This window comes from Carlito syrichta, unplaced genomic scaffold (assembly GCF_000164805.1).
Source record: "Carlito syrichta isolate Samal-C Ts95f unplaced genomic scaffold, Tarsius_syrichta-2.0.1 Scaffold303298, whole genome shotgun sequence".
NCBI classification, from domain to species: domain Eukaryota; kingdom Metazoa; phylum Chordata; class Mammalia; order Primates; family Tarsiidae; genus Carlito; species Carlito syrichta.
Window position 1 is genome coordinate 200,931 of NW_007247394.1, and position 136,295 is coordinate 337,225.

The 136,295-nt window shown below is 39.4% G+C and overlaps 1 pseudogene; it reads left to right on the forward strand.

The window, feature by feature from the left end:
- Positions 1-52,433: 52,433 nt before the first annotated feature.
- LOC103260692 lies at positions 52,434-114,060 on the forward strand (annotated as a pseudogene).
- Positions 114,061-136,295: the final 22,235 nt, after the last annotated feature.

The following is a 136,295-nucleotide window of genomic DNA, read 5'->3' on the forward strand; positions in this document are numbered from 1 at the left end:
AAAGATAAATTAAAGGCAATATTAAGCAACATGTTAAGAAGACACACATATAGACACTAAAAAAAAAAAAAAGATAAATATTGCCATTAAAATTAGCAAGAGAAAAAGCTCACAGGTAGACAAAAAAAATAGTGGTATTATGTATAATATATGTTGGGTATTTTGCTCATGGGTCTTCATTTTGTTGTATGCCTTGTGATTTGCATACAAAATAATATATGAGATATGTACTAAATGTTGCATAATAGATTAATAAATGTCCCCTGGACTGGGATTCAGGAGGATTGATTATTTCTTTAAATTGCCATGGATTATAAAACATATCATCTATTTAATAAATATTTTTGGGAAGGGAGAAGGGAAAGAAATGTTGTTTAGAATCAAGAAATTGTGGGGCTTTAATGATCTCTTTTTAAAAACTAAGCTTTCAATCTTTGCTAACATGACATGAACCTAAGAGTAATGCCATGGGGAGCTACAGGGCATGCATTAGGGACATTAGAGACAGTTCTGTAAGTGTGTTTTATATTTCCACTTGTCCCATATCCTGGAATGTGGATACAAATTAAGAGAAAAAATTACAAAAAAAAATTATTTTATTTTAAGTTTTAAGAGTGAAGATGGGAGGCCAGGCCTGGTGGCTCATGTCTGTAATCTCAGTATTTTGGGAGACTGAAGTAGGAGGATTGCTTGAGCCCAGGAGTTTGAGACTAGCCTAGGCAACATGGTAAGACCTCGACTCTACAAAAAAACAAAAACAAAAACAAAAAAAACCAGGCATGGTGGTGTGTGCCTGTAGTACCAGCTACTTGGGAGGCTGAGGTGATAGGATCACTTGAGCCCAGGAGTTGGCTGCTGCAGTGAGCTGTGATCATACCACTGCACTACAGCCTGCGCGACAGAGTGAGACACTGACCCAAAAATTACAACAGCAACAAACAGTGAAGAGGGGTAGGATTGAAGACAAGAAGGTTGGCCACTCTTGTGAAAGTTTCTTTTCCTTTCTCCTCCTGCTCCTCCTCCTCTTCCTCTTCTTCCTCCTCCTCCTTCAGAATCCCATATCTCTAAACCTCATTGCTCACATGGCTCCTTTTCCTTCTGGATCTGATCCTAGAGTTTACATAAATTATATATAACACTTGCCTAAGAGATGAATGTTGAAAAACAGAGGTCTAGAATGTAAAGACTTTAATTTGGGCTTTGAAGCAGTTGTTCAAAATAATATTGTGTCTTACTAGAATGGATTGTGGGAAGTTCATTTCTTCTTTTTAAAAATTTCTGTCACCACCTTAAGGCAAACAATAGCAAAAGTCCATGTGCTGTAAAGGGTTCTACATACCCCTTGAGCCCTTATCCCTGAAGAAAAGGGTTAACCAGAAACCATTTCTTCATGTTCTGTGATCACCTTGGGGCTTTGGTCACACTGTGTAAAGAAGAAATTGAAGTCGGAGTGACTTAAAGGCAAGAAACCATCAAGAAGTGGCAGGAGACAGTCCACTGAGTAGCTGGCCGTGGTGTCTTTCACAGCTCTTATTTTCTAAATTAAAGGAGATATTGAAGACATGGTCATAAATATAAGACAAAACTCAATGACAATACAATGAAAATCTTACCACTATGCTCATGGAAAGAGATCCTGATGCCTGCATTAAGTAAAACATGGCAGTATTGGACATCCTGAGCCAGACACTATCGTGCGAAAGTTCTCTTCTCTAAACACAGACTGTGCAGCAAAAGCTGGAAGCCCATACTGCATGTTGGGAAACAGCATTAAAAAGGGTGGGGTAAACCTTACTGAATTCTATGGCCTGGAGCCTAAAAGAAAGGCAAGGTCATACTGAGTCAAGGAATTTTGAAGCCAGGGTTATTGAGCTGACGAAAGGGGGTACTCTTTGATCACAAGCAACTAGAAAATAAAAGGTCTAGAGTTTTTGAGTCAGCCCAAGGAGAAAGATGCCAATAATGTGGCTAGAAATAAATAGTTAAGTAGTCTTAGAAGGAAGCCACCAGCATGGTGGCTAAAATCCAGGGCTTTGAAGTCAGATGTAAGTTCAGATCTATGTAGACCACATAAGCCACAATTTTCTCTTTTACATAGGAATAGCAGTCTTTATCCAATGGAGTTGCAGATTTAATAAGATATTAAAGAGAACACTTAGCATGGTGCTCACTTAGTCCATGGGGTTGTCACTGTATAAGTGGTGGACATGGTGAGAAATAATACTGATATTGGTGACACACCGTCTGGGGTAATTGAGACTCTCAATCCCTTTCTACTTGAAAAGGAGGCTTTCTTTCCTAATTTATTCTGACCTAAGGAATTATACCCTTTTATGTTGACAAAGTGTTATTTAGAGATTTCCAATATGCCACCTTGATTTTACTGTTTACATAGATGAAAAGTGGCTTTTGTAGATTTTCTTTTTGATATACTATGATCTGTCAACATTTGATAAAAAGACTTATTTTGACCAAGACAGCCCGTCTATTCAGTCAAACAACTAATTTGGCAGATTCTCCCCTCCCTTGACCAGGGTGACAGGCTGTTTGCCAACTGGATCTAATTGACTAAATATTTTGGTACTTCACTGACACATGCTCAAGCGATAATTTTTTCTTTATTATCTGCATGGAAAAAGGTGCTGTATCTGGAGAAATTGGGTGATTCAGTAAATTTGAACCATTGCTTTGTGTTTGCTTTATAATTTGATCCATTGAGGGTTTACGATCCAAAGGCAAGAAAGAGAGCTTAGAAGAAGAGACCAAAAAAATGACTCCTGAAGGATACTTGGTTATTAATGATTGTGCTCAGGGATTGGGAGTTTTAGAATGGGAAGTGTGGGTAGCTTAACATTAACTTGGGGCTTAGCTCTGGAGACACATCCCCAGGAGATGGGACAACATACAATCGTTATAAGGAAGCCCTGTTTGTTCCCAATTTCTGTACCCATTGCCCTTGTTTCACATGTGGTGAACATTTAATTTCTTTGGTCTCACATATTTTATTCTAAATTTTTAAAGAAATAATGCTCTGATTTCCTTTTGGAGAATTATCTTTCTCCAGCTCAGTACAGTCTTGGTTGGACTTAAATCAGGTTACCAGTTCCCTCTTCTTCCTAATCAAATGGTGGGTCCCTGCTCTCCTGGTGCTTGGAATCTCAAGTACTTTAAGGGCAGAACCTGTGTTAGAAGCTTGCTCATCATGATGGTGAAGCCATGATAAGAGGATCTTCTCATTCTTGCTACTCAGACCCCTCATCCTGTCCTACTTTCTGTACTTGTCTGAGCTTGATTGTTTAGCTTTCCTATCATTCCATACCCCTTCCTTGTATTATTTTAATATGTTAATTTTCTGACTGAGTTATCCAGATTCTACTTCTGTGACTTGCCAGCGAAGATGGAACAGTCACCATCAGTTAACCAGTCAACAGTCATTCTCCTCTCCATATTCTATGCTTATAGATATGCTTCACATTATAGAGTATATTGACTATTGAGTTCACTTTCATAGCATCTTTTGAAGTTACTTGGGGGTGACTGTATTAGTTTGTTAGTGTTGTAACAAAATACCAAAAGGAAGTTATTGTGTCTCTCTCTGGAGGCAAAAGTCCAAGAGCAAGATGTCAGCATGGTTGGTTTCTTCTGAGGGCTTTGAAGAAGGAATGTCTTCCAGGCCTCTCTCCCTGGCTTGTAGTTGACTATCATTTTCCTGTCTTCATGTCATCTTCTCTCTCTATGTGTCTGTGTTCAATTTTTCTCTTCATAAAAGGACATAATTTATTTTGGATTAGAGTTCACCTTATATCACATTTAAACTTTATGGCCTCTGCAAAGACACTTTCTCCACAAAATATCACACTCTGAGGTACTGGGGATTAGAACTTCAACATATAAATTTTGGGGAGACACAATTCAGCCCACAAGAGTGGCATATGACACAGTTCTGACCAATGAAGCCTAAAGAGGATGCTGCTTCTGGAGTGATTTTTTTCTTCTCTGGTTATAGAAAGAGATGCATAAATAAAGGGCCTGTTCTATCTCTGCTTTGAATGCTGTAATACCTGGGGTTGTGGCAGTCATCTTGTGACCATGAGATAATAAACCGGAGAGTGAAAATCTACACATGAAAGATGGTGGAGTAAAAGAATGGAAAAAAAAAGAAAAAAAAAAGTGAATTTCCTAATCCAATGCTGAATCACCTCAGAAATACCTTTCTCCAAACTTAAATATGTAAGATAATTGAGTGCTTTCTTGAAATCATTGTTATTTGTTACCCTTTCTCCATGAGACAGAACCCTCTCCAGATCCAATAAAATTTTCAGTGGTTTATACCCTCATGCTCACAGATTATTAATTTATCCAAGGTGTAAATGTCTGATATCAAAGCTGATGTTAAAATTTCAGCATTATCCCACTGGGTCATTTTTTCTACCTCATCTGCTACGCAAATTTCTCTGACAACTGAATCAGTAGCAGAACAAACCCACGACTAACTCTCTCTCACATTAGATCACCCAACCCCAGGCAAGTACAATCCATGTCTGCCACTTTTTTCAGTTTGCCAGAAGGATGGTAGATATCAGTACAAAGTCATGAAGGGAGGGTGAGGGTGAGGCAGGATCATAAGGGAGCTAGCTTTCATATTAGGATTTCATCTTCTTTTTATGTTTTACTTAATTTCATTTATTTATTTATTTATTCAAATTACTTTCCCACAGGGAAGGCGTGATCAAATTCCATTGCTGGATCAAGGAAGAAAAAGATCAATTAAATTGTTAAAATAATTCTGAGGATAGTAAAGTACCTAACCCACAGGGTGTAATGAAGATTAAATGAGTTAATACATGGAAAGTACTTAGTACTATACAGGGCATATATATTCTATGAAAGCATTACTAAGTATGAACAAAGAATGTGAAGTTTATCAATTTATCACATTGCTGATTATTTATGTATTTAAGGGATGCCTAAGACATTTCCACCCTGGTAATCTACAATAACCCAGAGTGGTGGTTCCCAAATTTGGCCATGGATTGAAATCTATACAAGCCAAGATGCTGCCCAGCTTTACTGAATCATAGTTCTGAGGTTTAAAGTGCCAAAATCTGAATTTTTTTAGATTGCTCCCTATATGATTTGGATGAAGCCAGTCTTATACTACATTTGGAAATTATTATAGTCCAAAGGTAATGGCTAATTTTGCTTATTGGGTCTTACCTGTAGTGGCAGTGGACCACACATTATGGAAATGACAGTAAGGATCATTTAATCTAGTCCCTTATTTTTTAGATGAGGAGGCTGAAGTCTGGAGAGAGTGAACAGCTCACTGCAGTTGCACAATTAGTGACAGAGACTCAGCTGAACTTCTTACCTCCAACTTTCTTTTGAACTTTTCCCTCCTCTTATCTCCTACTAAACTACATACTCAAAAATGGCAGGATGATGCTCTCTTCTTTGTATTCTTTCTGCTATCATGATATCCAGAACAGAGCAGAACTCGCAGATATATGTTTTATGGTAAACAAATTTTACTGAAGCCATCTTCTAGCTCTTTGACTCATCTTTCCAGAAGAGCTCAGCTAATGGCAAGTGGAGAATTATGTCCTATGCACCAATGAGAGCTCTGTTGGGGGATCAGGCAGGCAGGGAAAAGGGAAGGTTGGCTTTTCTGTTATGTGCAGACTGATTCCTCAGGGCTTTGGGGATTCTCACCAATGGAAATGTTTCCTTTAGACCTTCTGGCATCACTGATCCTACCTAGAGCTTCATCTTGGTCAAGATACTTTCGGTTTAAGGTTACTGAAACCGACTTGAGCTTACTTTAGTAGCTTACTTTATAAAAGGAGAGAGGCATATCTCATGGAACCCAACGGCCTCATAGTAGACCAAGTCCAGGAATTGGAAAGCCATCAGGGGCTCAGGCAGTCCTTTATCCTCCTGTCATGTCTTCATTTTTCTTTCCTTGGTTCTCCAGCTACAGAGCCCAAGAGGACCAGACCACCTGTCCATAATTCTTATAACCTCCCATTCTTTCAAAATTTCTGATTTCTAGGCATAGACAGACCTTATCTCTTAGCTGCCTCTAGGTCATAATCTCAGTTTCTTTTTTTGGAAAGAGAATTTGTTTGACTCAAGTAGGGCCAAGGGTTCATCTACAGTTGAATTAACTATGATTAGGGACCCAGGGCTCACAGAATACCATTGTGAATATCAGTGTAACTGTGATCAAAGTATGGTTCTTATTGTATGTGTGTGTGTGTGTGTGTGTGTGTGTGTGTGTGTGTGGTGTGAACTGGCAGACTCTCTAAACAGTATCTGTGAGGAGTATGTTTGTCAACTTTATTATGAAAACAAATAGCCTCTAAATCTCAAGGACTTACAGTACACATTTATATCTTAATTTAAATGGGCAGACCATGTGTCTTCTGTGCCAGCACTCAGGTGAAAGAAAGCCCTACTTTAGGAAATGTCTTTCTCATCACAAAGAGAAAAAAACAAGAGGCATAGACAAATTTCTTCTTGCATGTGACTTGGCTCATATCGGCTCACAGTTCACTGGCAAAGAAGTTTTATGGCCAAGCCAGACAATCAGGGCAGGGAATATACACCACTTCCTGAAAGACTCTATAAGTCACTTACCAAAAGGAAGGAAGTAGGTTCTTTAACAGGTGAGGGCACAAACAAATGTGAGCAATAACACAGTAAACCACAATAGGGTTTAATAACGATAACAATAACTGACCTTTAACAAAGACTTAAAATGTGCTAGGCACTGAGCTAAGAGCTTCAGGCAAATTATCTCATTTAATTATCCCAATAATCTTAAGAGATAACCACAATTGTCCTCATTTTACAGATGAGAAAATTGAAGCTTAGAGAGGTCAAACAGCTTACCCTCTGTTATACAGCCATAAGTGGGATTGCCAGGATTCAAACCAAGGCGCCTCAGGGAATGCCACCTATATCAGTTTCTTATAGCTGTTATAACAAATTCCCACAAGCTTAGTGGCTTAAAAAATCATAAATCTATTATTTACAGTTTTATAGGTCAGAAGTTTGAGTCAAGTTTCACTGAACTAAAATCAAGTTTTCAGCAAGGAATTCTTTCCTTTCTGGAGGTTTTAGGGACAATCTGTTCTTTGCCTTTTCCAGCTTCTAGAAGCTACCTTCTTGATACATGGCCCTTTCCTCTGTCTTTAAAGTCATTAGTGGTGTGAGTTGAGTCCTTCTCACATAGTATCACTCCAACCCTGTTTAGGTTGTTGAATCTTCTCCGACTCTCTCTCTTGTCTCCTTTTTCTTCTTTTAAGAACCCCTATGAGACCACTGGGTCCATCTAGATAATACAGAATAATTTCTCCATCTCTAGGTCCTTAATCACATCTCCAAAATTCCTTTTTTCATGTAAGGTAATACATTAATAGGTTCCCAGGGTTAGAATGTGGACATCAGTGGGGAGCTATTATTCTGTCTTTTATGGTGATATGTGTAGCCTCCAAGAAACTCCTGAAAAACAAGCAAAGATGACTGTCCCTCCCACTCTTGTTTATCCTGTTTTTTCCATAATTAAGACCAATGATGGTTATGGAAAATTAGGAAGGAGAGAAAATAATTCATGGAATAAATTTATAGCTCCAAGTTGATGATCTATTTGTTAGCTGTGAAGGAGAGAGCTTATTACTGGCTCCTAAAGTAGAAAAACTAGAGAATTTCAGTAGTGTTCCTGGCATAATGCCATAATTAATATATGGTAACAATATTACTAAGAGCAAAAACATACAATTATGCTCTTAAAAATGTCAACATGAAAAGTAAACGTAATAAAAGATAGGCACAGGAACATATATAACAAAGATTATCTTTAATAATGAAATTATTTATGATCAAACATTTTTACTTAATTTCAGTTCAATTCCAAAATAGTCACAGTAATGTCATAATTAAATATTAATGCTAACAGAAACAACCTAATTGGGAGGTTATCAAGGCTTCAAATTAAGTTTCTTTTTCTTTTCCTAACCAAAAAGTTCTGCCTAGAAGGGTGTCAGGGGAATTCCAGCATGTGTGTTTTATTAACATTGATTTGCTGGGCAGAGAGAGGGGCTATGTCAGAAAAGGTTACCTCGGAATTTCTAGGCAATATTAATAAGACATTTTCTGCCTCTCCTTTGAGTAACCAGAGGAGTGGGTCTTAGTCTTGCCTTTCTTGGTACAGAGCTGCTGATTGCTTGAGATACAACAAGTTATCTCTTGCTGCTTAGTAAACCACTCAAAATTCAATATAACCATTTTATTGTATACAGTTCTGTGGGTCAGTGATTTGGGCTAGGCTTCCTTTAATTTCATCTGGGGTCACTTCTGATTCCTTTACAGGAGCTTACTGAGTAAGATGGTAAGATGGCCCAACTCACATGGTTGGTGCTGGCTGTCAACTGAGCCACATGTCTCCAGAAGACTAGCTTGGGCTTTTTTACATAGTGACTAGTAAGAGAGAGGTAAGCTCCAAATTGCAAGTGCCATTCAAACCTCTTCCTATGGTATGGTTGCTGAAGTCCCACTGGCTAAAGGAAGTCACAAGACAAGATGCCAGTCATTGTGGGAGGGAACTACCACATGGGGGATTATTTAGCAGACAGTTTAGCATTCTCCAGAGATAAAGGACACAGGAAGGAGAGTATGAATTTTTTACTCTCTCTGTGTCCCAGTGGGGTTATTGTTCTCAAGAAGGAGTCACACATATTTCAGTCATTCAATGGCAAGTTTCCTTTAAAAGTTCCTGTTACCTTCTCAGATGCTTTGGGCAGAGGTGAAGAACAGCTGGTTGATGACTCATGAGTTTTTTTTACTTCTCATCACAATCTGAGACACATGTAATGTCTGTTTCACTTCACCTTATGCTGAACAGCACCTCTAGACTCTATGTCATTACCTTACAGTGGCAGAACCCAGTTTCAAATTATGCTTCTCCAGAGCGATGTCCGTGCATTTCTATGCATCCAGGTGTACTCTAACAGATTTTCTCGCCACTTTTAATTGATTACCAAGAGACAGTTGTTGAAATCTCCAACTATAATCGTGGATTTGTCTATTTCTTTTTTTAGTTCTGTCACTTTTTGCTTCATATTTTGAAGTTCTTTTATTGGGCATATACATTAGAATTGTTAGATCTTGATGATCTACCTTTTTAATCATTAGGTATTAGATATTGCAATATCTGTAATAATATTAGAAATAGCATTAGAGATTCCTGGTAATATTCCTGTTCTGAAGTTTACTTAGTCTGATATTAATAAAATCACTACAACTTTCATTTGATTAATGTTTGCTTGCTACTTTTTCTTTTAAACTATCATGTTCATTTTCTCTGGCTGCTTTTGAGACTTTTTCCTAATCATTGGCTTTCAGCAATTTGATTATGTCATGCTTGTTTTCTTGATGTTCATTCTGTATCTGGTTCATTGAGCTTCCTGAATCTGTGGGCTTATAGACTTCTGGATGAATTTTCTGTCTCTGTCAACCATTTTAGTTTTAAATTGATGATTGACAGACAAGTCATAAACAAGTTTTGAATTTGTCAATACACAAAAGAGTAGAATATTGATTGAACAATTCTAGTTTGATTTAATCCAGGAAGGATTTAATTGATCTAGGGATAAAAATGTTATGTCAGTATATGTGGCTCTTGTTCTACATCTGCCATTAATGTGCTATGTAAACTTGGGAAAGCCATTTTGCCTTTAATGTCTCAATTTTCCCATCTTGAAAATGAGGGGTTTGGATCCTTTGAAGCTCCTTCCAGCCCCACATTTCAGTATGCTGTAACTTAATGCAGTTTTCTTAAAGCATGCTCTAGAAAACACAAATCTCATGTAATGATTTGGAAAAAAGGGGCCTCTTTGTTCAAAAACATCTGGGAAAATTTGCATACTATTATATTTCTTGAAATGTAAAATGACATTAAATAAATACATATCATTACTTTATGTTCCACTAAGAAAGACAAACTAACTACCAACTAAACTGAGAAACAACTCCTTCTTAACACTTAGAATGTTTATTTTATACTTATCCAAAATGTTATAATTTTTACGTAGATATAGATTTTTATCATAATCACTCTGTGCATACCTAAAGAAGAAAATTTAAGCAAGTTAAATTGCTTAGGTTTCCTTAAACTTCTTTATGTGAGTTTAGCTTTTTTGGATTATTGTTTGAGTCACTGATGTTTGTATTTTTTCACATGGCATCTTCCTCAATGTCATCAGGAGTTTGAGTTAAAAAAAAAATTCCTTAAAATCATGCTCCACTATTGTCTCTGGGATTTCCTTTCAGGCCACTGATGTCCAGAGTGCAAGTTTCAATGCACGTTCAAGCACAGCTGTTTTCTGACCAGCTACAATTGTAATATGCATTATGATTTCAGAAATGTTGAAATGCTAAAAAAATGGGCATTTTGGAATGAAAGAAATATGGCATATCCTTTCTTAGATATGCATAATGCATGATGCATTATTTGTGATACTTTGTTTAATTGTATTTATCCAAATGTTTCACAAACTTAATTGACCCTGGAATCTAGGCCCCTTTCTAGTTTTTCAGGACCCTGACAAGAGTGTAAATAGACTGTACACCTAAATGGAGGCCCATAGACTGTCCACTTAAATATTTAAAGTTTATGCATTAATAACAAACTGTTATGTAAAATATGCTATGTCTTCCTGTATTGACAAAGAGATCTTCTTAAGTACCTGAAAATCCAGGAATTTAGACTTTTTGGACTCCTCAGACTTCTGCATTGGAAAAGCTATTTCATGGCCCCTAGTATGGTCTATCCTTCCTCCCATACCACCCTGGTTGTATCCCATAACACAAGAAGCTTCTGATATAAGTCTGTGGATGCTCCAGTCACACATCCATATCCAAGCTTCTTCCATGGGAGCTTGGAGGCTGTTTAGGAACATAAAGTGTAGGTTAGAAGCGATGTGGTTCTGAATAGACACATCCCCTTTCTTTCTTTCTCACTCTCACCTATCTTCAACTTTTTTTTTTAAAAAGCCTGTCCTTGTTGATTAATAATATTGAATTTACCTTTTCTTTATCCAAGGTAATTCATATTTTTTCCTTTCTATAATATCCCTAGGAGGAACTGAAGGCAGTAATTAGTCCCTTTTTAAGAGCTGAGAAAACAGTGGCACAGAGTAATAAAATGATTGGCCCAGGTCACCGAGAAAAGTAATTATGTTTGATAGACATCTTGACAGAGTCTTATCACTAGTTAATCGATGAGTCTTATCATTGGATCCCCAAGGGTCAGGGAATCCTCTGGTCCATCCAGGCACTGAGGATTGCCAATTTTGTTGACCCTCGAGTTCACCAGCTAAGAGAAGAAGTCAGTTAGGCTTTGCCTGTTAAGATCATAATTCATCAACAAGGGTATCTGCATAATGGATACTTGTATACCTAACCCTGAATTGTACTCCACATCTTTAAAATAAAAAATAAAAAAAGAACATAATTACAAGTAGTAATGAATTTCTATGACAAGTCCCTGATTGTAATGTCTGTGCAGGAAAATGTCTGTGTAGGGTGATGTGGTGGTTAGAGGCCAAAGAAGATCAGGGATCTAAACATAACACAAGCAGATAAACAAAATCCCCTACTAAATTGTCAAATCTATTGTACACAAATCTTGATATAAAATCAAGTTAAATGGAGGGAGTTTGTTTTACCATCTGTAACAGTCTCTAGATCCTCTGAGATGTGTGAAAAGAGGTACTCTACCAATCGAATGGAGAGGAAATCCTGTACAGTTGGGCTGATGCCACTCTGCAGAGCATGGCCCAGGAGGACAGCAGCTGAGTAAAGGTGTGTGTGTGTGTGTGTGTGTGTGTGTGTGTATGTGTGTGTGTTTTCTCAACAGGTGTGAATCATAAGTACATATTTACAAATATGAATCCCTTCTGTTTTTTTTTTTCAAGGGAAGCTCTTAATTTTATCAAATTCCTCCTCTTTTCTAGAACTCTGTGCTCAGATTTATCTTCTATATGAAAAGTAAAATTTGATCTTTGGAAGCCACTTTGTAACTCTCTTTCTCTGTTTGGAGTTTGACCATGAGTGTGAACATTCCCAGGCTAAATAAACTCCCTGCTATGTTTATCCAGATTGACAACACTTGGAAGGCCCTTCCACTTATCAAAAGATTTGGAAAGCAAGATTCCCCTTTCAGGGGCTTTATGTGCCTTCAACTATAGCTCTGTAGTTCAGGCCAGCTCTCACCCTCATTGCAACAGGAGACTGAAGAATGCTAGTTTCTTTTCTGTGCAGTACTTAAAATTCTAACTCTGAGCCAGCCCACATCACAACCAGACCAGTTATTAGACTGGTGTTAGTAACACTTCAGGTTTCATCATACCTCTATGAGCTGGGGTGTATTAATTAGGGTCTCTAACATTGTTGTTAGTGAGAATTCTAAAGCACAATTAGTATTAATAGCTGCTGTAACTGACAGGAGCACTTTTGTTACTTCTCTAAAATGCCTTGTCCCTTCTGTTGAAAGCTACAACAAATGTATGTGTAATCAGGGGACCGATGACTAGTGTAATTAGAGCAGCAGGTTACAGGTCTAGCTTTCAAATTATGACCTAGAGTTAACACTGATTTTATTCTGCAGTCCCTAATCTAGTATTATTTGCACGACTGTAACCCTCTCCAAGATTATGCAGATGTTCTATATGACTGATATTTACTTTAAATATCTGTCAAATATTAAAGAAGCAGAAGAGAGGTTAGAATGCAATTTGTACTTGTAAAGAGGTGGTGGCTGAGGCCAGAGATATTATTTATCAGTTGATTTTTTGCACTAGTTTTATGAATATAAATGAGAATACCACTCCCAGGGAAAACATTTCATAGGTGAAAAGTGAATACCAAGCATGTGCTTAATACAGATTTTTCCTTTCACTTTCAGAAATGAGTCAGTGGACATTTTTTTAACAACCCAGCTGTATTCAAATGCTCAATGAAATGGTTTTATATCCGGTTGTTGTCATTGAGCTTATGTCTTTTTGTGTGTGAGTGGAAAGAAAGTGAAGAGGGAGAAATGAGAGGGTAAATAATCAGTTTTGTGAAACTGACTTTTGGAAATCTTGAATCTATATTTTCTATAGAAGCATTTCCAATTTTTTTCTTAAACAACACTGAGGCCGGGTTCAGTAGCTCAGTCTGTAATCCCAGCACTGTGGGAGGCTGAGAAGAGTGGATTACCTGAGCCAGCAGGTTCAAGACCAGTCTGGGCAACTTGGCAAGACCTCATCTCTACAACAAATAAAAAAAAATTAACCGAGCATGATAGTGTGTGCTTTTAGCTCTGGCTACTTGGAAGGCGGAGGCAGAAGGATCGCTGGAGCCCTGTAGGTCAACGCTGGGGTGGCTGCGAGTGTTCCACTGCACTCCAGCCTGGGCAACAGAGTGAGACTCCACCTCAAAAACAAAAAACAACAACAAAAAATCCAAAACAACAGCAACAACAACACAAAAAAAACAATACTAATTCTCGATTTCTATCTTCCCTTCTTTCCCTGTGTTTTATAGTACTAGCCCCTGTTTAGAATTCTTTCTTATACTTGCTAGGCAGAATAAATTCCTTTTCTGGTCTCTGTAGGAATTCATGTGTTTAGGGAGAAAGTGAGCTGGGCTAAAAGTCAGGAAACTTGACTCTGATCTTGAAAAATAACTTTTCTGCTCTGGGCCTCAGTTTTCTCATCTGTAAAATGAAGAAATTATCTAAATGACTTTTAAACCTGCCCTCTCTACTGCTTTTCACTATGATTTATGTAATACTGCTCCTGAGATAAATGTTATGTCCCCTCTGAATAAAACATCAATTCTTAGCAAGGAAGGAAGATGGAGGAGTTTTGGAGAAATGTATGAGGATTAAAGTCAAGAATAGAGACTGGTATAAAATAAGATTTCTGGAAAACTCTTTGCCCACAAACTGGGATAGAGGATAAAAAGATACAAAGAGTAACTTTTCATTTTGGGCAGTAATGCTTTTTTACTACTCTGGACAACCTATCCAGCTCAAGGGTATTTTTTACTGCTCTAACAGTGAGTTCACAGGATCTGGTCAAACAGACTGCTTTGTGAGTTTTAAGACAACTGGGGAAGATAGCAAAGGAAGAGTGAGTCACATCTTAAATGAATAATAGCAGTCCTTGGCAATCCTTACCAAATATTTTCAGCTTTCCACCTTTCAGGCATGTGGTAGGACTGCACTTCCTGTGCCGCTGATGGTTGGATGGGGTCATGCAATAGTTTAGCTTGATGAATTATAAGTGAAAGCAATATTTGTCTTTTCCAGGCTGGAGTATTTTATTCCTCGTGCAAGACTCTCCATTCAGAGCTTCTTTCTCCCCTTACACAATGATCTGCAAGATCTGGGATGGTGGCTGTTCCTTCCGCCTGCATCTCTGAGCAACTGCAATGAACCGAGCTCCTCTACTGACCCAGGATAGATGTGTGCTGTGAATTAAGACATCTGCTGCTTTCGGTTTCTGAGTTTTTGGCATTGCTGTTACCAGAGCATATTCTGGCCTATTCTGATGGATATAGTTTGTTTGAGACCAGTTTGATGCACAAACCACAGAGACTGTTCTGGCTACAGATGCATCTGAAGCTTCATGGGAAACAAGTTCATTCTCTGGTGAACAAATCTAGGAGCTAATAGAGGGCAATGGAATCTGGTGTAAAAATCAGATCATTTAGCCAAGGTGATCCCAAAAACCATTCCATTGAGCGTCTCATTATGTAACTGGCCCTTTTAGGTGTCAGTGAGTGGTTTCTGTTTGTATTTCTTCTGGGTATGTGGTAGTGCATACGACCCTGATCTGGGATTTGTTCTTTCTCATGGTCTTTTTGCTGATGGTAAAACCTTTATCTCCCTGTTAGAAAGTCCTGTTATTTGGTCCTAAAAGCTGACCTTTGACAAAATGTCACCAAAGAGGATTCTTTCCTGGGAAGATAAAACAAAGCCATTGTAAATTGGACAGTACCTCAGAGTCCCTGACACCCACCAACAATGATTATTTTAAGTTCTTTCACATGTATTTTTACCAGGTTCCAAGGGGAGGGGGCTGGCTTTCTTTGGACTTAAAAAGAATACCAAAAGAAATTAACTCTTAAGGCTGGGGTAAGCCCTAAAGATGTAAGGTTGGCTAGGTGTGGTGGCTTGCACCTGTAATCCTAGCACTTTGGGAGGCTGAGGCAGAAGGATTGCTTGAGCCCAGGAGTCCAAGACCCACCTGAGCAACATAGAGAGAACCTATTTCTACAAAAAATTAGCTAGGTGTGGTGGCATGTGTTGGGATGCTAAGGAGGGAGTTTTGCCTGAACCCAGGAGTTCAAGGCTGTGGTGAGCCCTTTTTGTGCCATTTCACTCCAGCCTAGGCAACAGAGTGAGACCCCCAACTCAAAATAAGTAAGTAAATAAATGTGTAAGGCAAAAACTTACTATAATCAAAATTTCCTTTTTTGGTATTTTATATTCACTAGGAAATACAACAAACATTGTTTGGGGTATGGAGTATCAGGCCATGTTGGATCCAGTACTGCCATATTACCCTGCAGTGTTGGAACCATAGCCTCTTGAGTTGAGTAGTTCTTGAGTTTATTGACAAAGTGTAGTTGGCTTATATGTGGAAACCATATTATATTAAAAGTTATTTTTTCTCCCTTGAGCACATTCAATTGGCTTTGTGGAAGCTACATGTTTGTTTTCGAGGATTCCACCACCCTGCTTACTGTGGGTGGCCAACACAAGCATATGAGAGGCTCAATTTAGTACCCAATGTGGACTAGCACAAAGAATTTGGGAATTCTTGGCATTCTTTAGTATACTTCTGTTCATCTTAGATATCACTTAAGGTCACCAGAGCAACAGCCCTAAGGAACTGTTCTGGTGGCAGATTTTCAAAAATTAGCCTAGAGCTCAACTCCTTGTTAAGCGAAAGTGATTAAAAAGGATTTCAAGTATGCAGTCCATGACTGCTGAAAGTAGCAGATGGTGTGAGCTAGTACATTATGTCAAGGAATTCATGGACATTTTTTGCAACCATTTACAGCTCTTGGTACATATTAATACTCCCAAATTCTGTCATCACAGGAGCCTGGCCAGCTGACCCTTGTCAAATGTGCCATTTCTTTTTTGTTTCCAAAAGGCTTCATTTCAGTTGCATTTTTCTCTCCTCTCCTAGGAGAATCTTTTTCAGGGGTTTTGTTAAGAATTTAAGGCATTCAGAACTGTTTTTTAAGAGTTTCTTGTTTTATCCATGTTCTCATTTGTCTGGGATAGATGTTACGGTTGGAAGACATTTACTCCCTGGTCATTCTGTCCATTGTGGGGCGACATCCCCCTCCATGCCATAACACCCCAGGGCAAACAGAAGCAACATGGGTTCACAAATGTCAGTTTATTAAATCTATGGCAACTGTGGTAATGGGAAGCTTAAACCTTGGTGGTTCATATCAAACTCCCTAACCCAGGCGGGTCCTTATGCCTCAATTGCAAAATGCCTGGGAATAATGCAAAAATGACCTAGCCTGAATCTGACATCTAGCTCATCTCTTCCTTACTGCAGAGCTGTTTTTCAACCTGCACTTACCTGATGAACATGCCATTTTCACTCTTCACCCTGACTTTCATGTTTACCATACTAATTTGTTCTTGGGGTCCTATTTGGTGTAAAAGAGAAAAAGTTTTGAGAACTGATGGATGTCATAAGGAAAGCCATCAGCTCCCTAGATTCAAAACTCGATCCCAGATCCTTCAAGCTCATTGATAGAAAGAAAGGATCTTTCATATCCTCAATAAACTCTTGTCCCTAAAATTCACTCTGCTTTTGGAGTTAGTAACTAATTATGGTTGCCCAGACTTAAATGAGCAAAATCCTCCTCTCTTAATACCCTGCTACTCATAATCTTTATACTTATATTTTAATACATGAATTCCCCACAGTATAGGGAGACCAGGTGGGAATATTTAAATAAGACCTTAGTAAAGGTTCAGAGACAACAACAGGGAAATAGACACAGAGACAGATAGCAGGCTACTTGAGGAAAGACCTCATAGGGGTTTTCACAGTCATTTTTATTCAACTCTTATTTTTTGAGAGTCTAGTATGTTCCAGACACTGTGTTATATGCTATGGATGGAACAGAGGACAATGACTATATGGTCCCTACCCTCATGGGGCTTTTCATGTGGAGTGGAGATGTTTAATTTATGAAAGCAGAGATGAAGAGTGCCTAATTCAACCCTGGGATGTAGGGGAAGGAAATCATTCTGAAAGAAGTAGGAATTGTCTAAGTTTGGGTGTAGTAGGGGTGTGTGTGTGTGTGTGTGTGTGTGTGTGTGTGTGTGTAGGGGCATTGGGATAGGAAGGGGTGGAGGAGAGAGTGATCTTGACAGAGGAAATAACATGTGCAAAGGTCCAGATGTGAGTGTATGGCTCATTTGGACACATGTACATGTAAGATAGCTTGAGTATAGCATGAGAGGTAGATTAAAGGGAGTGAGAGAAGGTGCTTGGTCCCATGAGTTGCCTCCCTGCCTGGTTTCTGACCCTTCTCCATACGATTTTTCTTCCCATCCTTAGCAGGTTTATCCTCTAGAATGTAGGTGCAAGGTGGGGGATGGAGGTGGGGCAGTCCTTAGAGAAAAGTTCTGCCTTCCCAATCTGATTTTCTTTTTGAGGAGTCACCTTTTCTGACTGAAGCTAAGTTTGGCCAGCCTCCTCAGAGGAGAACCATCCTAACTCCAGGAAAATGGAAAAGAGAACTTCAACCCAAAGGTGAACACCCATGCAAGGAAGACTCAGTAACAATTGTTTAATGACAGTCATTGAGCAGGAAGGCCCTGTGATTTTGAATCCTTAGTTTTGTGGTTTCTAATATGACTGGTAACCAGACAAATGATGTGCCGCGTGCCAAGGAGAAGTAAGACCTAGGGCCACACTGGCCTGACCTTACACATGGCAAATAACACAAACATTGGGGAAATACACTAATGTGTAACTACTCTGTCTAAAATCTGGGGTCATGGGAAAGGTGTTTCTTCTACCCAAAGGAAAGGCATGTTCTCAAAGATTATCATCATGAGTAGTAGCTAATCCTGATGTGGTAAGTTGAATAATGGTCACCCAAAGATATCAAGTCCGAATCACTGGAATTTGTAAGTGTGTCCTCATGTGAAAAAAGAGTCTTTGCAGTTGTAAGTAAGTTAAGAGTTTTGAAATGAGGTGATAACTCTGCATTATCCAGGTGGGCCCTAATTGCTATCACAAATATCCTTAGAGAGACAAGTTTGAGAGACAGACAGAGAGAAGGCAATGTGACTGAGGAGGCAGAGATTGGAGTGACGTGAACACAAGCCAAGACACTCCTGGAGCCATGAGAAGCTGGAGAGGCAAGGAGCAGAAATTCCTCTGGAACTTCTGGAGGGAGCTTGGCTCTGCTAACACCTTGATTTCAGACTTCTATCATTCAGGGTGTGAGAAGATATATTTTATTTTCAAATTTTTATTTTATTATAGAGATGTGAGGTGCAAGTCAGGATTAACTATACAAGTAGGCTGCATGCAGGTGAACTTTGGGCTTCCAACTGGCCCTCACTTCCCCTGGTTTGGAAACAGGTACCTTTGTGTTGTCACGTGTCTCCCTTCCCTCCCTCCCTCCCTTTGCCATGTCCAGTGACTGGTGATCCCTCCCTTGTGCTAACATGGTTAATATTCAAGACTCACTTATGAGTGAGTACATGTGGTATTCAGTGCTTTGTTTCTATGATAGATCACTAAGTGTAAAGGTCTCCAACTCTATCCAATTTGCTGCAAAGTACATGATTTTGTTCTTCTTTATGGCTATATAATACTCCATCATGTATACATAGCACATATTCTTTATTTTTTATTTTAAAGATGTGGGGTACGGTTCAGGGTTAGGTACATAAGTGACCATAATACAGGTGGAGTTTGGACCTTCCATTTATCCTCACTTTGCCTGATTTGGGATCAGGTACTTTTATTAGTGCTATGTGCGCCCCCTCCCTTCCTACCCTGGCAGTGATCCATTACAATCGCATATTTTCTTTATCCAATCCACTTTTGATGGACAGTAGTATTGGTTCCATGTTTTCGCTATTGTGAATAGTGTAGTTATAAACATGTGTGTGCAGGTATCTTTTTTGCAGAATAATCTATGTTGACAGGATATATTTCTGTTGTTTTAAGCCACTAAGTCTGTGGTAATTTGTTTTGATAGTCAGAGCATAACAAATGCCGTTCTTAAATATTATGAAGGATCCCCCAGAGCTGTTTACTCAACCTGTGATCAGCCTCCTAGATGTTACCTGCCACCATCTTCCACCTGCCAGGTTCAAGTGTAGCCCTAAATGTGGAGAGCTTCATCTTCTGTTCTTGGTTGCCCAGGGGCCCTTGCCACTCCCATGACCAAAGTGGTCCCACATTTAGAACATGGACAGCTCAAAAAGTCCAAAGAAATGCCCAGAGAAAATGGCAGAATATGAGGAAGAACACAGAATGCAGAAAGATATATATGCATGCATGTATGTATATATGCCTGCATATGCTTGCATGTGTGCATGCATGTGCATACAAGTATGCCTGCATGCATGTGTATTTATGTATGTGCATATATGCATGTGTGTATGTTTATGTATGCATGTGTATGCATGCTTATATGTAGGTGCCTATGTCTGTGCATGTATATATGTATCTGTAGGTGTGTGTATATGTAAACACGTATGCATGTGTGTATATGTGTATGTATGCATGTGCATGTTTATGTTTCTGCATGCATGTGTGCATGTGTCTGTATGTATGTTTATACACGCAAAAATGTGTGCATGTGCTTATGTTTGCATGTGTATGTATGTGTATGTCTGTGTGCATTATGTGTATATGTGTCTGTAGGTATGTATGCACGTGTCTGTATGCATGTATGCATGTTACATACATGAATGTGTATATGTTTATGTTGCATGTGCATGCACGTATATGTCTATGTTTATGTGCATTATGTGTGCATGTGTAGATGTGTATGCATGGGTATACATGAATGTATGTCTGTATGTGTTTATGCATGGATGTGAATGTATTTGTGTATATGTGTATGTATGTGTATGTCTCTGCATGTGTGTGTCTGTTGGTGTTTGTGTGTATGTGTGTGTATACATGCATGTATGTATATGTTTATGTTGTGTGTGCATGTAGGCTTGTGTGTGTATGTCTCTGTGCATGTATGCATGCATGTGTGTATATGTATACATGCATGCATATGTGTGTATATGTTTATGCGTGTGTGTGTGTGTGTGTGTGTGTGTGTGTGTGTGTGTGTGTGTGTTTTAGTTAATGAAAGCAGGAGTGGGGCAACAACTGGCCAACTCTTTGCATATAAAGAGAGTCTGTTCCCCGTACAAAGTTAGTGGGAAGAACTAGCTCTTGTTTTGGCACAATGTGAATGGTAGATGCTGGTCTTTTTTCTTACCCAGATATCTGACAGCCCTGTGTGCTTTGCTTGTGTGTGAATTACACAGACCTAAGAGCTGTAAGGCTTAGACCCTGGCAGTTTCGCTGCAGGGCTTTCTTGAATGTGACTATCTTTTTTCATACTTGAGGAGCCACTGGGACCTGAGCCAAGCAGCAGCCATGGCTGCTGTAGCCGTGGTTGGGGCACAAGTCAGGCAATTGAGATGGTAGGACATCTCTGGGCTTTTCTTTGGACTTTTTGAACTGTCCAGGTTCTCAATGTGGGGCCCTACTTTTGACCATGGGAGTGGGAAGGGCTCCTGGCCAACCAAGAGCAGAATATGAATCTCTCACACCATTAGGGCTACACTTGAACCTGTAAGGTGAAAGGTGGTGGTAGGTAACATCTAGAAGGCTGATTACACATTGAGTAAACAATCTTGGGGGATCCCTCATAATATTTGCGAAGAAACCTCCAGGAAAAGACTGTACTTTTGATAACTGAGGCATATGGGAACTTGAATTTACTATAGTTTGAATAATAAGATAAGTGTAATTTGGCAGATTCTAGGTCCTTCTTCTACCTTTCTCTCTAGTCTTCTAGCACATTCAGAATTCATTCCCATGTCTTCTCTCCTCAGGGTAATCTCATTTCAACAGTAGGAATTTACAGTTTCTGGAAGGGTCTATATATCTACATAGCACATTAGCTGTGAAGCAGACTGGCCAGCCCAGACAATGTGAAATTTACCAATGGCTGACTCTTTTGTCACTGTCTTTTGGAACTGTGGTGACAAAGTGATACCTGGTGGGTGGAAGTGGTGTTTTTCTCTGAAGGAGATGAATGTTCCTACTGTCAATCACCCAGGAAAGTGATTAATCATGGGCAAAAAAGTGAGGAAGCTTTGTATGCCAAGCTGGCAATGAAGATGTGAAGTTATAGTGCTCATCATGGGATGTAATGTTCTAAATGTGTCACCTGGAGCAGGATCTTATGGGAAATGGATCCAGACAGTCAGATTTAGATGGGAAGAGAAGAGGAAAAAGTTACTGGTGCATCATGAGAGGGTGGGTCCCTGAGAAGTTGAGATGAATCTTGATTCCTAAGGGGAACACAAGATAGGACAAGAAAGGCACGGCTGACAAATAGTACCATCTTCTCCATTTTGCCGCAGGCCAGCCCTGACAATCAGCAGATAAGCGCGTAAGTATCTGTTCAGTAGATACCTGTTAGATTATTTGTTCCATAACTCACACCTTCACCAGTCATTTGTAATGACAGGGGAACCTGGCAGCAGTTCCTTATCTGGTTTTACTTGGGAAAGGAACGAAGCGCAAAGCAAAAGGGGCTCATTGGAAAAGCAGGTCACCTTTCTTTCTCTCTTCTCTAGGGAGTCCGGACCCCACTCCTGAGTGTTCAAGGCCTGCATTACTCAGAGATGAGTACGGTGGCTGTCCATGCATTAAACTTTCAGCCTTACCCGACAGCCCTGCTCTAAGCAAAAATATCTTCTCTTCGTTACCAGCTGCCTAGAACTCCCATATTATTTCTGTGGGGTAGGTATTATGTTTTCAAGAATCCCTCACAAAAATGCAAATACACACAAATAGGTAGTACACGTAGGTATGGTCAGCTATTAATGCAGTGCTGGGAATTATTTAACCCTGAGTTACCCCAAATACTCTGTGCGTACCCCTTCTGGTATAGGAAATGGGTTTGGTGGTATCTGTACTCTTGAATGCAATATTCTTTTTAATTTTATATTTTTATCTGTTCAATAGCTTTCTTTCTTTTTGAGGAAAGTGGGTCTGTTTATGAATATTAGAGATATGAAATTTCTTTTAAGTCAACTCATTTAATTTTTAAAAAGACAGGCAAAAGAAAGATATTAAGTACATTATAAGATAGGTGTACATGGTTGACTGAATGACTAATAACACCTGAATGATTAATTTAGGAAATATTGTTTTAACAACATGTCTGGATAGACGGAAAGGCCTCATAATGGGGGAGACTGAGGCAGAGGGAAAGTTCTGAATTCTTGGTATTCACTGGAAGAACTGGGAGGAGGCGCATAGGAAGAGGGCTAATTCATCTTGGGGACCAGGTGGACTAAGGGTGAGGTCTCAGTCCTTGCTCTGGCTCTGCCATGACTAGCCACCAATGTCCCAGTGCCCTTTGTTTCAAGCCCCTCTCATAAGTGAGAACCCAGGGCACTGGTCTGGGCAGGACAGTGTTTGCACATAAGCTTCCTCTCTAAGAATCTAAAATTGGGTATCCACAGACCATCCCCTGGGATGTCTTCTCAGAAGGGGAACCTGGCAATGTTAGATGGCACTGGAGATCAGTGCTATAGTCTGACATGGGGGAGTGAACAGGCCTCCAGGGTTGAAAAAGTCCCCCAAAACATTGGGATGTGACCAAAGGTGCTTGTGAGGTACCTTGGGTTGAGCCAGGGCTTGGGAGGGCAAATGAGCTGGCTCTGCTGATCTTAGAGGTTAGGGGCCTTGAGTTTTTCAGGTTATGATTTTCCCTCGGGAATAGCTCATGGCTTTAAAGAACAGGTGCTAAACAGTTTCTCCCTGCCGGGTGACTGGCTACACAGGGGTAAACATCAACTTGTCTTGCTCACCACAGTCTCCCAAACCTATGTGCACATCATGGGAGCCCAATAAGCATTTTCTGAATGAATGAATGAAGACATGTGCATATGTTGAACTAAACCTGAGCTAGACGATCTTGAGAAGTTATTTCACCTCTCTGAGCATCAATGTTTTTATTCGTAGAGTAAAACTATACTGTCAGCTAAATCATCCTATCAGTTAATTTAACTCATAAGGTTTAAATCAGATTAAATACCACTAGCTAAAATAAGTGGTATTGATAATGATAACTCATTTTTTGAGAGTTTGTTATGTGCCAGGTATTGTGCCAAGAACTTTCTATGCATTAATCTGTCCTAATATTGGTACCTTCTTTAGCACCGTGATAATATTAACAGGGCCCGGTGCAAAGTGAAAATGTAAGGGTCTTTGTTCAAAAATTATTAAGAATTTCAAGGTGGTGACAGCCAAGTATGAAGCCCTCTAAGCTTGGGGTCCTCTGCAAGTGCAGAGGTCACACAAGCAAGATCCATATCCTGATAGTTTGAATCGAGAGCCCATGTTCCTTGCTATTAGCCCGTAACACCTTTCTAGGGAGACAATGCATGCAGAAAAAAGTGTTGCATAAATGTAGAGTGTTATTTTTTTTTTCCAACAAGAAGACAGGGGATATTTTGTAAGTGAAGACCCAAAATGAGGCTATAGCAATAAACAAATTTCTGAAAACTACTTCCTCCCAGAAGCATTTGCTGCCACTAGCAGGCAGGGCCCGAAGGGACTCCTCATTCTTACGCAAAGTGCTGTCTTCCACACTCACTAAGGGACTATAAACATTCTGACAGGTACTGATTGGTTTGAGGCCATCAACATGAGTTTACAAAAGGGGAGGTCAGGTCTAATCAGCATGATTAATATTGCCTGTGAAGTATCTCCAAGCTGCGTGCAGCATGGAAGTAGCTAGAATCCGCCTCAACTCTGAGGAGGCTCTTAGTATGAGGCAATCAAAGCCATGGAGATGAAATTGGGAACTGACAGTGAAATAGCGACCTGGAGGGCAAAACCAGTTTGCCAAAGACTCCTGTGAGTCCACGAACAGAAGCCCTGATTTGCCCCTTCAGAGAGAATTTTTAGAGTATCTCACCCGGCCAGCTCCCAGGGGAACGGAGCCCGGCCCTAGGACTCTTCCAAAAGGCCTTGCTTTTGTGTTGACATCCCTAACCCCTCGCTTTTACCTTCCCTATATGAAAGAAGGGCATTGTCTTTAGGGAAATCAAGTTCCAAGTACAGTTACAGTCGATTTTAGACTAATTCCTACACAAGATGTACACCAAGACCTCTTTTTTAATTCTCCTGGCAACAAACAACTCTATTAACCCAAATCAAAGCCATAGAGGTTTAATATTACAACCAAATTTAGCTGACCCTATAGGCAAGCAATGTGCGTTAGAATTCTCCACCCTCCCCATTCACTGCTAGGGATTTGATAGCTGTCTTGAAGGGAGAGGTGGAATAGACAGACATCAGCATCTAGACCAGGAGGCAGCAAACTTTCTCAGCAAGGGCCAGATAATTTTAGGCTTTGTGGGCCATATGGCCACTGTTGCAACCACTCAACTCTGCTGCTGTAGTGTGAAAGCAACCATAGACGATACATAAATGAATGAGGGTGTTTGCATTCCAACAAAACTATTTACAAAAGCAGGTGGTGGACTGGATTTGGTTTGTTGACACTTGATCTAGACTTTTCTTTTGTAGGTCTCAAACTTGAATGTGTCTGTGGATGGGTTTATAGAAACAACACTAGTTAAAAGGGATTTCTAAAGATGATTTTTATTATTTGTAATTTTGCAAAGACTTTGTCCCCAACCCTGACCCATCTTGTTCTGTGATTTTTGTTTTTTAAATTTCTGAGAGTATCAAATTTGCAAAAAAGGAGAGTTGGGTACCAGAGGGCTTAGGTAATTTGGGAGTGAAGAAGTTGGGATTTAAATTCTTATCAGTCTGTTTTTAAAATGCCTTGTCACAAAAATCTAGAATTGACTGAGCTAGAAATAACTTACCTTTCAGGACAGGACTTCATACAGCATACTATTCAGTTAGGTACCTGAGAGAGGCTTTTTGGTAATTACAAAAAGATTAGAAGGAAGAACTAAGAAGGGTATCTGCTAGGGGAGGATGCACAAGGCACCCATTCTCCAACTAGTTCCTATCTTTCCTCCATCTCCCCTTTCCCCCACCTCCCTGAAATTTAAATCTTTTGAAATATAATAGTGCTTCCAGTGGACATGGGCATTTTTATTAAATGTCAGGAAAATATTTGGCCATAGTCACAGAACTCATATTTCTTGACAAAGTATGATGTCATTTGGAAGTTCATGTTCTTGACATTGTTTCAAAAGTCCTGTTTAAAAAGCCAAATATGTTTTTATGGGCTCTCTTGGCGGGGAAGCAGCCATGGTAATGCATGGCCATATCAATTAGAAGTGGATTAATTAAGCAATAAGACAGGAGCAGCAGTGCATTTCAGAGAGGTTATTGCATGGCTCACGGAGTGCTGCTGAGGCATCCAGCCAAGAGTCGAGTGACTTCCAATGGCCAAGGCATTTCAGCCATCCAAGACGTGTAATGCTCTCCCAGAAACAGGATCCTCTGCCATCCATTTCCACTGTAGGAAATAAAAAGACCCTCTTATTAACTAGGTATTATTAGGCATGGGCATATTGACAGCCATTTCATTATTTCATAATTATGATTAATGGCCTTCCCAATGAAGTCATCGTTTGTTATCCCAAAGTCAATTGGTCCCTTTTGGGACCATGTCACCAAGTCATGGTTAATGTTCCTAGAAGCATGGAACACAGTGTTTCACAAACCCTGGGGAGTGAGGGTGAATCCTAATTGTCTTTGGAGACTGTTTGCACAGGAAGCAGGCCTCTTACTGGGGAAAGTAATCTCTACAGAGGATGGAGGGGGGCGGCGGGGAGGGATGATGAACATGGTGATGGGAGGAGCAGTGGCAAGGAGAGGCAGGGTGATAACTGCCAATAGCACTTCTATTTTATTTTAGAGCTGTGGAGTACATGTGAGAATTTACTATGTAAGTAAATTGCGTGCAGGTGAGATTTGGACTTCTAGCAGGTCCTCTCTCCCTTGATAGTGGACCTTGTACCCTGTGTGTTGCCATGTACCCCCCGACTCCTCTTGCCTGCCTTCTTCCCCTAGCAGTGTCCAGCTCTGCCATTGTGCTCATGTGACCAGTGATCAGGGCCTGCCTATGAGTGAGAACATGCGGTATTCAGTGCTTTTGTTCTGTGATAGTTCACTTAGAATGATGGTCTCTAGTTGCATCCATGTTGCTGCGAAACACATGATTTTGTTCTTCTTTATGGCTGCATATTAGTCCATCATGTATATGTACCACATTTTCTTTATCCAGTCCACTTCTGGTGGGTCTCTGAATTGGTTTCATGTTTTTGCTATAGTGAGTAGTGTTGCAATGAACTTTTGTGTGCAGGTGTCTTTTTGGTAGCGTGTACCAATAGTGTTGGAAATACACTTTGCTCCCTACTAAGCATATTCACGTGGGTTTTTCATTTGAACTTCTTAATAATCCTTTGAAGTAAATGCTGTTTTATGATTGCAGATGATAAAACACATTCAGAAAGGTTAGATAACTTGCTTGAGGTTACAGAACTATTAAACAGCAAAGTTGAAATTCTAACCCAGGGCTTTAGACTAGTGTCCATATTGTTCTGTGGATACTGGACCAAAGTTAACAGCTACGAAATGCTGGTCAAATCTGGCCTTTTATTAACAGGAAATCACTGGACTTTTAAAATATGAAGCATTCCAGAAACACAAAGGTGAATAATTATATTACAGATGGTGTTATGGGCTGAACTGTTCCCTCAAAATTCACAAATCCCACTCCAGAGTCTTTAAACAGATGATTAGGATAAAATGAGGTGATATTGGTGGGCTCTAATCCAAGATGTTTGGTATCCTTACAAGAATAGGAGATCAGGACACAGAAACCACAGAGAGAAGATGTCCATCTACAATCCACGGAGAGAAACCTCAGAAGGAAGTAACCCCACTGACACCATAACCTTGGATTTGTAGTCTCTAGAACCATGATGAAATAAGTTACTGTTGTTTTGAGCCACGTAGTCTGTGGTACTTTGTCACTGTAGCTCTAGCAAACCAATACAGGTAGAGAAGATGTTGGGAATATAATCCCATGTCAAATGTGATCAAAGCTAGAAGAAGTAGCAGATAAACTAGATAAGATAAAATAAAAATCATCTTTTGGGGTGGTGGGCATTTTGGCAATATGTACCCAAATTTTAAATGTCTATACCCCTTGACTCAGATATTTCACACTTAGAAATTTATTCTAAATAATAAGATAAATTTGTATAGATGTATTTAAAATAACGATGAGTTCAGGATCATAGAACATTGGAAAAGTATCTAAATTTTTACGTGTAGAGCGCTTGGTCAATATAGTATGGTACACTGATATCATGAAATATAATGAGTCATTGAAAAAGGACAAGTTAGACTCAATAATATTGGTATGAAAGAAGTCTACAATATATTAAGTTAAAAAGGTAGATTGTTTAGGAGGATTTCACTTAAATATATATATATGTATATATATATCTACTTACATTTATAAAACATCTAGAAGGATAGATGTACATCTAACTGTTAACAGTGATTTCCTCTGGATGACTATCCTCATAAGGGAATTTTGAAGGGGCTTTGACTTTCTACTTGATGTGACTTTGAAAGACAGAAAGATGTGCTCCGATGGGAGGGACAGTTTTATACAACTTTCTAAATCAGTAAGTCATGTTCTGAGAATGGAATGAATACACAGGTGTTGGGGAAACTAAAACAAAGTAAAAATAGCTAACTCTTAACTGAGTGCTGTTCTATATGTTTTACATGAACAAATTCACTTAATCCTTCCCAAGGCCCTATGAGTTAGGTACTGATATGAACCTCAATCTACAGATTGGGAAAATGAGGTAGGCCCGGAGAGCATATGTGTATAGGTTGCCCAGGGTCACATAACTAGCAAGTGGCTGAAATGAGATTTGAATCCAGGTAATCTGGTTTTGGAACTTGTTACCATAGTTAAAACGATGTATTCTGTTTAAGGGAATTTTGTTACTCGGTATACATTTATCCTGTGTGCAAGACGGTGATGGAGATGATGATAGCAGTTTCCATTTATGCTATATTTACATATGCCAGGCAATATGTCATTTGCACATATTCTCTCATTTAATCTTAGTCATAATTCGAAGAGGTATTATTAATAGTCCCATTTTTTCAAATGAGAAAACTGAGGCCCAGAGACATGAAGTAACTTACCAAAGGTGACACCTTTGGTAAGAAGTAAAGCTGACCTGACACTTAACCACTATGCTTTACAGACTCCTAGGAAGCTAGCCAGCATCAGCAACACTCACATGACCCTCCTTAATATTCATATTAAGTTGATATCAGTTTGACTGAACATTAGTGGCAGCTCTTGGATTTTCTTGAAGTCACCTACTTCTCCCTGCTCTCTGGGTCATGCGTTTCTTAGACCCTGCCCCCAAACAGGCACCTTGCAAGCCAGAAGGGGCAAGGGTGTCTCAGCAGGAACCAGAATAGACTAAGGACCCATGACCAGAAGAATTGTTGAACCTCTAGGGCTTTGGAACAGTCTGGAGTGGCTGAAGAGAGAGCTCCGGTATTGACTGAGACTGACTTCCCTGCTGGCCTGGTGGACTGAGGGGATTGAAGTTACATTTAAGTTGATTTAAAGAAAATAAAGGGCAAAACCACTTCTCTAGCATGCCGGCGTTTGGTGGACTGAGGTTCAGATCCATCACGTGTAGCCTGTTTGCCATTTCCTGAATGCTGTTTTCATTTCCCGTCTCTGGGACATTGCTTGTGCAGTTCCCTTTACAAAGTCACCCTGAGTGCCTTTTCTTCTTTCAAGATCCAAGCCATTCTTTCTAGAGCCTGCTCAAATCTCAAGAGTCCTTCTTTGCTACTCCAAAAGAGAACTTCTCCTTCCTTATTTTCTCTTCCTTAAACCTCTTGGTACCTTTGTCACAGCATTGTGACCTTGAACCTGCTGCGTCCTGATGGGGTCAAGTGATTTCCACCCCTCCCCTTCCCACACACATACAAAAAATATGACTCTCAGGAGGACAAGATGCATTCATTACTTATATTTGTATCCACTTCATCCACTTTATTGTGTTTTTCATCTATCAGGTGTCTCAAAATATATACACTGATTTTAAAATGAAGGGGAAATCCTTCATTCTCGGAGTGTACTGGCAGGTCTATTTTTCTTCCTATCCCAATCTCTAAACTTATTTTCTCCTTAATAATAGTAGTTGTATTTATTGGGTACTTACTATGTGACACCATAGTAAGTTCTTTAATATGTGCTCTCACTTTTCAAAACAACCTCTATTTTAGATGGCATCATCAGGCCCATTTTATGAATGCGAACACTGAGGCTGCCATCTAGGAGGCAATCAATAAAATGTGTGTGGAATAAATGATGAGCTTATGTGAGTTCACATTTCTAGTATGTAGCAGAACTGGAATAGGAAGCCAGCTTAGCTTTCATCTCTGTACTTTCTTTCCTCTTTGTGAGGGTCAGTGATTTAATTTTGTAAGGCCCAGTGCAAAATAAAAACATGTGGTCTCTTTTTAAAAGTTAAGAATTTCAAGATGGCTACAGAAGAACATTAAAGCAAGTGCAGGGCCTTTTAAAGTGTAAGGCTTCGTGTGACTGAGAGGTCACATGCCCAAGAAGCTGGCCCTGCCTCCTTTGTCACCACTGCCTCTTCTGTCTTCATGAAATTGAGCCCAAATCCTCCAGCCCATTTCAAGCTGGCCTCTTTCAGGAACCCTGGGATGTATCACCTGTTTGACTTTCAGTCCCCTGAATCTGCTGTTGCTGTGTTCTAGAAATAGGTACTCGAAGGAGGTCAAGAGTTAGAAAGGAAACTTGTAGTGCAGGTTCGAGGTGGGTGAGAGATGGTAGAGTAGGGTGGCCAGAGCTTGTGTGAAAAAAGGGCCTTCTTCACAGATGCCAATGATAAAGTTAAGTGAATGGAAGACATGCTTGGTTGAGGAATGATCGAGCATATGGGAAGGATGAAGTTGCCGTGCGACTTTAATTTGGGTGAGAGGGGAGAGATGGGCCATTATTACAATGCTAAATTGTAGGTGTTAACTATGAGAAGTTGCTGAATGCTGAGCACTGTGCCAAGATCTTTATATACTTTTTTTCCCCATTTAATTCTCAGGAAAATCCTATGGGGCAAACAATATGAGTACACCCTATTCACAGGTGAGTAAATTGAGTCTAAACTCCCTGAGGAACTTGCCTAATTTTGCATGTGTCCAAACTGGAATTTGGCACTTACCATGTTCCAGGTCTTTGATAAGTTCCAATGACTCTGTTCTTATATATTGTTCTTTTATCACCTTTTGCTTCCATGTAGTTTGAGTAACATACTTGTAAAAGGCAGAATTTTGGTGGGGAAAGCATTGAGATATTGGCTACTGATGAGAGTTGTCTATTTTCTCTGCCTTTTTCTCCCCATGGGCCTGGGGGACTCTAAATAGCTCCTCTCCCGCCTCCCCTAATGAGCTAGTTTAAAATAGCTTCTCCTATGTGGCAAAATGGCCCCCAGTCACAGGTCTGTTGGTGGGGGAAGTTATTTAATCCAGTTAGAAAGCTGTTCCTCCCTTGCTGTTTTATCAGGAAGGTGATACCTGAGTCCAAAGCTGAGTAATTAAAAACCCTCTTAACACCACTTGAAATCAAGTACTTCATATGCAACATGCTGGGTCTTCAGTCCTCTGGGCTTGGGGTAATGATTGTCTTTTAATACCAGTCTCAATTGTGGTTTGAACTCATGAGAAGCAAATAGAATTAAACAAGAAAATCTTTTTAAAAAATAGAAGCAACACAAACCTGCAAAAAATTATGCCCTGTAATTATGTTTCCCATAATTTTGTACCCCACCTATTAACACCTGAACTTAAAAAACAAATCCCAAACCTAAAATAACATATATCCTTTTGGATAGTAATTTGGCTTCAAGTCATTATGCTTTTTTTAATGTATAACAAAATCTCACATTTACCAAAATAGCTTACAGTTAATTACATTTCATTGGGAATTGTATACTAGCAAGTTATTACAAATTTCATACAACTGAGTAGGAATTTGCCTTTTCAGAGCATCGTAGAGTGTTCTTGAGCTACCCGATGGAGTCTCTTTTTTCTGGAGGTGGGGAGATGTGGGGAGTAATTGGGGAAGTGAGGTTTTTCCTGGGGAAGTGAGATTTTTCCTCTCTTCTTCAGGAATCATTCATTTTATTCAGTTATTTTGAGCAGGTGCCTACCACTCCCTGGTGAGTGTGTCTATGAATGGCAAATTCTTCCTAAATGGTTTCTTTTTCTCCCTTTCCATGTGCCCTTTTCTTTTTCCCTACCCAAGTCAAAACTATCGTTATCATCATCATCATCAATAGCAAGCCAGTTTTTGAGTATTTGTTAATTGTCAAGCTAAATGCTTTATATATTTTTTACTTATAACATTTCTTTTAGGCTTTGCAACACCCTGTGAAGTAGGTATTATTTTTATTTTGTAGGTGAGAAGAGTAAATCTAGGAAAAGTCAAGAAACCTCCTCAGGGTCACACAATTAGTAAGTGGCAGAATTGTGATGCACACCTGAGTATTCAAGCTCTAAGGTATGGTCTCTTAACCATGGTGGTATACTCCTTCCAAAGAGGCAGCCCAGAGGGAATGAGCTATATGTTTATGAAATGATGCCATGGGTGGTTCCAGCTCGTTGTTCTGTATCCAAATCTTTTGTTCCAAAGTCTCTAGAATGTACGATAGGTTTTAAGTGTCATAGAGTTATAGAACCAGAACTGCAACATTCTCCCTAATGTGATCAACACTGAGGAGAAAATGAGGGGCTCAGTAGTGCAGGGGTTAAGGAGTGACTTGACCTCATCTAAACCTGGGTTTGAATCTTAAGCTGGCAAACCCCCAACTTTCCACACCCTCTCAGTGCAATACTGGAGTATAAGTGGTGGCTCTGTGGTGGGTCCAAAGGATGGACTTTACCTAGCCTTTCCCCCTCCTGGATGGCACAGAGCAGCAGAAAGAAGCCTGGGTTTCAGAATGCCACCAAGAGTCCACTGGGTCAGGAGAATCCTGCAATTAGAGACAGGAGAGGACACAGCCATAATCAACATGGGCTGATGATCAGCACCAGATGGAGTCCTCCCATTGGATATCAGCAAGCCTAAGTGTCCCTCCTCCCTATGAGTTGGTTCTGGATAAGTCATCCAAAACTAGAGCATTCCATGGAAAAAAGGGGAACCCCAAACTCCTGAAGCAAGGTCTTGAACGAGAAAGTAAATTCAGTTGAAAAATAACATTAGGTTTCTTGTGACTCTGATTTAGTGTCCTATTATTCATAGCCACTTCAGTGATTATAATTTTAAGTTGGTTTGGTTGGAATTCTTGGGCTGGTTCACCCTAACAAGAGCCCAAAGCCTCTTGCTGTGTTTGCAACAGACTGGATGGTGACTAGTGCATCTTCTGTCTTATAGAAGACTTTGCATCAACATGATGAGAAGTGGTGGCTGATGACTCCAAGGATGCTGGATGGTTTTATTAATCATAACCACAAACTAAAGGCTGTGTGCTTTCTCTAGAAGTGAAGTGAGAGATTGCCTTGTCTCCTACCGCTCCCACGGTATAATCAAGGCATCAAGCTAAATTAAGGGAAATGCCATCTTCCCGTGATAGCAGGTGCAAAATTACCTCTAATTATGAATTTGCTAGGTACAACAGTGACTCTGTGTGAATTATAACATTGCATTCATTAAAACAACCATTTAGGGTCTCACTTACCTTGACATGTATACAGAAACTCAGAATCCAATAGTGAGTTCATTTCAAATCGTTTGCTGTGCTCTTGGAGAACTGCACCGGTCTGACAACTTGCGACCCAAAACCTTTGTTCAAAGTATAATATTCAGAGTAGAATGCTGAGTCTGAGTTCCTGATTTTATATGTACTGATGTGTGACTTAAAAAAGTCTGCTAGCCTTTTTAGAGCTCAACTTTTCATCCTTCCTTCCTTCCTTCTTTCTCTGTCTCTCTGTCTTTCTTTTCCTTCCTTCCTTCCCTCCCTCCCTCCCTTCCTTTCTGTTTTCTCTTCCCAATTTTATAAATAAGGAGACTGGGGCTCAAGGAGGTCAGAGGTTCAGGGAAGAGGAGAATTCTTAGCATCACATGGCTAGCCTGTGATAGCAATTTTATTCCAATCCAAGTCTCCCTGAAGTGAGTGCCAGCATCTTATCTACTGTACCATGCCACCACTTGAGCCAACTGCCCAAAACAAGTTTCTTGATTTTTCCCTTGCTCTTCATCCCTGGGCCAGAGCTCCGGCATTTTGAGGGATTTTATAACCTCTTGGATAGTAAGGGCTTTCCCTGTGGCTTGAATGTAGTCCAGGAGATGCTCTCATGAAGGGCTGCAGGACTTGGCCATGCTCCTGCCCCAACTCTGCCAGGATGAAGGTGAGGAGGGCATCTAACAGTCCTCTGGCCTCTGTCATCAGAGCTTGGTTTCTTCATCTGTAAAGCAAGGGGGCAGAACTGTGCTTTCTTTGAGGCAGTACTTCTCAAACTTTGATATACTACTCAAAGTGTTTGCTACAGACCAGAAGCATCTAGGAACTTGTTGGAAGTGCAGAATCTCAATTTCTATACCATACCTCCTGGTTATAAACTGTAGTGTACATGCACCTCATCTAGAGTTCATGTTAAAATGCAGATTCTGATTTAGTAGATCTGGAGTACAACCCAAGATTCTGCATTTCAACAAACTCCCAGGTGATGCTGCAGACACCTCTGTATAAACTACACTTTGAATAATGAGATGCTAAGGTCCTTTCTAGTTGTATATTATCATAGTAGATGATATTTACAGGGTATATTTCCTCAGTACCAGGCATTGTGCTAAATACTCTATGTATATTGCCTCATTTAATTTTCACAAGAATCCTAAAGAGGAGATACTATTACTATCATCCATATTTTATAGACAATGAAACCAAGGATCATGGATATAGCCAACTAGACCAAGGTCACATTGAGGGGAGTGCTGGTATTTGAACCCATATTATAATTGAGTTGTATTACTCACGTGCTTAACAATGACACTTGCCTTCCAAGTCATTTAGCTCTTGGAGAACTCTGTTTCTGGGTAAAGTTGTGATGTCTAATTCTCTTGAGCATCAAGTTACTAACACAATCAGTTGATGTGACACTAGTTCTACCTTATTATTTTCCAGGGTAAGATGTTGTTTAGATGTTCCAAAGTTAGGTGTTCTGTATGAGATGTTGCATTGGAATGGATGTTTGTATTACCTCAGGATTTGTATGATGAAATTCTAATTCCTAATGTGATGGTATTATTTGGGAGATGATTAGGTCATGAGGATGGTACCCTCATGAATGGGATTTGTGCCCTTATAAAAGAAACCCCAGAGAACTGCCTTGCCTCTCTCACCTTGTGAGGGCACAGTTAGAAATTGGCAGTCAGCAACATGGAAGAGGGACATCACTGGGACTCAGCCATGCTGATGCTCTGAGGATCTTGGGCTTTCAGCTCCTGGAGGTGTGAGAAATACATTTCTGTAGTTTCTAAACCACCTAATTTATGGTATTTTGCTTTAGTCGTCCAAATTGACTAAGACACATGGATTAACTGGTATTTGCCTATGAAATAGCATTGAGCATTTCGTGTCCCCCTGTTATAAACAGTATTGTAATAAACACACTTGTACGTGTACTTTGAACATAGTGTGACTATGGGACAAATTCCTAGAAGTTCCATGCCTGCAGCAAAGGTTATGCATTGTTATCTTTGGATAAATACTGACATCTTGCCTGATACTGGGGCTCACAGCTTGAACATTAAAATTAGAACTCCTCATTGAGTGACAGAATTTGAATCCCAAATTCCTCTCAGCAAAATTATTACCTGTGAAAAGGGACTCCCCTTTTAGTTATTCCTTATACCAAAATGTTGATCCCATTGTGAAACAGTGTTATCTCTTTTAAAACTTGAGGGAAAATTAAGAAAAGGAAGTTCATGAAGCCAGAATATGTTGATCCTATATTTGTTGAGCTCAATTTCTACAAAGACAAACCCCCATATTTGGGAAAACGGAATTGCTTAGTTTCCCTGTTTTCTTCTCATAATTAGCCTAAACCTCAGAAGACTCTGTCTAGGGCAGCTAAAACTTTAGGAAAAAAAGCGTGAAGGCTCATTTTGACGAGAAGACAAAACTCCAAATGGTTGTTTGGGGAACTGACTGAGACTTCTGGCTGAGACTCAAGATGTTATACATTTGCCTACATATTTAATACTGTACTCAAGTTCCCAAGCCTTCTTTGATGAAGTTAAAAAAAAATTTGAATCTGAGTATTTCTTCCTCCCATAAATGGTTATTTCTCTACACAGATACACGTGGGAGAATATTTAATTAGAATTGAAAATGTTTTGAGCATGTTAAGTACAATCTAAGTGATAAGTATCATGATCTTTAAATGCTACAATAAGCATTATAATACATGCCTAATTCACTGATGAGCACTTGGCATGTCTTTGACAAATTCTTAATAAATTACTCAAAAGAGCCCTTTAGAAAGTGTCATTTCACACTATATAACTCTACCTCTGATATTTCTCAACCTTGTCTATCTGCAGAAATGGGAAATTCTCTTGAACATTTTTCTTAACTGATTCTGATTTATGGGCTTTGGTGGAAACTCCCAGGGACTTGTTGCAATATACTGTAAATGAAATCTGCTAGCTACACAATTTGAAAAGTGAAGACTGTAGTCTCCAAGTTTTCAAAAGCAACCCATTTCACCTAGACAATGAATTATGGGATCCATAAGTACACAAAAAGCCTGAATCCTGTACTTGATATGTATCTTCAAGGGAGAAGCTGTATGAGTCTTACAAAGACTATCCCCAGCCCACATGTCATCTGGAGGGTATTAAGAGAAGATTTGTAGCAATTTAGTTGATTGTTGGTGTTAGGGCAGCAATTCCTTAGTATCAAAGTACTCAATAAATTCTCCCCATTCCCAGATCGCAAGCTTTGCAATTAAATTTGGGTGTAAGTAAAAGATGTTTTGAAAATTAATTTAAAAAATTTTTTAAAGGCATTAATATAAAAAAGTCCATGGCTGCATAGCAACTTTTAAATTACTTGAAAGTGGAAAAAAAGTGACGCTGGCTTTGGCAGGATCATTTATTTATTTCCTAGTATGTGCCTCAAGCTGGTTGTTCTAACTGTAAGAAATTGATAGTAAGAAATTTCAATCTTATCTGCATTAAAATATCTGAAAAGATTAAAGATGCTTATGCTGATGAGGTAAGTGAAGCTCAAAGAGGTTAAATGTGTTGTACAGGTTCACATTGATAGTGAAGGGGAGGGCTGGCTCACTGACTTAAGAAAATAACTTGTTATTTTGGAATAATTTTAGGGTTACAGAAAAGTCACAAAGATAATATAAAGACTTCCTGTATACCTACTTCTATACCTGCATATTAGGGCTTAAGGAAAGACTTCAGAGATAATCTAATGTCATTATTATTGTTTTTTAAAAAATAATAACAGTTCCTCTAATATGAACGTATTATATAACTATGGTATAATCATCAAAACCAAAAAATTAACTTTAGTACATTACTATTGACTAAACTCCAGAATTTATTCAGATTTTATCTGTTTTTTAAAAAAATTTTTCTTTCACTAATGCCATTTTCTAATATCAGGATCAAGGGCATTCAAGACACAACATTGTGTTTAGTCATTAATCATTCTAGTCTATGACAGTTTCTAAGTCTTTTATGGTTCCTCACGATGTTGACAGTTTTGAGAGTACTTGTCAAGTTTTTTGTACAATGCTCCTCAATTTGGGTTTGTCTTGATATTTTTCTCATGATCAGTTAGACTGGGGTTTTGGGTTTTGGGAAAGACTACCATGAAGCTAAAATCCCTTCTCATCATATCATATTATGCTATTCTGCTTTCAACATAATTTATCACTGGAAACATTAACTTAGATTTCTTGGTTAAGGTAGTGTCTGCCAGGTTTCTGGGCCACAGTTTGGATCTGTGGTAAAGAGTGTGGCAATTGATTAGTGATGTCTGCTATGAGTAGCATAAGATATTTGCTATCCCTGACTTATATAAGACTATTACATTTGCAGTTGAAGAATCTGAAATTTACTTTGCAGAATTTTATGTCATTGTGCTTGTAGTGAAGCCATCTATATTTTAAGCATTCAAAAAACAAATATTTGCTGAGCACCTATAATATGCAAGGGTCATATTTATGTTTCTCACTTTTAATAGACAGAGAATATTAGGGCTTAATGGGACAATTTAATTTCCTCACTGTTATTTTTTTAATTGAAAAAATTAAAAGTTCAAACAAACAAACAAGCACACTAGAGGCCCAGAAAGTCACAATCATTGCCTGAAGTATAGAAGGATGAGATTGGAAGCATACTGAATACTTGCTTATATTTGTTACTAAACTTATACAAGTTACTTTAGCTAAAGTGTCTATGAAGTGCTGCTTCTCCAAGAGACTATTGAAATGAGCACTTTTCAAGTGTAGGGGACACAGGCATCAAAACATTTTCTCTCCAGTCCACCAACATATTTTTGGTTGTCATGTATAAATAGATGATTTTTACAAACAACAGAGTGCTTTCAAAAGTTTGTTCATGTGAGAACAATTTAGTGAATATTAACCATTTATCAGGTACTGAGCTAGATAGATGCTGGTTATACACTGGAGAATAAAATAGACATGGACCCTGTGCAAGGGCAACTTATAGCCTAGTGGAGCATAAAGATATAAAATAAATTAAAATAATAGTCAGGTATTCAGTGGTGCTTACCTGTAGTCCCAGCTACTTGGGAAGGTAAGGTGGGAGGATCACCTAAGCCCAGGAGTTTGAGTCCAGCCTGAGCAACATAACGAGACCTTATCTCTATTAAAACAAACAATACTACCAACAAAATAGCGAAGAATGCTATAAAGGAAACCAACATGTAGTGCTAACAAAATAAAAGAAGGGTGGGGAAGATAATTAGGGTGGTCAGAGAAGACTTGCTTCAGAAAGTGATGCTTAAACAGAGAAAGAGGAACCTTGCAAAGTGTCTGAGTCAGAGGGCGTATGCAGAGACCCTAAGAGAGGATAGAAGGAAGAGCCTGAGGAACTAGAAGGCCTGCAAGACTGGGCTCTTCAACAATGGGGCAGCAAGTGTGCTGATATTCTGCTCATATCCCTGTGGCACTGCATTCCACAGTGTGCTGATATTCTGCTTATATTCTGGGGCTTTCTCTGGCTTGATAGGTCAACATATTAGGCAGGTTACAGGTGCCAGGAAGTTGATGCCCCAGGAGCTGTTCTCAACCTATAATGAATGAGAGTTGGTGGGTCAACATCATTCCAGCCTCCTTGTCCCTCAGAGGGATAACTTGGGGGTATGTTCTGTGCTCCTAGGAATCCTCAGGGGGGTTAGACCTTGGTTGCCCATTGTGAAAACTCATAGATAACATTGCTTTCATTTGGCTTCCTTCCTTACACTGCATCCCTCGCTTGTTCCCTTACCCTTACACTGCCTTCCTTCCTCGTTCCCTTGTCATTCTCCTTCCAAATAAATTTCTTCAACTCATATCCTTGGTTCAGAACCTCATTTGGAGTAACCCAACCTAAGACAAATGGAAAGGATGATACAAGCTGAGGCTGAAAATGTAGGCAGAGATTAGAGTATACAGGGCTTAGTGGGCTTTGTAAAAAAGTTTGATTTCATTTTAAGAGCAATGGAAGGCTCTTAAGGAGTGATTTGATTAGATTTTAAAAAGTACTCTAAAAATATAGATTGGCCTTATACTCATGTATTTAGAAGGTATCTTAGAAGCAATCTACTTGAATTCTTACTTTGAAGAAATTGAAAATGAGACCTGTAGAAGTAGTGATTTGCTGAAAGCCATACAGTGGTAGAGGTAAGATTACTATGAGTTAGACCTTGTGACCAAGGACTCCTGACTGTCCAGGACTCAATGGTGGCTCCTTGATAACTTCGAGATGGGCTCTAATAACCTCTTAGATCAGTTTCACCCAAAAGAGCATTTGCTAAGGAAATTAAAATGAATTTTGAGTTCAACATGCTGCAGAGGACTGCGTTAGATAATTACCATAACATGTTAGACAGTTGAAATTACAGGGGAGAAAAACAGTTAAGACACTGGCCTAGTTATTAAGTATTAAAGACACTGAAGGTTTTTCCTGTGTGATAAGTACTAGGATAGGGCATGATAACCATTTGCAAATATTTGTAAAGGTGCAGACAGTGAGGAGAGAGAGAAATTACTTAGCTTAGAACAATGGAGGAAAGCTTGAAGTAATGAGGTGGAACAAAAGGGAAATATTATTAGCTGAAGAGTGGGAAAAGGGTTTTTGCAATGAGAACCAGTCAGTTGTATTTACACACAAACTCAATTGTCTGAGTGAACCTTATGTAGTGTTTGAAATAGAGAGGAAAAAATAAAACAGAATTAGAAAGCTTTATACAGGCACATATCTCTTGTGTTTCTTGAAATTATTTTTTTCTTATTCTCCGACTTTTCCAGCATATTTCCTGTACATTTGAAACACAATTATTTTACAACAGTAGATGTGTGCAATTTGATCACTTTTATGATTGACTCAGTCAAATTTCTCTTCTATGAAACAGAGACAGATAAATAATTGGACTACAAACCAACTGTTCTCTAATTATGTTTCACTCGCTGATTGCCTGTGGCATTAAGAGAGAATACATTACCATTGTTAATCATTTTTACAGTGTTTTAACATTTGTACAAGTTTAGATTACAAAAAAGTCAAGGTTATTGAAGTACTAAATAGTCACTGGAAAATACAAATTTTCAGTGTGAATTTGAATGGTTAGCCTTAAAAAAAAAATCAAACAGCAATGACAATAATAAACCCAAAACAAAACCAAAAAATGATTCACTGTTTTACTTCAGTTGTTTTCAGTGGGTTCTTAAGTGGTAATTTATTACTGAATATGATTTACTGGTAATCAACATTATTTTTCCTTGTTTTATTTGGATTTGTTGAGTTTTCCAGCATCAATCATTTCACAACTTATTCAAGTAATCACACTCCATCTCCCCAAGAAAAACACCCAACAATCCACATGTCCCTTCAGTTTATGGGGGGTACTCTAAGGATAAGATGTCACAGTGGGAATATGTAATTCCTCTATGCTAACGGGCCTTCCTCTCCCTGTTGTTTGAAGTGTCATCATTGAATATAATTCCTTAGCACACTGTTTGCTTTGTCTTCAGTTGAGAGCCAGCAAAATAGCGGCTATAATTATATCTCCTTAAGACGATGCCCATTTGATTGAAGGCTAGGCTGAAAATATACTCTACATTATCATATGAAAAAGCCACATAAAGAGCCCTGCCTCCAAACTGCAGAGTAACCCTGCTCCAAGTGATTCTAAATGAAGTGACAAAGTGCAAAAAAAGGCGAAAGCACTCATTTGACCACGAACCCACTGAAATATCACTTTGATGAATGCAAACACAGTTATCATCTGCACTAGGAAATGTTTTATGTCACTATCCCAGTAAAGGCGGTTGTAGTTCTAAGGAACAGAAACCCATGCCAAACTAGCTTAAGCAAGAAAGGGAATTTATTGTAAGTATACAGGGGTGTGTGCCAGCATCTACAAGGGACTAGGAGAAGAATCAAGAAAACTATCCAGACCCAAGGCCCTGATTCTTTTGGTCTCCCTCTGGGGTCACCTGGTCTCTCATCTCTGCCTGTCTCTGTGTAACCCCTTACTCTTGCAGAAGATTGACTCTCTTTGCTTCTCTCTTTAGGTGTCCGCTCTATTGCTCCTTCCTCGAACCACCTCAGTTGCAGCCACATCTGAGCCTCAGATGAGCATCTCCCAGTTGTAAATTCTGGGAGAGGCCATCTCATAGTCCAGTTCGGGTTGTGATCTCTCTAGGGAGGCCATGGAAGACTGTATATTACAACCATGGCTGCCAGGGCCCAAACCTGTGGGCCGGGGAAGTTCTTTGAGACAGAGGGTTGTTGTAAATATCAAAAGGTGTTTACTACATATGATAGTACTACAGATAATATAGGTATTTACTACATATGATAGTACTACATGCTATCATATTATAACTCATGAATTATTCACTCATTTGTCAAATAATATTGAGAGTTGACTGTGTTCCAGGTACTAGGGCTACAGAAGAGAACAAAGATCCACTGAGAGAAAAGGGCAGGCACAATCCCTGACCTCATAGAACATTCTAGAGTGGGGAGATGGAAGAAAATAAGTAAATATAAATAAATCAGGAAATTAGGAGGTGATAAAGACTATGAAAAAATCAGAGAAAGGAAAAAAGGAGTGCCAGGGAGTGGAGAGGTGTGTTTTTTAAAGATTTGGTCAGGAACAGTTGGTTGAGAGGGTGCTATTTGAGCCAAGTCCTGAAGGAAGCAGTGGAAGGAATCATGTGGATACTGATGCTTAATTTTGAGTGATTCTTATTGAACCTCAACCAACCATAAGATGACAATTTATAATGCTTTGTTTCTTTGAAGCTTATCACAAAAATTTCTTTTTTAAGAAGTAGGGATTTTCACATTAATTCAGTATTTATGTTTGCCAGACATCCCAAGTGCCTGCAATTAGGGATCCTAGTTACTAATCATGTTTCTGTATTTCAAAATCAAATAACAGACAATGCCATTATTGGTTAGATATCAGTAGGCACAGAACACTATACTATCACAGAAGCTCTGCCAGCTATGTGAAGGAGGGCAAAGGGAAGGTTGATTGGACAGGCTATTCTCCATTGGCTTTCAAGTTGAACGAGTCTGTGAAAAAGTCTGGTGTGCCTTTTAATAAGTTCTATTCACTTATTATTTAACAGGTAATGAGAGCTTGAGTGAGGTAAATGTTCTTAAATCTTGATGGCTGTGTGTCTATGTGGTTATTTTCTTCACTTCAAAAGTGGATGAAGGCACACCCATGTTCACAGCATTATTTAACAATAATCTTATACTCAAGAGGTAAAAGCAACCCAAATGTCCTCAACAGATGAGTGGATATACACAATGTCTGGAGGTACAAGAGAATATTATTCAGTCTTAAAAAGGAAGGAAATTTTGTCATTTGTTACAAAGTGAATGAACCTTGAAGACATAATGCCAAGTGAAATAAGCCAGTTATAAAAAGACAAACACAGTGTTATTTCACTCATGTGACTTACCTAAGTTGAATTCATCAAAATGGAAAGTAGAATTGTAGTTATCAGGGACACAGGGGAGAGGGAAAGGGGAGTTTTTGTTTAATGGGAATAGCATTTCAGTTTTGCAAGATGAAAAATTCTGAAGATCTGTTGCACAACAATGTGAATACCGTTAATGTTATTGAACTGTACATTTAGAAATGGCTAAGATGGTAGATTTTATAGTATGTGTTGTATGGGTGTGTGTGTTTTAAACCACATTTAAAGAAAAAAAGAATGATGGTACAGAGAGACACAAATAAACTGATAGGACTGCGGAACAGCTGTTGCAGCCCTGGACTGCTCACCTGCAGACTTCTGTGACGCGAAGAAACAAAGCTCTACTCAGAAGTTAACAAAACAAAAAGTATATAATGACTTCCTAAAATCTATTGAATCCCAGTACATCAGTCAAGCCCCTCCATCAACTTGTCTTAAAATTTGGTTTTTCATATTTCCTTTTGTCCCCTGAATCTGATGGGTCTCACTCTGTCACGTAGGCTGGAGTACAGTGGCGTGATCACGGCTCACTGCACAAACTCCTGGGCTCAAGTGATCCTTCTGCCTCAGTCTCCCGAGTAGCTGGGACTACAGGCACCTGCCACCATATCCTGCTTATTTTTAATTTTTTGTAGAGATGAGGTCTGTATGTTGCCCAGTCTGGTTTTAAACTTCTGAGCTCAAGTCATCCTTCCACCTTGGCCTTATAAAGTGCTAGGATTGCAGGTGTGAGCAATCATGCCCAGTCACAAATCTGACCACTTTGTGTCCAGATACCTGGTACACACTCCCAAATTCACCTTCTATGTTATCTCCTACAGCAGTCTTTTTTTTTTTTTTTTTTTTTTGTATTTCAGTCTTTTGTGACATCAGTATTTGGGACAATTTTCTCATTCTTAGTGTCCATATTTCTTATGGCACTTGGCTCTTCCTGTCTTGTGTTAGAACTTGAGCATGCATCTTTACTCCACAATTACATTATAATTCCTTGAAGTTAGAAAACTTGATTTTAACGTTATTATGTCTTCCACAGCACCACCAAAGTGCCTGTCACATAGCAAATGCTCTGGAATGTAAACAAACCAACCAAAAACATGGTCAGATGTTTCAATCAAGTCAGAAATGAAAATGTATAAGCTTCTTAATAACATGGAATTTATTAATTCCATTATTTTACTTCCAAGTTTGGTTATATGACATGCTGATATGAATCAAAGAGAGGTCTCTGGGGTCATATTAAAGACGAAATGCTGTGAAATCAAGTGGATCAGCTGCTTGGTTATTCTGAATCATTATCTAGTTAAGATTAATAACTCAAAAGCTATCATTTTTCCATATGGCATTTTCATCACAGAGACCAGAAGTTTCTAATTTTTTCCAGTATGAAAACACCTATGTTTAACACCAATTTTGTGACAGTAGTACTTTTGTGTATGGAAACTGAAATAATAATCAATGATAAAGCTACGACAAACTCAATGATCCTAGAAAAGTCTTTTTTATCATGTTAGTTCACAGCACCATCTATATATATTTGAAAAACAGCAGAATTTGTGTAATACATTTATTTATTCCAACAATAGACCATGAGTGTAGTATTTATAGATTTTTCAGAGTCCTTGCCAATGGAACAATTGATTTAAAAATCAATTAAGCATATTTATGGGATGTGTAGCTTTTGTGTGGCAAAACAAATAAGGACTAGATTCCACTTTGCCACCTTTCATCTACATGTGCAATTTTGAAAATCTACTTTCTCTGTGAAGGAGACGAAGTTTTGTTGTTATAATACTTGTGGGAATATTTCACTCATGGCTGGAATCACCGTATATAATTAAATATAGATCATTCATCAAGAGTCAACTTGTAGAAACACATGTCCAGCCACCTACAAATAACTTTATAACAACTACAGTGGAATCTGGAATTAATGGCTAAGAGTTTCTTAATTGGACCTTAGTGGAATTTTTGCTCTGACATACCAACCTTTTGTTGTTATTATTTTATATATCAGTGCCACACTGATCCTCTTCTATGTATTGTATTGAACTAGCCTACATCCTTAGTTCCCAGTTTAATGGCCACTTCCTTGTAGAGGCTTTGTCTGATTTCTCCCAGTAAAGTAGACTTTACCTTTTTTAACATTGTGATTGTGTCATAATTTCATCATCAGGATGGTATACCACACGGAGCAGAAACTTTGTCTCGTTTGTCGCATGGTATATACTTGTCACATGGAGGCTGTCAATATATATTTGTTAAACAAATTAATAAATATCCCCTGCTGTTTCATTTTGAGCTCTAGGTTGGTATATATTGGATTGCTTCATTAATTGCAAAAGAGTCTCAACCTGAGTCTAAAAATTGCTCAAAAGTCTGACCTAAAATGTAGTTTTTGTGTATTGTATTTGCCTACAGCACATATGTCTATTCTTATTTGTGACTGCCCATATTTGTGCAAATGTTGGAATCTATTCACATCTTCTCTAGTATGTGATCTGAAATGTGTCTTGTCTCTCTTCACTGCTATGTGGTTATTTTTCAATGGACCTTGATGCCAGCCCCCTAGAATGTGAGTCCTCTGAGGGCAAGGACCTGTTTTATCTGGTTTTTATAATATCTTAGCATTTAGAATAGTAGTACATGGCAGGTCCCTGAAAAAATTGATTAAGTGAATGACTGTTGACTGACTTACTAATTTAATTGTTTGAAGGAGTCTTATGATGTGGATGTGATTAAAGTGCTTCATACAGAGGAGTGGGAAGTAACCTAGCTATTATTACTCTATGTCTTTAATATGTACCACGATGGGATACTTAGATACACATTCAACTCATGTGCTAACCTTGCTTTCCAAACTGCCTCCCCTTTCTTAATTAATTCTAACTCCTTATATTCTAAGCTCCCTAACATCTGATGTGCAATTTTTTGGACAGTAGATTTCCTGTTTTGCTTCAACTTCAAGTTCAGTAGGAGAAACAAATTGAGGTTTGCAGGGATCTGGACACCAAAAATGTGTATTTACTGCTCCTCATATTACCCTCATCAGCACTGTGGATTGTTGAGGAGGATAAATGAAGACATTATAGTTCAGGTTTGATCTCAAACCCCATTTGCATTCCAAAACAAAGAACAAGTCTGTGTTTCATTGTGACTGTATAATAGGAAGTAAAGGACTGTGGCTTATGTTACTTGGAGTTGATTTAAATTTTTATGAACCTGATACCTCTGAAAGGCAATAATCAAAATGGAACCATGGTAATTATTTTCATTTGAAAACATCAGAATGGGAGCTCATTAGATTCTGGTGAGTGACTCAAGAGGAAGTATGGGAAGGCAAAGCATCAGTTCCATTTTGAAAATAAATTTCTTAAAATATTCAGCAAAGTCATGGGAGGAAGTACAAAGCCAGAGGTGACAATTTTCAATCAATATTCCAAATTCTTTTAATTAAGGATGTCTTGGGATTGCAGACTGTGCTGGGACATACATATGTATCTATAATAAACAAGATATATTTTACAGAAATGGATTTGGGTTTTGGCATCAACTTGATAGGAAGATCAAAGCACTAGTTGGCATTAGAAGGATTTAGATACATTTGTCATAGGCAGCTGTTATGCTAATCTCATTTATGCAGTTGTCAGCTGATAGGCTCTGATGAGCCAGCTGAGTGGGAAAATCATTATTCCATCCCTATTGTGATAAGTGTTATTTATTACTGTCAAATGGTATTAATGTTTGATTCAAAGATGGGGAGTGGGCACCATCTACATGAAGTTCATCCATTCATGGTCAACTGCAACAAAAGGAATCGCTGAATTCCAGCCAAACGAACTTCATTTCTGGGTGAAAAAAGAATAATGGATTTAATTTGCATATGTTTTAAAAGGGTAATGAAGTAATATGATGTTTATCTTGGTTGAAGAGTGGTAATTTTCGTTGGCGCGCCTCCAGCCTTGTTGGAGCCATCGTGAGGCATTTACTGTTGGGTTGGTGTGGAAAGGACTTTTCAAAGCAGCAGGTGCATTGGGGGTGGAGGGTGGGGGGCAAGATGATTTATTCATTAGGCCAAAAATGAGCAATCTGGACATGTATTTTTCTTCATCTTCCTCAGAAATGTATTTGTAACTAAATCCCCTCTCTCTTCCCCCATGATGGTGATATCCCCTGATTTTCACATTCCTTTTGTGGCCTTTGACAATTTAATTATGTGAAATTCCTAACCCATCACTCACTTCATTCCTGTTCCCCTTTTGTTATGATCAGATTTGCTGTTTCCACTCCATCTAAACTGATATCTGTACAGGTCTGGTGTTTTGGAATGGAGTGTTGCTTTCTAGTTATGGTACAGCTAGGAGACAGTTAAAGATGGATACCAATGACTGAGGGTTTGTTCTTAAGCATTTTGTTAAATTAACTGCTCAGCTGAGCTCTGAGTTGTTAAAAATGATTCCCTTCTGTTTGGAGACTTGCAGAGAGTTGTCTCCCTTCCAATACAGCTGCATTGGTTAATGCCGCCTAGGATTATTTTTCTTGTGTTAAAAATACAGATAACCTAATTATAGCACCTCCCCAGTTCCCAAACGCCTCACTTAATGACTCATTAGTGCAGTGAGAACACTTTCCATCGCTTGCTAAATAATATTCCGTTTCTGAGGACTTTATCTTCTTTTTTCGTATTTGCTCTGAAACAAAAAAGTTTGACTCAACATATTTCAGAACCTTTGGATTTTGCTGATTGGCTGCGTTTGTATAACAAGCTGGTCACTTTTCAGAACACAGCTTCTCTCTTTTTTGGGGGTTGATGAAAATGGGGCCAGATGCCTCTGTTCAGTGGGAGGAAGACATGGGTCACAGAGTTTTGTAAATCCTTGAACTCAAAGAAAACTGCCTTCCTTCTCACTCAGTATTGAATGTACTTTTATTGGAATTCAGAATCTTCCATTGTATGACTTAATCCACCATGTATCCCCAGGAGCCAACATAATGCCTGGCAAGAAAACCCTCTAGGAATATTTGTTGAATAAATGAATGGACCTTAGGAAGCTTATAGTCTACTTCAAGGGTTGGCAAATTTTTCTGTAAGGGGCCAGATAGTAAATATCTCAGGCTTTGCGGTCCATATGGCCTCTGCTGCAACTATTCAATTGCTGTTGTAGTGTAAGAGGGACTGTAGACCATAATTGAATGGGCATGGCTCTATTCCAATAAATCTTTACTTACGGAAACTGAAGTTTAAACTTTATATAACTTTTACATGCTATAAAACATCATTTTTCTTTTAACTAATTTCCATCCAATTAAAAATATAAGAATCATTCTTAGCTCACAGATCATATAAAAACAAACAGCAGGTTGGATTTGGCCCATGGGTCATAGTGCCCAGTCCACAGGGCACTGAAGTGTTTACCTCTGGCCTCATTTCCTTGTTGTTCTCTCCTTCAATCACTACTCTCCAGTCCCTTTGGCCTCTTTTCTGTTCTGTAAACATGCCAAGCTTGTTCCTGCTTCAGAGCCTGTTCCTTTGCTGCTCCTTCTGCCTGGAGCACTTTGCCCTCAGAGGATTCCGTTTCATAATTTACTTGGGTCTCATCTCAGATGCCTCCTCTTCATGGAGACCTTTCCTAATGCCCCATCTCCAAGTAGGCATCACCACTCTGGTCATTGTCTTTCATTTCACTGTGTTTTGTGTCCATCACATATTTATTTGTTTACAAATAAACATATATGTCTTCTAGAATGTAAATTCCTTGAGGCCAGGATGGCTTTCTGTCTCTTTGAGGTGGTTCTTTGGTGCCTAGAACAGTGCTGGCGGGTCATCAATCGTGGCTTATTGACTGAATGACTGGGGCTGTGATAAGAGTGTGCAGGATGCAGATGAATATCAAAGAGAAGATACACTCTCTCATTCTAGAAGTATTTTTGGTATTCCTCCTCCTAAGTCCCAAAATCAAACAAGGAAACAAATGTATGCACAAATAACTGTTACACAAGATACCAAGCTCTGAGGGCCACAAAAGATTCACAGGAGAAAGCGCTTACCTCCAGGTAGATAAACAACAGTTTCAAGTAGATGGCAGTCTTTACATTGAGCATTGGATCTGCAGAGAGGAGTGAGAAGATTTGCCATGCTAGGGGTTTTCAGATACAGAAGAAAAGTCCAGGAGACACTGATTCCTGAGGATTATTTCACATTTAAATGTGGAACTCGTCCTGCGCCAGAAAAGAGATGGAGATGTGAGTCTTTGAATGGTAATGTTCATAGGAAGCCTTTTGCAGAGAGGTGGTATACCTAGACTCATTAAAGATCTACAACCTCAGCAACAACTAGACATTAAGAGCTTCTTCTAGCAAGTGGGATCAATGAAACACATGAACTGAAGAACGGGTGTGACAACTTTTATTCTTCCTGCAGTGCTGTCTTGAATAGGATCTGGTTCTCCCTGGCCACTCTGACTTCCTCTCTATCCCTTCTATGTGTTCTCTTCAACGTGTTCTAGTCTCCCCAAGATATTGTGATGCTTCATACTATTGTACATGCTATTCCTCCTTTTTTTTTTTTTTAAAGCAAGAGACATTTCCTTCACTTATGCATTGGGTACCTATGGGGCTAAGAAAGGTAAGCTAAACAAGTAAAGTGAGCCAGGCTCGTTGACTCAACCTGTAATCCCAGTGCTTTGGGAGGCTGAGGTGAGTGGATTACCTGAGCCCGTGGGTTCGAGACCATCTGGGCAACTTGGCGAGACCTCATCTCTACATAAAATCAAAAATTAGCCAGGCGTAGTAGCGCGTGCCTGTAGTTCCAGCTACTTGGAAGGCTGAGGCGGAAGGATTGCTGGATCCCCAGCAGGTCGAGGCTGCGGTGGCCGGGAGTGGCCACTGCACTCCAGTCTGGGTGACAGAGTGAGACTCCAACTCAAACAAACAAACAAACAGAAACAAATAAAGTGGACCAGGAGGGGTCTGGGACAATTGGAGCATGCTCACTGTCTCTAAAGAAAAGGCTGCTGCTCAGCCTCAGCCGATATTTGCCACGGAAGAATGTGGGCTCTCTGTTAGAAAATATCTCAATATTTTTTAAGAAATGGGAAATCTGGATTTTTAAATGTTAGCAGCTAGTTTAAATTTTGAAAAGAACCACAAGATACAGTTGAGAACTGAACTTGACTTGTGCTCCAATATTTTGATTCTTTTAGTCTAAGCTAACCTTTCTTTTCCTTTAGAATTTTACTTAAGGCTCCCCTCTTTTTTGTGTGTTTTCATGATACCTTGTACATATGACTACCATAACTCATATCATATGGGCTATAAATTCTAATTGGATTTCTCAGAGACCTCAAGTAGACAATTAGCTCCTGGGAGGCAATGAGGATTCGAAAGTAACATGCTTGGTGTATTTGCTTTGTCCTCCTGTATTGCCCCTCTGTCATCAGCAAAGTTTCATGGAACTCACTACTCCAAAAGATATAGGGATGCTGTTGTCAAGGAAACATTTCAGTATTTCTTTATATGTTCCATGAAAGTATCACTCAAGTTCTATTTCCAGAAAAGCTTGGCTTCCTCTAAGCAACTGGTGTGTGTGTGTGTGTGTGTGTGTGTGTGTGTGTGTGTGTGTGTGTGTGTGTATGCACCTGCATGCGAATTTGTTCTTTGCTGTGGCTCTTAGGGAGCTGTTTGCTTCATTTTCAGCCCACCTCTTTCAACTGAATGTTCACTTATCTGTTTGCTTGCTTTCATTTTCTCTTCATCCTAGTTTACTCTGCTTTATCCTGTTGTATTTCATGCATTGTTTTTCACACAACACTCAGTTATTTATTACACAAAGAGTTTTACAACATACATGTTTGTATTTTCTCTTTAACGTCAATGAGAACATCTAAGGTTTTCTTTTTTTATTGTATTTATTTCATGTATTTTTAAAAAGGAACCTCAAAACCCCTTTGTGACATGAAACAGAACATGAATAAAAAATACAAACCATATTTAATTTTATACAATTCTAGGTTATCCTCTAAGTGAGTTAGTTATGAGGGTGGGGGAAATGAGCAAGCAATGCCTGTTATCTTTCTTTCTTTTTCTTTTTCTTTTTTTTGAATCAGAGTCTTACTCTGTTGCCCAGGCTGGAGTGCAGTGACACACTCATGGCCACCCCAGTGTTGACTAGCTGGACTCAGGTGATCCTTCCTCCTCAGCCTTACAAGTAGCTGGAACTATAGGTGTACTCTACCACACCCAGCTAACTTTTTGTTATATTGTAGAGACAAGATCTCACCAAGTTGTCTAGGCTGGTCTTGAACCTCTGGGCTTAGGCAATCCTCTCACCTTGTCCTGTTATCTTTCTTGCTAGTTCATGCTGGACCCACCAATAATGCTCTACATATAGATACTCAATGAATATACACTCAGTGATGAACAGATAGTGAGATATTTGACCATGCCATTTCCTTTAGATAATCCATTTAAACTAAAATAAATTGATGTGACAAACTACAGTTTTCATTATCAAGAATGAAGATGGGTATTTGATATTTTAACTTTGCTGTATTTATAATTTTATTGCTAGAGCTCCATACCAGAGCAGTTAACTAGAATAAGTTTAAGGAGACTGAAATTACATCACATTATAACTGACACTTCTAAGATTAATTTTACAACTTGTGGTTTTAATTTTGGTGAAAATGTATTTAAAATTATCTCTTGTCACCATCTCCTATTAAACATAATGAAACTTGATGATATTCTAATAACATTAAACTGTTTTGGTAGTCACTGAGGTTGGTATAAAAAGACTATTCAAGCTAAGAAAATAGTGGATCATTTTTGAAAGAAGTATTTGGGGAGCTTTGAGGAGCTGAGTGTTTCATTCATCACATACACTGCATTATCCCTCACACCACAGGGTAATTTAGAAGATATTCTCTATGTTGGAAGAACTGGTGTGCAATTAATGGGGGGAAATCAAGGGCATTTTAGCAAAGAAGGGAAAAGGAGAGAGGAGACCACTTCACTGCTATTTCTTGTCTGTGTTCTAGGATCATTCTTACTATTAGCAGACCACGAGAAGTGTTGGGTTCCCAAAACTTGGTAAATAAAATTACTTGGTAAATAAAATCTCTGATGTAATTAGGTTATTGCATTTATCTTTTTAGGACTTCTTTATTTTTCTCTTTTCCTTCCTCCTTCTCCCCCACCCCCTCAGGTTTCAAACCCATGGTATGATCTTCTGTTCTGCTATACCAACTTTTTTTCTTTACCAGATGAGGAAACAATTATTTTGGCATAGAATGATATTACAAAGTGGGAAAACTTATATAACTGCCCTCATTTTTTCTAACAGTGAGGTTACAGTTGCCCTGAAAGCTTGCTATATGCCAGATATTTGCTACTTTGGATCTTTATGTGCTAAACTCCTATGTCTTCCTTTACTCTCTTTTTCATGGCATTCTTTTGACTTCATCTTGGGTCACTCCTCTTTCTGTTTTTTCCTCATTCCCAGATGTGAATTATGTTATACAACAAAAATGTATTGAGTACCTACTATATGCCAGGTGGCTTGCTGGGGATGAGGGATTCTGACCTGAATAAGAGTTCATTGTTTATTATAAAAGAAGAGCTGACAAGCCAACTAATAATTCTAGAATGACCTAATAAGTATTAGAAAAGCCTATGACCTAAATGCCAGTGAGAACAGAGGAGAAAACATGATTAAAAAGTATTTCAAAGGTGATGTTTGTAGTGGGCCTGGAAGGATCTGTAGTGCTATAGCTGAAGAAAAAGAGGGGGAAAGCATTTCTAGTAAAAAAGATCAGCATGATCTCCCTCAAAGGGAACTCCCCCTCAGGAGCAGAGGAAAATGATGAGTGGATGGGTGGCTGGAGGGAGTCCTGGGACATGCAGCCAGCTCAGGTGGTGGTAAGTCTCTGTTGCTGTTACACTAAGGAGCTTTGATTTTTATCTTGTGAGTTACGGGATCCAGTGGACATTTCAAATGGCATGATGGGACCTGCAGTTGAGGATTGTATTGGAGCAAACTTGTTAGGGAACTACTGACATAGCCTAGGTGAGAGATGATAAAGATCCAGCTAGATGATAGATGAGGGACTACGCTATTACCATTCCTCTGTATCTCGAGAGATTTGTAGGAAGGGGCATCAACAGGACCTGAGGGTCATTTCACTGCTATTTGCTGTCTATGTTCCAAGCAGATTTTTATTTGTAACAGGAGACACAAAGTACTGGGTCCTCAAAACTGGGTTCATACAATTACTGATGTAATTAGGTCATTCATTTACAGGGAAGGTGAGGGACAGGAAGGTATCAAAAGTGACTCCGAAACCCCCAGTTCTCCTGTGGAGTTCACTCCAAGGTGAGATGGAACTAAATGTAGTGTGACAGTTCATATGGCCCAGGTGTCTAGTGGAAATGGTATCATGCAAGGGAAAGTCTGTGGCTCATTGATTCATTCTTATTTCTCTACTCACTCATTTCTTTATTCACGTGATAAATAATTATTGAGAATCTACTAGATGCCAATCAGAAGGAATAGAATGCTGAAAACTCTGGGAGGGAAAATGGCAAAAGATTTTAAGGCATTAAGTTTTTTTTTTAAGCATAGACAATATTTTTTAATTATTATTTTTTATTATAAAGATGTGGGGTACAATTCAATTCAGGGTTAGGTATACAAATGTTGATTAGGCAGGTATCTTTGTTGATGAGGTATGCCCCTCCCTCCCCTAGCAGTTTCCCTCAACTGTCAATCCCACCCCCCCTCCCCTGACAGTTTCCCACTACTGCCAATCCCTTTCTTATTGTATTATAATTGGTCAAGGTCCACTTATGAGTGAGAACATATGGCACTCTGTTCTTTGTTTCTGTGATAGATCACTGAGTATGATTGACTCTAAATCCATCTAAGTTGCTGCAAAGTCCACATGCTTGTCCTTTTTTATGACTGCATAATATTCCATTGTGTATATGTACCATTTTTTTTTAATCCAGTCCAGCTTCGATGGGAAACAAGATTGGTTCCTTTTTTTTTTTTTTGATTGGAGTCTCACTCTGTCGCCCACGCTGGAGTGCAGTGGCACGCTCATAGCCACCCCAGTGTCGGCCTGTTGGACTCTGGCGATCCTTCTGCCTCAGCCTTCCAAGTAGCTGGAACTACAGGCGTGTGCTATCATGCCCGGATAATTTTTAAAATTTTTATTGTAGAGACGAGGTCTGGCTAAGTTGCCCAGGCTGGCCCTGAACCTGCAGGCTCAGGCAATTCGCTTGCCTTGGCCTCCGAAAGTGCGGGATTATAGGCTGAGCCACCAAGCCCAGCCAAGGCTATAAGCTTTAATAGCTGCACGTAGTTGTACACCTGGCCACCTGCTACCTGTGACCATTGAGGAAGAGCCTAGGATTGCATGCCATCTGTCCCCTGCCCTGTCCTAGTACCAGTTAGAAGCATGGTGATGTTTCTATTAGAAGTACAGAATGCAGAAGGAAAAGGTGACTGGTATGGGGGAATACATACTATCAAGGAAGGAAAGAAATTCTTGAAACTTTCTGAGGTGTCTTTTTCACCTTCACAAATTCCCTTTATATACCTAGCAGTTTAGATTTCCTCTCTTTTTTTATAGCCCACCTTCTCATGAGAATTTTGATTTAAATACTTTTTGAAATTTTTGTCCCAGCAATGTGACAAATTTTCTGTCCATAAATCTTTCTTTTCTCTTTCAGATATGTAGTGTTCTTCAATAATTGCTTTTTCTTAAAATCGAAAAATGCAATTCTATCTCAGTTATTCTCAATCCTGATTGTCTTCGAAATATTCCCTATATATGGTCTTTATTCCTTTCCCTGGAAGGTTTTCTTTCCTTCTTTCCTCCTTATAGCCAATATATTCCTTTCATAGTTTTTAATTTGCATTTGGTTTCCTTTTTTATTCATTTAAAATTAGTATATCTCTTACTAGAAGTCAAAGGGTTTTAAATTTTTTTACATTTTTATCATGAAAAGTTTCAAACAAATATAAAAGTAGTAAACCTGCATGTACCAATCACCTAGTATCAACAGTGATTAACTCATGGTCAATCTTCTTTCAAATGTGGTTTGACTTTTTTTTTCTATATGTCTCAATTTCCCTTTTCCTCACTGCTTTCTATACTTGGACTCTGACCAATTTTGCTGGAATCTGTCAGTTCTATCATTTACCGATACTGGATATCTTTCACTTCAGTCTGGATAACTTTGTAACAAGAAGCTTGTATGCTTCTCCATCCTTGATTGCTTAAAATCTGCTCTTTTCCTACATTCTATAATCATGGAATGGTTCTGTTTGAACAATGATTTGCTAAATTTATGAGCATTTCCATAAATGAGTTGACTTTAAGATGCCCCCAACTCTACATTATGATTCTAATCAGCACATTAATGAATGGGTGCAGAAATGAGCCTATTTGCAAATTGCCAGATTAGACTTGTCCTTGTTTAACTAAAAGCTTTAACTAAAAGCAGGGCTTAAAATACTGAAGATGATAAAGCATTCTTTATCCCTGAACATTTCTTGGTCAAATTGTGCTAAAAAAGAGTTTAAGAAAATTTTCACTGTTGACAGATTAGGTTTAAAACAATGGAATAAAGCTTGAATCATCATGCAAATCATCATGTAAAATAACTTTGTTATTAATACCACGTTTTAAACTTACTTTCTTAGGTTATAAAAATATTCTGACTTAAAAATAAAACTGTGAGCTGTGATTGATGTATTTTCTATGTGTTGGCTCAGGTCCTGCCTATTTAATTGGGCTCAGTCGATTTCAGTGTGTTTCCTATGACATTTCCATCCTACAGCTGTCAACCCAAAGAAAGAATTAATATCAATAATCCAGTGATCGGATTTAATCAGTAAGATTAGTCATCATTTAAGCTACAAAGATGTACCCTGAAAAGAAAACCCTTGCCAATTTTATTTTCTCACCACGATAGTATAAAATAGATATTCATACATGTGTGTAAAAACACACATTCACATGTATTTTATTGCATTTTTTGTGTTTTAGAAAACAACATAAACCATTGTGTTAAAGAAACTCTTCTCCCAAATGACATATTGTCTACTCTTATTTCATTTCTCACGTATCCAGAAGCAGCCTTTGCAGCTACTGATTTTTGTCCTTAGAGGTTTTCATTTTTGTACATTTGTTTTAACAAGCATTGATTGATATGCCGTTTTCTCAATTACCAAGGCATTGCTACCTTTACTGAATAGATTGAGGAGTAAAGACAGAAAAGGAGAAAGCTGGAAAATAAAATTCATATGCCCTGTCCTTGAAAAGTACTTTTTGTTTTGCTGATTCAGGCATGACATGCATTATTATGATAGCTTAAAAGATGAGGAGGCAAGAGAACAGAGAGCTATAGCATCTTCTTCTGTTGCACAGCTATTGTGGCAAAGCTCTGTTTATTACTTTTTTTTTTAAAGATAGGTCAAATGGACTAGTAAAGGAAAACTTCTAGACTATAGAAAAGGCATCAGGTAGACCAGTGTTTCCTAAAAGATGCTTTTCAGAACATTAGTCTGTTGAGATGTGCTGAGAACAAAAGGGTCTGTTGGTCAAACATGTTTTGGAGAATTATATAAAGCCTCATGGGGGGGGGTCACAATGCAATTAGAGTTGAGAAATCCCAGAATAATAAAAAAAAGAATAACTCAGTATGACTTTGTTTTTTTGTAAGAGAGAGACTGGATTTTGCTTTGTCACCAGGTTGGAGTGCACTGGTGTGATCATGGCTCACTGCAACCTCGACCTCCTAAGCTCAAGTGATCCTTCCATCTCCTGAGTAGATGGAACTACAGTTATCCAGCTAATTTCCTTCCTTCCTTCCTTCCTTCCTTCCTTCCTTCCTTCCTTCCTTCCTTCCTTCCTTCCTTCCTTCTTCCTTCCGAGACAGGGATCATCCTTGCCCAGGATGGTCTCAAACTCCTGGTCTCAAGCAGTTCTCCTGCCTTGGCCTACCAAACTACTGGAGTTATAGGCATGTGCCATGGTTCCTGGCCAGTAACTTATTTAACTCAAAATATTTCACCATGGTACTCTTTTTGCACATAATACAAATTCACTGGAAACACTTAGGGAAATTTTTGCCTTAAGCAAATATTCATTTTTAATGACTTTTTAACAAATTGTACATCATAATCCCATCTGCTTCAAGATATAGAATAATGCTCAAATATAACCTCGGCTCATAACACACATGACTCAGAAGCCTGAGAAAGTCAGTTTAAGGAAGGCAGAAATTCATCCGTCAACCCATTCACTCATTTGTTCTTTCAATAAGCATTTATGGCATGACTACTTTGGTTTAGGCAAGGTAAAAGATGTTGGTGACATAATGATGAAAAACCAGTCTGAAGGAGGTAGGGAAGCTTTTCCCAAGGAGGCAACAGTTGGATTGCATCTTAAAGGGCAGGCATTCAGCAGATGGAAGGGAGCTGATTGTGGAATTCCAAGTGAAAGCAACAGGATGTGCAAAAGACACAGATGATTAAGAGCATAGCAAGCTCAGGAGATTACAGGTGAATACATCTACCATTCATCACCAACTATTGTTTATTTATGCATTGTCTGTCTCCCCTACTAGAATGTAAGCTCCATAAGATAGAGACTGGTCTGTGCGGCTTGCCATTGTGTTTCCCACGTTTGCACGGTATTTCTCTTATAGTAGGGGCCCAATATATTTTTGTCAAGTGGATGACAAGTAGCCTGATATCACTGGAACCTACCATGCTTGAAGGCAAGATGGGGATGGAATGGTAGGGAATGAATCATGATGGGTCTTGTGAGTCATGATTGGATACTTTCTGAGGTGAAGATGAGTCATTGAAGGGTTGTAAGCAGGGGAGTGACTTCATCAGATTTGAATTTTGGAAAGATTACTCTGGTGGGAGAGAAGTTGGTGGCTTCAGAGTTTTGAGACTGGGGACAGTTAGGAGGCTGTTGCAGTAATGCAGGAAAGAAGCTTTGAGAATTTGACTACAGTGGCTGCTGCTGTGTGGGGAGGAGATGGTATGCAGTATGTAGAAGAGGCCAGCCTACCTATGGAATGCAGGCAGGAGGAGGGGTCTTGGGGAGGGAGGAAGGGAGAGGAAAGAAGGGGGAGGAAAGTCAGAAAGGATTCCTGTGTTTCTGATTCAGAAATTTGGTAAGACTTTTAACTATGGAAATCTTTAAACATATACGAGGTAGAGAAGGTAGTATAATAAACCCTGTGTACTTATTAGCCAACAACTATCAACATATGGCCAATCTGATTTCATCACTTCTGACTTCCTTACCCTACATCCCTCACCCCATTTTGGAATGTTTAAAGCAACTACTAGATACCCCATTATTTCATCTATAAATACTGCAGTATGTATTCCCAAGAGATAATGACTTTTAAAAAACATACATATATCTTTAATATACCTAAAAATTGACATTAATTTCTTAATATTCACTCAGTGTTCAAATGATGTTCTGCAATTGGTTTGCTCAGACTGGGATGCAAACACATTCTGCACACTGCATTTGGTTGATATAAAGTAGGCCATTTAGCCTATGGAATTTCCTAGTTTTGATGATTGCATTCCGGTAGTATCATTTGCATTCTGGTAGTATCATTTATCATGTTCCTCTAACCCCGATCTTGTAAGTGGTAGTTGGATTCTATTATAACTTTCTATAAAGAAGAAACAATTCCTAATAATAGAGGGCTTACTGGAGAACATATGTGCAATCTAGGTGTGATGAACTAAATGAACACATGTGAGGTTAAGGGTTTGGGTGGGTGCTGTCAATCTTAGCAAAACAGTTCTTTGGCGTTTGTTTGGGTCTCCCTTCTTGTATTGCTGCCATCACTTTAGCTAAGTGTTTTGGAAAAGAAAGATGAACATCATGAAAAAGCCCCCCATTTGAAGGACACAGCAACCTCACTCGGGTCTATGTCTTCATCAGATTTTTCCAAAGCTTTCCTTGCCTTTCAACAGGAGTGTTTAATTATTATTTGGAGATTCATAAGGAAGCCATGTCTGGAAAGCCTTGTTTGGGGTTGGTTAGCTGAGAGGAGTTTGTGTTACCTGTAATTGAGGAAAAGCAGCTTAAGTAGTGAGTTTATCACTATATAAAAACCCCTGTTTTCTTCTTATCATCTGTCCTCTGAAGGGCATTAATAGCTCCCTTTGAAGAACCTGCTTAGAAAAGTATTAGTTGCACTTTACATGTTATGACTATGGTTTCCATAGAGGCTGTTTAAGAAAAAAAAAAAAATCAGTGTTGAATACATTTGCACAAGGAAAGCTAGGCCTGGTATTTGTCTGTATTTGCTCCTAATATTGTTTGGTTTCATCTGCCAGGATCTTTTCTGGATAGTGAATTAGGCAGCTTGGCAATTGTATCTAAAAGTTACTTTTATACCATTTGTGTCTTGAAACTCAGGGAAACTTACCTCATCTAAAATAATTTTATTTTCATTTAATAAACACTTACATAGAACTTGCTGTATGTTAGACCCTGTTCTAAATATTTTATGCATACTAGCACATTTAATTCTCATAAAGCAGGCACCATAATTATATTTATTTTATAGATAAAGAAATTGAGGAACAGAGAGATTAAGTAATTAGCCTAAAGTCATAAGCCTGATAAATAGCAGAGTAGTATTTGAATCTGGGCTGGCTCTAGAGTATATCCTCTGAGTCACCATGGTATGTTGCTTATTGGCACCAAGAGTCAAAGTTAAAATGACATTGGAACTTGAAAAGAATGATGGCAGCTAAGTGTAATAGTTTGGGGTGTGAACTTTGGCATCACATAGACCAGTGGTTGAATCCTAGTTTTGTTACTTAGTAGTGGTGGAATAAGAGCACGTTATTTACTTCACTGAGTCTCAGTTGTCTTATCTGTAATTTGGGAATTACAATTCCCATCTCAAAAAGTTGTTGTGAAGATAAAATAGAATCATATATTTAAAGTACTTGACAATACATATGGACATAAATGGAAACAATAGACTCTGGGGACTCTAAAAGCAGGAAGGGGTAGAGGAGGACAAGGGTAAAAAAACTACCTGTTAGATACTATGTTTATTATTTGGTGTGATGGGTTCAATAGAAGCCAAAATCTCAGCAAATTAGCAATATACTCTTGTAACTCACTTGCACATGTAACTCCTGCGTGTAAAATAAAAATAAAAAAAATTCCTTGATGAATACTATGTTCCCTAAGGCCATCACAATAATTGTGTTACTGACAGAGAATGAAAAGTAATTCTAAAAAATAAAAATAAAGCACTTGACAGAGTTCCTGAAATTTAGTAAGTCCTTTAAAATAGTAGCTATTGCTATCATGGCCTCATTAGAAAGAAATGACAACATCATGCTTTGCAGACAGTACTGGGGAGGAGTCCGCCTTCATTCCTCAGTGCTCAGTCTGACTTGGTGAGTAGTTGGCTTGTCTGTATAATTATTTAGAATATTGATCCCATGTCTTTACCATTCTGTTAAACACAATAGGGACCAGAAGCAGAAAAGAGGATGATTAATAGGGCAGACTCGCATGTACAAAGTTGAGGAAATGCTTTCACATACATTGCCTCATTAAGTGGACAAAGCAATGGTGTGCTGCCTTGAAGAACTAATTATGCGCATCTCTTTCCATCTCCACATTCAGTGACATCATATTGGTGACAGGAACATTTATACCACTGAAATTAACAAATACTACAAATCAGAAATTTTTTTCTTTACCCCTATAGAGCTGAGAGTTAAGCTGTTTTAGGCACTTAGCATATATTAATTCATTAATCCTCTCAACAACCTTAAGAGGTAGCTACCGTTAGTATACTCATTTTCAGAACAGGAAGCAAAGGCCAAGAGACATAAAATAAATTGCCCCAAATTGTACAGCTAATAAGTGGGAGAGCCAAATTCAAATCCAGGAACTCTGTCTCTAGACCCAAACTCTTAACTATTATAGGTTTCTGCCTCTCTGATCTATCATGCTATAATGATATAGTTCCATCTTTGGGGAGATAAGAGATAGATACACATGCAATTAGAGGGCAAGGCAATATTAATTAATGTATTACTTCATATAGGCATGTATACAACAAATTTTTTTAAGTGCCTACTATATTGGCATGCTGTCTGGAGGAGATTAAAAATGATGAGATTAGTTGGTGATATGTAAAGTCTACCTTCTCACCCTCTACCCTCCAACGAGACTGTGTAAGTTTCTTGGGAACACAGATGATGCCTGGGGAATCCCTGTTTCCTGAAGAAATAACATGAACGCTGGTACAGTATAATTTTCAAATAGATAAGTGAAAGGAGGCTACCTAGTGGCATTATCTGCCATTTTTCATGAATAATATCCTTCGATACCACATAGGTGTTATGGGCTCCTGTTAAGCAGGTCTGGTTTGTCCCTGCATGGTATTTTGTGATGTGTTGAAGAGTTTGGCTTGTGAACTGGGAGGCCAAACCCTAACTTATGACTCCAGACTATGACCATGAGTGAGAATTAGAGACCAAGTTAACCCATGAGTAAATATGGATTCTGAGATGTTAGGGTTAATCCTCTCTCTGGTAAATATAGAAGTCAGGGAAGAAGCTTGGATCAAGCTGTGTTGTAAGATGAAATGTTATGAGGCTGAGAAAGGAGTAAGGCTTGGGTTAAGGGGTAGATGACATGACCACAAAAGTTATTGTCTAATTCAGGACATGTTCCATGAGCCAAAGAGATGCTATGAATAATTATATGGGACAACATCCCTGAATCTGAATGATCCCAGGAAAAACTGCAGTGAATGATCACCCTATTTAAGGGTCAAATGGGGAAATCACAAATTAAAGACAGCACATAACTTGGTAGAAAAATCTCGAATCGGGCTTGGTGGCTCAGCCTGTAATCCCGCGCCTTTGGGAGGCTGAGGTGAGTGGATTGCCTGAGCCCACGGGTTCGAGACCCGCCTGGGCAACTTGGCAAGACCTCATCTCTACAATAAATCAAAAAAATAAGCCGGGCGTGGTAGTGCGCGCCTGTAGTTCCAGCTACTTGGAAGGCTGAGGCGGAAGGATTGCCGGAACCCAGCAGGCTGAGGCTGCGGTGGCCGGGAGCAGGCACTGCACTCCAGTCTGGGGGACAGAGTGAGACTCCAACTCAAAAAAAAGAAAAAAAAAAAAAGAAAAAAATCTCGAGACAGATCTAGGATATCAGATTTCGAATCCTCACTCTGCCTCTTTCCAGCTTTCACCCTTGAGCCAACTATATCTTGTCTACAGCAGTGAGATAGATCAGAAGTTTCCCACCATTTTCCTCCTCAGTGGACTATTTCTTTCAAATAATGCTTACACAAGAATATTTTGGAAGATCTCCAAGCACTCTTATAGCTTTAGTATTGCTGAGTTGTAGGATTAAGATTTATTTTCTTCCTTATCCATATGCTTTCTTATTCTTGTTTTATCTGTAGGATGAAACAGATATTCGCAGATGACTCAACAAACGAACCTTAAAAGATAACTTACAATCAATTCCTTTATTTACAAGTCAGAAAATGGAATTCCAAAAGGGTAGAATGTGTCCTAGGTCATGCAGCCAGACAGACCTGCATGGCTTCATTCACCCATATTAAAACTCAAAGTTTGTACATGTTTAAAAAATAACTTAAAAATAATATAATTGTAATGCATGATCATTGTAGAAAATGTAGAAAAGACAAGCAGGTCAAAAAAAGAAACTATAGATCAACACCAAAACTCACATCACCACTATAATGACTCTGGTGTATGAATATCTTTTCAGACATTTCCCTCCCTATTTCAAGTGCTCTTTTCAATCTGCCAACGAGTTCTTATTTTTTCCATTTTGCTACTTGTTCCAACTTTCCCATATCATTCTTCTACTCTCTCATGGCTTTCTTAAAATTACGGCTAAAGGACATAGTTCATAAGTTGACAAGTCGTGCTTCAAAGGAGCCGGCTGAAGAAACATGCAGTCAGCAAAGGCATTTTGGTACAGAGCAGAGCAGAGAGAATGTGGGACCTGGATACTAAGTGAGGCCCAGATTTCTGATTGGTTAGCTATGAGCCAGGTGAAGGGTAAACTGAATCCAGACACCAAGCAGTCAAAAGTGGAGATTAGAAACCTGAAGCAGACAGAGCTCTTAGGAAGAGGAGAGCTCTGTAGATCGGCCAGTGTTAAGGGAAGACAAAGCTGACTTTCAACGTTTTAAGCAGGCATGGGCCCCATAGTTCTGCAGCCAATCATCGATAAACCTGTACACGTTGTTGCCTCACAGATTTTCCCACATCTCCACTTAGAAATGTTCCTACGACTTTTGCTACAATTGATTAATTGCACCTTGTTAGAGCCCTTGATTTTTTTAAAAGTGAAAAATAGAGGCCATTAAGTTAAATCACTGAGATGTTCCTGAAAGCAGTCTAATGCCTCTAAAACACACTTAGGCCCATCAGTGAAAAGCTCACGATAGACAGGAAGAGAAGTTACAAAGGGAAAGCAAAAAAGAAACGTGTGCTGCTCAGGGACTGCTGTTTTCCAATGATGTTAAAATCTCACTTCACAAAGGATCTCTCCTGATCAAAACAATTTCTTAATCGAAAACCACTGTCTTAGTTTGTCTTATCGGTTGCCACTTTCAGCAGAAATGTGCCTGTGGCCCTTTGCGCCCGACCGGCGGCTGCCTTTTATTATGCAGATCGGACGGAGCAGCCTCCACGAGCCAATTCTGGGCACTACATTTGCATAATGACTCGCCTCCTTAAAGATGGGCAGTTAAACCAAATAGTTTTTGAATTTCTTTTGTGGAATGGCTGCCTCTTTATTTAATGTTGAAAACTGAAGGGAGTTGAGGAAGGGTACTGACTAAACAGGCTTTTTAAATATTGCCTTCGTAATTATCTGTGGAATTAAACCCACAGAACCCACATTAACTCTCATCAGAAAATGGAATTATGAGAATTCTTATTAACAGCGGCTCCAGACTCAACTCACAGTATTCACTGGAGTAATTATCATCGGGAAAGCCTGGGATTAATTTTTTTTTTTTTTAAGCTGAAGAAAATAAATTCTTAGCTATTGCCTTCCTCGGACATGCAGGAGAAGACAAAGCAATGTGGACTTTTATTTTAGGAAGGAAAAAAATAATTTAAAATGTAATTTTGCTCTGATTTCTGAGGGAATTCTTATGCAAGGCATTTTATATGTAAAGGGATTATATGTCACCAATGCAAAATGAAATACAAAATAAACCAAAGAGCTATGAATGTCCTAAGTGCAGAAAATAATATATAATTTATGATACTTTAAATCTCATTAAAAACACTAGCTTTTGTAGCTTCCTAGCAACCAATCCTCAGGAGTCTCTCTGTAAAGAGGTTGGCTCTCCCCAAGCTTGCAGTCCAAAGCTTTAATAAATGAAGCCCATATGGTGAGTATATGAGGGTTCCCTGTGTGCAGGCCATTTGTCTGGGTGTTCTCAAAAGCCTCATATGATAGCTTATAATTTGCTAATCCAATATAATAAACATGAAAGCACTTTGTTAAACTAATGTTCAGGGTCTAAATTAAACCAGTCAAGGCCAGAGAGTTAGAGAAAAAGTTGGAGATTCGTAATTGTAGCCTTGATTTTGGGTACAACATAAAGGGTTTCAAAAGAAGGTGTGAGGAATGATACCTTAATCTTTCCTTTCTTTCTTTCTTTCTTTTTTTTTAAAGCACTGTCGTGTCCGCTTTTTCTCACATTCATAAAAACCTTGGGAAGTAAATAGAATAGGTTTTACTGCTCCCATTTGTTGGATGAAGAGACTGAGGCACCTAAAGTTAAGTCATCACAGTGAATATCTGCAAAGTCAGGGCTGAGAGGATGCCACAATTATGCAGATATTTCTTGATAACTGATCTATGACAAAGTTTTTACTAGTCTGAAGCAAAATGGAAAAAAGGACAAGCGATGAGTTTTTTTCTAATGAAGCTAATAAACAAGCTTTTAAAATGGAGATATGTTCATTCTATTTTTTGATAGTAAAATAGCCTTTATGTGTATTTGATATAATGGTAGTCGATGGTAGTTGCTCTTCGCGTGTTTTTGGCAAAATTGCACATTGGCAATCATAGGTTGATCTCCAAAGCATTAAACATTTTATTGATTGGTAAACATCTCAATGTCTCTCCCACCACACTTTTATTTTTTCATAATGGAAAAATGGAATCTCTCTCTCTCTCTCTCTCTCTCTCTCTCTCTCTGTATGTGTGTGTGTGTGTGTGTGTACACCAGCATTTCACAGCAATGGGATGGATGGTACAGCCAGGTTGAGTGCACAGGTCTCTATACCTCTAGGTGAGTGGACAGGGTGGATGGAAAATAAGCAACACCAGTTTTTATTTTTGGGGGAAAATATAATTTTTAAAATGAGATTCTGCTTCAGTTTCTGAATAAATTTATGATGCAAGTGCTTTGTCTGCAATGAGATTATAGGCCAGAGATGCAAAATGAAATAGAAACTAAACCAAGGAGAAGCAAACATCTGAAATGCAATAAATAGTACCAAAAATGGTTACCCTGATTCCTTAGAACTGGAGTTGGTATTGCACTTTTTCTTTTATGCAAGGATCTCAAGGAGGATGTCTCCTCTGCTCAAATGGCATTGAGATTTTCCCCAATCTGGCCAATCGCTAGCAGTACCTTCATTCTTCTCCATAGCTCCCTTCTGTCACTCAAGGTCACTGATTGGGCAGTTCACGGACCTTTATCTTAAGGCAGCAGTTCCCAAACTGTGTGTCAAGGAACAACAGGGCACCACAGCTGACTCACAGGGCTACTATGGGATTTTTAACGTTTCTGAAGAAAACCAGTGATAGTTGATATCTGTTGGACACTGTATAAACAACTAACTTGAGATAGTTAACATTAGATCATGCTGTATTTCTTTCTGTGATGTCATATGTTCATAATTTTTTTCTTTTGATAGTTACTATGATCAAAAGCAAAATGTGGATGAACATTGATGTGGAATGAGAAATAATGGTGGTGATAACTAATCTAATTCCAAGGTTTGAGAAATTGTGCAGTGTCCAATGAGTGCTTGCCTCTCATTAATAAGTAGAGTGGCTATTAAAGAATGAAATATAAATTTATTTTCCTTTAAATCTATTTGTATTATTTTTTCAAATGATTGCTAAGTGGTTAGAATATAAATATGTTGTTGATTGGACCTAACTACTAAATAAATAGAAATGTTATATATTTCTTTGGCCTAGAGGCACCATGAACAATGACTGAGACTCCAAGGGTGCTGTGAACTGAGAGAGCTTGGGAAAATTCTAAGCGTTGTTTGAAGATCGTGGATGGTATTTCAGGTGATTGTTCATAGAAGGAGGCTAATGAGATCTCCAGCTATTGTGACACTAGACAGTGACAGGTGATTTGTGTCTTGGGCAAGTAATTTCCCTCTCTAACCTTCAGTTTTTCTATCTACAAATGAAAGCATTGAACTAGGTCAGGGACTCTTATTGTCTCTTTAGTACTCCTTCCGTCTTCTTTTTGCAACAGTACTTCAAACACTTCTCCCCCAAAACTCTTTCCAGGTGTTTGGATAGGGCTGGTCTTTTCTTCTTTCATTTTCCTAGGGGTAGACCCAAGACCATAACAGGGCAATGAAGTATATAGTATATCCTTAGTTATAGTGGTTTAGAGTTTGTCACATAAACCAAATCAATCAGAGCCAAGAGAAGGGAGGAGTTGAGAAGACCTTGCCCTGATCACGTTATTTGAGTCTCTAGTTCTACCCTTGATCAGGTTTTTCAGATATTTAAAAAGATTATAGATAGAAATAGCTCTCTTCATCCTCCTTGAAGTAGTTTCTTTTGTCTTCAGATTCCATGAGCTCAAGATATCAAACACTAGATATTATCAAGAAAGACCCAGTTTTTCTCCTTCCATCTCTTAACTCTGCTGTCATTTATGTTGACTTCATTTCAGGCACAGCTCTCCCTATGGGGTGGTAAGATGGCTGCCAGCAGATCCAGCTTGCATCTTTATAGATACAAGATGAGAAAACGGAGAATCTTCCTCTCTCCCAACAATCCCAGTATCCTGATGGAGTTTTTAACTGACCCTGATTATGCTGTGTGAAAATAAATGAACCAGTCATCGTGGCCAGGAGGGGATGAGACATTCTGATTGTCCAAGTCTAAGTCACATGCCCACCACTGCAGCTTAGGGTGGAGTCAGCTTCCCTTGAGGCAAATGGGCTGAGAACAGAGGAAAGGGTAGTGTCAGTCAGGGTTCAACCAAGAACACTGAAACCATTTTGAGTTTTTAAAACAAAAAACTTATGCAGGGAATTGGTTACACAGGTGATAGTAGAGACGCCAAGTGGGCATGGTGTAATAACTTTCAGATTAACAATAGCAGGATGTTGCTACCTCTGCTTGCTGGTGGGACAACAGAAGCAAGGAGGCAGTGCTCCTAGAATCCAGGGCTCAAGTCTACCTGTTAGAAGCAGAAGTTGCAGCAGAGCCTGTCTGGCAGGAGCTGAAGCCATGGAGAAGATGCTCCTGCTGCTAAAGGCATCATCCAAGGTAGAGAGGGAGGAGAATAAATACCCTGGCTTCTGTCTTCCTCTAACCTCTATTATTTCTCATTGTCTTAATCTGCTTAGAAAACCAGGTGACACAGGGGCCTGGGAAATGCAGCTTGGAGGGATCAGCACTCCTGAAATGTAGAATAAAGCAGGTGAGGATTGGATCTGGGGGCAAACAAGCTAAGGATCAGCACAGAATGGGTTCCCAAGAGGAAAATTAGGGTGTAACAAAACAGGAAAAACTCTGCAAATCTAAAAGTGACCCCTATAGACAAGCATTAAAAAATATCAGATGTAGCTGTAAATAATCGAGGAAAGTCTTGCCCAGCTAGTAGACCTTAGCCTATGGAGGACAGTTGGTAATTTGGATTAGGGATAGACTTTGGGAGGAGTCCTAATAAGCATGTGGAGCATAGTGACCAAGAATTTAGGAACACGTAACATTCTGGTATCCATGCTGATATCATTGAAATCTATCCAAACATGGTCAGACATGGGACTGGGGTTCCAATCCAGTCTCTGGGACACAATTAGTAAAAACAAAAGCAAGGTCAGGCCATGCCTAGGGTGAATAGAGATATTCAAGGCAGCTGAGACAAGAAGACCTAGAGAAAAAGAACAGAATATTGGGATATAACGTGGGTTCAGAGTTGACTAACCAGTTGGAATGACTAGAGGCTGAATATTAGAAAAATTGAACATAGCTCCTTAAATGCTTGGTACCTGAAGTCAACACCATTTTGAGTTTTTAAAATGCCAGTTGAGCTCAAAGGTGTTGGTCGAGTGACCTTAGGTGTAGGGCCAGAACCATGCAAGGCTATGTTAGTGGACAGCTGCTGTTTTTGCCGACTTAGAAGACATTCCTATTTTTGGTAACAACTCCGATTTTCTTTAGAAACTACCCTTCCCACCTCAGTCCCTGGAGTGTCACTGACCCAGGAGTTGCCATAAGACTCAGACCTCACAAAGGTAACCTCACCCACCCCAGCCACAGTGATTTGGGATGGACACATGACTCAAATTTGTCCAGTGGTATTTGAGTTGTACACTTTGGTGGAGAAGCTAGAGAAGAAGAGAATTTTTCTGCTGGATTTGGAGCTCTGAGGATATTAATCTGCAGCTGTTTGGTTGACTACACGAAGAGAGGCTGAGCAAGAGTAAAACCAGCACAGAGGAAAGCATAGCCAAGAGAGGAAGAGAGAGAAGAACAACATCCTAAAGCCCTGCTGGAATCTGGGGGTCGGAGTAGCTGTGTCGTAATGCAGTCAAATCTTCTAGGTTTCTAGTTATCTGAGTGCCTTTTTATCTTTTAACCTTTTTCTGAAGTCAATTTGAGTTTTGTTTTTTGCTCGGTTGCAATAGAAAAAGCACTACTACATGTATCCTTTCATTATTGTTGCACTTCCATTTGATTTTTGTGTGAAAATGGGTAGAGCGCTTGAAATGCCAAGTTTCTTCCAAATACCCAGTATTTTCTTTAACTCTCTAAAATTGTCTTGCACTTCTTCTGGGCTTTGGTAGACATGATCACACATGAAACGGGAATGTTGGCTAATTCTACTACTTCCTGGAGAGAGTCCAGGAGAAGTGGCAGCGTCAGTGTTTTGGACTAATCAGGGAACTATCAGCAATGCTGGTTCTCTTCATTTTTTATCCTAGAAGGCCTTGAATGTATCCTAACTCAGGCAAATCTTTGTTAAAACATGTTTGAAGCTTATCTACAAGGCCAGTTCAATGAACCAACTTTGAATAAATTCCTTTTGTAAAAACTTAATTAACAGTTTTTTTCCTGAATTGATCAAATAAATCAATGATTTTGGCATTGTATGGTAATGTCAAAAAGATGAAAATAAAGGTCGTGTAGAAATAGTGTCTGGAGAATCTTGCATTCTGTCTGTTGAGTACTCATGAAAGGAGGAACAGTGCTTTAGAACAGGCAGAATTTAGGCTTGGCCTAATAGAAATCAGGAAACTGTGAATTTTAACTACTATGATTGTATTAGTTAGGACTGTTTTCATTACCGTAGGCAGAAACTCAACTTGATTTGGCTTAAACGAAAAGGAAATTTGTTGTAAAACATACTTGAATGTCTCTCCAAACCTACAGGTAGATTGTATTTGGGCCTACAAAACAACTGGAGTTAGGGGCTCAAATATGGTTACAATATTTTTTGTCCAGGTTTCTCTCTGTGTACTGACTCAATTCTTTTCACTCACAGCAGGAGCGTCTTCCACATAGAAGAAAACATAGTCAATGATAATTCTTGAATTTTGTATCACATCATTTCAGCAACCCTGTGGGTCTCAAGTCTAAAAGTTCCAGAGAAGGAGTCTAATTGGTCCATCTAGATATCACTCCTGGACCAATCAGCTGTCTATGGGCAGCTTTTCTGTCTAAAATGGCTGCTCCCATGGTAACCACAAGGACTGGAGTGATGTAGGTGGTACTGGGGATGTTACTAGATAATCAAAGAAGCTGGAAGGACAAAACAATATGGCGATAAAGGATGACAATATTGTTTATGACATATTCATCCCTAGGCCCTCTTTTATTAGTTTTCTATGGCTGTATAACAGATTACCACAAACTTAATGGCTTAAAATCAAATCTATTTATTAGCTCACAGTTCTGTAGGTCAGAAGTCTGGGCATGCCATGACATAGTTCTCAGGGTTTCACAAGCCCGACATCAAGCTGTCAGTCAGGCTCTCATCTTGAGTTCAGGCTCCCCTTACAAATTCACACGTTTGTGACCGAATTTAGTTTCTTGAAGTTGCAGGACTGAGGTACTCATTTCCTTGGCATCTATCAGCTGAGATCTACTCTTTTAGAGGCTACTGTGTTCCTTACCATATGCCCCCATCCATTTTCAACACTAGCAATGGAGAATGTCCCTTTTGTTGAATACTTCTGATGCTTCCAAGTCTCTTTCCAGCAAAAACTGAACCCTTTTAAACAGATCACTTGATTCAGTCAGACCCATTGAGGATAATCTCTACAAGTTGAGGGCAAAGCCCTCTATAAGACTCACTCCACTTCAGATGCCAGCTGCAAGTGAGATCTAAGGTTACTCTTCTGATTAATTGGCTATAAATTTAGAAATTCCTACAACCTCTGCAGTTCGATAATTCACTAGAATGATTCACAGAACTTGGGAAAGCAATACTTACTACAATGGCAGTTTCACGATAAAGGATATATATAGAGAGTGAGGTCTGGGAGGGAGGATAGAACTTCCATGCCTTCTTCCTCATGGAAGGATGGTGTATCACTCTTCAGGCACATCTATGTGTTCACCAAGAGAGCTCCATCAAGTCCCAAAGTCCAGAGTTTTTACTGAAGCTTTATTATTTAGCCATGATTGATTAGCTCATTGACCCCATGACTGAGCTCAATCTTCATCTTCCATCCCTTCCCTGGAAGTACAAATTTCCAAACCTCTAATCATGTAATTGGTCTTTCTAGTGACCAGTCCCCATCCCGAAGCTATCTAAGGGCTCACAATGAGTCACCTCATTAGCATAACAAAGACATTTCTTTTACTCAGGAAATCCCAAAGGTTTTAAAAACTCTTAGGCCAGGAACCCAGGACAAAAATCAGACAAATTCTTTATTATAACACAGGATTGTGTTAGCATTCTGCCTACCATACCTCTCCTTCTGTCTCATCATCTTTACCTCTTGAAGTCCCTCCAAGGCAATCCCAAATGTCATCTCCTCTGTGAGCCTTTCCCCATCACCTTCACTGATAGGCTCTTTCCCAACATTAAACTGCTACAAAGATAGTTTTTCTTTCATTGTACCTTAATTTCTACAGATGTTAATCCTTATTACAAGTTTTCTTCATGTAACTGGATTGCAAATTACATGCAAACACAAACTGCTTATTTATTTAAACCGCTTCATTGATTTAAACATAGCAAGAGCTACAAAAATATTTATCTAATTAAGCTGAATATTAGAGGTGAAACCATCTTTTAATAAAGTGTTTTTAAAAATTAGATAACTAAATCATTTGAGATAAAACTTAGGACAAACTCTCCATGAAACCCCCCTTCAAAATGCTGGAGGAGGAGGGTGGCAAGATGATAGAATACTATATATTTTTTATACTATATTTATTTCCTGTCACTTAATATATCATATATGGATCATAATGGAGGTCTGGGAAGCCTAGAATAAATTTATAAACTTTTCCATCAGTTTCTTGGACTCTTAAGAGGATATGCAATATTTGCAAGATTGAAAAAAATGGATATTATGCCAAAAGGAAGAATCCAGAATTGTTAATCCTTGTGTAGTATGCCCACATCCTTGTGTAGTATGCTTAACAGGAGGACAGGAAGCATCTCTACAGTTTCTTCAGTTCGCAGACTCTTGACACATCTTGTAGGATCCTAGGAATGGCTGCGATTTCATCAGAACAGATAATCAGGATTATAGGTGAAAGCATTGGGAAGACACATTACAGTGTATCTACAATCACAGTGAATCATTTAGATGTTTCCATTTTCTTTTTTCCAGGGAAGCGTAAGGCCCTCCTCCATATAATGGTGGATTCATGACAGTCACTGTCTTTACCTTTTCTTCAACTTTTGCACTCCCCTCTCCTACATTGCAAATTTTCTGTCTACTGCAATATCCATTTTCATAAATGACTGTCCCTAGACTGATAGTGTTCTATTCAAATGAAAGATTAAAACCAAGTTAAAACTTCTGATCCAACAGTTGGAAACAACACCCTAGCTTTAGATGAGCCTCATAGGGACCAAAGCATGTCACCAGCTCTCTTTGGGGTCACTAGCCTGTCACTGTGTCTTCCAGCACCCCAGAAACTGTTGATCTTTCTTCCAAGTGAAAATATTAAGTGATTCTTATGTTGAACTGCAATTGTCAAATCAGGATTGACCATTATTTCTCAAGCCTTGCGCTCCCTTCCTCATCTCCACTTCGGGCAGTTCTTGAAAGTTCCTCTTAATCCCTCCCTTTTGTTTCTCTCCAAGGCTATTTACCATTTTTACTGAGGGGTATTTGCTCTATATGCTGTTATGGGGTCCAGGGTGTCTAATTGACAAATTATGTTGCGCTTTTGGTGGCTTTAAGTAATCATTTAAAATAAATAAGATCATAATTATCAGTTTTCATTTACCCATTTATTAAGTAACAATGTTCACACTGAGCAGTTTGATTTTGTGTTATAATAAGGCAATCTCTACATGATGACAGATGGTGTTTCATTTTGCCGACACTGTGCTAAAGTGCTTTGAGTTGTGATGTGTTTGATTTTATTAGAGATCAGATTTAACACATGCATGCTACATAACTGCAATCGCATTCCCATTTCTCATCTGTAGGAGAAAATGAAACTGTGATGAAATGTAATATACTCACCCTCAGGCAGAACTAGTGGGACTGGGAATTGCAACATAATAAATCTAATGGATATTACACTATAGGACCCTAGAAATTTACTGTTATTATGTTCAGGGAAGGAACTCGGTTTTGTAAAACTCACTTTTATTTCACTGGCATCAGTGCAATTTCACATTATTTAACTGTTGTGTCCCAGTAGCAGAGATGGTATGTGTGGTGTTGAAAGGAAACTTGTCTGCCAAAGAACACAGGGGTCCAGGTACCCAGAGGAGAAAGTGAGGGGAGAACGAATAGCTAAAAAGCTGCATTTACCAAATGCAAATCACAGCAATGGCACATCATTAACAATGGATTGTTGGAATTGTCAAATTAAGCCTCAGTTAGCCACGCTGTCAGTGTGGTACCCACTGGAAGACACATCCGTAAAAGCTGTGACTATGATATTGAGTTCCTATATTTTCAGGCCCCCTTACTGCCACCCCATGGGTGGGGCAGGAAACTAAGTTAATTACACATCTAGTTATTGATGTGACTGTGATAGAGCTTTTCTCTAATGACACCATTGTCAAGTGAATTTCAAAGGTGGAGGTAGCTTTCTGTGCTTATGTGCCATCAAGGTGAAGTCTCATGACTCTTCCTTGCTTACTGAAGGTGGATAAAATGGAATCCACTCTGCTCCATGCCCACAGCCTCCCAAGTGGTCTGCCTGCCTCCAGCTCTGCCTTCTGTTATTCTGTATAGATCCCCTCCTTACTCATCCTAAGTGACTTCTTTCACCATGTTGTTTTCATGCTCATAAGCCTAGGTGACTGTCTATTGCCTGGCATTCACACCCTTTTTATTCAGCTCTGATCTCACAATTCCTTAATATAAATCTGTTATTCCAGGGAAGTTGGTCTTTTCATTATTTTTCAAACATGAGAGACTCATTTCCTTCTTCATTTTGGTGTAGGCTCTCTAGGGTGCAAGTGACACAAATTTGACTCAAATTTGTTTAGGCAGAAAAGGGTATGTTATGGGCTCGCAAACTGAGGAGGAAAGGGGTAGCTGGATCCCTGGCACAGATAGAACTAGGAAACAAAATGTTTCTTAGATGGTCTCTCTCAGTTTTCACCTCTACCTTTCTTTATTGCAGAACTACTTTTTCTATAGGATAGGGGCTATCAGAGAAGTGGAAGTAGAATTCCGTGGTTTCAGGTTCAAATATTCTAGGAAAGAGCTCTGATTGGCCCACTGCATATCAGGTGCCTGTCTCTGATATAATGGTAATATCCAAGTGATTGGCCCCTGTTACCGGTCCAGCTTGGTTTAGGATAAGCTCCACCCACACTAATTCTGGCAAGGAAGGTGGGGTCTGTAATATGATTAGAATAGGTGCATGGGGCAGAACCCAGAAAAGAAGGCTATTCTGGTATTCTGGACTGCCAAAATAATTGATGCCCATCACAATGCTTATTTTATGAGGTTTCCACCACCTGTTATGCCCATTCCTTTCCTTTCTTCCTATCCTAATCTGACCATCTGCCTTATAGAATAAAAGGCCAAGGTTAGGGAGAGAAAACTAGCATTTGAATGCCTATAAAACATGGATGTTATTTAAATCAATCCCCATAGTTGTCCTGTAAATATTATTCATATTTTACAGGTGAGTTTAGAACAGCTATTTATCTTGAGCAGGCTACTCAACCAGTAAACAGCAACACTGGGTTTAGAAACCAGCTCTCTTGAACTCTGCTCATAATATGTAGGATTTAGTTCTCTTGAACTGTCCTAAAAAAGAAAAATTTTTAACTGGGTGTGATAGCGCATGCCTGTAGTTCCAGCTACTTGGAAGGCTGAGATGGAAGGATCACCGGAGCACAGTAGGCCGAGGCTGTGGTAGATGTTAGCATGCCACTGCATTCCAGCCTGGGCGACAGAGTGAGACTCCAACTCAAAAAAAGAAAAATAGAAAAATTTAAAAGTACTTGTGTATACCTTGTTTATATGATCCAAAACACATGGTTGATTAAAAACATGTGACTATTTAATTTTCTCAGTTTTACATTTAGGTTACTTTAGATCAGGCAGATGGGGTTCAAGTGTCATTATCCAGTGATATTTCCTTAGGAAAGGACTGGTTTTTGTCATGTCTCAATCCTTCACTCAACAAATATTTATTGACACCTTCCATATAAGTCAGTTAATTATCCTCCATATCATTTTCTTTTTATGTTAGATTTTATGTCTTTACACCATTTACACTTATGCATATGGCCTCAGTTTCATTCACACTGGTCATCTCACCATTTTATGACTTTTCCAGCCTCACTTTTGCAAGAGTAGTTGGTTTTGCTTACAGTACCTCTCCCCTCCCTTCTGCTGATTTAAATCCTACTTATTCTTCAGGGCTTGATTCAAACTTCATTTCCCCCCTGACCTCAAATGCTCATCTCCACCCTGCTCTACCTGTCTCAGTGATGTTCTCATGTCTCTAAATACAGTGCATATTAGAGAAATTACCCGATCCTGTTTAGCCTTTCAAGCCAACATAAAATTGAAAGCTTCTGTAGGACTGGAATAATGTCATGATTTTCAGGGTCCACATAGCAACTACCACAGTGCTGGGTGTGTAGCAGGTGTTGTTTGTAATGATAAGAACAATTCATATATTAATATTAAATTATTTAGATAATGCAATGGATTTTTATAGACTACACACAGTCCCTTTGCAAATATTGAAAAAGGTAGTATAAAGTAGTGTTGAGTATAGCCTTTGCAGTTAACAGAGGGATTGAATTCTGGCTCAGTTCATTTAATTGGTGTATAGTCCCAGGCAAGCCTCAGTTCCTTCACTTGTAAAGTGAAGATAAGACTTTCTACTTAGAGATTTTTGTCATGAGAATTGCATGGAATGCAGTTTATGAAGTACTTATCATAGTACCTGTTGCATCATTGGACACAGTAAGCGGAGATAGGTGTGGGAGAGGTTACCCAAGCATCTGAGCTCTACATAAAAAAGTTCATTCCAATCAAATTATTAGAGCAGGATAAGCTTTAAACAAAATTTGACATGTAGTTATTAGATGTCATTATATTATATTACATGCTACTAATTTACTGAACTCTCAGTATGTGGTGGGTAAGGGGAGCGTTATTCCTTTAACAGTGTTGTTGGGCGGGCTTTTCAAGAAGTGACATTTGCTTCCAGACTTGAATGATGAGGAATCAGTCAAGCGAAAGTCTGGAAAAAGATCACTCCAGATGGAGGGAAAGGCAAGTGAATACGCTTGAGGCAGGATTATGCTTAGGTACAGAAAGAAGGCCATACTAGCTGGATCTTAGTGGGTAAAGGGGAGGTAAATGAAAGACAGATCTCATGAGCTTGATAAACCTTAGTAACAAGTTGGAGTTTTATTCTAGTTTCAGTAAGACACCATGTGAGGATTTTAAGAAAGGTGTCCCCTGATAGCGATTTCCAAGGTAGCCTTCAGTGACCCTTACTCCCTGGTATTCACTTCCTCCCACATTGAATAAGACTGACCTGAAACTAACAGGCTATTGTGGAAATGGTGGAGTGTGACTTCAGAGTCTAGGTTGTAAAAAATGTTGGACTTCTGCCTTGCCCTCTCTCTTGGTTCATTCACTCTGGAAGGAGACAGCTGCCATGCCATGAGGACATTCAAGCAGCTTTAGAAGAGTTCTCTTTGGCAAGGTACTAAGGCCTCCTGTCAACGTTTGAGTAAGTGAGTGAATTACTATGGAAGTGGATCCTCCAGCCTCTATTGAGCCTTCAGATGACTATGGCCCCAGCCGACATCCTGACTGTAACCTCAGAAGAGACTTGAATTCAGACCACTCAGTAAAGCTGCTCTCAAGTTTCTGGTCCTCAGAAACTGTGTGAGATACTAAATATTTATTGTTTGTCTTAAGCTGCTAAAATTTGGAGTCATGTGCTTTACAGCAATAGATAACTGATTCAAATGGTGTCATCTGATTTTGATTTTCTGCACTTGGGCTGCTGGATGGACAGAGAACTTTGGTGGGGTAAAGAGTGAAAACAAGGAGAACACTGGCAGGGCTTGGTAGGTTTGCAGATGAGTGAGGGCAGTGACTTGAACCAAGGGGGTTTCACCAGGGGTGGTGAGAAATGGTCAGCTTTAGTGGATCTGCTGATGGGTCTATTGGTGAGGGTTTGGGGTGTGAGGAATCAAGGTTGACTCTTTCACTTTTGGTTTGGGCCACTGGATGAATGGTGGTGCTGTTTACTGAAAGGAATAAATCAGTTTGGAGAGAAAAATCTAGATTCTACTAGGAATGAAGTAAACATTGTATTGAATGAGAGTGAGATAGCTTAACCAGAAGCAGTTTTTCTGTCACCTACAGAGTACAAATAAGAACTGCCTATGTTTCAATAAAAACAACTTCAGTCAGTACCTTGGAACTGGCTTTCTTCTTCTCAATTAAGTAGAAGACAATTAAATTAGAGTCCAGCTTCAAGGAGTTCATTATGCCTCATCGAAAGTGATAAATGACTCTTGGTGACCTCGTCACCTCGCCAACATGGTCGCACCTCGTTTTTCAATGAGCTAATGAAACCGATGGATTTCTCTCTCCTCAGTAGCAGGGCCAACAAAAACAGAGTGCACACCATGAAATGTGAGGAAGCAAAGAAGGAGGCAGGAGAGAAGAGGGAAGAGAAAACCCATACTTGACATTTTGACAATTGGCTAAAGTGACTTTGAAGTGCAAACTTGAAAAAAAGAACTCACCTATCTACATATTGATTTCCTATTGCTTTCATTCACCTCTACTTGGCACAAAACATTGAGGTGTGTGTGTGTGTGTGTGTGTGTGTGTGTGTGTGTGTGTGTGTATTGGAGGGGTCAGGTCTGCTGTTTTTCTTTGGAAAGACAGAAAAAGGTGGGGAAAAGGGAAGGGCCAAAGATATTAGGGAGTGATCTGGAGTTGACAGAGACTTCCATTAGTGATTATTTGCCTTTAGAATTACATTGAGCCAGAGTAAGAACTTGAATTACTCTCCCTGCTTGGCTGAGAAGGCTCAAGGCTCACTCCAGAACCTCGAGGCAGCAGGAGGAAAGGGTTGGGAGCAGGAGTTTGGATCTAGTTCTGAGTTCTGGCTCTCTAACTTGCCAATGGTGTGGCCTTAAACAAAGGACAACCTCTCTGAGCCTCAGCCCTTTTGAATATAAAATGAGAATGATCCTATTGCACAGGTGTGGCATGGAGATTAAGTGAGATTATGCACATTAGGCACTCAGCTATTGCCAAGCATAGGACAAGCACTCAAGAGGAGGCAGTTGTCTTAATCATTTTATTTATTAAAATTTCTTTTTAATTTTAAAGATGTGGGGCACAATTCCGAGTTAGGTATGCAAATGTTCATTATGCAGCTACCCTCATTGATGAGGTGTGCCCCACTTGGCTATTTCCCACTACTGCCAATCCTGTCCCCCACCCCCTGGCAGTTTCCCACTGCTGCCATTGTCTTAGTTGTTTTATTCTGACTCCCAACTTGATATCTTTTTCCATTGCACCCCTTCTTACATTCTTACTGCCGAGGGACTCTATTGAAAATATTGATTCGGGACAAAGTTTGGCAAAATTTTCTGTAAAAAACCAGGTAGTGTATATATTTTAGTCTTTTCAGGTCATATAGTCATGTGAGAACCACTCACCTCTGCCATTGTAGCGCAAAATCAACTATGGACAATATGTAAATAATATGCATGACTACATTTCAATACAACTTAATTTACAAAAACATATGGCAGCTGGATTTGGTCTCACTAGCTCTGCTTTGGGAGACAGACCTGGATAACTGTAATTTCCAGTGTCCTGAGTATAATAATGCCATTTACACTGTTGACCTCTGTTTACATTGTATCTACAACTTCCGAAGTATTTTAAGGTACATCTTTCATTTATCTTCATAGAAACCCTGTGAAATAATAGTAACAGCTAAGGTTTATTGAGTGCTTATTACATGCTGAGCACTATGCTACAGCGCTTTGCATCATGGAAGGAAGCAGAAGTCGAAGTGCACTCGGCTCTGAATCCAGATGTTTGGGAGTTGAATTCTAGCTGGGTGAACTTGCACAAGTTTCTCTTTCTCTGCCTCAGTTTTCTCATCTGTAAACGCCTTTATACTTATAAAGCTCTTAGAAGCACATCTGGCATATAATTCAAGAAATGTTAGATAGTTCAAGAAATGTTAGATAGCTCAATTAATCTTCATAGTTACCTGGAAGAGAGTTATCATTATCTCCATTTTACAGATGGGAAAACTGAGGCAAAGAAAAAAATAAGTCTATTTCCTGAGGTCATTATGCTATTGCTCAGCCAAGTGAGGACAAGGCCTATGTGACTTCAAAGTCTTTGTTTTGTCAGGACCACAAATCAATCACTACCTCCCAAGGGGTAACTGTCACCTTCATTATAATGGAAAGGAAACAGATCAGAAAGAAAATGTGTTAGCCTAAGCATGGGTGGCCAGTAAGCAAAAGAGCCAAGACTCCAATCCTAATCTTGATTCCTGGTCCAGGACTGGCTCAGTGACCTCCTAGTGTCCTCTTTCAGGGATCATTAAAGCCAGCGAATTCAGGAGGAAGGGGAGGGACGAAGGAGAAGAGAGGTAGGAAAAGGAGGATTTGAAGCATCTGAAGTTGAGAACTGACTTGATGCTCCTCCCTTCAGTGGCTGACTCTACCTCCAACCTGAGCTCCATGAGAGAAGGTAGTATTCCAAGGTCAATAATTAACAATAACACGTGTTTATGGGTGTTTGATGTTCCAGGCACTGTGCTGCATGATTTTTATGCATCCCTTCATTTAATTATCACACCAAGCCCACAAGAACGGTCCTATAAGATCCTTACTGTAGGTGTGGGAAACTGGAAGATTTGAGAGATACTTTGTCACTCAAAATGTCACATGGTGAGTAGGTGGTAGAGCCAGGATTTGAACCTGGATCAGGCTTTGAGCTTGTGCCCTGAAAACTTTCACCACTTTTGTCAGTCCTGTGTCATGCCTCAGTGGCCATGGTCACACAGAGATCTGGGGTGCTCTTTGTTCTCTCCTTCCCCTTCACTTTTCCCCTTAACTCCCCCTCTTATGGGTGGGAACTTCTGGTGAGTCTGGGTACATATGTCTGATAAATACCTCTGTGAAGACATTTCTGTATCTTCTTACCTAGCACTTTATCTGCTTGTCTTCTAGCTGTTGAGCAAATGCAGAGTCTTCATTGTAAAAATGTGTCCCAAACATCACCTGCCAAGCTGCCATCCTTTGAACTAGTTCATGAACTAAATTGCCAGGGCCTGGGGTAGCACCTGACATCTATAAAAGCAGTTCAGTACAATTAATTAAATATAGAATAAATATCTTAGAAAGGGAACTAACATTTATTATCAGCAATATGCCAGTCCAGCACTACTGGAGACTCTTAATCTGTTCAGCCTCCCAATACTACACAGAGGAAGGGCTAACATCTCCATTTTTGAGAGTGGACAGCTGCCCAAAGTCACTCAACTGGTGAGAAGGAGCAAAGCCAGAATTCGAAGCCAGCCCTTTACAAGCTCTTTCCATAACACCACTTGGTTAAATGACCATCGACTTGACAATAAGAGACCACAGACAGTGGGATACTGAGATGGTTGAAGAGGGAGTCAAGAGACCTGGATGCTTAGCCTTGCTCAATTGAGGTTCCTGCTTGGCCCTGGTGTCAGCTTCTGCATTGCTGAAAGGAAAGGGTTGAATCAGATCAGTGTAAACTGGCATATGGGATGTGGGCATACAGGAAGGTTTTAAGAGGCCAGACGTTAATTAACATTGACTCACTCTGGGAAATAGACAATTCACTTTTACATTTTATTTCAGTTCTTTTCATTACCTCAAGAAGAACATCTCAGTGTGATTCACTCACTCATTCATTCAAATAATACTTATTGAGAATGCCTAGTATATGCCAAGCACATTCTAGTGAGGATGAGGCAGTGAACCAGAGAAGGACCCTGCTCTCGTGAAGCCTGCATTCAGCAAAGTGGGGGAAGTCAGATAGGAAACAAACAAATAAGTGTTGACAGCATCATAATGGCATAGATTATAAAGATAATGAAAATAGGGTGCAGTGTCAATGACAGGCTGGCCAAGGTATAGGACACATAACTGGAAGTAAGGAGATGGAACAACGGAGAGGCCAAGACATTGGGTGTTGAAGTCACATCCAGTGGTGGAAGTCACCAAGAATGGGACAAGATGAGGGATGGAAAAGAAGAGAGTGAAGTGGTGTCGGAATCATCAGTAAGGAGGGGAGTGAGCTGGGTTTCGGTGTAGTGGTGGCTGTGGATCTGTAGGTGACTGACAGAGCTTGGCTGACAGTCAGGATAGCATGGATTTCATTGCACGGGTGTCCTTGAAGGAAGGAGAATAATTGGAATAAAAGGGGTAGACAGAGACTCAAGGATCACCCTGGTCCCTCTTCAGGCCTTGAAGTATGCACAATGTAAGAAGAAAAAGCAAAGCCCCACATGGTTGGGCTGCAGGGGAATTGAGGGTGCCTGGGATGGTGAATATAGAGATGTATCACATACATCTCCCACCAAGGAAAGATTTGGTGCCCTGCTGCTGGGGGTGCTGTCAGCAGACTACCTTCAACTCTTGGTTTCTTCAAGCCTACAGAGAGAAAGCCACTTCTTTCAAAGACACAAGAAAGCACACTCCACATCTCTCTCTGCCCTTTCCTGCTTCCTCCTCACCTCTGTCACAGGAGTGTGATCCCCAATAAATATCCTGCATGCCAAGCATTTGCTTGCAGAGAACCTAATGTGGGACACTAATGGATAACTAGGATTCAGTGAAGACAAGTGTTAAAGAAAAAATTATTCATGATACTTGTGAAAGATTGTAAGAAATACTTTATTGAGGCAGGCTCGGTGGCTCAGCCTATAATCCCAGCACTTTGGGAGGCCGAGGTGAGTGGATTGCCTGAGCCTGCGGGTGGGAGATCAGCCTGGACAACTTGGCCAGACCTGTCTCTACAATAATTCAAAAATTAGCTGGGCGTGATAGCGCGGGCCTATAGTTCCAGCTAATTGGAAGGCTGAGGCGGAAAGATCGCTGCAGCCCGGCAGGTCGATGCTGGGGTGGCCATGAGCGTGCCACTGTACTTCAACCTGGGCAATGGAGTGACGTTTCAACTCAAAAAAAAAAAAAGAAATACTTTATTGAAGGGAGGCCAGTACTTTGGAATTTTGTAGTAGGGGAGAGAGGTCAGGCAACTTTGAATACAGCCCGGAAAAGTAGGGATTTGTAGTCATGGGGCATGGGGCTGGGTGTAGATGGATGGCAAATTACTAAGAGGTAAAGAGAGGATTCTGACTAAATCAATCTAACAGGATTCTTGCTGAAGGCAGGCCAGAGTGATCGGACATCACCTGGAGGATGGTGGAGGATGAGAAACCTGATCAGATACAGAAGTGATCAGATATTGAGGTAAGGGATTCTGGCCAAACTGAATCAGCAGTATTCTTGCTAAAATTGGGTTTTTGGAAGACTTCCTCAGGCTCAGAGGAGCCTGACTAAAATTTTTTCCAGAAGAGATCCTTCATCACAAGGAGAAAACATTTGTCGCTTTGAAGATGTTCAGGGAAGAAGTTGAAGACATAGGGGTATTTGCTGAAGACAAACTTTATTCCCATGGAGCACAGTGTCTTTGGGAACATGGGGTGCAGTAGTTGGATCCAATTAGAGGGTGAGGGTCCAGGTGATGATGTTCTGGTGACACAGAACATCTGCCAGGGTATACCAAAGCTTACTTTTAAAATCCTCTGTACTGGCCTTCTCAATCAAACTTCTTGCCTTCTTACAAGGTTATTGATGACTACGAATGAAAATAAAATTGGTTTTGCAATTTCTTAGTGTGTCCTATGAGGTCATTTTTTATCTGTTATATTGTTCTTGACTTTTAGTGATACAGAGAACACTTATTCAGTTTTTCTCATTTAATTCTCACGACAATCTTCTGAAGCAGATAACGTTACCATTATACAGGTGAGGAAACAGAGGTTTCGTGAGGAAGAATAACTTGCTCATGGTAATGTAATTAATGCATTTGAAATTCAAACCCAACTTAACTCCAGGATTAGATGTTATTCTGTATGCATTCATTACTGCAGTACATTTGTGAGTGTGTGTGTTTGTGACTGTCCTTATTTCAGTATTTATCTCCATAAAACTCTTGTGCTTCTCAGACCACTTGCTCTGATTTTGGAGTGGTCATTGTTATAAAATTCAACATTAGTAATTCACAAGGATTGTCATGTGTCTCGTCTCTTCTGGAGATTCCTGGCCTGGCTTTCAGAACTTTCTTCCTTTGATAAGAACTTTCCTGTTATCAAGTTTGTGATTAGGAAAGAAAAGTAATTTTTTATCTGTTTTTTGTGCTGTATTTATTACAGAAAAGTACTGCTATGAAATTTTTTTGTTGCCAGATTCTAGAAAGAGGCGCTGTTAGCTTGATTTAAAGTGCATGCAGTCTGTTTTCTGTCTAAACGTCAAAACCACAAACTCTGACATTGAAATCCCCCCTCCCAGTATTTTTTTTCTCTGATCCTTTGACCTGTAAAAGTTCATTGCTTTCAGATTATAGTATTGAGGCTGTTGGTGCTTGCCTATAAGTTAATATAAAATGTTTATATTTGCGGAAGTCATTTGGACTTCTCTACCCCAAAAGATGCCATTGTCTGACTATTTTACTTATTTAATTTTGGGGATACATTATGTTTATATATGTTTACAGGGCATATATGATATTATGTTACATTACATGCATAAAATGTATAATGGTCAAGTCAGTGTATTTAGGGTATTAATCACCTGATCATTCATTATTTCTATGTGTTGGGCACATTTCAAGTCCTCTCTTCTAGTTATTTGAAAGATACAATACATTGTTATTGTCTATAGTCACCTTCCTCTTCTATTAGAGTTTCTTCCTTGTACCTAACTGTTTGCTTGTTTCTATTGACCAACCTCTCTTCATCTTTTCCCTCCCCACCTGTACACCCTCCCCAGTTGGCTCTTTTATATACACCTAGAACTTGAGTATAATCAATTTTTCCTGCAACAGGAAGGCAGACTTAAATGCCTAAATTAACCCACGTCCCTGTCATCAATATCTATTTTTAGTGAGAGTTAGTTGTTGGGGGAAAATGTACTGTTTTCAACTCGATCTGACCTGGAAAATGAGGCTAGTTGCTTAGATTGTTTTAACACCATTCCTTAAAAATATTTTTTGACACATGTCTAATGGAATAGAACTGCTAAGAGAAAGGGTTCTCTTAGGGGAAGATATAGTACAGAGAACTCATTTGATTCAGAACTTCTCCGGCAGTCCAGGAGAGGATTCTGAAGAGGGAGGGAAAGCATATCTGGAAAGGGGCTTAGAGACCAGCCTCTTCCTTTCAGGAGTTCCATTCCTAAGACATGGACTGGTAGCCCAGGAAACCTGCTGTGCAGGAGGGATCGATCCAGTCCCAGCAAAGGGGAGTCCACACCCACTAGGAGCAGATGAAAGCTGCGTTTGATTCTGGATCATGCCTATGCTGCTGGCCCAGGTGGCATTATTCATTTAGTGCCGTTCCATACTTCGCAGGAAAAGCACAGCAGGCTTATAATGCTTAAGTTTTTAAACATTCAGAAGGCTGAGATGCTATAAATAAGCTTCCTGTGTCAGAGATTAAATCAACCAAGATGCCTGCCACGCCAACTTTATTTCTGAAACAACGTGTTTTCAACAGAAATCAAAATACATGTTAATCCTCCCTTCTGACAAGCTAATACGAGCCTTGAAAATCACAGTGGAGAGCTACCGAGAGGATGTTAAGCAGCAGAAGCCGTGTCTGCATGGCTTATCTGTTGGAGAAGGCCGTGGCCATCCTTCCATTTGGAAGTCTTTTGCCTTGACTTGAGGCATGGGGCTGCAGAATCAGGACTGGGCTGGGTTGTTTTCATCAGAAAAGACTTGGCTATTGTGTTTTGAATAAAATAACACAGAGCCTGTGTCTCTAAGATGACTCATAACAGGTTAGCAAACAGCTGTCAGGTTCGACATCTATTCCCCTTTCTTTGTATAACAGCACCCTAAGTTTCTCTGAGAAATGATCCTTCATTCACTCTTAATCCGTGCGGATCTGTGTCGGTGACTCCAACCCCAGCCTCAGAGAAGGGGCCCAGGGTTGACCAATCAGGGTCATCCATCTCCTTGGCCACAGCAATTAGTTCAGAGGTGAGCCAACAGCCAAGGTTGGATGACTGGAATGACAAGCTAATAAAAGTAGGAATCGGGGACCTTGACTGGAACTGTCCAGGAAGAGGAGTTCTTGTTTTTACTGGAGTTACTAGCTTGCAGCTGCTGAGCTTCATCATTGCCACCTGATCACCTGAGATGAAAGCCAACCCAGAATAAAGCAGAGATGAGAGATGGAGACAGATGCCTGATGATATTGTTTGAGTACCTGGATACAGCCCTGCTTGAAATTAGAAGCACTCTTGGACCTGTTTACATGAACAAGTTCTGTTCTTTTTCACTGAGAATGAGTTGGCTTTCTGTCACTTGATATTGAAATAGTCCTGACTAATTTAGTAGTCCGGCTGGTTAATTTAGCCAAATCGGTCAATTCAGTGACAAAATGTATTTATGGATTCATTAACCTGTTGTTAGATTAGATTTTTTCTTAACTTGGTAGGGTTGGTATTAGGGCAGCCCAGGTTGGACTTAGCTCTAGTGAAAGAATGTGGCCATAAGATCCCCAGCAGAGACAAAGAGTGACCTGAGAAACTGGGTATGGAGGCTGGTGAGTAATGGCTGAGGAATTTCATGTGGAGGCTCTGGCATTTGGTGGGAGATTGTTTAGGATCCTTGCCTCTAGGAAGAAGGAGGCCTCAACCAGGGATCCTTGGCTTGCCATATTACCTTTAAGGATGTGATAAGGTTGTACTCCTTCTCCCTAGAAAAATGCACATGTGCTCTTTCCCACAAAGTTTTCCATGTAAGTTTGGGTGGCTCACAGAATCATAGAATGGACATTCCCCCCTCGGGATTGCAGATGACACAGTAAGAAACTGGACAGGTGACTTATCTTTTATGTTTTAAAAGATGTCTTGTGAGTGCTATGTATTTGCTAGTTCAGACTTTTGAGGATTTATCATGTCCTAGCCATAGTACTTAACATGGAGTATTTACTTATATTTTTACAATGACCCTACACTATAGGGTAGATGTTATTATTATCTTAATTTTGCAAGTGAATAATCTGAAAGATAAAAAAGTTATGTAGCTTGATCAAGGACACACCACTTATAAGTGAGCAAAATCAAAAACTAAGTCTAGAAGACACAAGAAGCCACATTCTAATTTATTTCACTGACTTTAGAAATTACTCTCCTAATAGCTTACAATGACTACCAGTCCATAATGGTTAGAATCCTTACATCTAACTTAAGTCCATTATAATACAGTTTAAACCTACTGCTTCTTGTTGGTAATATGGGATCACATTGGTTTTAATCTTGAATTAAGTATGTGTATTGCAGTAAATTAGTGTCTGAGAATCACTCTTTACATGGAGAGTGTGGTTGGTAAATTTTTATTTTTTTCCATTTATTTTATTTTTTAATTTTTTGGAAAATTATGAAAAGAAAACATACTTATAAAAACCTGACACTGAAATAGAAAACAGTGGATAGGCACAGCATGACAATTCTCCTCAGTGGCTTCTGCCCTGGCCATATCTCTTTCTTGTGGTAATCAGTTTTAAAATTGGGTGTACATTCTCTCAACACTTTCCCAGGGGTTTATAGTTTTCTTACAACATGTGTACAGAGCTTTTTTTCCAGTTTTATTGAGGTATTATTGACAGATTAAAAACTGCATATACTGAGGGTGTTCAATTTGATGTTTTTTTTTTGAGATGGAGTTTCACTCCCAGACTGGAGTGCAGTGGCTGCTCCCGGCCACTGCAGCCTCGACCTGCTGGGCTCTGGCGATCCTTCTGCCTCAGCCTTCCAAGTAGCTGGAACTACAGGCGTGTGCTACCACGCCCAGTTGATTTTTGATTTATTGTAGAGATGAGGTCTCGCCAACTTGCCCAGGGAGGTCTCAGGCAATCCACTCACCTCAGCCTCCCAAAGCATGGGATTACAGGCTGAGCCACCGAGCCCGGCACAATTTGATGTTTTAATGTCCATACACATTGTGAAATAATCACCATAATCAATCTAGTTAACATACCCAATACCTCACATAGTGACCATTTTCCTTCCTTCCTTTTTCTTTTTTTGGTGTGGCGAGAACACTTACAATCTATCCTCTTAATATATTTCAAGTACACAATACAGTATTTTAACTATAGTCACATTGTTTGTACAGTTTATTTTTAAGCAAAAATAGAATCATATATCTTAGCAGCTTTCCATGTCGGGGTACATATAGATCTACTACAGTGCTTTTCATGGCAACGTTTAGTCCACAGATATGGACATAAATATTTTGCTTTGTCATTCCCTGACGGACATTTCAGTTGTTTCCATTAAAAAAAAATTATTATTTTAAATCCTGCTATAGTGCATATGCTTGTATATATAGATCTTTGCTCACATGACTGAATATTTCTATAAAACAGATCTCTAGAAGTAGATTTGCAGGGTCCAACATACTTTTCTATTTTAAGGTAAATGTGTGAGAGGCCATTTTTGGCACTATTAGAGGGATTCCAGTGAAATATCCTGGAGCTTGCTAGGTTTGGCTCATTTTCTTGTGTCATTTGGGCATGAGGACAACGTGCCTTCTTGGTTGCTCTGGTTGTCACACTCCCACTGGAGCTTCCTTTATATTCAAGAGCTCATCTGAGTGCTGTCTTCCCTTGAGCGGTCCAGGGCTTATGTTTATTGTAGCAGATTTGGAGCCAGCTTCCCAAGCTGTGCACATCTCCCCTCTGAACACATGCTGCCCACCTGCAGACCTCAGCTGGGGCTTGGGAGCTGCTGCTCAACCAAGCAGCGACTGGTTGTGCCCTCACTGATGCCCAGGGCCAAAGTCTGAAACCACTGTCTGTTAAGAGGGCAAGAGGATTCATACAAATGGTTGCCTGAAATGGAGATGCTAGAGGTTTACAGCCTTTGACAACACTTTAATAATTGTCTCATTCCACTAACAACTATTTTTCTTTGAGCATCTACTATGAGCCAAACACTGTGATCAGAGTTAGAGATACATAATAGATCATCAAAAACACATGTGCACCCCTACTCATGATGACTCTAACAGGTCTTAAAAACACCTTACATGGAAGGTGGATTTGAAAAGGTATATTAGAAACCAGAACTAATCAACCCAAACCCTGTAAAGACAAACACTTCCTTAAAAACTGCAGTGGTGGCCAGGCTCGGTGGCTCAGCCTGTAATCCCAGCACTTTGGGAGGCCGAGGTGAGTGGACTGCCTGAGCCCGTGGGTTCAAGACCCGCCTGGGCAATTTGATGAGACCTCATCTCTACAACAAATAAAAAAACTAGCCGGGCATGGTAGCGCACGCCTGTAGCTCCAGCTACTTGGAAGGCTGAGGCGGAAGGATCGCCGGAGCCCAGCAGGTCGAGGCTGCGGTGGCCGGAAGTGGCCACTGCACTCTAGTCGGCGACAGAGTGAGACTCCAACTCAAAAAAAACCCCCCAAAAAACCAAAACAAAACTGCAGTGGTAAGTTGATACAATATTGGGATAAAAAGTTAAATGATGTTACTCAATTTGCCTCTGTCTCCCTCCTATGGAATTGTTTCTTCCATCCTACCTGAGGGGACCATGTGACCTCTTTACTTCAGCTGATTGGACCAGAATTGAACTCCAGACTCAAGCTCAGCCAATCAGATTATCTCATGAGTAGTCAGCATTGTAACATCATGACTCAGGTCAGGCTTTTTTGGGCAGCTTAATTGGGTAGCTTTACTATGGTGGAATGTCCTCGTCAGTGGGCAGAGGGAGCAGAGAAGTCCACACTGCAGAGAAAGAGAGAATGAAACTGGTAGAAAGAAAGCAAAGAAGCAAACCCTGAAGCTCCAGAAAGAAGCAGAGGTGGAGATTGTAGCTCCCTCTTTGACAGAATTATCTCCTGAAATCAAGAGCATTTCCTGTTCTTGGTTTCCCCGAGCCTTCCTTGAACACTTCCAGCAAATCTCTGTTTTTTTCTTGAGCTCACCTGATGGTTCCTCTTGTCAATAACCACACCCACCCCCTGGGCTTCTTTGTACTACTAAGAAAAAGTGCAATAAAGAAGCTTCTTTTCATTCTTTTCCTAAAGGCAAAACATGGTACATTCTTGGGTGATATATTCTGTTTTACTCTATCTGCCATTTCTCTGATGGACTGATTATTTTGGAAACGTGCTGAACTCTGTCCTCAGGGACTCCCTAAAGAAGGCTCAGCTTGGAGGATTCATGAATCCATTTGTTCATCAATTAGGGAGCCCTGAAAGCAGACACTCTGGGTGGGATGCTCCTCACTGCTCTCTGCTGGGTGGAGAAGGGAGACGTGGAACATATCCTGAAGAGACTACCCTAGAAATGTGGTTCACTTTTGAGACTAATAAAGGCCTTGCTATTTTCCCCCAGAGAAACCGACAACTTGGACATGCCTGTTTAAAACAGAATTATAATTTTAATCCAAGTCAGGAGGCTCAAAGTTAGTGAGAAAGTAAGCAAATTCCCGAAGAGTTTCTGATCACTGAGTGGTAGTGGACAACAGGACTGTCTAATAAAAGGTTTCTTTTCAATGACTAAGAATATCCAGAGAGATGCAATAAATTAATAGTCTTGTTTTAATTACACAAATGTACACATACACAAACAAACATTTAAAAAATTTTATTGGTAGATCACTACGGCAGGAAGCACATACACATTTATCATGGGAAAACTGAATGAAACTGTACCAAAAAGGGTGACTTTTGTGGCTGGGTGAGTTAACAGTTCAGTTCAATATCCCCATGAGAATCTCCACCAAGATGAATCTCTCTTTTTCCCAGAGGCTTGGAAAGAAATGCAACTTAATAATCTTGATAGATGAATTTGTATTGAAAGACATGTTAAAGCACAGGGAGGCATCTTCTCTCATCTCCCCAGCCCCTGTTGCTTTGTTCCCAGGACCTGTCCATTGCTATCCATGCCAGTTGACGCAAAACACTCTATCCACTCCCCTTGAAGATCCAGCGTGGATGCCGATGCTCCCTAAATTCCCATCGTCTCTAGGTCTCCTTTGTGGGTTTTCTCACTCAAAATGGCATTTTGCATACAGTGCTGAGCAGCAGGGAACTCAGGCTGGCATTAGGAGTAAATCTGGTTTCTTTCTTTGTCTTTACTCCCCCCTCCCCCTGTCGTCCCTTCCCCACCACCACCCCCTTTCTTTAGATGGGCGCCTTCAGCTGTGTATAAATTAAGCACATTCTTGTGCTTTTGCAGGTCACATCTGGGATATTTTGGACATTTCTGGTATACACTCTGAATTTATGAAACCAGTAATTTGCTGCTTTCAGCTTATAATGCCTGACATTGTCACTGTTTGCTTAGAGTTTTGGTATCTGATGTTCTTAATGTTAAGGTCAATTTTATTGATACTGAACTCCATACCCTCATTTCTTTCTCCATTGCATTTTTTTTTTGTGACACACACAGAAAGGGTGACTAATCTTAATATCTTGTGTTCACAATTCTATTTAGCATGAAATCAGTAACTGACATATTAATTATAATAATCTGTTAAATATACTTTACCTACATGTTAATTATGGGAGACCATTCTCATTTATTTCTCTGGGTAGCCTATTAATTCAACCCAGATGGTACAGCTTTGTGAGACGGTAACACTGAGCATTTGCAGAATAAATCATGTTGCCAAGATACAGCAGCAAAAACGTTATCACATCTGAATAAGCTTTAGTATGATATAACCATGAAAGAAAACTTAGCTATTACTTACTGACTGGAGCTTAGTTAAAAACAGAATTGGTATGCCAAATGTTTTTTAAAAAATTTGGGAGAACATACAATGGTCCCCTCCAAAAGACTGGATTTTTTATTTAAGCTCAGTGCACCATAAATAATTCCAAGAGGGGGAAATGGAATCCTGACTCAGGGAGTTTATCATAACTTGGGGGGAGGGGAAGAAAGGCAGCTGGGCTCTTCTTAGACATTCTGATGTCAAGACTGGCATCATTTGGGGAAGTGCTGAAAGACCGCTTCCTGCTTCCTCCATTTTCTTGCCTTCCTTTAACTTCTTTCTGGGTGCAAATAGGCAGAACTCTGAGCTCCACCTCTTGACGATTCTCTAGTTAGGGACATCTTTACATTTGGGAGGCAGATTCATCATTTTCAATGATAAAATTTGAGGTTGCTCAATGGGACACCAATTGACACCAATATTCTCTTCTTTCTGGGGAAGGTTAATTCAGTGGAACTGGATCACTGGCCAGAGATACTTTCAATTCAGCAATGCAATTCAACAATGGAATTGACACTCACTCATTATTTGTTTTTTTTTTTATTAATCAATATTTTTTTATGGTTTTGGGGGGTACAGTTAAGGGTTAGGTGTACAATTACGTTTCATTCAGGCACCCTGTTGATAAGAGGTGTTTTCCCATCCCCAGACAGATATTTGCTACTGTTAATCCCATCCCCCTCCCCCCCATAGTTTCCCAGTACTGTCAGTCATTTTCTTATAGTATTGCATTGGATGTTCAAGGTCCATTATATGAGTGAGACATGTGATATTCGAATTTTTGTTTCTGTGAGAGGTCACTCAGTATTATAGACTCTAGTTCCTAACCAGAGACGTGAAAGACCTTTACAATGAAAATTACAAAACACTGCTCAAAGAAATCAAAGCTGACACGAACAAGTGGAAAAATATCCCATGCTCATGGATCGGAAGAATCAACATTGTGAAGATGTCCATCTTACCTAAGACAATCTATAAATTCAATGCAATACCCATTAAATTACCAACAACATTTTTCTCAGACCTAGAAAAGACAACACAGGAATTCATATGGAAACACAAACGTCCAAGAATAGCCAGAACAATCCTCAGCAAAAAAAACAAAGCAGGTGGTATCACAATACCAGACTTCAAACTTTACTATAAAGCTACAATCATCAAAACAGCTTGGTATTGGTACAGGAACAGGCATATAGATCAATGGAACAGAATTGAGATTCCAGAAGCAAAACCTCAATTTCTCAACCAACTCATCTTCGACAAAGCCCCCACCACCTACCAATGGGGAGAGGAGAACCTATTCAGTAAATGGTGCTGGGAAAACTGGCTGACCACATGCAGAAGATTGAAACAGGACTCATTATTTGTTTTTTAAGACTTGAGCTAGTTCTTGGGAACCAGTGATGGACAAGACTCATATGGGCTCTGCTTTCACAGAATTTAGAATCCAAGAGGCAATTAAACAGGCAGTTACAGTGTGATTAGGGATCTATAGCTATCAAAGCACATAACAAAGGCCCCCAACCCAGACTTAGGGACAGGCTCAGAGAAGACTTCATGGAGCTATAGTAATTCCATCACTTGCCTCTGAAGGATGAGCAGGAGGAAGTCAAGTGGAATGCTTAAGAGTGGCCCAGGTAGAGAGAACAACATCTTCAAATAATGTAACTCATATTTATGGAACTGAAGGAAGTTGGTCCAAGTGCAGCATAAGTTCAGTGGGGAGAGAGAGGTTGTGGAGATCTTTAAGAGATGTGGCTGGCCGGGCTCGGTGGCTCAGCCTGTAATCCCACGCCTTTGGGAGGCTGAGGTGAGTGGATTGCCTGAGCCCGTGGGTTCGAGACCCGCCTGGGCAGGCGAGACCTCATCTCTACAATAAATCAAAAAAAAAAAATTAGCTGGGCGTGGTAGCGTGCGCCTGTAGTTTCAGCTACTTGGGAGGCTGAGGCGAAAGGTTTGCCGGAGCCCAGCAGATCGAAGCTGCGGTGGCCGGAAGCGGCTGCTGCACTCCAGTCTGGGTGACAGTGAGACTCCAACTCAAAAAAAAAAAAAAAAAGAGATGTGGCTGGGTAAATGTGCAGAGGCCAGACTATGAGTGTCCCTGGAAACCATACAGAGGAGGTCAGTTTTCATATGGTTTTATATGGAACTCCCCCTGAGGACAATGGGGGTTGAGGAAGGGCTCAGGCATTGAGGTGACATTGCCAGACTTACATTGTAGGGGTTTCATTCTGGCTTCACGAAGAGGAGCAGGTATAGGCAGGAGCTGTCAAAGCTGGAGACAGTGATGTCTTGGACCAGAAGAGAGAAAAGGCCTTTTTTTTTTTAAACCTTCTTATCCCTCTCAATTTTGCCTAAATTTCATCTTTTTTTTCCTCAAAGAATTTTCTGATGTCTTCAACCTTCATCAAGTTCTTCCTTCTTTGAGCTTTACTAGCAATGTTTTACCAATTGTTTCATATTTGAAAACAAGCAAGAGTCAGGACCCTGGCTTACTTCTTCACTCTCGAATACCAGTACAGGTATCTATCTCTGCCACAATGCTTGAAGTTGCCTGCTAACTTCTCTTTGCCCCCGTCTCCCCTCCACTACACACAGCTTCTACATTGACCGACTCATTGCCCGTGATACCCATGGCTATTTTTGCTACACATTTATTGTGACATTACATTTTGTGATTTCTCCTTGACTGTTCAATCTAAAAACAGCTGTCCCTCATTCTATCTCAGAGCCCATCCATTCCTCTCCTTCACAGCATTGACTGCAATGTGCAATTAGAGATTCATTTGATATTCTTTCCTCTTTGTGCATTTTTCTACCTTACCACTAACTAGTCACTTCAGGCCAGAGACCGTGTCTGTTTTTTCCTTAATGTATTCTAAGCATTTAGCACAGTACTTGGCACATGGTAGCTGTACAACAGACAAAACTTTCCTGATTGAATCACTGCATTATTTTCCTAAAGTTGAAAGCCCTTTCACTCTTTGGGGAGCACTTCAATCTCAGAACACATTTCTTTTTCTTTTCTTTTCTTTTAAAGATGTGGGGTACAAATCAGGATTAGTTATACAAGTGGACATAGTACAGGTAAAATTTCGGCCTCCATTTGGTCCCCACTTTGCCTGGTTTGAAATCAGGTACCTTTATTGATGTTGTGTTGTTCCCCCTCCCCCCCCCAACCTGAGCAGTATCCCACTACTGCCAATCCCTTTCTTATAGTATTATGGTAAATGTTCAAGGTCTGCTTATGAGTGAGAACATGTGGTACTCTATTCTTTGTTTCTGTGATAGGTTACTGAGTATTATTGACTCTAAGTCCATCCAAGTTGCTGCAAAGTCCATATGTTTGTCCTTCTTTATGGCTGCTTGATATTCCATTGTGTATATGTACCACATTTTTTTATCCTGTCCAGTTTTGATCAGCAGCATGGTTGGTTTCATGTTTTTGCTATTGTGAACAGTGCTGTAAAAAACATGTGTGTACAGGTATCTTTTTTGTAGAATGATTTGAGTTCCTCCAGGTATATTCCCAGTAACAGGATTGCTGGATCATATGGAAGGTCAATTACTAGTTCTTTTAGAAAATGGCACTGTTTTCCATAGAGGTTGATCTAGTTTGCATTCCTACCAGCAGTGTAGAAGTGTTCCCTTTCCTCCACATCCTCGCCTGCATACGTTGTTGTTTGTTTTATGAATGATGGCCATTCTTACTGGAGTTAGGTGGTATCTCAATGTGGTTTTGATTTGCATTTCTCTGATTAGTGAGGCTGAACACTTTTTCATGTGTCAGTTGGCTGCCCATATATCTTCTTTTGAGAAGTGTCTATTCATGTCTTTTGCCCACTTTTTGATGGGACTGTTTGTTTTTTTCCTTTTGGCACATTTGAGTTCCTTAGAGATCCTGGATGTTAGGCCTTTGTCAGATATATAGTTGGCAAATATTTTTTCCCATTCTATGGGCTGTTTCCCCACTTTCTTGATGGTTTCTTTTGTTTTGCAGAAGCTTTTCAGTTTAATGAGGTCCCACTTGACTATCTTCTCTCTTATGGCATGGACACCTGGGGTTTTGATCAGGAATTGGCTGCCTACTCTGATTTCTGTAAGAATGTCTCCTGTATTTTCTAAGATTCTTATAGTTTGAGGTTTTATGTTTAGGACTTTGATTCATTTAGAGTTGGTTTGCATATGGTGAGAAGTAGGAGTCCTGTTTCGATCTTCTGCATGTGGTCAGCCAGTTTTCCCAGCACCATCTACTGAATAGGTTCTCCTCGCCCCAGTGGTTGATGTTGGAGGCTTTATTGAAGATGAGTTGGTTGAGAAATTGAGGTTTTGGCTCTGGAATCTCTATCTTGTTCTATTGGTCTGTATGCTTATTCTTCTTGCACAAAGAACACATGTCAAGTGTGTACTTTTAAGTTTAGAAGAAAGAGGTGTAAACTAGGGGTATGGAAATGGAAACCACAAGCCAAAAAGCGTGGAAGTGTCTAGAAAGTGGCCTTCTATAGCAGTAATTAGAATTATGGAGGGTGGGCAGAAAGTCCCAGAATTTATTTATAAAAAAATTGTACATTTATCCCTATATGTTTAAACTTCAGTCACTTTCAAAGTACTCTCCATTTGATGCAATACATCTTGAGAAGCTTTTCTACTGCTCAAAATAGTTTTTGAACTCATCACTTTTGATGCTTTTTAGTGTTTCTGCCATTTTTTGTTTCATCTCTTCCACACTGGCAAAATGTTTCCCTTTGAGGGCTTTTTTCATCCGGGGAAACAAAAAAGCAAGTTGCTTGGGGTGAGATTGGGTGAATAGGGAGGATGGGGGTATAGGGGTCATGCCATTTTTGGTTAAAAACTGCTGAACAGTCAGCACAGTGTGGGCAGGTATGCTGTCATAGTGGCAGAACCAGTCACCTGTTTGCCATGCAAAAATCCACTGAACCCCGAACACAAGGTCTCACCACAACACTAGCTGGGACACCGAGGCTGATGGATTCCTGGGACACTTAAGTTAGTGGGGGAAGCTTGTACTAAAAGGGGCTCACCCTCCAAAAGTTAATTCCGGGGTATTTTGGGTCCCCCCCATATATGGGAATGACTTGGGCACAGGATAAACTTGTCAAGACCCCTGGAGAAAGGTTGACATGAAAAGTGGGGACTATGTAACATTGGAGACATTTTAGGTATCCAAAGAACAACTCTAACAAGCATGTGAATTTCAGAGGGAGATGATTACTTTAGAACTGGTTTTGAGTTTTAGATTCTGCCTTCATTTGTTTTCTAAGCAACAACCAACTTTCTTTCATTCCATTCTTTCTTCCCACCTACCTACCTTCCTTTGTTTATCTATTCATTCATCAGATGTTTCTTGAGGGCATGAAACCTTCTAGGCTCTGGGGCTTGCTGGAAAGTGACTATTAGAAAAGTAGCGAGTAAGCCTCAAGATACGAAGAGTAAAGGATACCTCTGCATTGAAGGGCCAGGGAAGAGGCCTCAGCAGAAAGGTTCCCAGCTGAAAGACTGTGTTTATTCAGGTTTGACCTCCTGGCTTCTCTTTTGAAAAAGATATTGAGAAAGGATTGAGGGCTGACACATCTGCTGAACCCTCTGAAATCACAGCCGAGCCCCTCTCGCTGGATTGAACATCAACCAGAATTCCACAACCGCTACATGGTTAAGAGGAACTTCTAGCTGGGGAATATAAAATTGTAAATGGCACAGATAACGTCAGTCTGAGTTACTGTTTTCAGAATGACACAGATGTTAGGATAAGGGAGCATAAATGGAAATTAAAGAGAAACAAATTCAGAACAGATGTCAGGAAGCATTTTTTTCATGCAGAGAATCACAAATGTGTGGAATGGCCTACCAGGCTTGATTGTTAAGGCAAAGACACAGGGGACATTCGAGGACTGATCAGATGGCATCATGGGGGAATTAAGCAGTAAAAGAGGAAATGAGCATGCATACGGCGACTGGCTTTCAGCTAATCCTCAACAATGTCCATGTTCTTATGTTCCTGGTGCTTACATACTTACCTTGAATAAACACACATAATTTCTTTGCTTTTAGTTTTCACAGATTGCACCAATCTCAAAATAGTTATTATCACATCATAAAGATGACATTGGCAGAGAGAAAGAGAGAGAGAGAAAGATTGAGAGAGAGCGAGAGCGAGAGTGAGAGCGAGCGAGCGAGACAACTCCTTTCCTATAGTTATCTATTTATTTATTTTTGGAAGGTAGGTGTTGGCGTGATGAATCATGCATTGAAAATAATATTTATGTGTATATCTCTATCTAACACCAAACAGCAGGATATGATCATAAGCCAACCAGCCCTCTGTAGTGTCTCCTGGAGCTGAAGTTCTAATTTTCTTTAAATTTGTGATCCACAGGAGTCCCTTGGAGGAGTCCTCGAAAGCTTCCTCTGTTGTTGTTCCCCTAGCTCATGGTGCTCAAATGTTTTAAAAGATGTTACATGTAAGATAGATACGATTAATAGAATATTAATAGATAGAATGTGACTAGTTGTTACATTTGAAAGCCACTTACTGAAAAGAATTTTAACCAAGGATGGGGAACAGGAAATCTGCAGATCCACGTCTTTCTTTTCATTTTGCCTTCAGAGCAGCCCTTGCGAGACTGTAACCAGGTGCCCCTTTACTGGGGTATCACTTGGGGGATATAGCTTATGATAATAGGGAGAGAGAGAGAGGAAAGCAAGGACTCTATGACCCAAGGGAACGTAGTTGAGGATAAAAAGTAGAGTAAAACCTCATTAATCTGGACCCTGCTAATTTAGAATGTATGAATAATTCAGACCTTCTGGCTGGGCTGAAGTTTACCTTTGTACTAGATATGGAGAAAGGGTTTGCTGAGCAAATTAATAGTGTAAACAATATTGAGGGTAGGGAATATATAACCTATTTAAGAGAACAAATTGTTTTCACATACTTAGTGGAACCATCTGCATAAGAACAATGAATAGGTCAATTATAAGTAATCCTGGTCTATTCATTAATCTTGGTCTGCTGGGTATCCGTACTTAGCAGCATTTTGTCAGCATTAGAAGGATGAAATTGAACAAGGCAGGGGGAGAGGTTCTTGAAAGTTCTTAAGGTGTTTGGTTGATTTACATTGCCTTTCCTGTCATAATTTAGTTCAAATTTATAAGATTTTAAAGACTTCTTGACAACACTTCCTTGGACCCTGTTTTTCCATTCTATCTGTTAGTGTTGAGGTAGAAAGACTGATGTGTAGAACACAGTCCTGAGTAGATGTGGTACCAGGACAAACAAGGAAAGATTGTTAAGGCAGCTTCATGGCCACTTAGCAAGAACCAAGTGCCACATGTTAGAAAGTCTGAGTTCTAGTCTGGTATCTGCCAATAATTATCCATCAGACTTGGGCAGGCCACTTATTCACTTATTCAGTTTCAATATTTATAAAGTGGAATGAGATTAACGGTATCTAAAGACTCTTCTGACTGAACAATTCCATTATCGTTGTTTATCTTCTGTGATACAACTTCTCATCAATAAGAAATACATGGTAATTCTCCTGTGGTTTTGATACTCAAAGGACACAGCAAATAAAGAAAAGAGAATAATATAAGCAAAAGAAAAGAGTAAGTCAATCAAGGAGAACTTGGGATCTCTACTGCTGTCATAGGTTAAGAATCAATTCCTTCACATTCTCCTTGGGACGTGCTCACTTTCTTTTCTCCTTTTCCATCCATGGACTTGTTAATGTTTTCCACTAGGTAATACTGAATCTTTCACCAGCCCCATCTGCCCCTCCCCCACAACTTCTTTTAGCCTGCTTGCTCTTCTTTTTTTGACATGGAAACCACAGAGACTGTACTGCAGGAAATACAAGAAGCAGAAGCAGAAGGATCCTCTTGTTCAGCAGATCAGTGAGCAGTGAATTGCAGCAGTGGAGGAGGGGAGTAGATGACTTTCTCTCAACCGGAGATCGTGTTGCCCTTCTCCCAGCCACCATCAAATGCTTTCACGAGTTGTGCTGATTTTAGATCAAAAGCTGCAGGTGGACACGGAGCCGTCACCTGGCACAAGTTTGGCTTCAGATATCAGTTTGTGTCGGTCTCTGATCCTCCCAGTCACTGATTTGCAAATTGATCAATCAAATATTGATTTTATGTACCATTTTCATTCATATGATTTTCAAATGATACTCGATCAATGTACATTTAAAATCTTTCTCCTTAAACAAGCCATCACCTAGCCCTTTTCAGAGTTAGACTCAAAGACTAAGACCATCTTGGCTACCTTATTTGTGCTTGACTGAAGACACTTATCTCTGTGAATATGCTTTTGACACATAAAATTAGTTCTCTATTCTGCTATTGAGAAACTCAGTAGCAGAATAGCTTCAGAGATTTGCTAGAATCATATGTAAATCTCATTGGTATGTACAATGAGCAGATTAGGAGTTCTCTGTAGAAAATGAGAGAAAGCTGAGAGAAAAATGTGGTGCGTGCCATGAGTAGATTTTGTGAGGTGAGGATTTTCAATCAGAGCCTCCAGTCCTGCTACCTCCACCAGACAGCAGGACCCTGCATTAGAGGGACTGTCTGGGAGAGTTTTATTTGAATGAACTCATCAGGCTTGGAAAAGCAGCTTCTGCCAAATCACAAACTTTGGTTAAATAAAAGTCTTGGTGAGGTCATTTGATATCCTTGAAAACAAATCCAAATTGATGCAATGCCCTATGCAATTGCTGTTGCAGCATCTGTTGTGTTTCTAACATTTGTCAGCAAGCCTTACTTTATTTCTCTTTTTTATTGACTGCTTGCCATGAGTTCTACCCTGTGAAAAGTGCTTTAGGCTTTGCAGAAAAATACCTAGTCCTTCTACATTTTCAGACATGTACAGTCTTGCTGAGGGGTGAGGCATAGAGACCAAAGGTTTCAAAATGGTAGATATAGCCTGCAGATATATTGTGTTTGGTGTGTTTAGTGTCTTACCAAAAATAAGTAAATATATAAAATAGAAACTCTATATTTTGTTGCCAGTATTTAGAATTTGAAATGTTTCACTTGAAAATCAAGAGCTCAGACTTGTCTTGAAAAATATCAGATGATTTGGAAGCAACTGTCCTACTTTTTCTCATGGGAACAACTAGCTGGACCTGAGTAATGGCTAATTCTTTGTACTGAGAAATGAACTCTCTATTTCATCAAAGTCCCCAGCACTCCCTACTGCATTACTCCAGCCTGACTCGCTGATATTACCCTCACAACCAGTAGGCATTTGTATTTACAACCCTTGGAATAATTATCTAAGAAAGACACACAAACAAAAATGCAAAATGATGTATGATTCCATGATCAAACAAACAGTACAGATAAAGACTGTGGGTGCGTCGATAAGATGACCAAGGATTCACGTACATATATTTACTTGGAAATCTCTGTTTCCCATGATTAGTTTGGAAATTGTCTTGCAAAATGACTAATAATTAGTGACTAAATTTTCAAATGCCTTGAAAAAAATGTTGCTGTCTGTGGTTTCCTTCTTATATTCTTTTGTAAGAGTGAAAGGGGCAGCATTATAGCTATTACTAATTCAGCAGTAACAGTGCAGGCTGAAAAAGAGGCCATTTTGTCAACAACAATTTGTTGTCTTAAAAAAATTATTTAGAAAAGACTTAGAAAGCTGAGTTGGGCTAAATGTAGAAGTTGTTTAAATTTAAAAGTGAACATTTTTTCCCTTGTCCCTCCCCCTTCACTGTCCCTTGGATTTAGTAACTGTTACTGGTACTGAAGGGAACAACTATTTTTGATTGAGCCCCCTAATATGCAGGAGGCACACACACAAAGAATGCACATCCCTAGAAAAGCCTTCGCCAAACCTAGCTAAGAAATGGACTCTGCTAAAACCTCTTAAAACCCAGAAATGCATTGATTCCCTTAGTTTTTAAATGACAACTGCTTTTTTTCGTGTCTTTATATTAATTTTATGTAGAAAGTTTAATTAAGCCTTGTGAACCAGAACTCCCAGAATAAGCAAAAAACTGTAACCAACTAGAAAGTATACAACCCCAAATTGTTTAAGGTAATTGTAACTTAAAAGAATAGCAGACAATGTAATTTAAACACTGGTTTGTGACAGTAACTGTTTAGGGTCTAAACACTGATTTAAAAAGAAACCAAGTAATGGTCATAAAACATGTAGTTATTATTAGATAACAGTGGGAAAAAGATACGTTTTATTGTAAATAACAAATAAAAACTCTGCTTAAATGAACAGGTTTTTGTTGGATACACAGCCTGATAAAACTCCTTACTTCTCCCATCTTTCTGCTTCTTGTATTTGATTGACCGCAAGGGAAGCAGCCAATTGTTGAATTGGGCCATAACAGCAATACTCCTTTGCTTTAGTATGAATCAAGAAAACACTTACTTTTCTTACTAATGGTTGCATTTTGAAGTTCAATAACACATGCTTCAATTTTCCTTCTGCTACACTAACTCCTGGACTTCTCTAAATTGGACTTCTGATCTTGCCTAAGAGCATCAAGCCCCTGATCCTGCAAGGCCCTTGCACTCCCAAGGAGCTATGTCACCTTCTCTCTCTCTATGGTCATGGCAGAGGAAAGAATGGGGTCACACTTTATAGGCAAACGTTGCCCCTCAGTTGGAGGTCGCTGTTGTCCAGTCTGGAAGCCCTTTCCAGCGCTTCAGAAGCCCATGGATCTTTATTTGTCAAAACAAATGGCAGGAGGTAATATGGTAGCTGGAAGAGAAAAGTTTCTGGAGCCAGGCAGGGCAGACTCAGAATGCCCTCTCTGCCATGCAAATACCTATTTGATCTTAGGTGAATTACTGGACTTCTCTGAATCTCAGTTTCCTAAATATGTGATATGGGAAGGATGATAATTACTTGACAGGGTTGTTATGAGGATTAAAGGATAAGATGAGATAATGTGTATAAAGCCCTGGGTATGTAACTGAAGGGTAGCTTGTGATGAATATTAATTGGATGAGTGGTTGAGAGGTAGTACAGCAAATACCACAACTTCTGGAGTCAGACCACCTGGGTTCTCATCCATCCTTGCTTACCACATAGCATCTTTATTACTACTATTTTTTATTTTAAGAATGTGAGGTACAATTCAGGATTAAATATACAAATGGTCATCGGGCAGGTAAAGTTTGGGCCTCAGTTTGGTCTCCACTTCACCTGGTTTGATTGTGTGCTCCCCCTTGTTGATGATGTCCCCTTATTGATGATGTGTACTCCTCTTATTGATGATGTGTGCTCCCCCTCCCACCCTTGGCAGTATTCCTTTTTTATAGTGTTATGATAATTGTTCAGGGTTCACTTACGAGTGAGAACATGTGGTACTTAGTTCTTTGTTTCTGTGATAGATCACTCAGTACGATAGACTCTAAATCCGTTCAAGTTGCTGCAAAGTTCATAATTTTGCTCTTCTTTATGACTGTGTAATACATCGTGTATACGTACCACATTTAAAAAATCCAGTCCACTTTTGATGGGCAGCACGGTTAGTTCTATGTTTTTGCTGCAATAAACATGCAAGTGCAGATATCTTTTTAATAGAATGATTTGAGTTCCTCCAGGTATATTCCCAGAAGGAGGACTGCTGGGTTATATAGAAGGTCAGTTTTTAGATCTTTTAGGAATCACCACACTGTTTTCCACAGAGGTTGTGCTAGTTTACACTCTCACCAACAGTGTTGAAGTGCTCCCCACATCTTTTCCCCACGTCTTCTCCAGCATCTGTTGCTTTTTGAGTTATTGATGATGGCCATCCTGACTGGAATTAGGTGGAATCTGGTTTTAATTTGCATTTATTTGATGATTAGTGAGGCTGAGCATTTTTTTCAATCACATAGCATCTTTATGACTCAGTGTCTTCATCTACAAAATAAGAATAATAGTAATAATAAAGTTTCCACTTTGTCAAGTTAGCATGTGAATTAAATAATTTAATGCATGCAAAGCTCTAAGTGTCAGGTATATAGCAACCAATAATTTCCAATTTATTATAAGTGTAGGTCTTGTATTTAGTGGTATACCTAGTGACTTTAAAAACATAAAGCAGATCATTTTTCAATATCCCTCTTCTGTACACAATCACATTATTTCCAGTAGTAATTACATAATAGTCAGTAATAATCAATGTTTTCTGATTTGTTCTTTGACTTTAAAACAAGCGATAACCAATTTTGAAAAAAATTGCAATTTAAAAGATATTTATTCAATTCAGCAAAATATTTCACGTATAAAGCAAACTTTGTTTTTATGAAAAAAATTATACTTATCTATTTGTACCCTTTCATTATTTTAAACACAAATAAAAACTCCCATTGGTCACAAAGAATGACAGAATTGAAGTAACTCAAATTTCTCATCTTTACATTTACTGTCATTGTTTATTTTAAATCTATCATATAAATGCAGGAATGTTTCCTATTATAGGGCTCAACTATGCTGAAAGCAAGTTCAAAGGATTCTAAACCTTTATAGAATTGCCCTCTGGAGATATACCCTTTTGCTGAGTTCTCATGGGATGAAGTCCCACTGCATAACAGAGGTCTCTGAATTACCTTGCATGTAGCAAGCAATATTTATTAAAGCACAGGGATAGAAATGTGCTAATTTCATGCTGCATATGTATGCTGTTAAAACTCAACAGATAATGCAAGAAATTATTTAAAATGAGCTAAGAAAATATTTTTTATAGAGAATATTTTTTTATAGAAAATATTTTTTATAATATTTTAAAAATATTATCACTGACACTGTTTAGAATTGTTGGTGCATGGTGATATGAAAAATAAAATCAGTTTTTAGTCAGTTTTATTGTTTTTTAAAATCTCTACAATGTGCTTCCTTACAGCTGCACTTGAGGTGGTCAGTCCCATTGGTCCTGTCCTTGGGACATCTCTGATTGTAGATCATGAATGTGGTCAGAGAATACTTTTCAGTGACATGCTATTATTGGGCAGTGTCTCTTACTGATCTCTGGGTCACTTTCGTTTCAGCTTTTTTTTTTTTTTTTAAATTGGATAAAGAGATCAGTAGGTTGTCCATGGATAAATAGAGACAAGTCCAAGTAAGTTCTAATGTTGGGGGTGGGAGGGGAAGGAAATGAGGATGCTGAAAAAAAAAAAGTCAGGGATGGCTAACCTAGGGAGATGGATACACTCATGTTTTTGTTCAACCAATATTAATCTCACATAACTTATACTCTTTTTTTTTTTTGCTTTTTGAGTTGGAGTCTCACTCTGTCACTTAGGCTAGAGTGCAGTGGCACACTCACAGCCACCCCAGTGTTGACCAGCTGGGCTCTGGTGATCCTTCCACCTCGGTCTTCCAAATAGCCGGAACTACAGGCACACGCTACCATGCCCGGCTAATTTTTGTTTTATCGTAGAGATGAGGTCTCCCCAAGTTGCCTGGGCTGGTCTTGAATCTGTGGGTTCAGGCAATCCACTCACCTCAGCCTCCCAAAGTACTGGGATTACAGGTTGAGTCACCAAGCCTGGCCATAACTTATATTCTTTTTTTTTTTTTTTTTTTAATTTTAAAGATGTGAGGTACAATTCAGGGTTAGGTATACAAACATTGATTATGCAGGTACCCTTGTTGATGAGGTGTGCCCCTCCTTCCCCTAGTGGTTTCCCTCAACTGCCAATCTCACTCCCCTCCCCCGACAGTTTCCCATTACTGCCAATCCCTTTCTTATAGTATTATGATAATTGTTCAAGGTCTGCTTATGAGTGAGAACATATGGTACTCTGTTCTCTGTTTCTGTGATAGATCACTATGATTGACTCTAAATCTATCCAAATTGCTGCAAGTCCATGTGTTTGTCCTTCTTTAAAGCTCCACAATATTCCATTGTGTATATGCACCACATTTTTTTAATCCAGTTCAGTTTCAATAGATAGCATGGTTGGTTCTATGTTTTTGCTATTAACTTATGTTCTTGGTGATAAAGCAATGAAACTACCAACCAGTGATACTAGTTTGGTAATTTTGTGATATCAGTCTCCCCTATGAGATTGTTCTCCATACGAGAAGAGATTGTGGTTTGTTCTGTCTTGTATTTTTCTTTTGTCTGGTACATAATAGTTGTCCAATAAATATTTATTGGCATAACAAAGAAGGGCAAGTACTTTGATTAGGGAAATACATGGTTCTAGAAAGGGCGCCTAACCTTATCTAAGAAGGTATAGAGGGCTTCACAGGGAAAGTGACATTTAGGATGAGCTTTGAATGATGTGTAAGAGTTAGTAAGGCAAAAAGGATGAGGGATGAGGAAAAGTGCTATGACAGAGGAAACAACATGTTCAGAGACCTTCAGGCAAAAGAGAGAGAATTATAATGTGGCTGGAAAACCTAGTATCACTGGTTGGTAGTTTAATTGCATTATCATTAAGAATATAAGTTAATAGCAAAAACATGGAACCAACCATGCTGTCTATCGAAACTGAACTGGATTAAAAAAATGTGGTGGAGGGGCAAGGATGAAGGGAGGGAAAGTAAAATAAGGAGAGGAGAAGGAGAGGAGAAGAAGAGAGGGGGAGAGTGAGAGGGAGAGCAAGAGGGAGAGGGAGGCAGAGAGGGAGAGGAAGAGGGAGAAGGAGAGAGAGAGAGACAGAAACTATGAAAGAATGAGGAAAGAGCTAGATCAAACTGCTTTGTGGAAATTTTGTTACAACGTTTGGGACATTATCCTTAGGAAATTGAGAACAAGTTTTAAGTATCATAGAGATTGTTGTGGGGTGGTGGGCGAGAAGTCAGTTTTCTTGTGGAAGGATCACTTGGGCTGCAGGGTGGAAAATTGATTAAAGAGAGACAAACTAAGTGATTTGGTAACTAGTTAAGAGGCTATTGGAGTAATCCAAACAAGAGACCATCGTAACCTAAAAAGCAGGGGTTCCCCAACCCCCAGGACACAGACTAGTACTGGTCTGTCATCTGTTAGGAAAGGGGTCACACAGCGAAGGTAAGTGGCAGGCACAGGAGCAATGTTTCATCTGTATTTACAGTTGCTTCTCATTACTCACACTACCATCTGAGCTCCGCTACTGTCAGATCAGTGGTGGCATTAGATTCTCATAGTAGAGTGAACATTATTGTGAGTTGCATATGCAAGGGATCTAGGTTGTGCACTTCTTATGAGAATCTAATGCCTGATGATCTGAGGTGGAGCTGAGGCAGTGATGCTAGCATTGTTTCCCATCACCCTCAGATGGGACAATCTAGTTGCAGGAAAACAAGTTCAGGGCTCCCAGTGATTCTGCATTATGGTGAGTTGTATAATTATTTCATTATATATTACAATCTAATAATAATAGAAATAAAGTGCACAATAAATGATTACATTTGAATTATCCTGAAACCACTTCCCCTCATCCATGGAAAATTGTCTTCCATAAAACCAGTCCCTGATGCCAAAAAGGTTGGGGACCACTGCTATAAAGTGTCATGACAGTGGTCTCATGATGACAATATGAAATAGAATTGATGTGTAAGGAGAGATCAGGAACAATCAAGCATGACTCTCTGGTTTCCTGCTTGGGCTGTTGATAGACCGTGGTGCCATTGACTGATGTTGAGCAACACAGGAGGAGGAGCAGGCTAAGGGATGCAGATTGGGATAGGGGGATGGGAACAATGAGTTCATTTATGGTGAGTTTGAGATATCTGTGAGATATTCAGATGAAGGCATTTAGAAGGGTTAGGTGTGTACATCTGAAGGTAAAGACAGTCAGTGATCTGGGCTGGAGAGTCAGATCTGGGAGTTATCCACACAGCTACATTGAACAGTACCAGATGGAACTGACCAGGGAGAATATATAGATCAAAAAGGGAAGAGGATTAAGACAGAACTCTACAGAACAAAGCCTCATTGGGATGAGTTATTTCACTAGGAGAAGTGAAAAGGCAAATTTATTCTTGCTTTTTTCTAAGGGTAGTCATCCCTGTAATGGAGGAGCATTTGGGATTCTTTTGTAAGTGACATTTCAGTCACTACACTGTTTAGATAGATGCAAAAAAAAAATCTCTTCTTGAAGGTTTGCTGTAGTTATTAAATTAAACATAAGGTAAGCACTGCCTGGAACAGATACTGCATGATTACTTCTGTCCTATAAAAGGTTGCTCCTCCCAAAGAACTTGTGGTGAGGAATGAGGTGGTATTTGGGCCATTAAGCTTCCCAGGAGAGAATCTTCATAGACTCAACCCCCTTTGATATGCAACATTACTAAAACCAATCTGATACACTGAGATAATGCAACATGAGATCTGTAGGTGTAACTCATCATGAGGCAAGATTACCTATGATCTTGGTGCTTTGCTCACATATATGTATATTACACAATTCAACTGCAAGATATGTGTATGATTATGCAGGACTGATGGTCGAGTGACACTGTTACCATGTGGCAAGGAGACATCTGAATTTCCCAAACTTCCAAATAAGTCCACAGTTTTCATAGACAACTAAATAGAAGCCTTTAGAGGACAATATTGAGCTTCCTTTTAATATAAACAGGTGAATGTTTAAACGATTATTGGCAAAAAAAGCAGATGACTGTATTTCAAACAGGCAAAAAAGTCATCAAACATGAAAATCTTCATGAAGCCCTTCTTCGACATCGCTGCCCCATATTCTTTATTGTCTACCAATCTAGTTTTCTCTACTCTGAAATGGAAATCTGGTGACATGCAAAATGTCAGTGGACATTGTAAGAACAGTTAAATATAGCTGGAAATATATGGCAAGCTCTTCTTGCCCTTAAATGATTCCACTGGATTTCTCCCTCCTTATATGTGATCTTTGAAAATTCTGTAAGTATCATCAGACTATGTGGTCCTTGGAAAAACCTAGAGTTATAAAATGCTGGTTTTTAATGAGATGTCCCAGAGATGTGAGCTGTGCAGTTTCAATTCATGCTCCTTCTCCTTTTTATAAACTTCTTTAATTAATTGAGAAGAACTTTCTATTCTGACTTTTCACAAATTCCTCCATGTAATAAAACACAGGCATATGATTTTAATTGCATTATGGGACCATGTGATGATAAAAGGATGCTCAATTAGGAACAAATTGGAAGCAATATTGATTCTTCTTTGTTAATAAATTCAGGGATCATTATTGATAGAAATTTTTTTAAGTTACAAAATTTTTTCTTGATTTAGGGAAAATAATTAGGAGTAATGCAACAGTCAAACTCAGCAAATGTCCTTCTTTCCTTTGGGTGTTTGTCATTTGAACATTCTCATTTATTTCTATTAAAAAATTTAAAAGGGTTTTTAATTGCTTTTTGTCAGTAGTTATTATATTCAAGACTTCTATTAGTTCTTAAATGTTTCATTTTATTTCCTCAATTTTTCTCATTAAAGAGACTGACTTAGAAAAATGAATTCAATTCACTAGCCAAAAAATGCCCATCCACTGTAGATTCTATATATAAAGTGAGTGTTGGTTCTTGTATAACTCTTGAGATTCCAATGATAATCTTAACAAATTAAGGTTGAGTAAACAAAATATCTTTAATTGTGATTTCTTAGAGAAGATTGAAGACCCTAAAGAACAATTAAAAAAAAAAAACATATTGAAGTGATATAATTAAGGCAATCACTTAGGATTAACTTCATTTATTTAAATATTTAGGCCCTGCATTTGTTGACAAGCACTTGAAGCAACTTAACTGAATATGAGAAATAAAATAAAATAGAAAAAAATCAAGGCCTTGGGAAATATAGATATAACAGAAAATAAGAACTGGGGGAAAGTCAATAGAAAGAAACCTTTTTAAGATAATATGGCTAACAAAAGTAGGCTGGATCAAGGTATCCATTTTCTCTGTTCATCAATTTTCCTAAATTCTTTTATATGAGGGTCTGGCAGATCATAAAAATAAGACACATGAGAAAAACAAAACAAAATAAAATAGGAAAATATACACCAAAATCAAGAGGAAAAAATAGCCAGTAGAAATAGACCCACAGATGACCCAACTATCAGCATTAGCAAACAAGTATTTTAAAATAATGATTACAGGTATGTTAAAGAAAAGTGAGAAAGATGTAGATAAATGGATGGAAAGAGAGAATTTCAATTCAGAAATAAAATATCTAAAAAGGAAGCAAATGAATACTCTAAACTAAATACAGTCATCCCTCCATACATGTGGAGGATTGGCTCTAGAACCCCTGCATGTATAAAATCTCAATGGAAACTGAGTATAGAAAAAGCTGACTCTCCATAAATATGAGTTGCATCCTTCAAATACTGTACTTATAATCTGCATTTGGTTTAAAAAAAAATCCATGTATAAGTGAAACTGTGTTGTTCAAATTTGTGTTGTTCAAAGGTCAACTGAAATACAATACCTAAAATTAGGAATTTAATAGATGGACTTAGTAGCCCACTGGAAACAGCAGAAAAAATAATTAGTAAACTTGAAGACAGATGAAAGGAAGTCATCTAAACTGAAACACACACAAAGAGAAAAAGACAAAGCAGGAACAGAGAGTGATAGACACATAGATCATTGTCAATAGTCTAACATGCAATCGGACATTCAGAAGGAAAGTACAGAGAAAATGAGACAGAAATAATAATGAAGATATCTTTATTGACTAGGAATTCTCCAAAATGTATGCAAGATATCAACCCACATATTCAAGAAACTCAGCAAACCATAAGCAAGATAATTACAAAGAAAATAACACTTTGACACATATTATAGTCAATTTGCTGAAACCAAAGATCTAGATTTAAAAAAATCTTACAAGGAGACATAGTAAGTAAAAGAACACATCACTTTCACAGACAACATTAAGATTATAACGGACTTCTTAGCAGAAGCTATGGAAATCACAAGATAATACAATAACATTTTTAATATATGGAAAGAAAAAAAAATCTGCCAAACTATCATTCTACACCTAGAAATTAAAAAAAAAAAAGAAGGAAAAATTTCTCTCCAAAAGATAATATTATGAAAGTGGAAGATAAGCCACAACTGAAAGAAAATAATTATAGTATATCTGGACAAAAGAGTTGGATCTAGAATATATAAAGAACTCTTAAAGTTCAATAATAAGAAGGTAAACAATCCAATAAAAAATGGGCAACATGCTTCAACAAACACTTTACAAAGGAATACATACAAATGACTAATAGACATGGGAGAAGTCACTCAACTTTGTTAGGAAAATGCATAGCTAAATCACTAATAGCTGACTAGAATGGCAAAGGTTAAAAAGACTAACACTACCAAGGGTTGAAAAGGCTGCTGTACAACTGCAACTCTCAGACATTGCTTGTGGACACGTAAGATGACCTGACTCTGAAGACCACTTTGGCACTCTCTCATATATTAAACATACAATTACTTATTATAAGACCCAGGAATTCCACTATTAGGCACTTACCCCAAAGAAAACATATGTCTTTAGAGATGTCACAGTCGTTCATAACAGCTTTTTTCATAATAACCCAATCCAAATGTTCTTCAAGAGGTAAAAGGATAAACAAATTCTTCAGGACTGAAGCAAAATATTTACAGTTGAAAGGATGAACTGTAAGAAGAAACAAAGAACACTCAAAAGGGTACACATGTGAGTATATATAAAAGATTATTGACTATTTAAAGCAACAATAATAGCAATCTTATGGCATTAATAGCATATGAAGTAAAATAAAACCATAATAACATAAAGTATAGGAATGGTAATAAATCAATTACGAGATTATAATTTTAAGATTAAAAAATTGACACAACTTCCTGGAAGTCAAAATAAAAAGTGAAATATTGCTATTTCCAAAATAATTTTGTCCATTAAAAAATTCATTCTTATTCCTTAGAAGACATACAACTTTCTTGTGAGGGCTAAAATAAAATTTTAATTTGCCATTTATAGTGGGGGCACTGAATATAGTGGTTGCTATATTAAAAAACCTCCCATAATAAATGAAGTAGTAAGTTTATTTAGCAATTTCTTTTATTTTTATTTTTTATTTAAAAGATGTGGGGTACAATTCAGGGTTAGGTATTAAATGTTGATTATGCAGTTACCCTTGTTGATAAGGTGTGCCCCTCTCTCCTCTTGCAGTTTCCCTTAACTGCCATCTCACCTCCCCCTCCCCTGGCAGTTTCCCACTATAGCCAATCCCTTTCTACAGTATTATGATAATTGTTCAACGTCCACTTATGAGTGAGACCATATGGTACTCTGTTCTTTGTTTCTGTGATAGATCACTGAGTATGATCGACTCTAAATCCATCCAAGATGCTGCAAAGTCCATATGTTTGTCCTTCCTTATGGCTGCATAATATTCCATTGTGTACATGTACCACATTTAAAAAATTCAGTCTAGCTTCGGTGGGTGGCATGGTTGGTTCCATGTTTCTGCTATTGTGAATAGAACTGCAACAAACATACGTGTGCAGGTATCTTTTTTGCAGAATGATTTGAGTTCCTTAGCAATTTCTTCAAGCATCTCACAGTATAAGTCAAGAGTGTAATGTCAGTGCACAACTAGGTGAAGACTACTTTATTGGTGGGCAGTAAAATCTAACTTATCACTCAGTCTGAAGTTGTTATTTGACCTTTCAGAAGACTATTTCTCCTAACCCTTAAGCTCACATTAATATCTTGAAATGATATTAACAAACATACTTGGAATGGACATAAGCCCTGCCATTTTAATAATTACCTTAAATACAGATGATCTAAATATACCAATTAAAAGACAAAGATGGACGGAATGAATTTTTAAAGTATCATCCAAATGCTGTCAATGAGAAATTCATTTCAAATGCTTAATACTAGTAAAATTTTGAAACACCAAAAAAGTCTGAAAAACTTATACTTTCCTCAAGTCAATAAAAATCAGTCCAATGCATTTGTAAAGGAATCTGGCACATTGTTAATTAAAATCTAAAATCCCAAACAAAAACAAATAGGCACTGACTAGTATTAAAATTACTGTTTCTCAGCAACTTACAGATACAGTGTGTTCACAAAGTTAGTATTTTAGATCAAATTATGGTCTTTTTTCTACTTATATGGCTTAAAAACTTTAGTATATTCAATCATTTCAGCTCTGTAATTGGTACAGTTCAGTTACTGAGACAGAGGTTTGAAAATGTTGTTTTGAACAGAAAACTCACTCCTTTATTGCTGTAGGAACATTGGAACACTGCTATCATTGAAACAAGACTTCACGTTTCCTGAACCAGGCTGCGGGGCCACACCGCCTTCCTCCGCATGTGGCATGATCATTGCTGCCTCCACGCTCGCCCCGGGATTGTGTCTGCAGCTGTGGCTCCCGGCTAGTTCGCCTTATTGAGTGTCTCTGACAAAACCGGCCTTGTGGAATTTGCAAGAAGCCTAACTTCTCTCGGTTTGGGCCTGATCGCTTCCAGAGGGACAGCAAAAGCTCTCAGGGTTGCTGGTCTGGGAGTCAGAGATGTCTCTGAGCTGACTGGATTTCCTGAAATGTTGGGGGGACATGTGAAAACTTTGCATCCTGCAGTCCATGCTGGAATCCTGGCTCGTAATATCCCAGAAGACCATACCGACATGGCCAGACTCAATTTCAATATCATCAGAGTCATCACCTGTAATCTGTATCCCTTCGTGAAGACAGTGGCTTCTCCAGATATACTGTTGAACAGGCTGTTGAGCAAACTGATTTACATGGAGTAACCTTACTGAGAGCAGCAGCCAAAAACCACAATCGAGTGACAGTGGTGTGTGAATTAGAGGACTATGCCGCAGTGTCCACAGAGATGCAGAGCCCCAGAGTAAAGACACCTCCTTGGAAACTAGAGGCCAGCTAGTCTTGAAGGCATTTAGTCACACAGTAGAGTATGATGAAGCGATTTCAGATTACTTCAGGAAGCAGCACAGTAAAGGAATATGTCAAATGCCTCTGAAGTATGGAATGAACCCCCATCAAACCACTGCCCAGCCATACACCCTGAAGCTCAGGCTTCCCATCACAGTTCTGAATGGAGCCCTTGAATTTATAAACTTGTGTGATGCTTTGAATGCCTGGTGAAGGAACTCAAAGAGGCACTAGGTGTCCCAGCTGCTGCCTCTTTCAAACATGTCAGCCCAGCAGGTGCTGCTATAGGAATTCCACTCAGTGAAGATGAGGCCAAAGTCTGTATGGTCTACGATCTCTATAAAACCTTTACACCCATATCAACTGCATATGCAAGAGCAAGAGGGGCTGATAGAATGTCTCCATTTGGTGATTTTTTTTTTTTGAGTTGGAGTCTCACTCTGTCACCCAGACTGGAGTGCAGTGGCCGCTCCCGGCCACCGCAGCCTCGACCTGCTGGGCTCCGGTGATTCTTATGCCTCAGCCAGCTGGAACTACATGCCCGTGCTACCATGCCCAGCTAATTTTTTTGATTTATTGTAGAGATGAGGTCTTGCCAAGTTGCCCAGGCGGGTCTCGAATCTGCGGGCTCAGGCAATTCACTCACCTAGGCCTCCCAAGGCGCAGGATTACAGGCTGAGCCACCGAGCCCGGCCCGACTTTGTTGTCTTATCTGATGTTTGTGATGTCTCAACTGCGAAGATTATCTCCAGAGAAGTATCTGATGGTATTATTGCCCCAGGATATGAAGAAGAAGCCTTGAAAATACTTTCTAAATAGAAAAATGGGAACTACTGTGTTCTTCAGATGAACCAGTCTTACAAACCCGAAGAAAATGAAGTTTGAACTCTCTTTAGTCTTTGTTTAAACCAGAAGAGGAATAGTGGTGTCAACAGTTCATTATTTAGCAATGCTGTTACCAAGAATAAAGATTTGCCAGAGTCTGCACTCTGAGACCTCATCATAGCCACCACTGCCATCAAGTATACTCAGTCTAACTCCGTATGCTATGCCAAGATTGGGCAGGTTATCGGCATTGGAGCAGGCCAGCAGTCTCGGATATACTGCACACACCTTGCAGGGGATAAGGCAAATTTTTGGTGGCTTAGACACCATCCACGTGTGCTTTCAATGAAGTTTAAAGCAGGCGTGAAGAGAGCAGAAATCTCCAATGCCATCGATCAATATGTGACTGGAACCATCAGTGAGGATGAAGACTTGATAAAGTGGAAGGCATTGTTTGAGGAAGTCCTCGAATTATTAACTGAAGCTGAGAAGAAGGAATGGGTTGGCAAACTAAGTGAAGGTTCCATCAGCTCTGATGGATTCTTTCCTTTCAGGAATAATGTAGACAGAACTAAGAGGAGTGGCATGGCATACATTGTGGCTCCTTCCGGGTTTGCTGCTGACAAAGTTGTGATTGAGGCCTGAGAGGAACTGGCGATCATTCTCGCCCATACACACCTGCTACTCTTCCACCATTGATTGTATCACACCTTATTCTGCTTATGTGCAGGTGAATAGTCATGTGGGATTTTAGAAATCACTTTTTAAAAAAATAAAACATTATCTCTTAAAAAAAAGAAACAAGACTTCAATAATCTAGAGAAAGGAAAATTATGGTTTTTAACTAAGAGATAAACTAAAATTAACTAGAGCTCAGATCTGCTGGTATATAATGAAATACTTTGATCATTTTATCGCTACTCTACTACAAAAAAAATTTAAATATTATATCTCCTCTCTCTCTTCCAGGAATTTTTGCAACACTTGAATAAAGCCAAGGAGTCAACATTCTATTACTTAGTAAAACAAACAGAAATAACTTTTTGATAAATTTTAAGAAGTTTGCATAATCCTAAGACCAGGTTAAAGTGCACAAACAAACAAAAAAAATCAGTCTCAAATTGGAATATAAACATATAATTCTGAATAATATATTCGCAAATATAACATTTGGAGCTCAAATCAGGGAAAAGAAAATCTCTTAGCATGAATTGCTGTATGTGAGTATCTCTACTAATTTATAGCTTAACACAGCTTGATGAAAAGTTTCCTAAAAGTTGGAGTTACCAAAATATTTTATTCCATTGTGTAAGAGAAATAGTGTGAATAGTTAGATATTCTGAATAATGAAATATAATCCGTCTGCTAAATGCTTTTCTGTTTTTTTTTATTGCTGCAGTAAATTATGGGCAACTTTATGATGAGATTCTTGATTTATTTTTTTAAAAAGATATTAGCAATAAAGTTAATATTATTTATTAATTCTAACAGATTTCTTCCATAAACAGTCCATAAATATTAATATATTTGATGGATGGTAAAGATCTGATGGAAATGAAAAACATTATGTGTGATGTATGGTGACGATTTGACAAAATCCTCTTTTTATGTTGTTTATTCTTTATTGTTTTTGAGAGCAAAAAGTACAATTAGTTAATAGCTCATCTCAACAGAAGAAAAAGATATAGTATCAATGTAGTAAACTTTAGATTTTTCCACTAGAAGTAACTATATCATTATTTCTAGAAGTTTCTGGTTTATTTTTTGAGTTTTTTTCTAAATCCAAATTTACTAAATTTTTTTCTTTAATTTGCTGCTAGAAATTTTCAGTAGAATCAAAATTTCTACTATTAAACAAGAGTTATAACCAGTGTCACACAGCTTGTTGTTAGGTATTTGAAAATGAGAGCACGGGCTACACAGCTCAAGAGCCTTTAACAACTTGAGCGCAAGAGTTCGAGACCAACATAGTGAGATCTTGTCTCTACAAAAAATTAAGAAATTACTTGGGTATGGTGGCGCATATCTACAGTCCCAGCTACTTGGCGGACTGAGGAGGGTGGATCACTTGAGCTCAGGAGATCAAGGCTGCTGTGAGCACTGTGAGTGTTTCACTGCATTCCAGTCTGGGCTACAGAGTAAGATCCTGACTCACTGTCCTCCAAAAAGAAACAAAAAAAATGAGATAGACCTAAGATTTCCATCTTTAAAGAAGACTTCCATAGCATACAATTATTAACTGAATGTTCATTGTGGTAGTAGGCAGAGGGAGAGAAAGAGAGAAGAAGGGACAGAGGGAAGGAGGGAGGGAGACAGAAAGAGAGGGAGGGAGGGAGGGGGGTGGAGAGAAAGAGAGAGAGAGAGAAACAGAGAGAGAAAAACAGAAACTGAGAGAGGCTGAAAAAGTAGAAAACATGATCTCGTCCCACATGGAGAATAATAGAGTGAAATAATGGATGTAGAAACCCAGGTGGCAGGTAATGTTAGTTTAAAATTTTTTTTTAGTAGCTAATCTTATTTTTACATATAGTCTAGAAATTTTAAAATTTGAAAGTCTACTAACAAGTTAAACTTCGGTGGTGACTTCCTCTTTAAAGGAGTCCTCCCCTAATTTCAACATGCATATGGAAAAGGTACATGACAGGAAGCCCATCTGTGTGTTCCCCGTGAATGAAAAATATGTGGATCTTGAGAATGTATATAATTATTTCTTGACGTCATCTGTACACCTAGCACTGTGCCAAGAGCCTATACCCCAAACCTGTGTGGTAGGTGCTATTACTGTCTCCATTCTCTTAAAATTTTTTTTCTTTTTCTTTTTATATTTAATATTAATTTTTTTATTTTTTTGATTGGAGTCTCACTCTGTGCAGTGGCATTCTGATGACCACTGCAGCCTTGGCCTGCTGGGCTCAAGTGATCTTTCCAGCTCAGCCTTCCAAGTAGCTGGAGCGAAAGGCATGCGCCACCATGCCGAGCTGTTTTTGATTTATTGTAGAGACAAGGTCTCACAAAGTTGCCCAGACTGGTCTCGAACCCTTGGGTTCAGGCAATCCTTTCACCTCCACCTCCCAAAGTTCTGGGATTATAGGTGTGAGCCACCACACCTGGCACTCCATTTTCAATATATGAGGGAATATAAGCTTAGAACCAGAACATTTATGAAATTAAAATGTACACTGAGAAAGTGATTTTCTCTTAATTTTTTTTCATTCCTTGTGATTCCAATAAGGAGAAAGTCTCAATTAGGTACTGGTATGTTTTTAGCATCTCTGCAACATTTGCTAATCAATTTATCTTAAGCTCTTTCTCTTTCTCTCAACAAATATAGAGCAAGCCTCAAGATCAGAGTCCTGGGAAAGCAATAGTTTGCAGATAGATTGTAACATGTTGTGCATTTATTCAATTTTAAATGTTTATTTTCAATTTATGGCCAATAATATTGGTACTCCATATTTAGTAGTACTCTAAGTTGCCTTTTGAAATTAATTTAGGTAAAAAAATACAGTGAGTCATTAAAAAATATAAAGTAAAGAACAGCAACATTTATAAAAATAAGGAAAATACTATAGTTTGGGAAATAGTATAGAATACTCTGCTATTTTAGTCATATTGACAAAACTGCATATTTTGAAATCTACTTACATCTGAGGCACACTTTTTTTGGAGATTTTTAAAATAAAGTCCATAGCACTGGGATTTGCAATACTTGTAATGATTGATGATTTTGAAACTTAATGTGTCTGAATCTATAGACCCAAGATGACCAAACCAACATGAATACGGAAGCATTTGTGATTTTTATTTTTGAAAGAAAGAAAAATGGGACAGAAAGGAACGATTATTAAAACCGTAGACATCCTTAAGTTAGGCAAGACAGTTCTGAGCTTCAAATTTTTGCTTTTCTTATGTAACTCTTGACATCACATGTCAAATATTCTCCCCAATTTTTTAGCAATCATACAAAGTTAAGTGTTATTAACCCAGTATTGGATGAAGGACATGTCTCAGAGAAGTTAAGAAACTTGTCCCCAACCATGTAGTTTGTAAGTGGCAGGGCTGGAATTTAATTCTAAACATCACTGACCATATATGGCTTTGACTTTGTCACAATTCTCTGTTCCTTTTTTCCTTCCTCTTTTAATATCTAGGGAAATTAAAGAAAGAAAAAATATCTAGTCTTATATTCACCATCTCTGGTGCTTTTTATTTCGTCTTGTATATCCAAGCTTTTACGAGGATCATGCCCATTCAGTCTGAAGAATATTCTTTAGTATTTCCTGTAGTGCAAGTTTGTTGCTGACAAACTCTCTCAGCTTCTATTTATATGACAGTGTCTTTATTTCATCCTAATTTTTAAAGGGTATGTTTTGTTGCATATAAAATTCTGGTTTGACAGTGTTTTTCTTTCAGCATTTTGAAGATGTTATACTATTGTTTTCTGGCTACATTGTTTTTTCATAAGAAGTTGGCTAACATTATTATTCTTTCAATGTAATGTGTCATTTTCTTTTAGCTGATGCAGGGAATTCATTTTCAAAAACGTTTTATTTTCAGGAGTTTGAGTATGATTTGCCTAGTTGTGCTTTCTCTATTTATCCTGCACAGAGTCTGTTGAGCTTCTTAGATTTGTTTTTCATGAAATTTGGGGAAATTTACACCCTTCTTTTAAAAATATTTTTCTGTCTCATTCTCAATATCTCCTCTTTTTCTGGTACCCAATCATCATATGTCACACCACAGTTTGCTATTGCTCCATAGGTGACTGAGGTGCTATTAATTTTTAAAATATGGTATCTTCTTATTGAATTATTGCATTTGCTATTATTTAAAGGTCAGTGATCATTTATTCTATTTTCTCTATTGTCCAGCCCATCTGGTAAATTTTTTATTTCAGATATTACAGTTTTTAGTTATAGAATTTTCATTTAGCCTTATAGTGTCTATCCCCTCTATTTATTTAGTAAGACTATATTTTTATTTGAGTCTTTGGACATCTTTATATTGGACATCTTTATATATTTATGAGTCCAAAGTAGCTGATTTAAAGTCCTTGTCTGCTATTCTAACATCTGAGCCATCTCAGTGTGTGTTTCTATTGATGACTTTCTTTTTAATTATGGTTCACACTTTCTTGTTTCTTCACATGTCTAATATATTTTTAAATTATATACTGGACAAGGTAAATAATATATTTAGGGAGTTTGAATATGTTGTCATCCTTTAAAGACTGTTGAGTTGTACGATGACCACTTGTATACCTAATCCTGAATTGTACCTCACATCTTTAAAATAAAAGAAAAAATTAAAAAAGAAAACCATTGAGTTTTATCCTGGAAATTAACTTACTGTGTGATCTGGTGTATCTCCATTTCACTCTCAATGCTGTAGTAATTATTCTCTGGTAGGTTTGTGAAGTCATGCCTTGTTCGGTGTACTCGCCCAGAATTTGTCCAAGCATACAGAGTTTCTCCATACAAACTTCTGGCTCCCCTCTCTTTGTGAAGGAACTTCCTCTCCAGAACTCTGTCCTGCAAGTGCTGGCTGCTTCATCAGTTTCAAATTCTAGTTTCTGTCTCTTTGTCTTAGTGAGATCATCACGTTTCACCTGAGCTTCCCCTCCTGTCTCATGATTAGAAAACTGTGCATACAGAAAGCACAGTAACCATGGGACTCACCTCGTATATATCCCTTCTTTGTATGCTGCATATTGCCCAATGTTTAGACATAGTTGTCTTACATATTTTATTCAGTTTTACAGCAATATTTGGTGAGAGGATAAGCCCCATACCAATTACTCCATTCTTAATAAAAACAGAAATCTCTTTCCGTTTTTCTTCTCCTTCTTTGTCTCTGTTATTTCTCTCTTGGCCCTCTTGAGTTTCCCTCTTATTCAAAAAGAATGATGTTGCCTGATTTTCTATATATCATCTTTTCTACTTTCTAAGATATTGCATGGTTCCATTTCCACCTTCCAGTGCCTCTGTTGGTGGCATCTCCACTGCTCTGATTTATTTAACATTGATCAAATCAAAGCATATTGGGTTTTTAGGGGAGCCAGACACTGTGCTGAATGGTGGAGACACTGAGATAAATCACAACATCTGCTTTCAAAGTGTTCATGGTCTAGTGAAAGTGAGGCACAGAAAAAACTAAAACAGGGTGACGTAATTGTGATCACAGAAGCAAATAAAAAATGTTATAGAAGAAAACTAACCATGATAGAAACGAACCAGAGACCTCTTCATAGACAAGGAAGTGTTGGAAAATAGTCATGCAGGAGTGGTGGGAGATAAACAAGAGATAGGAAAGATACCCCAAGCAGAGAACATCATGTGCAAAAGTACAGCGACATAACAAAGCATATTGTGGCAGAGCAGCCATAGTTAGTCACTGGGTTTTATGTCTTGTATGGAAGATGGCGGGTTATTAGATTGGAAAGACAAACTTAGCCTCATTTTGAAAGACCTTTACACATAGCTCTTAGTTCAATCATGTAAACGTGAAGACTTTTTTCCTTCTGCTCTAATGGTATGTTTCAGATTAACCATAATTGCTTTCTCTATCCCATTTTGGAGTTTTGTTTTTTTTTTAAAGTCTGCTAGCATTGCTTCAGTATTAAAATTTGTCAGTTGAGCCGGGCTTGGTGGCTCAGCCTGTAATCCCACGCCTTTGGGAGGCTGAGGTGAGTGAATTGCCTGAGCCCGCGGGTTCAAGACCCGCCTGGGCAGAAGACCTCATCTCTACAATAAATCAAAAAATCAGCCGAGCGTGGTAGCGCGTGCCTGTAATTCCGGCTACTCGGAAGGCTGAGGTGGAAGGATCGCCGGAGCCCAGTGGGTCAAGGCTGCGGTGCCTGGGAGCGGCCACTGCATTCCAGTCTGGGTGACAGAGTGAGACTTCAACTCAAAAAAAAAAAAAAATTTGTCAGTCGTAAATTAGATACATGGAAAAAATATATTTTGACCCACATCTCACATCATACAAAAAATTAATTCCATGTAGATTGCAGACTTAAGTATGAAAGGCAACATTATAAAACTTTAGAAGAAAACGGAGTATCTGTGATCTAGATAAAGATTTCTTAAACAGAACATAAAAATTACTAGACATAAAAGAAAAGCAATTGGTAAATCAGAGTATATTAAAAGTGATAATGTTCATCCATCAAAGACACAATAAAGTGAAAAAGCAGCCCCCTAAACATGTATATCCACAAGATTCATATAAATATACACTTAAGACTCCTACAAGTCAATATGGAAGAGAAAAAGAATCTAATAGAAAAATAAGCAAAACACTTGAACAGATAATTCATGAAAGAGGGTATGAGCATATGAAAAACATTGCATTTTACTAGTCTTCCAGGAATAACAATGTAACAACACATATACACCAGTTAGATGGCAAAAATGGAAAAGACAAAAAATGCCAAGAGTTTATAAAGCCATAGATCAACTGGAGCATTGCTAGTTAGAGTGTAAATGAATACAACCACTTTAGAAAACAATTGTGCAATATCTACTAACGCTGGACTTACATATGTCCCATGAGGAGCTCCAGTGGTGCAATGGGTTAGTGTGCTGTACTTCTATGACACGTGTCCCATGACACAGATGTTCCACTCCCAGATATATAGTCAAGAGAAATTTATACATGTGACTCATACTGAGGACATGCACTAAATTGTTTATTGGAGCACTATTTGTAACAGTCAAAAGGTGGAGACTTCTCAAATGCTTATCCCCAGTAGCATAGATAAATAGTGGTATAGTCATACAATGAGATACTGTGTATTGAGTATGAATAATCTACAATCACATGCAATATGAATGAATCTCAGAATCATAAGGATGAAAAGAAGGCATCACACAAAAGTACATACTGTTGAATCCATAGCACAAAACAGGCAAAATAAATCCATAATGCTGGATGCAGAGATAGTGGTTACCTTTGGAGGAGTGACTAAAAAAAAAAAAAAAAAACCTGGGAGGATGGTGCATTCTGAGGCATTGATTTTGGTCTAATTTTTAAAATCTGGGTGCTGGTTAGACAGATGTGTTCAGTTTGTAGTAAGTTATTGAGCTGTATACCTATGATTTGGGTGTATATATATGTGTGTGTGTATATATCATCTATCTTTCTATCTATCTATCTAAATTTATCTATATATCACACTTTAAAAAAAATTGGCTAGTGGCAGAGCTAGCAAAGATCAGTCCCTTTATTACTGCTGATTGAATTGAGCTGAATGAGAATTTTACGGTTATGATTGCTCTTCTGTCTTGAGTGAATGATCCAGTTTATATTTTCTATAGTCCCTGTAAGTACCATTTTAAGGACCAAAGTGGTTTGCAGTGGGTTTGGCATCTGTCCCAGCATCTTTCTTCAAGTGGAAGGTGTATCTGAATTGCCAGCAAACACACCTCAGAAACAAGATCGTTCTTTGGCTAGGGCCAACGAGCTTCAGAGCTGCTCACCTCTGCACGGAGCTTAGAGAGCTGTCATATGGAGGAGAACTGGCTTGCATCTCCCCTTTGAAAATGTTTTTAACTTTCGAAGGGTCCAAAGCTTCCCTCAAGAGCCCCAGAGAAGTCAACTCTAGTTGCTGCCCCTCTTGCAGCTTTTGTAAGCTCTAGCGTCAAGTTTTTTTTTTTCTTTATTTCCTCTGCATCTGCCACTACTAAATCATAGGGCTTTATACTCATTTCACTTCTTTGGGGCATTGCTTCTTCATCTTTTAAGGCTCAGTTCATTTGCTTGCTCCTTGATGCAGCCTTCCCTTAACACCCCCTATGTGCCCAAGCATAGCTCTCTTTCTATATGCTCCTATTTTACATTGCATAAATATCCATTTCAGCTTTATTATTATATGCAACTTGTTGTCAGGAGGTCCATGCTTCTCCTAAATTGTGAGCATATGGAGGGCTAGACTAGAATCTTTTTGCCTTTATATCCTTATAACCTTGGCCTTTACCTCAGTAAATGTTTGCAAGCATCAGAGGCATAAAACTTGACTATGTTGTTTATAACTGGTATGCTTGCAACACTTGGAGCAGTGCATGGCACAGAGTAGGTGCTCAATGAGTTATTGAACGAGTGTAACCAAGCCTTGAAAGAGGCGCAATGTCTGCCATTCATCTTGTACTGGGTAAGCTTTTCACAAAGTGTTTATTTTTTTTTGCATATAATTCTATCATCAAATGTATTTGGCAAGTGCCTCAATGTATACTTCCCTCTTGGAGATGAACTGCATATGTTAGCATACCAAAGGCTCTGAGAAGTCCTGTAGTAAAGGACTTTTGAACTTGACATTTCTCAAATTCCTTAATTCAATAAGATTTTCATTATACAACAGCTATGAAAGTCCTGAGGAATTATTATTCCACAGAACACAATTTGAGGCATGCTTCCCTAAGTTTATTTAGACTTTCTGATAACTTACTTTGAGCCATTTTTTCAGTGCCATTGTATATGATTTTATAGGCTGTTCTGTGCACAGTTTCAGAAGACATCATTCATGGTACAACCTACACCATAAGTAGTAGTCCTGATTTTGTACCACATATCCTGTTTTCCAAGTAAATTGTAATTCTTCTGAAAGCAGGAAATCTATCTTTTCTCCTATTCCTAGTAGCAAGAAGTGCTTTCTTTGCACAATGTGGATGCTCCTTTTGGACTTATTTAAACTATGATGGCTTCTCCAGTATGCTAGAACAGGTGAAATTGTCAAAGAGGCAGCTATTTTTGTCTTCTTTGTACTTCTCTTATCCATGCCTGTCTTCTAGTCCACTGCATGAAACTTCCTATAATATTGCTATGGTCTTAAAGCTTGTGTCTCCCCAAATTTAATGTTGCCATATTAACCCCCAAGGCGATGGTATTAGGAGGTGAAACCTTCAGAAGGTAATTACATCTTGAGAGTGAGAAGAGCCCTCATGAATGAGAGTAATGTCCTTATTCAAGAGACCCGGAAAGATTCCTTGGCTTTCCTATTTGAGGTTACAGTGAGAGACAGCTTTCTTTGAGGAATGGGCCTTCACCAAACACTTGATCTTGGAATTCCAGCTTTCAGGGCTGTGAGATATAAATTTCTATTTTTCATAGACCACCCAGTTTATGGTATTTTATTTTACAGCGGTCCAAAAAGACTAAGACAAATACCTGCTCTTTTCCACCAGCAATTAAAAGAAATTTTTGCATCAGCTATTTATACGTTGGTTTGAATGGACTCCTTTCTCCTAGAGACATTTGTATCTTAAGCACTATCTTCTATTATGGAAATAAAACTTTGGCTAAAACTTCTGCTAAACCAAAGCATTGGTGAGTCGGGGATGGGAGGCAATTTGGGGCAGTGACTTCCATTTGGTCATCACAAGCTAATTGCCAGTTTCACCTGTGATTAGGCCTAGCCCTGTAGAGGATATCTATTGTTTTTGTGGTTCTGTCTTACTTTACCCTTCTTCTGTAAGTGTACCCAGATCTTCATTCCTCCACTTTCAGCTCAGATGCTTGGAAAGAGCTCTTGCCTAGTCATGGATGCAGCACATGCAGTCCACAATAAGATCCTTCTGGTCATAGCAATGTTCAGGGATGGCATTTGATTTAATCAAAGTCAGTGGAAAAAATTATCAAAGCCAGTAGACATAAGAATGTCGAGAGAGTCATGGGTCCCTAGCATTAAATCAGAGAGGATAAAGGGTCTAGAACAACTGGCATCATTTTGCTGCTATAAGGAACTAAAGGATAAAACCAACACAGACAAGATTCAGTTGAAAGACAGAAACTGAGTCCCCATGATACATTTTCCTTTTGCCTGCTCTTCAAATATTTCAGGAGGAAAGTTTGAGCAGAATTTCTAAGACAGTGTTTTCCAAACAGTGAGTTAAACCCTATTAGTGAGTTGCAAAAATAAATCCAATGGGTCATCACTAGCATTTAATAAATGATGCAGAAGGGAAAGAATAACTGGGTTACAATGAAATGTGTTGCTATTGGGGATCAAAAAATATTTCAAAGTCAGTGCTAGTAAGTGATAAATTTCGGTAGCCTCTTCCTCTATATAAAACAATTATTCAAAAAAAGACCTGAAGTGACATAAAAAATAATAAATAATATATTTCTCATATTAAAAAAAAAAAACCAAGCAGCACCTATAGCCAGGCTTACCCATGGCTTTCTCAGCTGGGTTTGCTTAATAATCTTTTTGCTTAAGCAGGTATGACATGGGTTTTCTGTTTGTTGTAACCAAAATAAATTTAACTCAGACATTTGCCAGTAAGTTGCCCCTGGCTTTGTAGGATTTATTATTTCCCTAGCTACTTGGCCCAGGGATGCATTCAGTTTACCATTGTCAAAAGAATAGCAGAAGAAGGAAAACAACACTGGAAAGTTCTGTCCAACTTCAGAATACAAGTGATATCTCTGGTGGAGATATAGGGACTGACTTTTCTTTTGGGTCTACAAATACAGCAAGTAGGAGCAGTACCATTTCCTTAGAACAACTCAGAAAATCCAGTTAACAAATTTGTGCACCAACACACACATGTTCATATCAGGCAACATATCAGGGAAGGGAAGGCTGAGAGAGTGAAAGGGTGCCTCTGGCATGCTTATTAAGCATGTGGCTTGTTTCACAGACAAGTGTGGTCATTTGTCCTGTAATCTGCCTCTGTAGTGCCTGGGTGCTAGTCCCCTCAGACCTCTCCTAGGAAAAGGTCACCACCAACCTTGAGACGGTGCCAAGAGTCTTCCAAGAGGTTCTCTATGTCCCTTTGTATTTATTACAATCTCAAGTTCTAAATACAGGGTTGGATTCTTATGGGGGGAGGGAAGTAACGGGCAGTCTTTCCAACCCACAAGCAGTACAGGGTTTTCCCTGAAGAGCATCCTAGATTCAGAAGTGTCTACATACCTGAAAGAAGGGGTTTTCTGGAAGAAATGCAAACACCTGAACAACTCTGGATGACATTTCTTCTTTCTTGTCTAACGAGTAGGGGGTGGGGAGCGAAGAAGGAGCTATTTTTCATTGAAGACTGTATAACATCAGTTCTTCAAGACAAAAATACAAAATAGAAAAGAGTAAAGGCATTTTGAAATAACTGGCAGGGAGCCAGCAGAATCAAACGATATTATTACAAAATCCTTCTCCAAGTCTAAGTAATAACCTGGCAGGGCCTGAGTGCTGCAGCTCTGTTTGTTCTGTAGTTGTTTTATTATGTATTTTTATTGGTTATTTTTTTCTTCTATCCCCTGTTAATACAGGGTGCTTAACTATTTATGGGTCTGATTTAAAGTGATGTTTTGTATTTCCTGCCTGGAATTCTAAGTGATTGGGGGTGAGTAGGGCAAGGAGAACAGGTTGGGGGATGGGGGATAAGAGAGCAGAGCTTCTGGGACCCTTTTGGGTCTGGTCTCTGTATGTACATCACATTGTCCCACTCAGTTGTTTAAACACTTTGGGGACTCCCCACTGCCTCAGGATCTAGACCTGAGTCCTTAGTACAGTCTATGTGGTCCGCTGGGATCTGGTTTCTCCTCTCTTGCTGGCCACGTGACTCGTATTTCCACCTCCACCCATGCCCCAGTCAGTCTGATCTTCTTCCAGGTTCTCAAAGTAGTCATGAATTCTCTGTACTCAGGGTGCTGCATATACTGTTGCCTTTGTCTGGAACACTTTCTCTGACTTCAGCAGACTGGATGAGTTTCCTACTATATGGCTTCATGGCTCCTTACACTTTACCTTCCAAGCTCTTGGTCTCAGTTTGGGTTTCCCCACAAGCAGAACCAAAACCAGGATTTGGGAGGTGGTCCTAATAAATGTAGTAAGGGAGTGGTTCAGGGGTAGAGAAAAAAAGGAAAGACAATAAATAATGAGTCAATGAGTGTGGGCAACTGGGTTCAATCCCACTGGGAACCTTTGGAGAGACTCTAGAACAGGGGTCAGGGGCCACTTGTCTGTTTTTGTAAATAAAGGTGTGTTGGAACACAGCCACACTCATTTGTTTATGTATTGTCTGTAATACATAATTGTAGCAAAAACTGTATGACCAACAAAACCTAAAATATTTACTATCTATATCTATATTTGCTATCTAGCCCTTTAAGAAAAAGTATGCTAAACCCTGCTTTAGAACATATCTCAGGATTGTCCTACAGAGGCAAGGAAACTGGGGTGTTTATTCACCAACTTCCTTCTCTCATTGGCTGCAAGTTGCTTCTGGGGGTGTTGTTTTCCTGTGTCCCCGAATGAATGATTGGTAATAGAGAGGGAAATTAAGTCTCAGAAAGGTTATATACTATTGCTAGGGTAAAATAGATTTGTGTCTGGGCCTTTTGACTATAAGCCTAGTACATTTTCCTTTTCATAAGACAAAACATAATGAATTGCCCAATGTGTATGAATGATATGACAGCAAGGAGAAAGATACTAAGGGGTTAAGTAGTCATGGAGGGGTGAGTCACGTTGAATAAATGATCTCGTGAGAAAGAAAAAGTATAAGGGATCCCTTGACCAGAGTTTCCAAGAAAGGCAGAAGCAACTGCACAAGAGCTGGACTGGAGAGAGTGCTATGTTAGAGGGGGTATTGTGGCGAGTAAGCAGAAAAGGCATGTAATAAAGTTTGGATAGTAAGGGGAAGCCTAGTCAATGCTGGGTCTTGCTGGTGAGAGAGTGTTGGGTCTCAGATCTTCTATATGACCCAGTGATCCCCCTATTGGGAATATACTTGGAAGAACTCAAATCATTCTACAAAAAAGATACCTGCACACGCATGTTTATTGCAGTTCTATTCACAACAGTAAAAACATGGAACTGACCATGCTGCCCATCAAAGCTGGACTGGATAAAGAAATGTGGTACATATACACAATGGAATATTATGCAGTCATAAAGGATAAACATATGAACTTTGCAGCAACTTGGATAGATTTAGAGTCGATCATACTCAGTGATCTATCAAAGAAACAAAGAACTGAGTACCATATGTTCTCACTCATAAGCGGATCTTGAACAATTATCATAATAATATAAGAAAGGCTGTGGTCACAGATAAAGGCCTGATCACACCAATCACAACAGATGTGGCTGCCAAGGGACTGCAGGAAATCTCTGACTCTGTGAAGTTTCTGTCAAAGAAAGCAAGAAATGGAAAGCTGTTACCTGAAAAATACCAAGGAGGATCTTTTAGTGTTTCCAACCTGGGCATGTTTGGCATCGACGAGTTCACCACCGTGATTTACTCCCCACAAGCCTGCATCCTGGCTGTTGGGAGGTTGTGACCTGTGCTGAAGTTTGTGGAGGATGAAGAGGGGAATGTCCAACTGCGGCATAACCAGCTCGTCACCGTCACGATGTTGAGTGACAGTCGCGTGGCCGATGACGAGCTGGCTACCAGGTTCCTTGAGAGTTTCAAGGCCAACCTGGAGAACTCCCTCTGGCTGGCCTAGGCCTCAGGGCCCCCACGTGTGTCTTGGCCTAAGGAGTAGCTGTTACCGAGACCTGCATGTAGGGAGCAACTGGGTGTTCACATGTGAAGTGTGTGAAACACTTATCTATTATAAAAGTGAAGGCATTTGACCCCAATTGTCTTCATTTTCAGTTTGGGTTTGATGTTGTAGAAATAAATGATGGTCAACTGTGAATGGTAACCAGGGCACTGAGATCCACTTTCACCCTCTTGGTGCTGCACAAAAGGTGTATCGTCCAAGTGGAAGCAAATATATGCTTGGCTTGCTGGAACATTTTAGGATACTGGAGAATGTATGATGCATTGTAAGATAAAAAGATGGTTAGAACTCTGCCTTTGAAAGGTAGATGTGGTCTTCAAAGCAATGCCCTTCGCGTTAGCAGAGAGACCTCACTTTCAGAAGCACTGCTCTCGATATACTTGAACTAGTTAGTGTGTACAGAAGTTTATTCTGGATAATAGTAAATCAGTAGGGTCATATTGCCCTGGGACTGCAGCCACATTCTTGTGTGTTCTGTATATGTAAAGCCCCATGTTGCGAGTGGTTCCTACGAGGCTTGTTTTTCACCTGTGTAACACTGTAATTGTCCGAGGAGGAAGGGTAGATGAAGCAAGATGAGAGGAGGAGAGACATTTCTGAAAACCGGTTTGGCTCAATAAGAAGCCATGACTGTTACTTGAACCCTTTGAAGCAAATGACTCGCCTTCACCCTGAGTTGAATATATTTAAAGAAAATGGGTGTCTGCTACCAAACATTTGAAGTTAGTGTTGGTCTAAACACAAAATGTTGTTTCTTGATGCATTGTAATACATTTTGTCCTGTGCAATAAAATGTGAGGAATTGTGGGGGAGGGGGAAAGAAAGGGATTGGCAGTAGTGGGAAACTGCTGAGGGAAGGGGAGTGGGATTGGCAGTTGAGGGAAACTGCTAGGGGAGGGAGGGGCACACCTCATCAACAAGGGTACCTGCATAATCAACATTTGTATACCTAACCCTGAGTTGTACCCCACATCTTTAAAATAGAAAAAAAAATAGATAACAGGAGAAAAAAGCTGCTTTATATTCTAGCTATGTGGCTGATTTGCATGGTCTGTTCTTATGCTTTTCTGAGGAATGGAACTATTCTTTATTTCTGTGTGTAGAACTTCCTTAAGCATCTCCTGAAGGGCTGGTTTGAAGGTGGCATATTCTCTTAGGAATTGCATGTCTGGAAAGGATTTTAATTCTCCTTCATTAATGCAGCTTAGCTTGGTGGGGTAGGAATTCTTCCTTTCTAGAAGTTCAGTTTGGTTCTTTCTTAGAATGGCCAGGTCAGCATTCACTTCTTGTACTACTTTCATAGCCAGGTTTATTTGTATGTCTACTTTTTCCTGGATTTTGTTGAGTCTCTTTGCCTTTCATGTCTGTCATCAAGAACAGGTCATTCTGGATGAGTTCCATTACTTGGGATCAGAGAAGCCCCTTTGTGTGTGTCAAATTGTTAAGGTTTTGGGGATTGCCAGTATTTTATTGCTGGTTCTTCCTCATCTGTGAGGACAGACTCTAACCTTTTAATTTTATGTTTCGTTATTTTTTATTTGATAAAGTTGCAATTTTTAGGGTGACAGTTTGTGGTGTTTTCTTACCTGTCTTTCCTCCTTTGGTCTGCCTGTGGTAGGAGCAGGGGTGGCAGGGAAACTGGGGAAGAAACCTTCTGTCACTGCTTCACTGGTGTAGTCTGGCGGGGGTGGGACAAGTACTTTCTTTCAGATTAGGGGCTTCCCCCCACTCTGGCACAAGCACTGGGGGTCCCAGCTAGCTGGGAACTCTGGCATCTCTCTCCCCAATCCGTGTGTTTTATCAGGTTGATTGGCAGGTAGCCAGGAGGTGCCCTATGACTCTACTCTGGCATGGATGTTCTCTGGAGCATGAAGTAGCCTCCTTTAGGTGAGTTCACCCCTCTGGCACAGGGGGTAGATAGGAGGCTGCTGCCTTGCTGGGTGATACTTGGATTTTCTTTCTCAGTCTGCAGATGGGCAAGGCCGTTAACACTGCACTGCACCGAAGTGCACCACCTACTAGTTCCTGCCCTGCTCAGTAGGTGGGGCAATTGCAGTGATAATGGTTCTCCTAGGACCAGCTGCACAGCCCTAAGCTGCATCCTGAACTGGGCTGGGATGGCTTCCAGTGACACTGGAGAAATGTCCCCAGAGTGAGCATACTGCCCCTGCTAGGGGCTGGAAAGGGAGGGAGGGGATAAGTACTCATGTGGGACAGACTTCCTCTGCAGGGAGAACCAAAGACTTGGCCTTTGGCATTGGGACTTACTGGGAGCTGGAGTTATCTTGTCCCTGCGTGGCTGCAGCCAGTGGGTCTGTCCTGATGGATCCAGCCCAATTCTGGGCAGTTCTCTGTGCCTGATCAGTGCAGGAAGGGGTACAGGAGTGGGGGAGGGCCCGGGCTGTCTTTCCCTTGTCTAGGACTGTAGAGGCTCACAAGAGGTGTGTAAACTCACCACTTCATTTTCCAAGACCAATCTCCCAATCATGTGTGGAACCACTTCTGGGAGTGGCTGGGGCTTGGGGCTGTGTGTTCTCTGCAGCCTCGGAATATTGACCAATAACACCAACCTGGGTTTCCAAGCTGACCTCCTCCTCCTGTTAAGTTTCTTTGCTGAGAGCCACAGACATTCACTGTCTTCAGTCCGCCATCTTGGCCCTGTCCCAAGCCAGCATGTTTATAAGCCAACTCTCAAGACTCATTAATGGAGGGCTTCTTTCCAGGTTAATTCCCTAGCACTTCTGACCTGCTCTGCAGGGGCAATGCAGACTCAGAAAACACACTCAGAGATGCAGACACCAGTAATTGAAAACCAACCAAGAAATAGCTATGGGCAAGTGAGTCTCTGACAACACCTGTGTGTATGGCTGTGACTAAAGATGAGCAGGATTTGGATGGTTTGGAAAGGCACAGACTAGGGTGTCCATCTAGGTTCCACCACACAAACACTTTGACCTTGTGCTGTTATTTATCTAAACCTCAGTTCCCTCTTCTACACAATGGGGGTGAAGAGAGTTCCAACTTCTCAGGGTTGTTATGAACTCTGAATGAGATAATACACAAAGCACTGGGCCTGTTAAAAATGCAACTTCGTATTACTTTATGATTATCATCATTATTACTTAAAGTGATGGGTCCAAGTGGGAGAGAGAGAGATTTCAAAAGGAAATGCTGGTCTCTGTGGTGCTTAGAGCAACTCAACCCTCGCCAAACAATTTAGAGCTGTCAAAAGAACTCAAACTGCATGAAGCTTCCACAAGCGTTTTCTTCTTTTTTCTCCCCCAAAAGGTCAAACATATGCTTCGAGTGGGACATTTCCTTCAATCACTTTCAAAATAACAATTTGTCAGAACATTTGTGTTAACCTTGAAACTTGTCCAATCTGCCGAGGAATAATAGGCTACAGTGATATGTATGATAATAAAGTCCCCAACAAACCTGGCCAACAAATGACACATGGACTCTCTCTTTGCACATAATTAAATGTTTTTCTAAATGCCGAATGTGATCGGCACACAGAGCTGGTCCTCCCAAGTGGGAGTGTTCCTGTGGCAAACTGCCAAAGGAGGACGGACTGCTTTGCTTTAATAAAGAGGTAACAGCGACAATGTTTCCCTTCTTAGTCACGCGTCAGGTGTGGACCAGCATGGGGTAGGATGAGGGGCCCAGGAGCTAAGGCACAGAAGGGCCACCTGCAGGGAGACATTCCACAGGTGAAATATCTTATGTGCCCAATTAATCAGGTGTGAGAGAGTGGTGGCCTTGGACTGGGTCCCCTGGGAACAGATTTGCATGTGGAAGGCTGATAGGGGAGTGTTCTCAGGAGACTTTCTTGTAAGGATGTAGAGAAGGCAAGATCAGGCAAAGGAATAAACTTATCCACAATATGGCTAAACTGAGGCACGGCAGTATGAACCAATCTTTTGAAAGACCTTTTTTTTCCCTCTCATTTTGTCATAACATTTTGCCAAAGTGCTAGATTTAACACTTGCAGATATCCAGGCATATGGTATGTGAACTTCTATTTATAGTCTTTACCTGGTCCATACCAACAAATGTTGGAGGAAACATCAAGGAAGGTGTTCAATATAGAAGCTTCTACTACAGGTGAGGTCAGGCATGGAGTTAGCACAAGCAAGGAAAAAAGTCTCTGCTGTTTTCTGACTATGTGATTTTGTCTATCAGGGGTAAGTGCTATTATTATAACCCTTCTTCCTCAGATAGGGATATTGAGGATCATGCAACTTTTAAGTGGTAGAGTCAGGATTTAATCTAGACAGTATACTGCATGGCTCCTTGTCCAAGGCCAAGCAGGAATCTGGTCAATCTAGATACTTGCACTGGGTCCACCTTTCCATTTGCTGATTTTTTCTTAGAATTTTAAGACCTGTGCAAATGTCACCTGCTCCACAAAGCCTTCCTTGATTTTCGTTAGCCATATTTCTTTCTCCACTTAGCTTGTCTTTCTTCGACACAGCTTATGTGTCCTGATTAATATTAAAATTATGTGAATCTCATCTTCCTTCAGTTCCTTGATGCCAGTCTGCCTGCCATATTTGCTTTTGCATTTCTTTATATTAATTTTCTCTTGTTATGTAACAAATTCCTACAAGATTATCCATTTAAAACAGCACAAAGTTATTATCTCACTGTTTCTGTGGGTCAGAAGCCTGGGCTAGGGTCCTCTTCCAAACTCACTTGTTGCTGGTTGAATTACTTCCTTGCATTTGTAGGACTGAGGTTCCCATGTTCCTGCTGGTTGTTGACTGGAACTGCTCTCAGCTCCTAGAGGCTGCCCATAGTTTCTTGTCATATGGCTCCCTTAGGCAGTTCACAGCATGGGTGTTGGCTTTATTCCAGAAGAGCTGGAGTGCATCTCTCTTACTTTCGTTTTTGGCAACCAGCTGAAGAAAATTTGATTTTAAGGCACTTACATGTTAGGTCAGGCCCCCAGGCTAATCTCCCTTTTGCTATAAAATGTAACAATCACAGGTGTTGTACAGTCATATTCACAGGTTCAATCCACCCTCAAGGTGGAGGCGGGGGCATTCTACAAGGGTGAGAACACTTGGGGATCATAGAATTCTCCTACCATACCCTCTACCACCTGAAATGTATCCTGTAAAAGTTTGCAAGACAGTGAGTACTTCATCATTTAATTTTCCTACTTAATCACATTGGCATGGGAGCAAAGAACCCAGAATGCCTGCATTCTTTCAGTCTTGGAGACAAAAAAGGAACTTACATTAAAGGGGACAGAAGTGATTTTGGTCACTCTTATTCCTCCAATCCAATATTTCTCAAAATAAGTATACTACTGAGGGAATGCAAATGATTTTAAGTGCTGCATGATAATAAATAATACTTAAGCACAGGGCGAGAAAGCATTCACTTCTAAATTATTTCCTAGTATCTCTTAATTCATCGAGGAAAAAGTTTGATTTTGGCACCAATATGTCTTTAACAGCTCCTACACTTGCAAATCTCCCTTTATAACAAAGAGAAGGTAGGACTTAGGCTCAGAAACCTAAAGGGGCAATAGTATCAAGATGGCATTGAATAGAATTTTTGTTTGTATTGTGTAATTTTTAGGTTTTTAAAAATAATAAGTGATATCAGCTTTTATACATGTACTAACACAAGGTTTGATTATTAAGCTTTTATTTAAGAAAAATGTCAATATCAATTTAAACGCAATTATTATACAAGTAATGGTATGAGTAGTTCATGAATATGACAAAAGTCATTGATGTTGCTTGTGAATGATGGATGTTTGGAAACAGCTGTAACATGGGCTGTAGTATCTGGGCTGGACTGAACTTGCTGGTGAGAGTTAAAGGAAGGTTTGGGTGCTGGCACTTGGAGAGGGAGTGAGAAGAGGCCTTGTGAATGGCCTGGGAATTGGGAGCCTGAAGTCTTGTCCTGGCTCAGCCATTTACCAGCTGTGCGACTTTGAGCCTTCACTTTCTTCTCTGGATTTTAAGGGTTCCAATTATAAAATAAGGAGTGGATTGGATGCTCTTTAGCATTACTGATTTTCTATGTTCTGTGAATGAGGCAAGCTGTCATTTTGACCCAGATTTTAATATGTTGCTATGAAAAAACATCTCTTCAGAGCTGATCATTTAAAGCAGGATTTCTCAACCTCTGTACTACTGACATTAGGAGTTAGATAATTCTTTGTTGTGGGACTGTCCTGTTCATTATAGGAGGTTTAGCAGTAACTCTGCTAGATGCCAATAGCAGTTCCCTAAAAGTGACAACAAAAATATCTCTAGACATTGCCAAATAACCCTTGGTGTTTAAAATTGCCTTGAAAGAGAATTACCAATTTAGGGAAAACTGATCTGCTTTTGTGTAGTATCTGTTTCATTGGTTCTAATAGCATAATATTACTCAGACTTTACCAGCAGTACTTTTAGGCATAAGTTGCCTTCCATGGAGCAATAGGAGACACTGGGTCACTGGATCAATTGACTGATTCATTGATTAATTTACTCACTAATCATTTATTGAGCATATACATACTGAACATCAGGCACACAAGGGTGAACAAGAGCACTCAAGAACTCACAGTTGGCCATCATTGATATATGCAAAATTTCTTGCAAAACATATTAATCTGTTACTTATGTGCTTATTTTATACCTAACAAATACTTCTTGCATGTCTAGTTTTTGTCTAGCACTGTGTTGAAGCCCAGAAGCAATGAGTGACAGATATGCCACCTGCCTTTAAGGAGGTTCCAGCATGCAAGGCATTCTGCTAGACATTGTTAGGCACTCGACTATGATAGATGAATATGAATATGATGGATTGGAGGCTACTTCAGGTAGACTCCAATTTAGTGAGAACAGTGACACAAACACCTGAGTCTATTGGAAGACAAGAAATGGGGGAGATTCTCTCCAGCTGAGGAGATTACACAAAGTTTTATGAATGCATTTGAGCTGGATAATGAAGACAACATTTATAAAATAATGTTACTATGTACTTATCTGAGAGATGAAAAACTTCCTCAGGAAGCTAAAGAAGCCAAAGAGGTTACCTATCTAGTGGAATGCAGTAAATGAAGGGGAAGGAACTTGAGTTCAGGCCTATCTACCTGGCACCCACGAACTTGTCTGCTTTCTCAGCCAGACACTAAAGGATGTTGGGAAGTTTCTCAGAGGGAGACAGAGAAGTTATAGATGTGTGAGGGAACATCAGTAGCTAAACATCTGCAGAAAATCATCAGTACGAAGGCTGCACAATGCAAACAAATGACCTTTTTTGGTTTTAGGAGTCTGGGCTCCCCAAAGAGTCCAGTCCAGTGGGAAAGTGATGCTGCCGCTCAGATAGAGAGAATACAGTGGCTGCAGCAGGAAAGTTGAACACAATTCTAAAGAATAAATTTTAAGTAGTCAAATTCAAAGTGAGCTGCAAGAGCATGGGCCATGCTGCATGGAACATGGTATTCTCTTGCTTTAGTTCTTTAGATCTTTGGATCCTAATAAGACATGCCATCAGATGATGGCTCCCTCTTAATGAAACCTGTCATAGTATCCCTTTTCTCATTCTTACTTGTATTATTGGTTTTGTCCTAAAATTTACTTGCAAAAATAACTCCACATCTCAAAGATTTCACGTGTTACTAGAGACAGAAATCTCTGCAGGTTCTTTACTAGTCTCATGACTGAGTGAACTGTTTGACCACAGAGATCATTTTACATGTTTGGCTAAGGAGCAAGGGAGTATTTTCAGTACATCCTGAACATAGCCAAAGCATGTGTTTCCACCATGTGCTTTCATCTCTATTTGCTGCCCCCTACCCCAGTGATTTGTGAATTGTTCATAAATAATACAAAATCTGAGAGCGAATGAAGGAGTTTTACTTTTTGTTCCAGTAAAGAACTTCTGGAGGACTTCCGGCAAGATGGCAACGGGGCAACCTGGTCTGAAACCCTCTGCAAAGGAGAACTGCAGTGGGTCTCTGGCTCTCGCCCCGGGGGCTGCAGACCCCAAAATTGCAGCCTGCTCTTCCTACGGAACTCGGCCGTTACCATCGCTGGGGCATTGCAGTGGACTGGACAGCCAATGCAGCACAGATGCTGCCACCACCGCCGCAGCCGCTGCAGCCACCACCGCCACCACCAGTAGCACATCGCACCACCGGGGCCGGAGGTGATCCACGACTTCAGTCCTTGAAGCCCCTTCAGGGAAGATCTGCTGGGATCGCTGCCACCTCTCCTGCGACCGAGACATCCTGTACCTGCCATGAGTCTCCTGCCTGTGCCCTGAGGCAGGCACCATCTCCAGTCTCTGCCAGTTCCTGTCCAGCCCCACCCCCTTTGAGGCGAGCAGCTGAGATAGCACCACCTGCTGACGATTCAAGGTAACAACACCGAAACAGGAGAAACAAGCTTGAAAAAGACATAGGCCAGAGT